Here is a 138,843-nt window from a genome sequence, read left to right on the forward strand (position 1 = left end):
TACTATTCGAATCAGACCTCTCAAGTCATTTTGCTATTAGCTTGTTTTTCAGCTCTGGTCTTATGCAGGGGGGTGTTTTGTTTTGGTTTTGTTTTATATGCTGGTACTCGGGGCTTGGAAGCTGGCCTTTAGTCTTTTCACTAAAGGCTGGCGCTCTACCACTTGAACCACAGCTCCACTACTAGCTTTTTGGTGGTTAATTGTAATTCAGAGTCTTATGAACATTTCTGCTTGGATTGCTTGAATTCCAAACCTCAAACCTCTGCCTCCTGAATAGATAGAATTACAGTCTTGAGCAAGTGGAACCCAGCAAGTTTCATGCTTTTATCCAAGTCAGCCTCTGACTGCAATCTTCCCACCTGTGTCACCAAAGTAGTTGGGTCACAAGTGTGTGCCACCATTGTGCCCATCTTGTTTTTGATATAGGGTCTTGCTACCTTTTTTTTTTTTTTTTTTGCAGTAGTAGACTTTGAACTCATGGCCTTGAGCTTGCTAGGCAGAAAATCTATCCCTTGTGCCATGCTGCAACCCTTTTGTTCTTTTTTTTTGCTGGTCATGGAGCCTGAACTCTGGGCCTGGGCGCTGTCCCTCAGCTCTTCAGCTCAAGGCTAGTGCTCTACCACTTGAGCGACAGAGCCACTTCCAGCTTTTTTCTTTTTTGCTTATGTAGTGCTAAGGAATCGAACCCAGGGCCTCATGCATGCGAGGCAAGCGCTCTACCACTGAGCCACCTTCCCAGCCCATTTTTTGTTCTTTTTTGAAAGTTGCTTACTATTGAATCTCTGGATTTTCTGGCATCTGTTCAAATTCAGGTCACTTGAAGAGATCCCCTTGGAATAAAAATGCCATAAAAACCCAAATTATCACTCAATATTTTTTCTTTTAAAATCCCAACGTGTATTCTATGTGCACACGTAAAAAACTAACAAGATAGATGCATTTCAATTATTAGCTATAGTCACTTCTGGGATGAGATTAAAAAGGCCTCTACTTGTTTTTATCTTTTGTTGTTTGAATTTTTAAATGATTTGATGAAAAGTAGAGAAGGAACAAAGGAAGGAGGAAGAAAGGAAAGGATGAGGGAGGAAGATTTAGAGAGAAGGAAAGAGGAGGACAAAGAGAGAGAAAGAAAGCAAGCTACATTCATTCTTCTCCCTCTCCCTGAATAAGCTCTGAGGAATCTCATCTATGTCCTTTCCTGCAAGAGCAATTGGAGCCATCAGAGGAACAGCAGCTGCTCACTCTGTTTGGTACATTATTCATCATGCATTTATTTTATGTAGATTTGTCACAGTCAAAGAGCTCAAGATAAAAATATGCACGATAGCTTTAGGTCATTAAAAAAATCAAAACATTGGACAGCTTGGCATTGGTAGTTCGCACTTGTAATCCTAGCTACTCAGGAAGCTGAGATTTGAGGATCACAGTTCAAAGCCAGCCCAGGCAGAAAAGTCCATGAGATGGAAGTTTTTCAAGTAGTAGAGTGCCAACCTTGAGTGAAAAAGTTAATGGACAGAGTGCAGGCTCTGAGGTCACGCCCCAGTAACATTTTTTAAAAATGGGATAGAAAAAGAAAAATGAATTTAGGGAGACTGAATTTAGGGAAACAGAAGGCAAGAGGGAGGCCTAGGGAAAAACAAAAGGAACAAACTGATCAAGAAAGAAATAGAAATAGAAATAGACTCCACCCTACTTAGGGAACACAGGAGCCTTGCTTAAATTTATGGCGACCTTGTCCCCAGAGGCTGGGCCACAAGAGAACAGGGTATTACCATCTCTAGGTCTTCCTTATCCAGAATACTCACAGCGTTGGCCAACAATAGTGAATGTGGATCCTCAAGGTTCTAAGGTTCAAGACCCACCTCCAAGCTTATCTGTCCCGGAAGTCTTCCCTTTCTTTCTCCTTCCCCTTCCCTTCCCTTCTACTGAATTGCTCAGCTTTTCAGTTATTTTTACACATGTTAACTAATGTCACTCTGTACCTTGTTATCACATTATTTTATTTTACTTTTTATGGGGGGGGGGTCAGGTGGGGTGGGATTAAGGAAGGCTGGCATTCTACCAGTTGAGCCATACCTTCATTTCTGGCTTTTGACTGGTTAATTGGAGATAAGAGTCTTTCAATTTAATCTGCCTGGGCTGGCTTCAAACTTTCATCCTCAGATCTCAGCCTCCTGAGTGGCTAGGATTACAGGTATGAGCTAGCAGAACCTGGCTTATTTTATGAACCTGAAAAGTTTGACCATAGGCCTTGGCCTATCTGTACCCTTCTTCATACCTGGATGCTGCTACATCTACAAGAGGTGTCCAGTGACCTTCCATGTCCTTCCCCCCACCTCTCCTTGCTCTTGTCTGGTGACATTGCCCAGAAACCAGAAGGGCCACCCTTAGCAGATGAGCACACAGGCATGACAGTCTAATTCTAGCCAAGGGCATGGGGGGAAAGGACAGGGCCCAGGGACCTGCGGCCTCTCCACTGAGCGGACTCAGGGCTAATAATAGGAGGAGAGATTAGGGAAGGATTTGAATTGCATTGTTATCTCACATGGTGTTCAAGAGCCTTTTTCCAGGCTCTTCCAAGAGATGTGCTACCCTCTCTGCCCTGTATGGCTGTAGGAGTTTGGTGCCTCTTGCCACCAATTTTTCCTTTATCCACTCCCTGATGTCAACTCCTCTCTGTTTCCTCACTTTCTCCCTGTCCTTTCTGAATATTCCCTATCCTTTCCTGCCCCCCACACCCCGTGTTCTGGTGGCCTGCATCCACTTCTGTACTTCTCTGCCTTAATTCACTTTCTTCCACCATTTCCCACAAGTCCTGCCACATGTGATATTCTTTTTTTTTTTTTTGGGGGGGGGGGTCCGGTCATGGGGCCTGAACTCTGGGCCTGGGCGCTGTCCCTCAGCTCTTCAGCTCAAGGCTAGCGCTCTACCACTTGAGCCACAGCGCCACTTCCAGCTTTTTTTTCTGCTTATGTGGTGCTGAGGAATCGAACCCAGGACCTCATGCATGCAAGGCAAGCGCTCTACCACTGAGCCACCTTCCCAGCCCTACATGTGATATTCTTTGTCCCACCTCTTACTATCTTCAGTTTCAGGCTTCAGATTTGCTTTCCAGGCTTGTGGCCTTGGTCTCTCCCCAGTACTAACACACTTGAGCCAGTGTTGTGCACACGTTTTCCTGTCTTTGTGACTGCATTCTTTCACATCTGAGCTGGACAAACAGGTAGCAGAGGCTGAGAAGGGGAACAGTGGCCTGCTGACCTCTCCTCCCCCAACAACTAGCTATCAGCATCATAGACACCAGGCATAGGAACACTTCTGAGAACAAGTCCTGGGACATGGCAGGCTGTAGGAGGCACCTCCTGGAGCTTAGCCATAGCTATTCTTAGGATCCCAGCACCACAAAAGGGCCTTTGCTTTGTTTCACTCCACCCCCATGGAGCAGCTCTTGGCAGCCAAGACTGTAATCTCCAAGACCAGGGGCCCAGCACGGGGAGGCCTGGTTGGAATCTGTGCCCCCTACTATGGCTTCTCTCCATCATGAAGCTCTGCCCTTGGGCAAGGTCACCTCCCCTACAATACATCTGGAGCTCTGATACCCTTTCTGTTGTCTGGGTCTATTCAAACCACTGCCTTTGATCCCACAGTGAGACCTTGCTCTGCCAGTCCTACCCTTGCTACTCTGTAGACCTCCTCATCCTCCTCTCTTTCAGGTTCCCAAGGGACCTCTTCCTGACCCTTCACGCCCAACAAGCCAGCCACTGCACCCTCCAGCTCCCTTCCTATTTCCTGCTCTTTTAACCTAGTAAAATCAGAGCCCTTTGACAAAGGCCCTTCATATTTTACTGCGGATGGGGAAGACACCCACACGAGTCCCTTCAGACTTCACAAAGTTTGCCCAGCTCTCTGTCCTTCATCTGGCCACAAGCCAGAAGGTCTTGTGGCCCTCAGGCTGCCCACTAATCTTTTTTTTCTTTTTCTCCTTCCTCCCTTCCTTCCTTCCTTCCTTCCTTCCTTCCTTCCTTCCTTCCTTCCTTCCTTCTTTCTCTCCCTTTCTTTCTTTTCTTTCTTTCTTTTTTTTTTTTTTTGGGGTCCGGTCGTGGGGCCTGAACTCTGGGTCTGGGCGCTGGCCCTCAGCTCTTCAGCTCAAGGCTAGAGCTCTACCACTTGAGCCACAGCGAAACTTCCGGCTTTTTTCTTTTTGCTTATATGGTGCTGAAGAATCGAACCCAGGGCCTCAGGCTTGCAAGGCAAGCGCTCTACCACTGAGCCACCTTCCCAGCCTCCTTCTTTCTTTCCTTCTTTCCTTCTTTCCGTGTCCATTTGGGGCTTAAACTGAGAGCCTTGGCCCTGTCCCTTAGCTTTTTCACTCAAGGCTACCCTCAGCTCCATCTCTGGATTTTCAGTTGTTAACTGGACATGAATCTCACAGACTTGTTTGCTCTGGCTGGCTTCAAACCTCCATCCTCAGTGTTCAGCCTCCAGAGTAGCTAGGATAACTGGTGTGAGCCACCAGCACCCGGCTGTCCACGAATTCTGAAAGGCTCCCTATGAGGACAGCAGCAGCAGTCCCCAAGGACCCTCAGCTTCAAATGACTTTGAGGGTCTCAGACCAGGAGGTGGCTCTCTACCCTCACTTGCATGGCACCCAGAAGAGCCTGCATAATATGTGTGTTTGTTGACTAACCAGGTTCTAGTTTTTGTGGACAGTTCTGGATACATGTAGTGAAGAGCTGGAATGATAGTTGTCTATGGAGGCAGGGTTTAAACACTAGAGGCAGGGAAGCTCCATGCCCCTTGGCATCAAAGGAACATCAGAGAAAAATCAACATTCTACCAACCTCTTGGAAATCCCAGCAAGAGTCCTGCCACCCAGAGACTAGGAAGTTGTCCCCAGCCCAGGTTATGGGTTAGACCTATAGAGTCTCACATACTTTCAAACCAGGAACTTCATCTTTCTAGGATAAAAATACAAACAGTGAGGTATCAGCAGGTAGAAGACTGAGTTACCAGACATAATTTATATTCCAGATCTCTCCCTAGGGTTGGCTACTCACTAGGTGCTGGTGGCTCACACCTCATATTCTAGTTACTCAGGTTGAGATCTGAAGATCATAATTTGAAGCCAGCCAGAGCAGGAAAATCCATGAGACTCTTATCTCCAATTAACTACCCCAAAAGCAGGAAGGGCAATTGTGGCTCAGACATGCTAGAGCACTAGTCATGAGTAGAAAAACTAAGAGACAATGTGCCTAGACCCTGAGTTCAAGCCCCACTACTAACACACACACACACACACACACACACACACACACACACACACACACACACACCCCTACAATCTGTGTACTTCTTAGAACTGGTTATACTCTCTGCCCTCCAGCCTGACTTTAGACCTCATACTAGAGACCTTAGGAATCTGAGACTCCTCTCAGGTGATAAATGAGGACCAAAGATTGAAGGCTGTGGCTGCAGCAAGCTCTGGTCCCTGCAGGTGAAGCTAGAGATGGATGAGTAGGGAGCCAGGCAAGCCCCTGGCCTGCAAGTCTACCTTACAGCGGTAGGAACCCCAGGTTCCTACCAGGTATTCCCAAACCACCCTTTAGACTTCCAGAAAGAGAAATGGAAGAAAGAAAACAGAACCAGAAAATGTAAAAAACAAGGACATCTTTTATCATCCATTACAAGCTCAGAATTGCTCTATCTTAAAAACAACCCAAAGCTGGCACTGGTGGCTAATACCTGTAATCCTAGCTACTCAGGAGGCTGAGACTTTAGGATTACAGTTCAAAGCCAGCTGAAGCAGGGGCAGGAAATCCTATAAGACTCTCTCTAGGGCTAGGAAGGTGGCTCAGTGGTAGAGTGCTTGCCTTGCATGCGTGAGGCCCTGGGTTCGATTCCTCAGCACCACATAAGCAGAAAAAGCTGGAAGTGGTGCTGTGGCTCAAGTGGTAGAGCACTAGCCTTGAGCTGAAGAGCTGAGGGACAGTGCCCAGGTCCAGAGTTCAGGCCCCACAACTGGCAAAAAAAAAAAAACCAAAAAAACAAAACCTCTCTCTCTCTCTCTCTCTCTCTCTCTCTCTCTCTCTCTCTCTCTCTCTCTCTCTCTCTTCCTATCTTTCGTGGGGTTTGAATTCAGGGCCTAGGTGCTGTCCCTGAGCTATTTTTCTCAAGGCTAGCATTCTACCACTTTGAGCCACAGCTCCACTTCTGGTTTTCTGATGATTAATTGGAGGTAAGAGTCTCACAGACTTTCATACCCCAGCTAGCTTTGAACTGCTGGAGCACCTGGCTCGTGAGAATCTTGTATCCAACTAAATACTAAAAAATCTTTAAATGGAGCTGTAACTCAAGTTTGTTTGTTTGTTAACCCTGAGTTCAAACTCCAGATCCATCCACTTTCCCTCCACAAAACCAAACAAAACAGAGCTCCACGGCCAGCTTCCCTTTTGGTAGTTGTCTAATCTCTTTCATTCTGCCTCCAAACTTCTCAAATGCATGGTACACACCCACTGCCTAGTCATTTTTTTTAACTCATTTCCACTCAGCTTAATTCCATACTTCCTTTTCTTAATTAACAGCTTAGCTTTGACCTGAAACTCTCTAGAAGCTGCTTGCTCCAAGATTACCCACATTCTCTTCTCTATCTTCCTGATACTTGGTCTTTCTTTGGAATCTGACACCATTGGCCACCTGCTCCTCTTGAAATACTTCTAATGACTTCTAGGAAACTTCCCTTTTCTCTATCTCCTTGGCTTTTGAGTGGCTATCTCTATTTTCTGTAGGCTTCTCTCTCTCTCTCTCTGGTGGGGGTGGGTACTGGGTTCTGTCTCTTAGCTTTTTTTTTTTTTTTTTTTAAGACTTATCTATTTATTTTTTATTTTATTTTTTCCAGTCCTGAGGCATGAACTCAGGGCCTGGGCACTGTCTCTGAGCTTCTTTTTGCTCAAGGCTAGCACTCAACCACTTGAGCTACAGTGCCATTTCCGACTTTTTCTGTTTATGTGGTGCTGAGGAATTGAACCCAGGGCTTCCTTCATACATGCTAAGCAAGCACTCTACCACTAAGCCGCATTCCCAGCCCTGTCTCTTAGCTTTTATAATTGAGGCTAGCACTGTACTTGAGCTGCATCTCCACTTTCAGGTTTTTGCTGGCCAATTGGAGATAAGAATCTCCCAGATTTTTCTGCTTGAGTTGGTTTCAAATTTTGATCCTCAGCCTCCCAAATAGCTAGTATTATTACAGGTGTGAGCTACCAGTACCTGTCCCAGAGAGGCTTTCTTAATTTAAGGGAAAGGAGCCACTGATGAATAGAATGGGGTGCAGAATTCCTTCTCTCCTTGGAAAGGGGACTCAGCCTCTTGGATCCTGAGTGATTTACCTTTCTTTTCCAGCCATTATTCTCCATTACCTGTACTGGTCTGAGCCTGGCAGTCCCAGGATACTATCCTAGGGTCAGCTTGTGAACAGAGCAGAGTTCCTCTGGTGAAGGAACAGAAGCTAGTGGTATTTCCCTAACTGAAAGCGGATAAGGGAGAGAGGGAGAGATATGCGAGGTTTTTAATCCAGACACCAAAATATCCCACAGGTTCTTCTACAATTCTCTTTTCAGTGTGTTTAATTATTTCATAACACAATACTCAAGCCATTTTCCCTCCCAAGGTTTCTAGACCCTCTACATCCTTGGGCTACCTTAAGATCGATCTGGCTGCTGCTCAAGTGTAGTTGGGGTTGCTTAGGGATAGCTGGTCAACTCAGAGCTGCCCTGCCCATCTCCTGAAGACCTTAGTTTACATCCTTTGCACAGTCTGATTACCAGACCATAGGGCCATTTAAGCTCAACTAGGCAGGTCCATCCACAATCCCTAAGATCTTTAGGCCAGGACATAAGATAAATAAATAAATAGGTTTGGGGATGGGGTAGGGGGAGAGGATGGGATGGGAAGGGGAAACAAAGGAAGAGGCTACAATGGTTGATAAGAAATGTACTCATTATCTTGCCCATGTAATTGTAACCCCTCTGTACAGTCTTTTCACAAATAAATAAATAAATAAATAAATAAATAAATAAATAAATAAATAAATAAATAAATTACCTGATCCTTAGCCTCTGCTCCCATTGGTTCCCTTGTCAAATCATTTGGCCAGGTTAACTCCTGGTAGGCCTTGGGATTCACTTTGGCCTGTCATATAGGAAGCCTTATTACATAAGATGCTGGATCTGCCCTGGCCCACAGCATTCCTCTAGCGAGGCTGAGGGAAATGTGAGGACAAAGAACTTATACCTTGGTGCAGCTCTACCTCTGTAGTTTGGCTTCTTTCGGTCTATGCTCCTAATAATGACAACTGCTCACCATGAAGGCCCACTGTCTGATGTGTGTGAAGCCCATTTCCTGTAGTCTTCATAACTCTGACAAATAAATGTGACTACCCATGATAGCAGAGATATTTTGTGATAACAGCCTGGCTTTCTAGCTCTGGGCTCCAGAGTAACTACTATAGCCTGACTACTCCTACTGGGTACCGGTGGATCACCCCTATAAACCTTGCTATTTACAAGGCTGAGATCTGAGAATCACAGATCTGAAGATCTACCAGCCTGAGCAGAATAGTCCATGAGATTCTTATCTCTAATTAACCAGCAACAATCCAGAAATAGAGGTGTGGCTCAAGTGGTAGAGGACCAGCCAAGGGGAAAAAAATGCTAAGAGAGAGTACAAGACCCTGAGTTCAAGCCTCAGTACCAGCACGAAAACCTAAAACAAAAACAAAAAATCCCACCAGACTGACCACTCTCCATCATGCCTTGTTTTCAATGAGCTATACTGTTCCCAATACTCCCTAAAGGAGACATCTCCTTTTCCAAAGTAGCCCAAACTAAACAGATCTGTCTTTCCAGCTGGCCAATGTCTATTGAGAAGCAGAGACTGGGGAGTAAGGAGTCTGGTTTGTTGTGTGTTTGTGTGCGTGTGTGGGGGGATAATACAGAGTTAGAAAACAATTTGAAGCCAGCAGGAAGACAAAAGAATGACAAGGAGCAGCTGTTAATAAAGGGAAACCTGAGATAGGCACAAAGCTCAGCCCCATAATCCCAGGCGCATGTGGAGCCAGGGTAGGGTCCCTCCAAGGTCAGGGATTCTAGGGGCAAGCAGCTGTGAGAGCTGGCCTCCACTTTTGGGTGGCCCTTCCTCTCCTCTGCAAAGAAACAAACGATGTCTCCTTCCCCATCCTGTGCAGCTCTTCTGCCTCTTCTTGTTCTTTTGGGTTTTTGTTCCTTTCTGATTTTCCTCCTTCTATGCTCAGGTATCTTCTAGTTTAGGGCCAGTCCATCTTGCCCTCCAATTTTAGCAACTTTTCCTCTGGACTCCCACTGGCATGTTCATAGCAAATGGTCCCTGTTTTGGCCTGACACTTGATCAGGGTGGTGACAGAGCCCAGACAAAGCAGGCCTAGTGCCAGAGGAGGGGAGGACAGGGAGACAGATCACCTTCCCTCCACCAAGGCCTTATTTGGTCTACCTTGGTGGAGCTGTCCGCCCTCCAGTTCCTGTTTATTTATAGCAGTTTGCTCTGCTCTCTTTTGTCTCGTCTGCTGTCACTCTGTTGTGCACGCCTCACAATCACCACCCACCCCCACACAATGGGTCCTGCCTGAGCTCTCCTCCACTAGGAATGTGCATGCACTCAAAAACACTGGCTGTAACACTGAAGCCTGATTTCCACTTCCACCAACAGCTGAACAGAGCTGCCTGGAGGATGCATTTCTACTATATCTGTTATATAGAGTCTTATTGAATAGAAAGATGCCTGGCACATAGTAAACACTCAATAAATACTTGTTAAACAAAGGAATGGGAAAAACTATTTAGTCTTCTGAAGAAGCAGAAGAAGAGGAGAATCACCATGAATCCATGACCAGGTGGAAGGACTTTTTTTTTTTTTTTGAGTCCGGTCATGGGACCTGAACTCTGGGCCTGGGCACTGTCCCTCAGCTCTTTAGCTCAAGGCTAGCGCTCTACCACTTGAGTCACAGTGCCACTTTCGGGTTTTTTCTTTTTTCTTTGCTTATGTGGTGCTGAGGAATCGAACCCAGGGCCTCAGGCATGCAAGGCAAGCGCTCTACCACTGAGCCAACTTCCCAGTCCTGGAAGGACTTTTGTGTGTGTGTTTATGTGTGCTGGTCCTGGAGCTTGAACTCAGGGCCTGGATGCTATCCCTGAACATTTTTGCTCAAGGCTAGTGATCTATTACTTAGGCCATAGCTCCACGTTCAGGTTTTTTGATGCTTAACTAAAGATAGAGTCTTACAGTTTCCCTACCCTGGCTGGCCTTGAACCCCAATTCTCTGATCTCTTCCTCTTGAGTAGCTAGGGCTACAGGCGTGAGCCACTGGTGTCTGACTTAAGTGGGATTTTTAAGGACATTAGACCTTTTAATCTGAATATGAAGCAGGGTCTGAATATGAGCCTGAGGTTAGAAAGGTGAGTTCTATTCTGCATTGGGATATGAGGAACAATGCAACCAAATCATCAAAAGGCCAGCTCTGTTAAATTAGAAGAGATGTAAACAAAAGGAACAAAAGGTGCTTGGTTTGCTAAATGCAGAAAAAGCCTCTCAACTCCATGGCCACAGCAGCTGGCCCTGGGTGCAAATACTGGCTCCATTGAAATATCTCCATTTTGTCCCAAGCATCTCCATCACTTTCATCTGTGCCTGAGTCCTGGGACATCAGGGAGAAGTGGGAAGGGGACTGGAAGAGATGTTGCCTTTCATTACCAATGATGGAAATCCCTACCACTGGAACTGGCTCCTCAGCATCTGGCAGGGCCTGGCAGCGACCCTTAGAGTTGTTCTGCCAGGAATGATAGCAGGAGGGCTCTCTGGAGCCATCTCAGCAACGGTAAATCTTGGCACTGCAGCACTGCGGCTGTGTCAAACATGGCCTCTGCAGAGTGTGGTCTACCGCCCTCCCCCACATGCCCACACCCCTCACTCAGCTGCTCAGTGTCCTTGGTTACCGAACAGCTCCCTTGGTTACCCAGAAAGCTCCCTCCTAGATTTTCCATTGCCTATTTTATTCACCCCACCTTCAAAATGTACCTGCTCTGCAACCCCCCCACCCCCACTTCTCTCCAAGCAACCAATCAGATGGATTAATCCGCATGCACTAAGGGCAGTGCTTAGAAAGAAGTCGGGGGTGAGCAGGGGGGTGAGGAGGGTAGATCTCAAAACAAACTACACAGTGGTTGCTTAGACACCGGGCAGTGAGGCTTGCACAGAAGAGCAAGGCACAGGCTGTGCTCTCCCAGAGGTCTGGCCCCAGCTCCTTTTCTTCCTCTCCCTGTAGGAAAAGGGATACTTTTTCCTTCCCTGTCCCTCTCCCCATTTTCCAGAAGACCAATTACATCCAAATGTAGACAGAGTTTACTCCGGAAGAGGCTAGGTAGGCCAGGGAACAGTGGTCTTTGCAGTGGTCAAAGTAGCAATATTGTGACAGGGAGTGGGGAGGGATAGCGCCTTTAGTGATTATAGAACAATGTTAAGAACCAAGTCAGAAAAAAGCTCCAAAGTAAGATCCTCAGGCATCTGGGTCCTGCCTCTGCCCACAATAGAATCATACTTGTTTGGAATGGCAGTTCTCTTTCCAGGGCAGAGATCCATCTTCCTTCTACTTGCTAAGATTTTTCTCCTTGCATCTTGCTGTCCTGACTAGCTGTATGACCTGAGAGAAGGCACTTCCCTTCTCTCTAAAATGACAAGCTTGGACAAATCACTAAAGACTTTTCTGGCTCTGAGGCTCAGTGATCTCAAAACATTGCCTGCTGGCTCAAGGAAATCAGTGCCTGAGCCAAGGTTACCATGTCTAAGCTCCCTGCTCATTGTCCTTACTATTTAGCAAGGAAACCTCCTTCCAGCTGCCCCCACCCAGCCCCTACCCTGAGCCAGGCCTCCAGCTCTGCCCCACCCCTCTCAGCTGCTGATGCTCAGCCTCTTCCCAGTTCACATTGGGATGTGGGACCCAGGCCAGGGGAACTAGGCAGGCAGAAAATTGGGTCAGGCCTGTGCTGGGGGTAAGGGGTCCAAGGAGCAGTAGTTTCAGGAGCCAGGAGAGCACTGCAGGTAGCCAGGACCGTGTCTGCTTGAGGTCACAGTGGTGGTCGTGGTCACTTTGCTGTCCAGCCACCTGTGGAATGTGAGGCCTGGCCTGGGAGATATTTTTGCTGCAGGGAGCCACCCCGCCCCCTGGAACTCAGACCCTGCACACTCCATGCCACAACAATGACGACCACTTCCAATTGTTTCCTAACTGGACGGGGAGGGGGGGCACTGTTGGGCAGTGGGGGGAGGGGGGAAGCTGGGGGGGGAATGCTTTTAGTGACAACAGCCCTTTCTAAATCTGGCTAGGGACTGTGTGCAGCTGGGGGTGGGGGTACCTTGCTGCTCCATATATACAGCCCCTGAGACCAGGTCTGACTCTCAGCTCTCTCCTGCTGTTTCTTGCTTTGCTGCTCTCAGGTAGGAGCGGAAGCTAGAAGCCTTTCTTTTGGGATGAGGGGCTCCTGGTTTAGGAAGTGGTTCCCCTAGGACTTCATGTAGAACACAGGTCGTCAGTGAGCACACAGGTGCAGATCTAAACATGTATGTTTATGTCATGGGAGTGTGGAGGCTCGTGTGCTTCTGGGGATGGAGAAATACATATCAAAGCATATGAGACCAGAATGCATTAGTGGAATGTGTGTGTGTGTGTGTGTGTGTGTGTGTGTGTGTGTGTGTGTGTACAAACACATGAATGATTTGAATGTAAAGAGGGATATGTGCCTTACTACCTAAGATACTAATAAGCAAGAAATATGCATTTGTCATCATGCCTGAAGGCAAGCAAGTCCTTTGCAGAGGAGAGATGGAAAAGGATGGCAGAAAATGATTGTGTAGGACGTGTGTGGGCTTATAAACTAGCTCTGTGTGGTTGGAATATGTCCCTGCACATGGAAATTGTGATTGTTAGAGTGTGTGGAGGGCTCCCAAGAAAGTGGGTGTGGGGGTGTCCCAGGTCCTTGTGTACTGAAGACTATTCAGCCATGGGAGCCTGTGATACAATTCACATGAGTAAATGTGCACATGTGCCAAGGGATAGCGAGCAAGCTCATGTTTGCATGAGATGTAGGTGTGAGTAGCAGGCAAGAATGTGTTAAGGCAGAGGATGTGTTGAGCCTGGCATTGTGTATTGGTAGCCTAGGTGAAGAGACCCACAGTGTCTCCTTGTTGAGAATGTCCATAAAATCTGACAAAATGGAGATAGGGTAGAAAATAAATGGTTTTGAAGTTATGAGGTGAGGTCAAGTCTTGGCTCTACCATATATTGTTTTGTGCTTTTGAACAAGCCACTTAACCTTGATTTCCTCATCTGTCCATGTCTTGAGGACTGAGGAAGAGAATGTGTGTGGAATGACTGTGACTAGAAAGCATTGAAGGAAAAGTCTCATAGACAGGAATCAGCAAGAGTAGCAAAGATTGGGGTTCACAGTCCATCAGAGTCCAGGAAACGGCTACACCTAGTTCATGGATGAAAAGGAAATAGTGTTTGGAAAGAGAGAAAGAGGGTGATATAGAGCAGCTGATCATCATTTCTAAATTGTTCCTGAGTGTGAGCTGGGGTAGGCTGCTACAGGACAGAACCAGGGGGGAGAAAGGTGACACCAGTCAGATTGGGCCATAGCCTGGCCTGACACAGCCTCTTCCCTTCTCCAGGTCCACTGCAGGCTTGGGCCCACTTCTTCATCTCTAGACACATTGAGAAACCGAGGTATGAAAAGCTACAGTGTAGTGATTTGGGGGAAATTGGATATGATAGCCCCCAAAGCCAGACTGAGGAACCTAGTTTTTCTCTTGCCTTGGAGACAATCTCTTGGCTACCAAAAGCTCCTTTCCTGGAACCTAATGAGGAGAATAGCGACTAGTGTGGGTCAGAGATCGATACAGTCAAATTCCTCCTTTTACCAGAAGCCTAAGACACTCCTGCCTCCCCCAGGCTGCTCTCTGGTTAAAGGACAAGGTCAAAGAACTTGCTGGTAACTTCTCTTAAGTCCTAAGCATGGGGCTAGGTTTAGGGGCTCCCACTGAAGGGGAGAGCTCAAAGAGAGGGGTCCCATGAACACTAGGCTGACCTTGGCTTTTCCTGCTCACTCCAGGTACAACCATGGCAGATGCAGAAATGGCAGCCTTTGGGGCTGCTGCCCCCTTCCTGCGCAAGTCAGAGAAGGAGAGGCTGGAAGCCCAGACCAGGCCCTTCGACCTCAAGAAGGATGTCTTTGTGCCTGATGACAAAGAAGAATTTGTCAAGGCCAAAATTGTGTCTCGAGAGGGTGGCAAAGTCACCGCTGAGACTGAGAATGGCAAGGTGGGTGGTAGGGCTGGTATGAGGAAGGGGCCATCCCAGAAAATCTGCACACCCAGGAAGCCCAAAGAGGGTACACACAAGATTTAGCTACATACATCTAAGACCATTTGATCTCTGGTCTCCTTCCCTTGGAGTGTTGGGGCAGTGGGTGGGTGGGGGGGGTGAGGCTGGGGTGATCAAGCCCTCGAAGAAGTCCTTTTCGTTCGTTTCCCACAAGCAGTCTCTGCTCTCTGTGAGATCCCAGTTCCTCCTCTGCTCAACCCTGATATCCTGTAACTCTCTCTACTCCTTTCCCTGTTGAGGGATGAAGGCAAACACAGGGTGACTTGGGGGGGGGGGGTTGCAGACGGTGACGGTGAAGGAGGACCAGGTGATGCAGCAGAACCCACCCAAGTTCGACAAGATCGAAGACATGGCCATGCTGACCTTCCTGCACGAACCTGCAGTGCTATACAACCTCAAGGAGCGCTACGCCTCTTGGATGATCTATGTGAGTGGCTCCCTTGGGCCATACCCCGAAGCCAAGAAATCTGCTTTTTGTGCCTAGGCAGTGTGGCACTGTGTACTCCCTGACCCACTACATCCTTGGCTGGGTTCTAACACCCTGGGGGCTGCATAACTCAAAGCAGGAACATCCAGGCATTTGCTTTTTCCTTCTTCTCCTGGAAGGAATTTGCCATCCCTTCCCATATGTTACCGACAATCCATTTTCCCTTCTCTATCTCCTAGACCTATTCAGGCCTCTTCTGTGTCACTGTCAACCCTTATAAGTGGCTGCCAGTGTACAATGCCGAGGTGGTGGCTGCCTACCGGGGCAAGAAGAGAAGTGAGGCCCCGCCACACATCTTCTCCATCTCAGACAATGCCTATCAGTACATGCTGACAGGTGAGCCTGGCACCTGATGGTGTCCCCTCAGCCCACCACCCACCTGGGCCTCGGTCCTCACCCCATTGTCTCTTCTCTTTTCCAGATCGGGAGAACCAGTCCATCCTTATCACGTGAGCATTTCCTTCTAGAATTCCTGATCATCCTTCCCCACTCTCTAAATACATACCAGCAGGTACCCAGACTCTTACACATATGCCTGTGGTCCTCTTCCCTTTCTCTTTCATGCCCATCTCTTCTTTACTCTTAGATCTTTGTCCTAACCCTTCTTTTTCTAGATGCTCACTCTTCCTCTCCACTCTCCATCCATTTCTTCCCCCCCCCCCCCCCATCTCCTTCACTTCCTCTTCTCCAACTCTTCACCCATAATCCCATTATCCACATGTCTTCGTTACATCTTCATTTTTCCCTTTAGAAACTTTCCTTGTTCTCCCAGCACCACCAACTCTTTTCCAAAATAGCCCAGGTCTCTCTCCAGTGATTCACCTAGACTACCAAACATAAGCTCAACTGACCAAACTATGCCTTCTTAGAGTAGCCTTTCTGCTTGCTCTCTCTGACCCCATGTATGTCCAAAGACTGCTATGTGTTTGGGTGCATATTTTCTGACCACATCTGGCTCGGGGTTCCTACTCTTGAGTATGACAGACATTATCTTCTCACTTGAGACTTGTTGGGCGTAAGCAATGTTATTCACTGCTTAATCAGCCTCTGGCTATATCCACAGCGGAGAATCCGGAGCTGGGAAGACTGTTAACACTAAGAGGGTCATCCAGTACTTTGCTGTTATCGCCGCCATCGGGGACCGCAGCAAGAAGGACCAGACCCCAGGCAAGGTAGGCCTGCTGTTCTCCAAGGGCCTGTTCCTCAGAAAGGGAACAGGAAGCTCTCTCACCTACTATTTTTCTTGAATTCTGCAGGGCACCCTAGAAGACCAGATAATCCAAGCTAATCCTGCTCTGGAGGCTTTTGGCAATGCCAAGACTGTTCGGAATGACAATTCCTCTCGCTTTGTGAGTGTTCTTTGTACATGGGCTTGGGACTTGGGCTGACTCGGGGTGGGTCTCACATGTGAGCTTTCCTCTCAATTCATCATCGCCTTCTTCCATCTCTTCAGGGAAAATTTATTCGAATTCATTTTGGGGCGACTGGAAAGTTGGCATCTGCAGACATAGAGACCTGTGAGTTCCATGAATCTGCTAGAGCTTAGCTTGAGCTCACCCTGTTCTCTATCAGCTTATATCAATAATTCTCTTTTCCTTTCACTAAATGTCCCCTCCTTCCCCCCCTCCATTCTCCTCTCTCATACTTTCTGTCTGTACATTTGTCTTTCTAAGACTTCCTTAGATCTTTCTCCATATTTGCCCCTGTACATCTGTACATTTCTTAGGTTTTTCTCTAAGATGATCTCTGTCCTTTTGGGGTGCTGCCTCCATCTCTGTGTATGATCTATCTCTGTCTATGTATTTAGTCTCTATCTCTATATTTTGCTTGCTACATTTCTCATTCATTTTCCTCTGTTACCTTGTACCCAAATATTAATTTGTACGTCCTCTCCTTTGATCGGCAGACCTTCTGGAAAAATCCAGAGTTATTTTCCAGCTGAAAGCAGAAAGAGATTATCATATTTTCTACCAAATCCTGTCGAACAAAAAGCCTGAGCTGCTGGGTGAGTCAGAGCCACCAACTGAGATAGCTATTTCCATGGCAACCGGATCCCCGTTGCTTGTGGCTAGATTCTGGTTAGCATGTCTTGGGCTTTATGGCACTGCTGGATTCAGTTCTGTGGGGAGTGAAGCAAATCAAGCCCTGTTTGTGTCCTATTGGACCCAATGTGCTATGGCTAGTAGGCTCATGAGAGATGGGGTTGTGTCACATCTGAACCATATTTTTTCCCTTAGACATGCTGTTGATTACCAACAACCCCTACGATTATGCATTTATCTCCCAAGGAGAGACCACTGTGGCATCAATTGATGACTCTGAAGAGCTCATGGCCACTGATGTAAGTGTGTGAGGCCTAGTCAGAAGGTGGAGGGTGGGGGCACATGGGGCCAGTTGAAAGGCAGAGCTAAGATACTGATTGTCTCATTTTTAAAGTATTATGGCACTACCAGAGAGCTAATGTACACTATGAGCAGGGTAGGCTGGGATGTAAATGAGGCAAGAGAGACTAGCCTGCATTTGGTATTCAGCCAAACCAGAGAGTACTGAAAACCATGAACAGAGAGATGGACAAGACAAGAAATAAAGCATCACTAAAATAGAGACAGGAAGAAGAGACATGCAGGGGTGTCTAACCATGAGGCCAACGTAGGCTGTAAAGTAGAGGATAGATACAGAAAGGGATGGAAGGCCAGGCAAGAAAAGCAAGTACAGGGACTAGAAATATAAACACATATGCCAGAGCAGCTCCAGAAAACAGCTATGACCTCTTACAGCAGGCAAGACACAGGCAGCATCCTGCTCTTACATCTTCCATCTTTGTTTTTGGAATCCTCCCATGGGATATAGGAGTCTCAGAGCCCATAAGGACTAAAGAGATTTGGTCTTTCTGATTTATGGTACTGGGGCTTGAATTCAGGCCTGGATGCTGTCCTTTGGCTTTTTCGCTAAAGGCTAGCACTCTACCACTTGGGCCATACCTCCAGAAGTGGCTTTTTAGTGGTTAGTTGGAGATAAGAGTCTCATGTACTTTTCTGTCTGGGCTGGCTTTGAATCTTGATCATCAGATGTCAGCCTCCTGAGTATCTAAGATTATAAGCATGAGCCACTAGTGTCCAGTCTGGTCATTCTTCTTTTCTTGGAATTCTCTGACATGGGTCTGCCTACAGAGTGCCTTTGATGTGCTGGGCTTTACTCCAGAGGAAAAGAACTCTATTTACAAGCTGACAGGCGCCATCATGCACTTTGGAAACATGAAGTTCAAACAGAAGCAGCGGGAGGAGCAGGCAGAGCCAGATGGCACTGAAGGTGAGAGGCAGGAAAGATGGAAACATCTTTTAAGTCATGGATGGCCACATCTGCAGGTCAGTAATTCCTTTACCAACTTTACTACTTGTGTTTCCTTCCAGAGGCTGATAAATCAGCCTATCTAATGGGGCTGAACTCAGCTGACCTGCTCAAGGGACTGTGCCACCCTCGAGTGAAAGTGGGCAATGAATATGTCACCAAGGGGCAGAATGTCCAGCAGGTAAGCCATCTTCAGAAGATAAATGGGTGGAGTGAGTAATCACAGCACGGTAAGGGTTGGTGCCTTTAAATTCATTCTTCCCAAGGTCTTATTATTTGAATCTCTTCCCTGCAATGCTGACACCGATGGTTACCTTGCAGGTGTCCTATGCAATTGGTGCACTGGCCAAGTCAGTGTACGAAAAGATGTTCAACTGGATGGTGACACGCATCAATGCCACCCTGGAGACCAAGCAACCACGACAGTACTTCATAGGAGTCCTCGACATTGCTGGCTTCGAGATCTTTGATGTGAGTTGGGGAGCCCTGGCCATGGGAAAACACTGACTCACTTACACATTCAGTCATTGGTGGAGGGTTAGCCATGGGCCAGGCATGGGTTGCAGTGGGGATCATGACAGAGGCATTTGTCCTCCCTGCCTCAGAGAAGCCCTCTCTCTCCTGTCCTGGCCTGGGAGGAGACCAGACACAGCCCTGAAGGACCTGGCCAAGTGTGGCACAGACCTGGACTGTCCCCGTGGCCCCCCAGACACTGCCTGCCTGACCTGCTGTCCCTCTGTCTCTGCCACAGTTCAACAGCTTTGAGCAGCTGTGCATCAACTTCACCAATGAGAAGCTGCAGCAGTTCTTCAACCACCACATGTTTGTGCTGGAGCAGGAGGAGTACAAGAAGGAGGGCATCGAGTGGGAATTCATTGACTTCGGCATGGACCTGCAGGCCTGCATCGACCTCATTGAGAAGGTGCTGCCCTGCTGTGTCATCTGAGCTCTCCACTACATTCCCATATGAACTGCTCTGATACAGTGCCCCCCCCCCCTCTGGGTAATGTGATCCAAATAACAAAAGTGGGGTTAAAGAATCCCAGGCCCTAGTTTTCAGAGTTCTGTGTTGTCCTGAGCATCCAAGATAGAGTGCTGACAGTTGAGATTCCAGGAGCTTTAAGAGTGGACTCAGAGAGGGTGGGTGTCTATAGGAGGATTCCCACTAGCATGTTCACTGGCCCTGATTTACAAGGGACAATGCATATATCACCAACAGTCACATTTCCAAAGATCAGGAAATGTGAAGGCAGTGTGAGATACCATAAAAGCATACCTATTTTCAATCACCATTGCAGGCATCTGAGTGATGCAGAGCTGTGTAAAGCATCAATAGCAGCCACAAATCTGGACTTTCATAAAGGTCCCTCTATCATAAACAAAATCCCCACCTGTCAAGCCCTGTGGCTCATGCCTGTAATCCTAACTACTCAGTAGGCTGTGATCAGAGGAGAATTGTGGCTCCCAGCCATCCCAGGCAGAAATGTCTATGGGACTCTTATCTCCAATTAACTTGACAAAAATCAAAAGGAGAGGTGTGGCTCAACTGATAGAGTACCAGTCTTGAGTGAAAAAAGCCAAATGAGAGTTCAAGGCCCTGAGTTCCAGCTAGTATACACTCTCTCTCTCTCTCTCTCTCTGTCTCCTACCTCTTTCTCTCTCCTCCCCCCTCCCCGTCTCTCTCTCTCTCACACACACATCTCTACCTGTAAAAGGCCTGAGGATACATATCAGTAGAAAATTATCCTCAAGAGCTGAGTACCTAAGACCTTAATCCCCAAGGATTGGGGATTGACTGTAGAGCAGAATCCATCTCTACCTGTGTGAAGCAGTTAGTGATGCTCTCTCCCCTCCACTCTCAGCCCATGGGCATCATGTCCATCCTGGAGGAGGAGTGCATGTTCCCCAAGGCCACTGACATGACCTTCAAGGCCAAGCTGTATGACAATCACCTGGGCAAGTCCAACAACTTCCAGAAGCCCCGCAATGTGAAAGGGAAACAAGAAGCCCATTTCTCCTTGGTGCACTACGCTGGCACTGTAGACTACAACATCCTGGGCTGGCTGCAGAAAAACAAGGACCCACTCAACGAGACAGTAGTGGGCTTGTACCAGAAGTCCTCCCTCAAGCTGCTCAGCAATCTATTTGCTAACTATGCTGGGGCTGATGCACGTAAGTAGAGACTTAATCCCCTGTAGGTTTCCTGTCATAGTTCTGAGGCAGGTCAAGTCCTCTGCCCACCACTTCCCTGTCAGACCATATCCAAGGATAGACGGCTCAGTGGGGGTAGAACTGGATGAAGACACTGGGGCTGTGACACTGAGGGCCTGTACCTAGAAGCTAAAAGCCAGTGGGCTATGATGAAAGGCCATGGTCCTCCCTTCCTCATCCTTGTCCTCCCACATGCCCACTGAGGCTCCTTCTACTGACTTTCTCTCCACAGCTGTTGACAAGGGCAAAGGCAAGGCCAAGAAAGGCTCATCTTTTCAGACTGTGTCAGCTCTGCACAGAGTAAGTATGGCTCAAACCAGCATGGCTCCTGATTCATTCCAGTCACCCAATTCCAACTCAGCCTTGGCCTTACCCTGCCTTGTTTTATCCATTCTTGTATTTTCCCACTCCCAGTGTTCTCAGTCCAGTGTGAGTGAGTGTTTGTGTGTGTGTGCGTGCGCGCGTGCCTGCCTGCCTGCCAGTACTGGAGTTAGAACTCATGGCCTGGGTACTGTCCCTTAGTTTTTTCACTCAAAGATGATGTTCTAACAAGTGAGCCACACCTCCATCTCTGGCTCTTTGCTGGTTAGAGATAAGAGTTTCATGGGAAATGAAGCTATGGCTCAAAGTGGTAGAACACTAGCTTTGAGCAAAAAAGCTCAGAGACAGTGCTCAGGCCCCGAGTTCAAGCCCCACAACAGACAAAAAAAAAATAGAATTTCAAGTCAGGCAACAGTGGCTCAAGCCTGTAATCCTAGCTACTGAGGAGGCTGAGATCTGAGATCACGGTTCAAAGCCAGCCTGGGAAGGAAAGTCCATGTGACTCTTATCTCAAATAAAATACTCAGGAAAAGCTAGAAGTGGTGCTGTGGCTCAAGTGGTGGTTTGCTAGCCTTGAGCAAATAAAGAAGCTCAGGGACAGTGCTCAGGCCCAGAGTTCAAGCCCCAGGACCAGGAAAAAAACAAAAGACTTTCATAGACTCCTGCTCAGATGGCTTTGAACCATAATCCTCAGATCTTAGCCTCCTGAGTAGCTAGGATTATAGGCATGAACCACCTGTTTCAGTCCATTTTTGATTCTTTTCACTCTTTGCTTTTCCTTCCCTCTATCTCCTGGCTTCTAGTTCATGTCCCACCACATCTCTTCCCATTTCCTACCTGCCATCCAGCCTCTCTCTCCTCACCCATGTCTTTTGTCTTTTATTTATTTTTTTTCCCTCTTGCTTTTTTCTGCAACAGGAAAATCTGAACAAACTAATGACCAACTTGCGTTCCACCCATCCTCACTTTGTGCGTTGCATCATTCCTAATGAGACAAAGTCTCCAGGTGAGCCCAGAACTGGACACCCACTGCCCTGGGAACAGTGTCTTCTTAACCCATCCCTAATCTATGCCAGGTGGTTTCCAAATCACATTCTTATCCCCATGAAGTTTCCTAAATCACCTCCTCCCGGTGTTACCTCACATTTGGAATGTATACCTCAGGGACCTCCCTCCCATAGGTGATTTATAATCCCTAATTAGATACACAAGGAATGGTGTGTGTGTGTGTGTGTGTGTGTGTGTGTGTGTGTGTGTGTGTGTGTGTGTGTGTGCGCGCGCGCGCGCGTGTGTGCATGCACACATGCTGCTTCTAAGGCTTGAACTCAGGGTCTGGGCACTGTCTCTAAGCTTTCTGCTCAAAGCTAGTGCTCTTCCAGTTGACCACAGCTCCACTTCTGACTTTTTGGTTGTTAATTAGAGATAAGAGTCTATGGACTTTGCCTCAAACCACGATCCTCAGATTTCAGCTGCCTGAGTAGGATTACAAGCGTAAGCTACTAGCACCCAACTACACACACACACACACACACACACACACACACACACACACATTTTACCGATCCTAAGGCTTGAACTCAGCATTTTGGCCCTGTCCCTGAGCTGCTTCTGTTCAAGGCTAGCACTCTACCACTTGAGCCACAGTGCCACTTCTGCCTTTTCTGAGTAGTTTATTGGAGATAAGAGTCTCACACTTTCCTATCCTGGCTAGCTTCAAACCAAGATCCTCAGATATCAGACTTCTGAGTAGCTAGGATTATAGATGTGAGCCACTGGCGCCCTGCTATCTATCTATTTTTGATTGAGAAGGCGATAGAGGCTCAGGGACCTGGTTTCAACTCTGGCTCTCATCTTTTGTGTGCATGTGAGTGTGTGTGTTTATGTTCGTACTGGGACTTGAACTCAGAGTCTGGGAGCTATCCCTCAGCTTTTTCAATCAAGGCTGGAACTCTTCTACTTAAACCACATCTCCACTTTCAGCTTTTTGGTGGTTAATTGAGATAAGAGTTTCACAGACTTTCCAGTCTACACTGGCTTCAAAACTCAATCCTCAGATGTCAGACTCCTAAGTAGCTAGGATTATAAGCATGAACTACGGGCACCTGGCTCTGATTCTCATCTTGATCAGCTTAGTGGGCAATTCACTTAACCCTAATTGCCTTACCTTACTCATTTAGAAATAGCTATATGTAACTATCCCAAATACCACCATATAAAATAAGAAATAAGAAATCCTTTTAGTTACTCTTAAAAGTGTAGCTACATCTAGGCACCAGTGGCTCACAGCTACTCAGGAGGCTGAGATCTGAATCATCATCCAAAGCCAGTCCAAGCAGGAAAAAAAAACAACCCATTCGATTCCTATCTCTAAATAAGCACCAAAAAGCTGGAAATGGAGTTGTGGCACAAGTGATAGAGTGCTAGCCTTGAACACAAAATCTCATGGATAGCATCCAGACTGAGTCAAATCTAAGGACATGCACACACACACACACACACACACACACACACACACACACACACACACACAAAGCATGACTATAAAAATTAAAATAAAAGCCAGGCACTGGTGACTCATGCCTGTAATCTTACCTACTCAGGAGGCTGAGATCTGAGGATCACGGTTCAAAGCCAGCCTAGGCAGGAAAGTGCATGAGATTCTTATCTCCAAAATAACCACCAGAAAACTGGAAGTGGCACTGTGGCTCAAGTGGCAGAGTGCTAGCCTTGAGCTGAAGAGCCAAGGGACAGAGCCCAGGCCCAGAGTTCAAATAAATGCAAACGAATAAGTGCCAGAATCAGGATCAAACCCAAAACTTTTGACTGCTGGTCCAGTGTTCTCCCCACTCACTCCCTTCTTCCCTTGTTGCTGCAGGGGTGATGGACAACCCCCTGGTCATGCACCAGTTGCGCTGTAATGGTGTGCTGGAGGGCATCCGCATCTGCAGGAAGGGCTTCCCCAACCGCATCCTCTATGGGGATTTCCGGCAGAGGTAGGTACAGGCGCTCCCCAGGGAGCAGGGAGCAGGGGAGCCCAGGCTACCTTCATGAGGCAGGAGCCTGCAGGTGCCCCTAGGGTTTCTAAAGACAGAGCAGATCTATGCAGAAGCCTGCTGACTCCAGTCACTTCTATGCCCAGGTATCGCATCCTGAACCCAGCAGCCATCCCTGAGGGGCAGTTCATTGACAGCAGGAAAGGGGCAGAGAAGCTGCTGGGCTCCCTGGACATTGATCACAACCAATACAAGTTTGGCCATACCAAGGTGAGAAAAGTCAGGAAACAAATTAATGAAAGGAAGAGGACTCTTATCTTTTCATTACTCACCTCTTGACTCTATCCTATCAATCATCTTTGAGATATTCCAGAACCACATGCTACCCTTCCCCTCCAAGTAGCCCTCCCTTATCTTACCTCCAGCTGCCCCTGGCCTCTTCCTTCCAATTCCTTCTTACATTGTGGTCCTTCCTAAGGTAACCCCCCTGCCTCTTTTCCCTCCTGCCTTTTCCTAGTCACACTCAACATGCACCTTTTCTGCAGGTGTTCTTCAAGGCAGGGCTGCTGGGGCTGCTGGAGGAGATGAGAGATGAGAGGCTGAGCCGAATCATCACTCGCATCCAGGCACAATCCCGGGGTGTGCTCTCCAGAATGGAGTTCAAGAAATTGCTGGAACGCAGGTGGGTATCTCAAAAGGAGGGTTCCAGCATCTCTGAGATCTGGGCTTGTTCAAGAGCAGAATCAGGAGAAAGATTTCACAGTAAAGCAGCAAGAGACCAGTTAAAGGGGGCTATATGGACAAATGAGAGTCTGCACAGTGACAGGGGTCTCAGGGAGGCTGGAATGGATGAGAGAAAGGAGGTATTACCTAGGAGTCATGACATCAGATAGGAAGGAGTCAGGAAGGCTCTCTTTCTCTCTATAGAGACTCCCTGCTGATTATCCAGTGGAACATTCGGGCCTTCATGGGGGTCAAGAATTGGCCATGGATGAAGCTCTACTTCAAGATTAAGCCGCTGTTGAAGAGTGCAGAGACAGAAAAGGAGATGGCCACCATGAAGGAGGAGTTTGGGCGCATCAAAGATGCACTAGAAAAGTCCGAGGCTCGCCGCAAGGAGCTGGAGGAGAAGATGGTGTCCCTGCTGCAGGAGAAAAATGACCTGCAGCTCCAAGTGCAGGCGGTGAGACTCCTGGAGCCATTGTTGTCTCTTCTAACCTTGCTCTGTATACACCTCCCAGATCTGGGCCTTGCCATCTTGTCCCCTCAAAAGCAGAGGATTCTGGGATCATGGTCCCAACAACCTCCAAAGTGGTCTCAGAAAGAGAAAATGCAAAAAGAACTTTTAAATTCATGATCTTCTACCTGAGCCCAGCCTGAGTCCACAGCTTAGCAATGGTATGACCTTGCACAAACCACAAATCATCTTTCAGCTTTAATTTCATCATCCCTAGATGAGAAATAAAGCAGCTTGTCTCATTGGATTGTACATACCTAAAGTGCTTGGCATCAGCAAGTTCAATGGAGGAGACTAAAGAAAAAGGATGAAATAAAAACTTCTCTTTCCTTTCTTTCTCCTCCTTTCCCCAGTGCTCCCAAGTCACACTGTCCTAAAACTTTTCCTCTTCCATGCTCGACTCCACTGAGAATATGCTGGAGTTTCTCTTTTATCTGAGGGATGTTCGTCTCGCTTCTTGCACCTGCCAGGACAGTGACCTTGCCCTCTGGTTTACCTACCCTCTACCTCATCCATAGGAACAAGACAACCTGGCTGATGCAGAAGAGCGCTGCGACCAGCTGATCAAGAACAAGATCCAGCTAGAGGCCAAGGTCAAGGAGATGACTGAGAGGATGGAGGATGAGGAGGAGATGAATGCGGAGCTCACTGCCAAGAAGCGCAAACTGGAAGATGAGTGCTCTGAGCTCAAAAGGGACATTGATGACCTGGAGCTGACACTGGCCAAGGTGGAGAAGGAGAAGCATGCAACAGAGAACAAGGTGAGGCCAGCTGCCTCTGGCTCTAGCTCGTGTGTCCTAAGGATTCCATACCAGAGTGTGGTGATGGTCCTTGACATGGAGGACCTCATCAGTGTCTCCATGCTGGTGAATGTTGACCCTAAATGGGGTGGGCTTTTGTTCCATAGGTTAAGAACCTTACAGAAGAGATGGCTGGGCTGGATGAGATTATTGTCAAACTGACCAAGGAGAAGAAAGCTCTGCAAGAGGCTCACCAGCAGGCTCTGGATGACCTTCAGGCTGAGGAGGACAAGGTCAACACTTTGACCAAAGCCAAAGTCAAGCTAGAGCAGCAAGTGGATGATGTAAGTAGACTGAGAATGATGGGACCTAGGTATACCATATTTCTCTATGTTCAGAAGGGTGTGTGTGTGTATGTATGTATGTTGGAGGATATTCATTCTCTAGATTCCTTCTCAAAAGGAATCTGGGGAATAGAAAAGTGGCACGGTGATCGATTCTGAATTCTGAACCTAATTTCACTAATAGGGTCAATAATAGAGATGGGGACTTTCTTATTTAATTTAGCATAAGGCTACATTTCTCTGTCTTTGATTTAGAGGCTGCCTCTTAAGAACTTGACACGTCTTTGGGGATTTAGTGAGAGCTGTTTGAGGAAGATCTTTGCACTTTTTTAGGCATGATCTTGTCCTGAGTAGCCATTATTCCCTCAGATATGTGTATATTCATTGAATTTATTGCTGTATTGTGTATGCCAGTAGTAGGGCTTGAACTGAAGGCCTGAGCACTGTCTCTTAGCTTCCACATTTCTACTCTTAGCTTTTTGCTGGTTACTTATAGACAAGAGTCATATGGATTTGTTTGCTTGGGAAGGCTACAAACCTCAACCCTCAGATCTTAGTCTCCTGAGTAGCTAGGATGAGCCACTGGTTCCCAGCTCAATATATTGTGATTGCTGCAGTATCTGTCTTAGTCACAGATCAGGAGCTTCCTTTAGCTGGGAACTTGAGTTTATTCCATTTTGTGTCTGTACTGCCTAGCACAGAGCCTGGTAACAGTAGGTGCTTATAAAATGCTGAATGAATGTACAAAACTTTGGGATTTTGTCCCATATTTATTCAATCATTCACCAGATATTCACTGATTAGTCTGTACATGATTAGGATTCTCATTGTCCCCTTCTGGAGAAGGCATCCTAAGGCTTAAACAATCTCCTTGAATCCCCTTAATGTGCAGTAACTAGGCTACAAAATCAAAAGTTAGGATGCTTGACCTCATGGGCATGGCTGGTCCTTCTGTCCACCAGCTGGAAGGATCCCTGGAACAGGAGAAGAAAGTACGCATGGACCTGGAGAGGGCAAAGAGGAAGCTAGAGGGTGACCTGAAGCTGACCCAGGAGAGCATCATGGACCTGGAGAATGACAAGCAGCAATTGGATGAGCGGCTGAAAAAGTACTGTACTCCCCTCTCTATCACCTCTCCTCCCTAGACCAGCAACTTGCTCTGTGATAACAGTACAAGTTGATTTGGAACCCTCTTGAGAGACAGTAACTTCATGTAATCTCTACAAGTAGATGCTCAAACTGAAGGCAAATTTCTACAAAGGAAAAGGGCTATCCTCCCTCAACACTCATATCCCAGCTGGATGGTCCTCCCTGGCAAAAAGTATAACTTGAATCTCCAAAGTTAGATGTCTTCCTGTTAGGACCTTGATAAGGATTAAAGTAACAACACTGGTGGACCCTCTGGGAGCCCAATTACCCTCTCTTGTCTCCCTTTCCCTCTTTCTATACAGGAAAGACTTCGAGCTCAATGCACTTAATGCCAGAATTGAAGATGAACAGGCCCTGGGCATCCAGCTGCAAAAGAAGCTCAAAGAGCTCCAGGTAAGGTCTAGGAGCCTAGATTTAGTACTAGACCCCAGGCTGGTTCTCAGGCCTACAAAGCCCCTTAATTGCAGTATACACTGCCCCCAGCCTCGCAGGAACTTACTAAGTGTCTACGAAGGAGACACAAAGTTAGTATAGTCTCCCCATGGAACACTCTAAGTAGGGCTGCATGATCCAAGAGACCCTGAAAAAGTTAGGCAGAAATCCTGGCTTCTTGTTTCAGCTCTGCTTTAGTTGGGTAATCAGGGAGATCTCTGGATCCCCCTATCTCCTGTGTTATCTGGTGAATTTTCAGATCCCTTCAGCTCTGATAGCCAAATTTCTGGTTCTTACCTCCAAAGTAAATATTACATTAGTTCTTTAGGAATCTGATCCAACATATTATTTTCTGATTGTTAGCTTTTGCTATTTTGTCTCATTAAACTTCTTAAAACACCTAAAGACACTTTTAACTGCTTTCCTTCCAATAAAGACAATATGTAAACTGGGTGCTGGTGGCTCACGCCTATAACCCTAGCTACTCAGAAGGCTGAGATCTGAGGATCGCAGTTTGAAGCCAGCTTGGGCAGGAAAGTCCATGAGACTTTGTTGTTGTTGGTGGCGGTGGTGGTAGTGGTCGTGGGGCTTAAACTCTGGGCCTGGGAACTGTCCCTCAGCAATTCAGTTCAAGGCTAGCACTCTACCCTTTGAGCCACAGCACCTTTTCCAATTATCTGGTGGTTGATTGGAGATGAGAGTCTTACGGACTTTGCTGCCTAGACTGGCTTTGAACCACAATCCTCAGATTTCAGCCTCCTAAGTAGCTAGAATTACAGGTAGGAGCCACCAGCGCCCAGCTCCATGAGATTTTTATCTCCAATTAATCACTGGAAAACCACAGGTGGAGCTGCAGCTCAAAGTCGTAGACTGCTAGCCTTGAGCACCACCTTGAGCTTATGGACAGCACCAAGGCCCAGAGTTCAGGCCCCACAACTAACAAACAAATAAATACAATGTTCAATTCACTAGCTAAAGGAAGACTAACTCAACTGTGTAAAACCACTTTCCCCAGAGACTCTTCAATCCTTCTCTCCTCTGGTAGAACTAAACTCACTTATTCTAACAGTCTTCTACAGCCCAGGGGTGGAGTTCCCATGGAGGGATACCCATGATGGGTCTGAGCCCTTTGTGTCCCTGCACAGGCACGCATCGAGGAGCTGGAAGAGGAGCTGGAGGCTGAGCGCACTGCTAGAGCCAAAGTGGAGAAGCTGCGCTCAGACCTGTCTCGAGAGCTGGAGGAGATCAGCGAGAGGCTGGAGGAGGCCGGCGGGGCCACATCCGTGCAGATCGAGATGAACAAGAAGCGTGAGGCTGAGTTCCAGAAGATGCGGCGCGACCTGGAGGAGGCCACGCTGCAGCACGAGGCCACGGCGGCGGCCCTGCGCAAGAAGCACGCAGACAGCGTGGCCGAGCTGAGCGAGCAGATCGACAACTTGCAGCGGGTGAAGCAGAAGCTGGAGAAGGAGAAGAGCGAGTTCAAGCTGGAGCTGGATGATGTCACCTCCAATATGGAGCAGATCATCAAGGCCAAGGTGAGCCCTGCTCAGCCTCTGCATTCTCCCCTCTTTTTTATTCCTCCGTGGTTGGCTTTTCCCATTTCCCTTTGTCTACATGGACCTCCAATCCTCTCCTTCCTTCCATGCCTTCCCCCCACCTTTCCCTTTAATTTCATCCTTTTTGGCCACACTCCTGGCATGGACCATATACTTACTTCCTTTCTCAGGCTAACCTGGAGAAGATGTGCCGGACCCTAGAAGACCAGATGAATGAGCATAGGAGCAAGGCTGAGGAGACCCAGCGCTCTGTCAATGATCTCACCAGCCAGCGAGCCAAGCTGCAAACAGAGAATGGTGAGCTCTGGACCTCCACGGGCTCCACTGTAGTCTCCTGCATCATACCAGCCTTGAGTGCACACATCTTACATGCACGTGCACGTGCGCGCGCGCACACACACACACACACACACACACACATGCAGCAGTGAATAAGACCTTGGGGAATAGGAAAGGGTAGACTAAAGTGGCTGACCTTCAAGAGTTGAACTTGACTTGGTGCCTCTCCAGGGGAACTATCTCGACAGCTGGATGAGAAGGAAGCACTGATTTCCCAGCTGACTCGAGGCAAGCTCACCTACACTCAACAGCTCGAGGACCTCAAGAGGCAACTGGAGGAAGAGGTCAAGGTGAGGCCTGGATTTGAACCACTTGACACAAGCAAGGTTTACATAGATTGATCTTGAATCTGTATTCCTTCCTTTCCCAAGAATGAGGCTTGCTCTTTAGCCATTATACTCTAAGAATTCCCTCCTAAGTCTATTATCTAGGTGGAGGCTGTCTACTTTTCTGCTTTGACCCCTGAGAGAGGTAGAGAGGGAGGAAGCAGACAGAAAATTGTCTGGGAAGGAAGATAATGGCCTTGGTTGGGCACATGTATGAGATACAGAGACTGCACAAGTAGGTCCTGAGATTAGCAGCAAAATCTATAAAAACAGAATGAAATTAAACTGGAGTCTATTCTTAGCACTTTGCTGAACTCATAAAAAAGGTGTAATATGAGTTTGGGAGGGTTTGTTTGTTTTGTTTTCTTTCATACCAAATCATTGGTTAGAGCCATGGCTTAGCAGTAGAGCACCTGCCTAGACTCAGGCCCTAAACCTTAATAAACTCAGTCTAAACCTTAATACCTCTTAAAACATAAATAAAATTAAAAATTGAGGTTAGCATGAGTAAGGCAAGGTTTTATCCTCAAAATAAATAAATAAAAAGCTTAAATAGGGCTGGGAAGGTGGCTCAGTGGTAGAGTGATAGAGTGATTGCCTTGCATGCATGAGGTCCTGGGTTCGATTCCCCAGCACCACATAAACAGAAAAGCTGGAAGTGATGCTGTGGCTCAAGTGGTAGAACTCTAACCTTGAGCTGAAGAGCTGAGGGACAGTGCCTAGGCCCAGAGTTCAGGCCCTACAACTGAAAAATAAAAATAAAAAATAAAATAAATAAACACTAGGAATCAAGACTAGCCTGCATTTTATAGCTTGGTGACTCGCACACACACGCACACACACGTGTGTGTGTGTGTGTGTGTGTGTGTGTGTGTGTGTGTGTGTGACTGTGTGCATGAGCATATGCCATAGCTCCACTTCTGGCTCTTTGCTCATGGACTTTCCTGCCCAGTTTGGCTTTGAATTGCAATCCTCAGATCTCAGCTTCCTGAGTAGCTAGGATTACAGGTGTGAGCCACTGACCCCTAGCTGGCATGCTTGGTGCTTTGGGGGGAACCTTATGACCTCTCTGAGTCTTGGTTTCCCTCTTGTAAATAGCAGTGATCTTAATGCCTGCTGCAGTGAGATGTATAGATCAGAGGCATGAAGACTTTATAAATAGTGCAGCACTGCATTAGCAATGTCACTCACACTCAGTAAACCCTTCCAGGTCCACTAGGGACCTAGATATAGATGTGACCAAGGGAGCATGTTGAGATTGGAGTGAAAAGATGGGCAAGGACTAGGGTGAAAAAGTTAATCCATCTCCTTGGTGCCTGACTCCCTCCAGGCCAAGAACGCCCTGGCCCATGCACTGCAGTCGGCCCGGCATGACTGTGACCTGTTGCGGGAGCAGTATGAGGAAGAAACAGAGGCCAAAGCTGAGCTTCAGCGTGTACTTTCTAAGGCCAACTCAGAGGTGGCCCAGTGGAGGACCAAGTATGAGACAGATGCCATCCAGCGGACTGAGGAACTGGAAGAGGCCAAGTGAGTCCCAGGCATCTTGACTCTGACTGAAGCTCTTTGGCAAGCAGCACCCAGCCCAGGCCTCTCCTCAGTAGTTCTCACAGAAACTTAGCTAGCATTTAACAGTACAGGAGACCCTGCCCCAGCCCTCCCTCCTGCTACTCTCAGGGAAGCTTTTTGCTCGCATTATGTTTCTCATCCGAATATAAGACGAACAAAAGGTTTGTCTGAGGGCAGAGTGCTCCCACCTGGGGCAGGGCATGTGGCAGGGGAGCTGGGTATTTCAGAGACCCGTGCTTTCCACTTTGCAACTGCTAGGCTGGCCCAAAAACAGAGAGATGCCACTGCATGGCCCTCCAAGGTGCCATGGGCCTTCATTCCCTACCACCAAGACCTTCTCCTCTGCCTGCCCAGCTCTTAGCCCTTAGAGCCTGTCCTCTGGCTTCTCAGTGATCTTGAGGTTTCAAGGACTGTCTTCAGAAAAGGCTCACATGTCTTTCTCCTGTCCAAATCCACATCCTTCATCCACCCCCACCTTCTCCTACCCTGTCCCACACTCTCCTGGCAGGAAGAAGCTGGCCCAGAGGCTGCAGGATGCTGAGGAAGCTGTAGAGGCTGTCAATGCCAAGTGCTCCTCGCTGGAGAAGACCAAGCACCGGCTGCAGAATGAGATCGAAGACTTGATGGTGGATGTGGAGCGCTCCAACGCTGCTGCTGCAGCCCTGGACAAGAAGCAAAGGAATTTTGACAAGGTGGGCCCAAGGGTGGGAGCTCAAGCCAGTGTGAAGTCCCTGGGGAGCCAGAGGAGCAGTGCCAGGCCAGAGCTGCTGTCCTTGTAGACAGGGGAGGAGGGCTGAGCCCAGGCCAGGGGCCTAGGGCAACCTCTGGACGGGGGATGGACACAGGTACTTCAGTGAGCTGTGACACACCTCCCCCAGATCCTGGCTGAGTGGAAGCAGAAATATGAAGAATCCCAGTCAGAGCTGGAGTCATCACAGAAGGAGGCGCGCTCCCTGAGCACAGAGCTCTTCAAGCTCAAGAATGCCTATGAGGAGTCTCTGGAGCACCTGGAGACCTTCAAGAGGGAGAATAAGAACCTTCAGGGTAGGTGGACCTAGTGGCAGGGAGGAGATGCAAGAGCCATTTTTCCATGAAGGACTGCCTACAGATGGAAAGAGGGTCTGGGCAAAGAAATATGAGCCCCCCATTCATACCTTTTGGATCAGCCTCCAACTGAATTAGTGTGTCCCACATACAGAGGAGATCTCCGATCTGACTGAGCAGCTGGGATCCAGTGGAAAGAGCATCCATGAGCTGGAGAAGATCCGCAAGCAGCTGGAGGCGGAGAAGATGGAGCTGCAGTCAGCCCTGGAGGAGGCTGAGGTGCCAGTGCAGGGTGGGGTGGGACCTGGAAGCCTAAGCTCTAAGTTCTGGTTCCTGTTGTCTGTTTTGCTTTCTGGCTCATCCCCAGAGCCTACAAGGGTATTTCACACAGTATCAGTCACTGAATAAAATATTTGTGAAATGAATCCATGATGCAACTCCCCCATGCAAACATTTTACCTATTGCATCTTTGACAAGCTACCATATCTGCTTGCCTCCCCTTTCTGCCTCTGCCAGCCTCTGTGTGTGTGTGTGTGTGTGTGTGTGTGTGTGTGTACGTACTCTGTGCCTGATTGCCTCTGTTTCCATAGCAACACCTCTATCTTCATTTTCTCCTTTGTCTTCATGGCTGACTCTCTCCTGTGAAGGCCTAGACCACCATTTCTTAGACTTGCTTTTTTGTGTTCCTTGTACTTTCTCTTTGTTCTTTCTCTTGCTGTTTCTCTCACTGAGCCACTTTATACCATTCTTGAACTCTGTGTAGCCATGATTTGTGGACAGATCCCTGATCCTTCCTTGGGCACTCTCTGCTTCAATCCCTTTTCCCAACCCTTCCCAGGCCTCCCTGGAGCATGAGGAAGGCAAGATCCTCCGTGCCCAGCTGGAGTTCAACCAGATCAAAGCAGAGATTGAGCGGAAGCTGGCAGAGAAGGATGAGGAGATGGAGCAGGCCAAGCGCAACCACCTTCGCGTGGTGGACTCTCTGCAGACCTCCCTGGATGCAGAGACTCGCAGCCGCAATGAGGCCCTGCGGGTGAAGAAGAAGATGGAGGGTGACCTCAATGAGATGGAGATCCAACTCAGTCATGCCAATCGTATGGCTGCTGAGGCCCAGAAGCAAGTGAAGAGCCTCCAGAGTTTGTTGAAGGTACACAGACTCTTAGAAGCAGATCACCTTGTCCAAAGAGAAGAGTGGCTTCCATGTGACCTAGGGATCCCCCATACCCTGCATATTGAGCTTTCCACCCACATCCAGTCCACATAGCAGCCTTGTGAAGGCACCAAGCCCAGCACAAACGCATTCTCCTGGTCTTTAGGACACCCAGATCCAGCTAGATGACGCAGTCCGTGCCAATGACGACCTGAAAGAGAACATTGCCATTGTGGAACGGCGCAACAACCTGCTACAGGCAGAGCTGGAGGAGCTTCGGGCTGTGGTGGAACAGACTGAGAGGTCTCGGAAGCTGGCAGAGCAGGAGCTGATTGAGACCAGCGAGAGGGTGCAGCTGCTGCATGCCCAGGTGAGCAGTTCCCCTGTGCATTCCTGGAGGCAGCATGGCTTGGAGGGACTCAGCAGGTAACAGTGGGAGCTGGTCAGGGTTGCTCGGTGCCTTTCTGGCTCTGACCATTCTCGACCCCCAGAACACCAGCCTCATCAATCAGAAGAAGAAGATGGATGCAGATCTGTCCCAGCTCCAGACTGAAGTGGAGGAGGCAGTGCAGGAGTGCAGGAACGCTGAGGAGAAGGCCAAGAAGGCCATCACAGACGTGAGTCCCCTCCTGCACTTGCCCTCTCTGGAGCTGGGCAGCCAGGGCCTGAGGACTTGACCAACCCACGAGCCCCCTCTCTCCTCTGCACAGGCGGCCATGATGGCAGAGGAGCTGAAGAAGGAGCAGGACACAAGCGCCCACCTGGAGCGCATGAAGAAGAACATGGAGCAGACCATTAAAGACTTGCAGCACCGGCTGGATGAGGCAGAGCAGATCGCCCTGAAGGGCGGCAAGAAGCAGCTACAGAAGCTGGAGGCCCGAGTGAGGGAGCTGGAGAATGAGCTGGAGTCGGAGCAGAAGCGCAATGCAGAGTCCATCAAGGGCATGAGGAAGAGTGAGCGGCGCATCAAGGAACTCACCTACCAGGTGTGGGCCAGGCTCAGATTCTAGCCCTTGCACCATGCTCCAAGGTCACAGTGATGAGCACCTCAAGGGCAGAGTGTGCGTGCAGTGTTTACTTTTACTTCTTCCTGTGCGAGGGCTGGAGTTTAGCTGTTGGCTCTCTGTCCCACTCTGTCTTGTCCTGGCCCAACCTCATGTCCCCTGACTCAGAGGTCAGCCTCTAAGCCTTCTAAGCCTAGGTATTTCTCCTTACCGTGCTCCCCATCTCTGAACAGAGCTCATCCATGGTTCCCCAGGAAGCAGATGTTTAGCCAGCCTTATCCCAAAAGATAACCAAAGATACACTAATGTCATTCAAACAAATCTCACAACTTCTCAGTTGCCCAGAGCAGGACAGACTTGAGCTTTTCATGGTGTGTTCTAGAGTCAGATTCTCAATTAGGATTTGTTTGCGTTCCAATCCAGCATGTCACCTCCCTATAAGTATACTTTGTCTGTGACCTAGATCAAGTCAATGTCATCTCCACCACACTTCCAAAGTGATCTTGGGCTTCAGAGCCAGGACATTTGTCCTCCATGGGGTCCCAGGATTCTCAAGAGCCTGGTTCCTGACCAGGATATATAGGCAATTCATTGCATACCATCATCCATCATGAATCCCTTCAGCAACTTAGTTTCACTCCTGTTACACATTATATAACATATTCACACCTTTTTTTTTTTTTTTTTGGGTCCTGTCATGGGGCCTGAACTCTGGGCCTGGGCGCTGTCCCTCAGCTCTTCAGCTCAAGGCTAGCGCTCTACCACTTGAGCCACAGTGCCACTTCCGGCTTTTTTTCTTTTTGCTTATGTGGTGCTGGGGAATCGAACCCAGTGCCTCAGGCATGCTAGGCAAGTGCTCTACCACTGAGCCACCTTCCCAGCCCCATATTGACACCTTTTTAAAATAAGAAGAAATAAGAAATTAGAGTTTAGAGAGAATCAGACAGTAGATTTAGTTCCGGGTGTTGCACTCAGAGTAAAGAAGAAGAGAGGAACAAAGGTGCAATTGGCTCACACCTGTAATCCTAACTACTCCGGAAGCTGAGATCTGAGGGTCACAGTTCAAAGCCAACCTGGACAGGAAAGTCTGAGAAGATTCTAATCTTCAATTGACCACCAAAAAGCTGCAAGTAGAGCTGAGACTCAAGTGGTAGAGTGCTATGCCTGACCAAAACAGCTCTGGGACATTACCCATGCCCTGAGTTCAAGCCCCGGGACCTACACAGAAAAAAAAATATGATGATGATGATGATGGTGATGATGATGAGAAGCTGGGGTAAATTGCTGCTCCTTTGACTTACTTCTGTCCTCCCTCTGACCTCCAGACGGAAGAAGACAGGAAGAACCTACTGAGGCTTCAGGATCTAGTGGACAAGCTACAGTTGAAGGTCAAGGCCTATAAACGCCAGGCAGAGGAGGCGGTGAGTGACCTTGCAGAGGTCAAGGCTTGTAGGAGGGACGTAGGGAGGTGAGTTCCCAGGCTGAAAAGGCTGAGCGCTCAGACTCTCATTCGTTTCATGGTCCCTCTTCCCATAGGAGGAGCAGGCCAACACCAACCTGTCCAAGTTCCGGAAGGTTCAGCATGAGCTGGATGAAGCCGAGGAGCGGGCAGACATCGCTGAGTCCCAGGTCAACAAGCTTCGAGCCAAGAGCCGTGACATTGGCACCAAGGTAAGCTCTTCCTCACCAAGCTTCACTTGTCACCTCCCATGGCAGACACACACACCACATCAGCCTCAGACAGGGCACCCTCACACCAGGGATGCCTCCCTTTCATTTATTCCCCATTTGAACCACTAAGCCCCAGAAGCCAAGGTAATTGAGTTCTAATTGATTTCTAAGATTCTTCCTGGCTTTCACTGATTGTGAATCCCATCGAAGACAAAAAATCTGATAAGATCCTGATTTTTAAAAGACCCATTGTATCCCAAATTGCTCCCCAGGACCAGTTTCTACTTCCCCACTCACTTAATTTTGGCTTCTACTCTTGCAACTCAGACATCAAATGGATATTACCTGCCTTCACTCACCCAGGCAGCTTCCCTTTGGATCCACTTCACAGTCTTAGCTTCCAGGACTTTTCCCCTCTACATTGGTCCCTCAATATCTACCCCTCCCCCCATGGGATCCTTCCATCAGACCACATGGGATGTGTTTTCCCCATGGGGTGCCCCATCTCCTGTTTTCTGGGCCCTGCCCCTATAACATATTTCTCTCCAGAGCTAATTTGGGCTTTGTTTTCCTTTTAAAGGGCTTGAATGAGGAGTAGCTTTGCCACATGTTGATCTACCCCTCCCTAAAGTTGCCAATGAAGACCTCCAACCTGACACCTTTATAACAACAGTTCCCTGGAGGAAGCAGAATAAAGTAATTTTCCTTGAAGCAAGATCCTGCCTCTGGACTTTTATTCACTGCCTGCCAGTCCTAGGAGTGGGTCCTTGGGTTGGAAAATGGGGCTGTAGAAGAAGAGGAGCCATTTCAAAGGCCAGACTAAGAGGCCTCCCCAGGAACCCTGTAATAGATCTGAGTCCTCCTGCGACCAGCACTGGCCGTGGGTCCCTTCTAGCCAATGCTGCAAGAAGTGACACTTCTTGTCCCAGCCCTCTCCCTGTCTCATTACTTGAAAGGTGATTTAGGAAACCCCTAAAGCTTGCCTAGAGCAAGCATTCTGAGCTCATGTACTAGAGACCTATATCCTAATGTCTTCCAATATTCCCTTACACACTAATAGAAGGCTCAGTGTATAGGAAATGACCAATGCCCTTTTAGCCCACAGAAATGCAACACAGTGAGGCAGGTGAAGTAACAGCTCCCCAAGCTTCAGGCCCAGGTGGGTGTCTGAGAGGACTCAAGAACTATGGTCACATATACTTCCAGGTATAGTTACCCCAGAGGCCCCTGCCCTTCCCCACCCAGCCAGGAGACAGTACCATTAGCTCTCTCTATCCCTTTCCTTTCCTTCCAGGGCCCAGACCCCTGGCCCAAGGTGCCCGAATATTTCCATTTCTTCCACTGCAGCTTCCATTTTCAAGGCCTTCCTCCTCTGCAGCATCTGAAAGAGGGGGTTTTTGGCTCATGTGTGGCAAGCCATCTCAAGGGGAGGTAGACAAAGGAGGGACGGTAGAGGGGAGCATATATATGCAAGACTCTGAAAGGAGGGAGGAATGGGTCCCTGGAGAGCTCAGTGTCATAGGAAGGAGCAAGTCCCTCTCCAACTAAGCAAGCCCAGTTCCACACTGAAGTTCTGCCAGAGCTTGGATACTTAGGATAGGTCTGGGACTCTCAGCCCCTTCAAGGCACCTTGTTTATCCCTGCTTGAGCCCTGGCTTGAATCTCCCCCCAACCCTACTTCCAACACACCCTTACTTCCAACATACTCCTGCATAGCCCACCTTCTGCTACAAGTCCTCCCTGGGCCTGAGATCTGAGGGAAACAGCCAGTGTAAGAACCCTATGTTAGGAAGGAAGGGATGTCATTATTGAGAATAGCAGATGAGGTGAGAGAAGAGCAGAGAAAGGGAGGCGAGAGAGGTAAAGAACCCAGGAATGGTGTGAGCAGAGGAAACACAGACAATAGAAAAGATCCTGGACGGGCTGGGAAGGTGGCTCAGTGGTAGAGCGCTTGCCTTGCATGCTTGAGGCCCTGGGTTCGGTTCCTGAGCACCACATAAGAAAAAAGAGAAAAGCCGGAAGTGGCGCTGTGGCTCAAGTGGTAGAGCCTTGAGCTGAAGAGCTGAGGAACAGCGCCCAGGCCCAGAGTTCAGGCCCACGACTGGATCCCCCCCCCCCAAAAAAAAGATCCTGGACACAGAAGGCCTCAGAAATTGAACTCATCCTTCCCAGGTTCCTCCTCATGCCCTCATCTCTTCTCCTTCCTAGGACTATTTCTCCACCTAGGAACAGACTTGAAGGGCAATGAAGAGATCCTTAGAAAGAAAGGGAAGACACATTTGAAGAAGGAGATGTGTAGAGAAGCCCAAGGAACTTAAGTAATCAGATCCTAAGAGACATATAGGACTGCCCATAGGGCCTGGACATAGGGCAGGGTCAAAGGCAGACCACAGAGATGAGTCTCAGGGGAATGAGAATACTGAGAAGAGATTGAGAGAGAAAGAAGTTAGGGAACTTTGGAAGAGATGCTGGAAGAACTAAAGATGATGACAGTGGGTAAAGGGAAGAATCTTGGGTCAAGGAAGCTAAGGATCAGGGAGGCTGGAGAAAGGAACCTGGGTAAGCTATGGAAACAGAGACTAGCCAGTCTGAGAGCTCAAGAGATCAAGCTAGAGAAGCAAGAGCTTCATGCCAGTCCCTGAGATGGGCAAACACATGGGCCAGGCTAATCGTAGGCTAGGTCTGATTGTGAGACAGAGAACCAGGCAGAAGGAAAAGAAGACAGACACAGGGACAGAGCTGCAAGGAGATGGGCAGAAAAGGAGAAATCTGTGCCAAAAAGGTCAGTCTTGCCTCTGACTCCGTCTCACCTGTGGCTGGAGTGTCCATGCTGAAATGTCCATCCTGTGCTCACACACTCCAAGACTTTCAGAAACATGCAGGGCTGCTTTGAAAGTTATCAGAGGAAGGATGGAGAGAGTATGTGAGAGCTAGAGGAGAGGAGGGGGCCTAGGAAAAGAAGAGGAGGGCGAACCAGGCCAGACAGGGGCAGAGCCCAGGACTACATTAACCCCTTCGATGTTCTTCCTTCCATAGGAGACAGTGGGAACTGGCTGCTCACTCCTCACTTTCCCACCCTCATACACCAAGTTTGGCCTGTTTAGTGCTTTGGGTTCCCTGAGGACAGAGCCTGGTCTTTGTCACCTGGTCCTGACCCAGACTGACCTGCTGTTCCCAGCCCCTTATCATGTCCCCAGGGCTTTGGAAACCAGGCAGTGACGCATTGGGCCATGGGTTAACCACCCGCCCCCCCAACTTGCACACTGGGACCTTGAGTGACCTCAAGTGATCCAGCTGAGGACAAGTGACTTACATCTCTTGGGGGTAACAATTTAGGATAGGTACCTGCAGAGATAGAGGATCAACTCAGATCCTTTCAAGGACCTTGAATATACAGTACAAATATCCTGGGGAGAGATGTGTGTTCTGAGCTCTGTCTGTTCCTAGGACAGTGAAGTACCCTAGGGGGTTGATGAACTTGGGGAAAAGTCACATCTTTAATGGAGAGAGCACCAACACAGAGAGACTGACCCCTGCTTATTCTGCCCACTTCCACAGTCCTGAGCTATATTAAGAGGTGACAGTTAATGGGGTGGGATCAGGGAGCTGAGAGAGTGCTCCTGGGTGTGAGGGTGTGGGGAAAGCCAGAGCGAAGGAGACTGGCTTTGTTTTCTGAACACAGTGTCCACTTAGTCATAACAGGCATAGCCTGCTGAAGACCCAACAACTTCTGAGAGGTCACAGCCCTGGAATATGGGGACTGGTGCTTGAAGGACCTGGACACTGAGGAAACCATGATGAAGGGTATGTGTATGTGAGGATGAGCCCCAGGAGGGTTGGAAGAAGACACCATAGCTCTACCTAGGCCATCTTCAGTGCCCCACCCCATGGAATGCACAGCCTGGGGCCCAGCTGGTGTAAATCCCCAGGCCTGCCAGGCACCCCAGCCATCCTCAGCAGCACCTGCACCCTCTGGCAGCCCAGAGAGGTTGAAGGGGGCTGCTCCCTACCCCCCGCCTTTCTCCCTCAGGCCCCAGGCTTAACACGTCTGACTTCTTTGCCCCCACCCCCACCCCACACATCAGGTGGCCTGGGAGAGTAAAAACCTATGTGTGCAAACATGGGTGTACAAATGTGTGTGCTGGTGTACTTAAAAGTAAATAGGAAAAATCTGTGAGCTTAACTGAGTTAAGGTGAAAAAATCTGCACATGTATTTGCTAAAAGTGGACATGGACATTTGGCCAAATCAAGTTGAAACAAGAGGGCACTCGACTGAAGCTCTGGGTGCAAATCTGCCTGAGGCAGCATGGGAGACTCTTTCCCACTGTTTAATGAGGCTGGATGACAGCCTCTGGGTCAGGAATGATCAGGAATGGGATAGTAGCTCAAGCTTTGTCTCCAAGTCTCTGGAAGGATATGTGCTTAAAGATAAAGAATAGAAACCATGGCCAGCATTTGTGCAGCATAAAAGCAGGACAGAAATTCTTTCCTTCACAAAAGAAAATTGAGTCACAATGTTGGACAGTGGACACCCTTCCTGAGCTTCCTGACTCCAGCCCCCAATCCCACACTGTGCAACAGCAGGTCTCAGAGAGTAGAGAGATGCTCCTAGCCTAAGGTTATATGAGGACAGCAGAGTGGGAAGGAGAGGGTAAGGAACCAGGGAAGGGAGCCTGGGGGGGTGGGGGGTAAGAGGACAAGCATTTGGCTTACAGAAGGTGACCCTCACTCAGTGTGCTCAATTCACCCTTCGGATTAAAAATAACTGAGGTAAGGGCCATGGCAGGACAGGAGAGGTGGTTGGAGAAGGTCTTGTCGCTCCATTATCTGCCCACCAGCCCTTTGGAGGGGAGGAATGTGCCCAAGGACTAAAAAAAGGCCCTATAGCAGAAGGGGCGAAGGCAACAGACCTTTCATGGGCAAACCTGGGGGCCCTGCTGTCCTCCTGTCACCTCCAGAGCCAAGAGAGCAAAGGAGGAGGAGCTAGGAAGGGAGAGAGGTAGGAGGGAGGGAGGGTCCCTCCAGAAGGACTCCAAATTTAGGCAGTGGGGTGGGAGAACAGGCATATAAAGGAGCTGGAGCCTTGAGGATAGACAGAGACTCTTCCAACCCAGGTAAGAGGGTGTTTGGGTCTTCACAGCAGTCCAGATATGCGCTACCTGAGGGACCTTGATTTCTCTGGGAGTGGGGTACAAGTCAGTCAGAGGCTCTACAAATTCTGCTAGAACTGTCTTCCTCCAGCCCCGGGAAGTTCCCACTGACCAAGGGTTTCCATGGAAAACATCAGATATCTCTTCCATGGACCATGCTGTATCTTCTACTCATTGCTTTTTTCTTTCTCCCTCCTTTGGATTCTCTTTGTCCCAGTCTATCTTGATTCTTGCTACCATCCTCCCTCTCTCTCTCTCTCTCTCTCTCTCTCTCTCTCTCTCTCTCTCTCTCTCTCTCTCTCTCTCTCTCTCTCTCTCTCTCTCCTCTTCTTTCCTTCTGGCTATATGTTCTAATTTTCCTGTCTCTATTTCTTACTGTGTCCACATCCCATCTCTTAACAGTTTTACCAACACTGTGTCCTTGCTTCCTAACTTTTGAGGCGCTAAGGATGAAACCCAGGGCCCTGTGCAAGCTAGCACTCCACACTGAGCTACATCCCCAAACCTTCTGTGCCCTATCTATTTTGCCTTATCTGTGCCTCACTCCATGTATTGATTTGTTCTGCTAAAATCTGGCTCTCTAGGCTGAGCTACCTTCTCCCAGTCAGTTCATCTCTGTTGTTCATTCTGTCTATTTTTCTTTCTACCTCACTGCACATCTGTGGCACCTTTCTCCACCTGGGGTTCTGATCTTCAGAATTCTCTGTGAAGCGATAACTAGGTAAGAATGGCCCCAATCCTTTCCATAGACATCAGGGCAGGTTCTCCTAGGAGCCAGGTTACTGAGTCTCTGTGTCAGCATCTTCCTTTATCAAACTCTAGCCAATCCCATAGAAACCCTTTTCAGAAACCTTCCTCCAGATGAGGAAGCAAAGAGGCAGAAAAAAAGAAGCCAAATTCTAAGTAGGAGTGAGGATGGGCCTAGGCTAGTGGCTCTCATGGGGTAAAACAATATGACCTGGTGGATGTGGAGGAAAAGGGCAGCCACAGGAGCTCATGTCAGGAACAGCCAATCCCTCTTGTCTTGATTCTAGAACAACAGCAAGATGACGGATGCTCAGATGGCCGATTTCGGGGAGGCAGCCCAGTACCTCCGCAAGTCCGAAAAGGAGCGTCTAGAGGCTCAAACCCGGCCCTTTGACATCCGCACTGAGTGCTTTGTGCCTGATGACAAGGAGGAGTTTGTCAAGGCCAAGATAGTGTCCCGAGAGGGGGGCAAGGTCACTGCGGAAACAGAGAATGGCAAGGTATGTGGGGCACAGAGCGCAGTAGGAGGGAAGGTTCCGGTGGCAGGGAAGAATTCTGGAGTGATAACACCTGTAATGGGAGCTGAGCAGGTTAAAAAAATGTTCTAGGGATCCCAGGACATGATTCCCTGAGAACCCCTGGATCTGTGCTTATGAGATGGACCCGATCAGGGCTTACCCCAGGGGTGCTCATCTCTAGAGGATGTTCAGTGGGGGTTGGATAGAACTCAGCCGTTTTCCTCCTGAGAGAGTCTTATAGATGAAGAAGGCACAGACACAACATTAAATGAAGCTCCCTTCTGACACTTGCTTTCGTTCCTCTCTGCCTCAGTTTTCTCCACAGATTCACTTTCTCAAATTCCCTCCATTCCAGTTAAGGGCGAACTCTTAGACTAATGTGAAAACAAAGAGCAGGAAATCTCAAGCTGCAAAGCTCAGTCCTGAGGTTCAAGACTGGTACTTAGAAACATGTGCTCCCGGGTTGCTCATTACCAACCATGAAAATCAGATCAGTGGGGATCAGAGCTGTGAGTCTCACGGACTAGCTGACTGAGTGCTACATCCCTTTGAGCAATAGAATAAAGGGTCAAAATCCACAGGGGCTTTGACTCTCATCCCAGATCTGCAAATGATTGGATCATTTTAGAGCCACAGACTCTATCACTATACAAAATTCTGAAATGTCTACCAGCAGGCTTAATGGCATCTGGACATGGAAAGCTAACTGATGTCAATCAAATACCAACTCTGACTGGTGAGGGACTTAGAAAGAAGAGGGGCTTCTCCAGCAAGGGAGAAGATTTACCTAGAGCAATTGATGCCCTTGAGCACAGGAGACAGCCACTGGGTCAGGGTATGATGTGCATTGATCTGAGAATTGCCAGCTCCAAGATTTGCCCCTATATACTTGAAACATTCGGACTTAAGAGGTGATAGTCACTGGACAAAAATCTGAGGAACTGACAAGAGAAACGCAGTCTTTATGGTGAAAAAACTATTTCAGGCAGGAAAACTATTTCAGGAGACTGTGTCCTAGGAGAACTATGAAGCCAAAGGCTGAAGTTCTGCTCAGGGAGGAACTGGGAGAGGAAAGTCTAGTCAGGGCTGACTTGAGGAGAGGGCAAAATTGGCAAGGGTCCTGCTAAGAATGTGGTCACCCTGTCCTATTGCCCACACTCCTTCTCTAGACAGTGACGGTGAAGGAGGACCAGGTGATGCAGCAGAACCCTCCCAAGTTCGACAAGATTGAGGACATGGCCATGCTGACCTTCCTGCACGAGCCCGCAGTGCTGTTCAACCTCAAGGAACGCTATGCGGCCTGGATGATTTACGTGAGTGGCTGCAAGGAGTCCTCATCCCAAACCAAGGCCTAAGCAGGCCAGGAGGATCTTCCCAAAGAGAGGGAAGTGGTATTCTCCCAAGGGATCCACTCCCCCCTATCCACTCCTGGTCAGGTGTAGAAATAAATATGTTGGCTAGTGTGAGCAGAGATGGCATCACTTATCACCTATGATCCCAGCCTGTTCCCACCAACCTCATGGTAGCCTTGTCTCTTGCTCCAGACCTATTCAGGCCTCTTCTGTGTCACTGTCAACCCTTACAAGTGGCTGCCAGTGTACAATGCCGAGGTGGTGGCTGCCTACCGGGGCAAGAAGAGAAGTGAGGCCCCGCCACACATCTTCTCCATCTCAGACAATGCCTATCAGTACATGCTGACAGGTGAGCCTGGCACCTGATGTTGTCCCCTCCGCCCACCACCCACCTGGGCTTAGGTCCTCACCCCATTGTCTCTTCTCTTTTCCAGATCGGGAGAACCAGTCCATCCTCATCACGTGAGTAAGCACTATCTACCCATAGGGCCTTGAGATGGGAGGCACCCAGGCTGTCTCCTGAAGGTGCAAATGGGGAAGAGAGGTTTTGGTTTGAGTTCTGGTACCTTGGACTGGTCATCATGGAAGAAGATGGAGTACTGAGCTCTTTATGGGATCCTGGGTTCTCACTGGATCTTTTTCCTTTCTTGTTATTATAAAGCTGATGTACAGAGGGATTACAATTGGATGAGTCAGGCACTCATTAGTTCTTATTGCCCCCAGTGGAGAATCCGGAGCAGGGAAAACTGTGAATACAAAACGTGTCATCCAGTACTTTGCCAGCATTGCAGCCATAGGTGACCGAAGCAAGAAGGACAATCCTAATGCAAGCAAGGTAACTTGTGGGCCACTGGCTCAAAAAGTGGGGGCAGGAAACAGAGGAAGGCACCTGATGTGGAAGATCATCACAGCAGTAGGCAGACAGATATTCTTCCATCTATCTGAGTATAGCCCAACAATCCCCCAGCAATTTAGCCAGCCCCATCCCTCACACGATGCCCAGAGAAGTCTCCTTGTTTTCCAACTTTCTCCTGGAGGTAGACAGAGAATCGACCCCCAAGTTTCTGCTTCTTCCATAGGGCACCCTGGAAGACCAAATCATCCAGGCTAATCCTGCTCTGGAAGCCTTCGGCAATGCCAAGACAGTCCGGAATGACAACTCCTCCCGCTTTGTGAGTGACTCTTAACCACAGCCAAGTGCCCACATCTAGCCCTGAAAGAAAAGGAGAGGCTGTTTTACCAACAGAGAGAACATTCAGTTGATTGTACTGTATCTTGCTTTAGGACCTCTCTCTCTCTTTCTCTCTTTCTCTCTTACACACACACACACACACACACACACTACAAATCTCCTGATGCAGCCTGCTTCCCTGAGTTCTAAGAAACTGAGGAAAAAAAGATCCAGTCATCACAGCTGTTCTTAGCCAAGAAACAAATAGATTCTGATCATGTTTTAGATTTCTCTTGTACATATTTCCAAAGCTCTTCCTCATGGACCTAAGAACACAGACTTTGGGTTCAAAGGCCTGATTTTCACATCTCCCTGAGCCCCACCCTGTTCCTTCACCTGTGAGACAGGGCTAATGATATCTACCTTGCAGAATGCTCACAGGATGGCACAAGAAAAAAATGAAAGGCTCACACAGGAAGTATTCTACACAACTCAATCCCTTGGTGGTTCCTTCCATTCAGAACCCCCAAGAGTGGATGAAGAGGGGCACTGAGAGTAAACATACCAAAATAATCACTTCCATTCTAGAACCACCCAGGGGTTTCTGGGTTAGGTTGAAGTGCAGGATTTTGTACTATCCCTTCTGGTCAGTTCCTGCGCTTTGTTCCTTGGCCCACAGGGGAAATTCATCAGGATCCACTTTGGAGCCACTGGAAAGCTGGCTTCTGCAGACATAGAAACCTGTGAGTACCAGCATAGCACTTGTGTGTCTGGATCCTCCTCCTTTACCTCCCTTCCTGGCTCTGAAGCCAGATCTCCATTCCCTCCAACTTCTGTCTTGGTTTGCATCTGCCTCATCTTTTGTCTTTAAATCTGCCCCCTCCCCTGGGTCTCTTCATTTGTGCTTAGAAGCCTGTCTCCTTGATTTCCTCCCTTTTGCTGGCCCTTCCCTCTTTCCTCTCACCATCTCTAACTTGCTTTTCTCCCCGTCTCTCCACACCAGATCTGCTGGAGAAGTCCCGGGTGATCTTTCAGCTAAAGGCTGAGAGGAACTACCACATCTTCTACCAGATCCTGTCCAACAAGAAGCCAGAGCTGTTGGGTGAGCTCAGCCAGCTCCACTACCCCATGTCTACCCCCAAAACCCTCCTATGTGCAGGAGGCTTCTTCCTCTCACTCTGATCCACTTCCCTGCTTTCTCTTCCTTCTACTCTCTCCCCCCTCACCCCCAAGGTCTGTATAGTGATCACTTTCAAGGCACTAGAACTTGAACTCAGGGATTGGGCACTTAGCTTTTTCACTCATGGCTGGCTGGCTTCCACTTGAGCCACAGCTCCACTTCTGATTTTGGGGGGTTCTTTTTGGTATTTTTGTTTGTTTTTGTTTTAATTTTTGGGGTTTTGGGGTTTTTTTTTAGTAGATAATTGAAGCTAAGAGTCACATAGATCTTCCTGCCCAGTCTGACTTTGAACTGAAATCCTCAGATCTTGCTCTGATGGGTAGCTAGGATCACAGGTGTGATCCACTGGTGTTTAGCAATCTCTAGCTTCCTTTTTGCTGGAGTCTTCACTCTTCCCTTCCTGGGTCCCCCTTGTGTACTTTCATTTCCCATAGTCTCTCTTTGGTCTTTGCTGATTCTCTTCTCTCTCTCTCTTCCCTGCCCTCTTCTCCATTCTTCCTCCATTCTCTTCCCCTTCTCTTGACTTCTCCCCACCCCTTTTCCTCTCCTGCCTATCATAGACATGCTGCTGGTCACCAACAACCCCTACGACTATGCCTTTGTGTCTCAGGGAGAGGTGTCTGTGGCCTCCATCGATGACTCTGAGGAGCTGTTGGCCACCGATGTGAGTGAAGAGGCTGGGGAGGCCTGTGATGGCTCCTGACAGCTCCTGGACCCCTCTTAATCACTGTGCCTCTCGATCTGTCCCAGAGTGCCTTTGATGTGCTGGGCTTCACCTCCGAGGAGAAAGCTGGTGTCTACAAGCTGACAGGTGCCATCATGCACTATGGAAACATGAAGTTCAAACAGAAGCAGCGGGAGGAGCAGGCAGAACCGGATGGCACCGAAGGTAGCATTGAAAAGATCTGAGGTGCTCTCTGGGATGAAAAGGGACATTGAAATGTGATACCAGATACAGGCACTGGGAGTTGACTCCCTCACATTATGTGCTTATATTGGGGCTTGAACTCGAGGCCTGGGTGCTGTCCCTTAGCTTCCTCTCTCAAAGTTGATGCTCTATCACTTGAGCCACAGCTCCACTTTTGGCTTTAGGGTGATTAACTGGAAATAAGAGTTTCACAGATTTGTCTGTCCAGGCCAGCTTCAGTCTCAGCCTTCTAAGTAGCTAGGACTACAAGTGTGAGCTGCCAGCTCCTGGCCTTCCCCTTTCTGATTTTCTGTGCTAAAACCTAGCTCAAGGAATAATCCCAGCTCAACTCTATAGAGTGGCACATACACTCTAGCTCCCCATCTCATAGCCTGCCTCCCTTCTCCTCAGTGTGGTGATTTGGTTGGACCAGCTTGAGCTTTGAATAATAGAACAAATCTAAAAATCTAGAGCTCTAGTGTCTGAGTTCTGGCTATCTAGTGGGCTCTGGGGAAGAGTCGTAAAGCACTCTGGGTCATGTGACAGCCTAGCACATCATTGCCAGACTTTGCATAACTAGACAATTGGGGCCTCTCTCTCTCTCTCTCTCTCTCTCTCTTTCTCTGAGTGTGTGTCTCTATATCTGTCTCTGTCTCTCTGTCTCTCTCTGTGTTTCTCTGTGTCCCTGTCTCTCTGTGTCTCTGTCTCTCTCTCTGCCTGGGCTGCCTTTGAATCTCAGTCCTCAGATCTCAGCCTCCTGAGGACCTAGGGTTACAAACATGAGACGCTGGTGCCCAGCTCTCAATGATTATTTTTAGTCAGTCATGGGGCTTGAACTCTGGGGCTGGGCACTTTCCCTCAGCTCTTTAGCTCAAGGCTAGCACTCTACCACTTGAGCCACAGCACCACTTTCTGTTTTCTGGTGGTTAATTGGAGATAAGAGTCTCACAGACTTTCCTTGCCCAGGCTGGCTTTGAACCACGATCCTCAGATCTCAGCCTCCTGAGTAGCTAGGATTACATGCATGAGCCACTGGCACCTGGCTTCTCAATGATTCTTAAAGAATTAGGTTAGCAACAGGGTTGTTGGCACCACAATAAAGAGAGAAGTACAAGAAGCAGGTAGCTAGAAAAGTGACACCTTTCCCCAGGGCAAGGGCAGCCTCCAGCCTGGGTAGAAACTCAGGACCCAGCCACGCCTCTAGCTGCCTACCATCCCCAGACAAGCAGAAGAATATGAGGCTGTGAGGTAGAAGGGTGGGTTAAGGGCAAGAGAGAGACAAAGATGTAAGGAGATAGACAGGCAACTGATCTTCCCAAGCCCACAACTACACTAATCAGAAGTGGCTTGGGGCAGAAAAGGCTGTTGTTGGAAATTCCCTTCCTTTCCTTAACCAGATGCTGACAAGTCTGCCTACCTCATGGGGCTGAACTCAGCTGACCTGCTCAAAGGGCTGTGCCACCCACGGGTGAAAGTGGGTAATGAATATGTCACCAAGGGGCAGAGTGTACAGCAGGTATACTATTCCATTGGTGCACTGGCCAAGTCAGTGTACGAGAAGATGTTCAACTGGATGGTGACACGCATCAATGCCACCCTGGAGACCAAGCAGCCACGACAGTACTTCATAGGAGTCCTCGACATTGCTGGCTTCGAGATCTTTGATGTGAGTTGGGGAGCCCTGGCCATGGGAAAACACTGACTCACTTACACGTTCAGTCATTGGTGGAGGGTTAGCCATGGGCCAGGCATAGGTTGCAGTGGGGATCATGACAGAGGCATTTGTCCTCCCTGCCTCAGAGAAGCCCTCCCTCTCCTGTCCTGGCCTGGGAGGAGACCAGACACAGCCCTGAAGGACCTGGCCAAGTGTGGCACAGACCTGGACTGTCCCCGTGGCCCCCCAGACACTGCCTGCCTGACCTGCTATCCCTCTGTCTCTGCCACAGTTCAACAGCTTTGAGCAGCTGTGCATCAACTTCACCAATGAGAAGCTGCAGCAGTTCTTCAACCACCACATGTTCGTGCTGGAGCAGGAGGAGTACAAGAAGGAGGGCATCGAGTGGGAATTCATTGACTTTGGCATGGACCTGCAGGCCTGCATCGACCTCATTGAGAAGGTGCTGCCCTGCTGTGTCATCTGAGCTCTCCACTACATTCCCATATGAACTGCCCCAATATGGTAGCGGCTCTTTCCCTTCTGCCCTTGAAAAACTAGAATCCTCAGAATCCCAAACTCTTCTTCAAGCTCAGCTTCCCTGACTCTGAGGTCATGGGTACACATAGGAAGAACTCCTTCATTCTTTCCTCAGGACTTTAGATCTTGTCACTGGGTATGGTGGTTACCTCCTGTGACTCTCAGTCCCTTTATACCTTTTGGGAAATGTCCTCTGTGGAAAGCTTCTCTAGGCTGAAACTAGAAAAGTTGGCCTCCCATTCCTTTCCTGTTCACTAAGAACTAAGCCAGTCTCTAGTTCCTATTGACTATAGATACTCATCAGAAGAAATAGGAGAATGAATGCACCCTGTCCCAATGCTGATTGCTGTCAGACTGCCTTTGTTCTTTGCTACCACAGCCCTGGCTATCTGACCCATACCAGCCAGTCACTGCCTTCCGAAAATGGAGCTTCCTACAAGTTTTGGGTCATTACAGAGATAATCTGAACCAGAGTTCTCATCTTCCAGAGGCCTCAGAATCCCTGTGGCTCTATAGAGAAAAATGTGTATATGTGTGTGTGTCTCTGTGTGTGTCTGTCTGTACATGCATTTTGTGTATGTGTAAGTGCTGGGTCTGGAGCTTGAACTCAGAGTCTGGACTCTGCCTCTGTGCTTTGTTTTCTTTTTTTCTTTTTTCTTTTCTTTCTCTTTTTTTTAATTTTTTTGTCGGTCATTGGGCTTGAACTCTGGACTTGGGCACTGTACCTCAGCTCTTTAGCTCGAGGTTAGCTCTCTACCACTTGAGCCACAGTACCACTTCCGGCTTTTTCTATTTATATGGTGCTGAGGAATCGAATCCAGGGCCACATGCATGTGAGGCAAGCACTCTACCATTGAGCCACCTTCCCAGGCCCTTTATTTTCTTAAGACTAACCCCTACTACTTGAGCCACAGCTCCATTTCCAGCTTTTTGATGATTAACTGGAGATAAGAGTCTCATGGACTTTCCTTCTGTGGCTGGCTTTAAACCAGATCTCAGCCTCCTGAGTAGCTAGGATTACAGGCATGAGCTACCAGTATACAGCTGATACAAACTTTTGTGTGTGTGTGTGTGTGTGTGTGTGTGTGTGTGTGTGGTGTGTGTGTGTGTGTGTGTGTGTGTGTGTGTGTATGTGTCTCGGTTGTGGGGCCTGAACTCTGGGCCTGGGCGCTGTCCCTCAGCTCTTCAGCTCAAGGCTAGTGCTTTACCATTTGCCACAGCACCACTTCCAGTTTTCTGAGTGGTTTATTGGAGATAGGAGTCTCACGGACTTTCCTGCCCAGGTTGACTTTGAACCACAATCCTCAGTTCTCAGCCTCCTAAGTAGCTAGGATTACAGGCGCGACCTACAGCTGATGTAAACATTTTTTACTTCACCAAATTCTCCAAAGGATTCCTACCCTAAGCCAAGCACCACATTCTCTGGAAGATGGTGTTGTATAGAATCTAGAACCCTCTAGTCAATACTTTAATTGCTACCAGGGTCCTATAGAGATCCAGCCCAGCCCCCAAACCTGGTTCCTCTGACACATATCTGTCCTTGGCTCTATATACTGGGACAGTGAGCTCTCAGGGGAAGGGGGTTGTGCTGAAATATATTGCAGGCCTAAAAGGTGATTAGAAATACATAGGCCTTTGCAGGCCCACTGGGGCAAGAGAGAGTCATATGGGACTGACCGAATATAACTAGACTTAGGTTACTTCCAGGAAAAGTGGCTTTCTATCATAGAGTTAGAGGTTCTAGTACAGGCTCCCTTTGATTATTGACAATAGTGGGTGTAGAATCTTCTCTGTCAGGATGTGGGATTCTGAAAATCTAGTAGTATGCTTAGAGAGTCTCTTTTTACCTGCCCATTCCGCCTTCAGCCCATGGGCATCATGTCCATCCTGGAGGAGGAGTGCATGTTCCCCAAGGCCTCTGACATGACCTTCAAGGCCAAGCTGTATGACAATCACCTGGGCAAGTCCAACAACTTCCAGAAGCCCCGCAATGTGAAAGGGAAGCAGGAAGCACATTTCTCCTTGGTGCACTATGCTGGCACTGTAGACTACAACATCCTGGGCTGGCTGGAAAAAAACAAGGACCCACTCAACGAGACAGTGGTGGGCTTGTACCAGAAGTCCTCCCTCAAGCTCCTGGCCACACTCTTCTCCTCCTATGCTTCGGCTGATGCTGGTAAGAGGGCAACCTCTATACTGGGATAGGGAACTGCAGACAAGCAGAGTCCAGAGACAGTAGGGGGAGCCCATGAGTCAGGAGCTCCCAGGGCAGTACATCTGCACCCCTTGTAGATGGCCCCTGCTATTCCCACTTTGTGTTGTGGATAATAGTGCAAATGCCTGTTTCTCTGAAAGCAACTGGAGGTCAGTGAGCTTGGCTCATGCATTATTGTTACATGACCAATAGAGAGCCATGCATGCAGGCATTCTTAGTACTCAATGATAAGATCACTGATTGAATGGGCCTGATCATTGATCTCCTTCAGAGAAGGAAGAGAAAGAGTATGTTTTAAGATGAAGAGGATAAAGCATAAGAAGAAACATAGAAAGTGGAAAGACGTAAAAATGAATAAGCGGGACTAAACGAGGGAGGAATGGGGCTCTGATAGTATTTCTATAACTACTGGTGAGCTACCTTGTGCGCTTGATCTTAATGCGCTTTCAAGCTTATAGAGGTGGTTACTTCCACCCTTCTAAACTAAGATGTGGAGAATAACTTGCCCAAAGTCACGCAACTTCTGAGAGCTGTAGTTCTACCCTGGCATGGGGCTCCTGTGTTTTCAAATGCTTCTTCATCATTCCTTCTCTTGTTCTTAGGGGATAGTGGTAAAGGCAAAGGAGGCAAGAAAAAGGGCTCATCCTTCCAGACAGTGTCTGCTCTCCACCGGGTAAGAAAGGCCTAGAGATTCCTGAACACCTGTGGTGGGTAAGCCCAGAGCCTTTTGGCTACAGCACCCTTTCCTGACATTCTGAGTTTGGGGAGAAGCCAGACCTACATGCTCTTTGTGTGTGTACGCGTGCCCACGCACGTGTGTGTGTGTGTGGTGTGTGCATTTTTTTTCCTTTTCTTCTTTTTTTAGGTCTGAGACAGGGACTCAAACTTGGTACCTGACACTTTCATTCATTGGTTGTGCTCTAACCAATTGAAGCACATCTACCTCCACTTGGGCCAGTATTGAGACAAAAATCTCACAGATTCTCCTGCCTGGGCTGGCTTTAAGCCATGATCCTCAGATCTCAGTCTCCAAGTAGCTAGGGTTACAAGAGTGTGCATTTAGAGCCCAGTTATGTGGACAATTTTTTAAATTATACTTTTATTATATTTAATTATAAAAAGGGTACCATTCAACAAATCAGTTCATATGTACAATGTTTCTTCTTCTTCTTCTTCTTCTTCTTCTTCTTCTTCTTCTTCTTCTTCTTCTGTCAGTACTGGGGCTTGAACTCTGGGCCTGAGCCCTGTCCCTCAGCTCTTCAGCTCAAGGAGAGTGCTTTACCACTTGAGCCACAGCACCATTTCCGGTTTTCTGGTGGCTAATTGGTTATAAGAGTCTCACAGAGTTTCCTTCCTGGGCTGGCTCTGAACTACGATCCTCAGATCTCAGCCTCCAAAGTAGCTAGGATTACAGGTGTGAGCCACCGACGCCCAGCAGAACAATGCATATATATATATATATATATATATATATATATATATATATATATATATATATATATATATAGTTTTATTATATTGTATTGTCAGTTGTGGGGCCTGAACTCTGGGCCTGGGTGCTTTCCCTCAGCTCTTCAGCTCAAGGCTAGCTCTCTACCACTTGAGCCACAGTGCCACTTCTGGTTTTCTGCGTATGTGGTGCAAGGAATCAAACTCAGGGCCTTATGTATGCAAGGCAAGCACACTACCACTGATCCACCTTCCCAGCCCCAATGCTTCTTGATTGATGTCACCTTTGCATCATTTTCTCCACCCCTCCCAACTCAATTCCTTCCCTTAATTTGACATGGTCATTTTTGGTGCAGACATTCTACATACCTAAACTCACATAATTAATTCCCTTTATCCTGTATGCCTAGCTACTTAGGAGGCTGAGATCTGAGGATCGTGGTTTGAAGTCTGCTCAAGCAGGAGAGTTCACCAGACTCTTGTCTCTGATATACCAGCATAAAGTTGAAAATGGAGGTATGGCTCAAGTGATAGAATGCCAGCCTTGAGGGAAAAAGACAAGCAAGAGTACAAGGCCCTGAGTTCAAGTTCCATGACCAGCATATACAAAATATTTCCTTCAGTGGTTCTAGTGACAGGATTTCTGGTATTCAGGACTTAGGAACCTATTGTGGCTCTTAACTCCACATTCTCATCTACCCCCAGGAAAATCTGAATAAGCTAATGGCCAACCTGAAGACTACTCATCCTCACTTTGTACGCTGTATCATCCCCAATGAACGGAAATCACCAGGTGAGCCATAGGGCAGGCTTTAGGCTTTAGTGTGGGGTCAGTAACTCACATTCACTTACCTGAGACTGCCTCCTTGTTCTCCCCTCCTGCCGCAGGGGTGATGGACAACCCCCTGGTCATGCACCAGCTGCGCTGTAATGGTGTGCTGGAGGGCATCCGCATCTGCAGGAAGGGCTTTCCCAACCGCATCCTCTATGGGGATTTCCGGCAGAGGTGGGTACAGGTGCTCCCCAGGGAGCAGGGAGCAGGGGAGCCCAGGCTACCTTCATGAGGCAGGAGCCTGCAGGTGCCCCTAGGGTTTCTAAAGACAGAGCAGATCTATGCAGAAGCCTGCTGACTCCAGTCACTTCTCTGCCCAGGTATCGCATCCTGAACCCAGCAGCCATCCCTGAGGGGCAGTTCATTGACAGCAGGAAAGGGGCAGAGAAGCTGCTGGGCTCCCTGGACATTGATCACAACCAATACAAGTTTGGCCACACTAAGGTAAGTGTAAAGCCCTATTGGGTGGGTGCAAAGCAAGCAACAGGGTTGAGTGAAACAACAGGAAAGCAGAAATTATCAACCCAAGTGCTAGAACCAAGGCTTCCTTTTCTTGACATTTGCACACTGAGGTCTAGAATATATACATGACAGGTTCTCCTTGGAACTAACTGTGGTTTTCCTACTTCTTCCTGTGCACTGAATATGGCTCTCTGAGGCTCACTTGATTTTACCCCTTGCTCACAGGTATTCTTCAAGGCAGGGCTGCTGGGGCTGCTGGAGGAGATGAGAGATGAGAGACTGAGCCGAATCATCACTCGCATCCAGGCCCAAGCCCGGGGCCAGCTCATGCGCAATGAGTTCAAGAAGATCGTAGAACGCAGGTGAGGCAGGATGGGAAGGGAAAGGCATCTAAAACATGGACAAGAAATGCCCACTAGTCAAAAGATCAGGGTTCAGATTTGGTCCTGCCATTTATTAGCAGGTGTGAGCAGATTACTAGGTGTCATTTTTTAATATCTCTTAAAGAGTCCAATGAGATGGGGCTGGGAAGGTTGCTCAGTGGTAGAGCGCATGCCTTGCATGCATGAGGCCCTGGGTTCGATTCCTCAGCACCATATAAGCAAAAAGAAAAAAGCTGGAAGTGGCGCTGTGGCTCAAGTAGTAGAGCGCTAGCCTTGAGATGAAGAGCTGAGGGACAGCACCCAGGCCCAGAGTTCAGGCCCCATGCCCGGACCCAAAAAAAAAAAAAAAAGAGTCCAATAAGATAAAAGTGTGTGTGAGTATGTGTGTGTGTGCGCTCGTGTGCGCTTGTGCAAATTCTGGGACTTGAATGCAGAGCTTGGGTGCTGTCCTTTGGCTTTTTTTAAATTCAAGACTGGTCCACTACCACTTGAGCCACACCTCCACTTTGAACTTTTTCCTGGTTAATTGGAGTCTCATGGACTTTGTATTGTGATCCTCAAATCTCAGCCTCCTGAGTAACTAGGATCACAGGTAGAAGATATCAGTGTCTGAGATAACATTTTAAAACATGAGACTGACAAAAATTAACAAATTTGACTTAACTGTTTACAGGTGTGTACATCAATGCAACTTGTTTGAACTACTTTTTAAAGTAGAAAAATGCACACTTTTCAATTCCATTCCCAAGTGCATTGCCATAGAGAAACTCCTACACATGTAGCCCATTAGGCCAAAAACAAAAACTAAACAAAAAAGTCACACACAAGCTGTGTGCTGGTGGCTCACGCCTGTAATTCTAGCTACTCAGGCTAATATCTAAGGATCTCAGTTCGAAGCCAGCACAGTAAAGTACGTGAGACTCTTATCTCCAGTTAATCACAGAAAAAGGCTGGAAGTGGCATCTTGGCTCAAGTAGTGGAGTGCTAGCCTTGAGCTAAAGAGCTGAGGGACAGAGCTCAGAGTTCAAGCCCCATGACTGACAAAAAAGAAAAAAAATGCAGCAATACATTGTTTAAAGTTACCTATGTATACAGTTAAAAGGTATTTTTAATTAAAAAATGGAAAGCAAGTTGCAGAGCAGTGACTGTCTCTGAAAGGAGTTCAGGGATGGGCACAGGGAGGAGCACACAGATTCAATGGATGATGACATTCTAGCTCTTGTTCATGTAATAGGTCCATGGACAATCATTTTGCTTTTGTGTTTCCAGGCACTGGTGGTTCACGCTTGTAACCCTAGCTACTTAGGAGGCTGAGATCTGTAGATTGCAATTTGAAACCAGATCAGGAAGTAAAGTCTGTGATACTTGTATCTCCAAGTAACCACACACAAAAAAGTGGGAAATAGAGCTGTGGCTTAAGTGGTAGCACACCAGCCTTGAGTGAAAAGCTAAGGGACAGAGCTGGCCCCCAGCTCAAGCCCCACCATAGACACACACTGGGTCACATGTGTACACATGCACATACACTTGCATGCATGCACACACACTGACACACAAACACAAACTAGATAATTTTAACATATTTGAGGCTGAATGTAGTAGATGCTATAAATAGTAGCCTACACTACTATTACTGCCCTAGGAGGAAGATATAAATGACTTTTTCATTGAACCAATTAACTGAGCAATTTGTATTGGACAATGCCATATTCAGTATAGTGATGCCAGCCTGGCATGCATAAAGTGTCATGCTGTTACAAAGGATTCCTGCCTTTGGTGCCTACAAACTTGCCTAAATGGGAGAAAACCCAAGGAGTTGGCCCCATGATTGGGAAGTGCTCTTTCAGAACGTCTCTAACTTCACATTTCCTTGATAGGGATGCCCTACTGGTAATCCAGTGGAACATTCGGGCCTTCATGGGGGTCAAGAATTGGCCATGGATGAAGCTCTACTTTAAGATCAAACCACTGCTGAAGAGTGCAGAGACAGAAAAGGAGATGGCTAATATGAAGGAGGAGTTTGGGCGCATCAAAGAGACATTAGAAAAGTCCGAGGCTCGCCGCAAGGAGCTGGAGGAGAAGATGGTGTCCCTGCTGCAGGAGAAAAATGACCTCCAGCTCCAAGTGCAGGCGGTGAGACCACAGGATGATCTTTTCTCCTATTGTGATTATAGCCCATTTTATCACCTGGGATTAAAAGTCTAGAAGCTCTAATTCTCTTTTAAAACTCTCCTCTCTTTACTCACCAGCTTCTTTATCTTTTTCTACCAGGAACAAGACAACCTCAATGATGCAGAGGAGCGCTGTGACCAGCTGATCAAGAACAAGATCCAGCTAGAGGCCAAGGTCAAGGAGATGACTGAGAGGATGGAGGATGAGGAGGAGATGAATGCGGAGCTCACTGCCAAGAAGCGCAAACTGGAAGATGAGTGCTCTGAGCTCAAGAAGGACATTGATGACCTGGAGCTGACACTGGCCAAGGTGGAGAAGGAAAAGCATGCAACAGAGAACAAGGTGAGGCCAGCTGCCTCTGGCTCCATGTGTCCTGAGGATTCCCAGACCAGAGTGTGTCATGGTACTTGGCACGGAAGTCCCCATAGGTATATCCAGACTGGTGAATTTTGACCCTAAAGAGGGTGGGGTTTTGTTTTCAGGTGAAGAACCTGACAGAGGAGATGGCTGGGCTAGATGAGATCATTGCCAAGCTGACTAAGGAGAAGAAAGCTCTACAAGAGGCTCATCAGCAGGCTTTGGATGACCTTCAGGCTGAGGAAGACAAAGTCAACTCCCTGACCAAGTCTAAGGTCAAGCTAGAGCAGCAGGTGGATGATGTGAGTAGTAAGAATCATGCTCCTTCTCTCTTGGCCCAAGATTTTGCACTCACTATAAATGGTCAAGGAATTCCTAATCACTACTTCTGTGCCCACCCCCCCCCCCAAGGTTTTATTTTTGTTTTTGCTTGCTGATATTCCTCATTAAGCTATGTCTCTGAATCTTTTGTTCTTGCAGGACTCTTAGTTGGCTACACTTGTAATCCTACAGGGCTTCAAGATTCACAAGGAGCAGAACTTGTTTATGGATTTCAGGGGTGGTGTTTTTGTTTGTTTATTTGTTTGTTTTTATAAATTGTTCATTTTCTTTTATCCATCAGCTGGAGGGATCTCTGGAGCAAGAGAAGAAGGTACGCATGGACCTGGAGAGGGCAAAGAGGAAGTTAGAGGGTGACCTGAAGCTGACCCAGGAGAGCATCATGGACCTGGAGAATGACAAGCTGCAATTGGAAGAAAAGCTCAAGAAGTGTGTAACTGTGGTCACTAGGAGGGGCTGATGAAGATGCCGAGTCTGTTTATGACAGCACAGGGCGCTATAGTTCCTCTGTCCTGGCTGCTCAGGGCACACTGGAATGAGGGGGAGAGGGGAGTTATAGGCATCTCCTTTACTCTCTGGGCTGGGATTTGGGCACTAGTTCTGTTATAAAATGGGAGGAAAGAATAGGCCCAGAAGAGGCAAGACCACAAGTCACCACTCTGCTTCTCCTTCAGAAAAGAGTTCGACATTAATCAGCAGAATAGTAAGATCGAAGATGAGCAGGCCCTGGCTCTCCAGCTTCAGAAGAAACTGAAGGAAAACCAGGTGACATTCTCCCCATTGCAGCCAAAGGGAGCAGCCAGGGCCTCCCAGAAGCCAAGAGAAGCTTAGGGTTCTAGACCTAGCTGGAAGTCTAAGCACCCCCAGAGACCCAATCATCCTTGACTTATAGGAATGATAGTCAAGCATTTCAGCCAAATTATTTGGGGGAAGAATATACCTACTTAAAAGGCCTCTTTTTCTGAGATATGCACTAGAACAAATGATGGGGCTCCATTCGCCTCTAATTCTCCACCTTCTTTATGAGGTGTAAGGCAAAGCTCAAGGAGCCTTCCTATGGGCTGCTGCCTTCATGTTCTTCCTGGTACTAACCCTGCCCTAACACAGGCTAGATCCCTTTAGGTACCCCTGGAGTGCAAGCAACTTCTACCACCTAGAGCAAGTCACCCACCCTCCCTGATCCTCACATTCCCTTCTCATCTGTAAAATGGAACTAGGACCAGACGAGATGATGTATGTGAAACTAATTTGTTGGAAGTGAAGGTGTGGCTCAAGTGGTAGACTACCAGCATGAAAAATCTAAAGGACCGTGCCCAGGGGCTGAGTTCAAACATCAGTATCAGCACATGCACAAACTAACTATCTCTAGCCATTACTGGATCACCTCTGGGGTGCAAAACTACCCCCAAGAAGAGAATCACTGCTTGAGAGGAACTTTAGTCCTTGAGAATCTTCTAGGGCCCTGGGGTGGAGCTCCCATGGAGGGATACCCATGATGGGTCTGAGCCCTTTGTGTCCCTGCACAGGCACGCATCGAGGAGCTGGAAGAGGAGCTGGAGGCTGAGCGCACTGCTAGAGCCAAAGTGGAGAAGCTGCGCTCAGACCTGTCTCGAGAGCTGGAGGAGATCAGCGAGAGGCTGGAGGAGGCCGGCGGGGCCACATCCGTGCAGATCGAGATGAACAAGAAGCGTGAGGCTGAGTTCCAGAAGATGCGGCGCGACCTGGAGGAGGCCACGCTGCAGCACGAGGCCACGGCGGCGGCCCTGCGCAAGAAGCACGCAGACAGCGTGGCCGAGCTGAGCGAGCAGATCGACAACTTGCAGCGGGTGAAGCAGAAGCTGGAGAAGGAGAAGAGCGAGTTCAAGCTGGAGCTGGATGATGTCACCTCCAATATGGAGCAGATCATCAAGGCCAAGGTGGGCCCTGCTTAGCCTCTCCTCATCATCTGCCTCTCAACTGTGTCTTCCTCTTATGTTATCTCTTCATCTACCATCTCTTACCATTCTTGTTTCTTTCTTCCCTTTTTGGTCTTCTCTCTACCCCGCCCTTTCTCTTGGCCTCACTCACATCTATCTTCTAGCTTCTTTAGTTCATGACTCGTTTTTAAACTGAGCCCCTCTCATACTGCCATGTCACTCTGCCTTCTGTGACTTCCAAATCTTGGCCTTCTCTTCCATCCTCTGGTCTGATTGGCCCAGCCAATTCTCCCTACCAACCCTAGCCCTTCCTATACTCACCTTTCCTGTGTCCATTTCCTCCTAAAAGGCAAACTTGGAGAAAGTGTCTCGGACACTGGAAGACCAGGCCAATGAGTACCGAGTGAAGCTGGAAGAGGCTCAGCGCTCCCTCAATGACTTCACTACCCAGAGAGCCAAGCTGCAGACTGAGAATGGTGGGCATCCCAACCAACCCTGAATGTTCCCTGCATAGGGCTTTGATTGTTCCTTCAATGGCCCATGGACTCCCTATTTTACCTCTAGGAGAATTAGCCCGACAACTGGAGGAAAAGGAGGCACTAATCTCCCAGCTGACCCGAGGGAAACTCTCCTATACCCAGCAGATGGAGGACCTCAAGAGGCAGCTGGAGGAGGAAGGCAAGGTAAGGTCCAACTACAGCTGGTGGTCTAGGCTCGATGATAGCTCTGGCCAGAAATATACCTGGAGGCTAGAGAGAGCACATTAGTCTATCCGCCCAGCTACATGACCCCCAAGACTACTTAATAACTTTTATTGTAAGGGGGATGGAAGACACACTGAAAATTCTACCTTAGCCCTTCTGTTGGATGAGGCTGAAGCATAAATTGAGGGCATAAGATAAATAGATACAGGGATCTAGATTAGAGATATAAGGCTCTCAATAGGTGACAAGAATTCCCTGCCACCATCTTAGTATTCACTTCTCTCCAGGCCAAGAATGCCCTGGCCCATGCGCTGCAGTCAGCCCGGCATGACTGTGATCTGCTGCGGGAGCAATATGAGGAGGAGATGGAGGCTAAGGCCGAGCTTCAGCGTGTGTTGTCCAAGGCCAACTCAGAAGTGGCCCAGTGGAGGACCAAATATGAGACAGATGCCATCCAGCGGACCGAGGAGCTGGAAGAAGCCAAGTGAGCTCTAGATGGCTCCTACCCTGACTCTTAGAAAGAAAGAAACAAAACAATCTAAGATAAAATGAGCAGAGTAGATATAGGAAAGAAGTTGGGGTGGGGTAGAAAGAAAGATGAGAGAGATGTGGTGGGCAATAGAAGTGCTTGAGAACAAAGCCTGGATCCTGTGAGCTGGGAGCCCTGGCTGACTCTGATCCCACTTCCTGTGACGGGCGAGCTTTTGGCCCGGGTTATACCTGATCCTCGCGTATAAGACGAGCAAAAAGCTTGTTGGTCAGAGGAGATATCATCGATCAGCCTGGTGTGAAGTGAAAAGCACTGCCATGCAGATGTACCATACCTGTGCAAGAGGACTCTGAGTAGCCTGGGTTAGTGGACACTGCTCTTCCCAGGTCAGTGAAGAGGTCATTTAGTCTTCCTCATTGCCAGGATAGGAAATAGGTTGTCCCACAGATTCACTGCTCCCAAGTAGATTCACGCTCACAACCCTGGGCAGGAAGAAGCTGGCCCAGAGGCTGCAGGATGCTGAGGAAGCTGTAGAGGCTGTCAATGCCAAGTGCTCCTCGCTGGAGAAGACCAAGCACCGGCTGCAGAATGAGATCGAAGACTTGATGGTGGACGTGGAGCGCTCCAACGCTGCTGCCGCAGCCCTGGACAAGAAGCAAAGGAATTTTGACAAGGTGGGCCCGGGGGTGGGAGCTGAAGCCAGTGTAAAGTCCCTGGGGAGCCAGAGGAGCAGTGCCAGGCCAGAGCTGCTGTCCTTGTAGACAGGGGAGGAGGGCTGAGCCCAGGCCAGGGGCCTAGGGCAACCCCTGGACGGGGGATGGACACAGGTACTTCAGTGAGCTGTGACACACCTCCCCCAGATCCTGGCTGAGTGGAAGCAGAAATATGAAGAATCCCAGTCAGAGCTGGAGTCATCACAGAAGGAGGCGCGCTCCCTGAGCACAGAGCTCTTCAAGCTCAAGAATGCCTATGAGGAGTCTTTGGAGCACCTGGAGACCTTCAAGAGGGAGAATAAGAACCTTCAGGGTAGGTGGACCTGAGGCAGGGAGGGACCACGGGGCAGGAGTGCTGTGTGAGGCCACTTGGGAACACAAGTTATGAGCTTTCTGGCCTTTTAACCCCCAGAGGAGATCTCTGATCTGACAGAGCAGCTGGGAGAAGGAGGAAAGAATGTACACGAGCTGGAGAAGATCCGCAAGCAGCTGGAGGTGGAGAAGATGGAGCTACAGTCAGCCCTGGAGGAGGCTGAGGTGAGGGCCAGTGCTCCCTGCAGTGCTCCCTGTCTGAACTACTGTTTCCTAGGTTGGAAACAGTAACTTCACCTGGGAGTGACCCTGACCCCAGGACAAAGTCTATTAGCTCCTGTTCTCAGTACAAGGTCATCTAACCACTACCCACAACAACCACCAAAGCCAAAGTCACATTGGAAAATGTTACAATCTGATTTTAGACCAGAAAATGTGTTTTTAGCAGAGTTTTTGAAGTTGGACTCTGGCCATCAAAGTAACTGCTTGAGGCTGGGTGCTGGTGGCTCATGTCCATAATCCTAGTTACTCAGGAGACTAAGATCAGAGGGTTTAGATTCAAAGCCAGTCCAGGCAAGAAAGTCTATCATACTCTGATCTCCAATTAATTACCAAAAAGCCAGAGGTGAAGGTGGCTCAGGTGGCAGAGCATCAGCCTTAAGTGAGAAAACTAAAAGACAGAGCCCAGGTCCTGAATTCAAGCCCAATACTGGCACCAAAACAAACAAACCCTGCTCAGACAGTGGGCAATGACAAGGGCTCCACACTCAAATAAACTGAGCCTGAAACCTGTCTTGGGAACCTCTACCATGCCCTCAGGCAAACTCCTTAACCTAATATTTCAGTGTCTCCATCTCTAAGATGGAATTAATTTTCATGCCCTATAGTGTACATACCCTATAAGTATGGTTATTACAAAGATTAAATGAGGTAACATACTCTAGCACTTAGTATATATTAGCTATTGTTACTGTGCATTTTAAGAAGCTAGTCCCAAGTTTAGAGGCCTCTAACTTTTTTTAACTTTAAGATTTTTATGGCTAGGGATGTGGCTCTATGGTAGAATGCTCACCTAGCATTCATGAAGTTCGATACCTCATGTACCACATTCACAGAAAAAGCTGGAAGTGGTGCTGTGGCTCAAGTGGCAGAGCTCAGGGACAGTGCCCAGGCCCTGAGTTTGAGCCCTAGGACTGGCCAAAAAAAAAGTACTAGTATATATTAGTTGTACAAAGAGAGTTTCATTGTGACACCTCCATACATGCATACAATGGACCCTGTCAGCCTCAATCCCTCTAACATTCTCTTATCCCTCCTTCTTCTTTTTTTTTTTTTTTTTTTGGTCGGTCATGGGGCTTGAACTCTGGGCTTGGGCACTGTCCCTCAGCTCTTCAGCTCAAGGCGAGCGCTCTACCACTTGAGCTACAGCGCCACTTCCGGTTTTCTGGTGGTTTATTGGAGATAGGAGTCTCATGGTCTCTCCTGCCCGGGCTGGCTTTGAACCGCGATCCTCAGATCTCAGCCTCCTGAGTAGCTAGGATTACAGGCGTGAGCCACCAGCGCCCGGCTCCCTCCTTCTTCTTAAAACAGTTCCAACTGGATTGATTTTTCTATTTTCATATGTGCATATATATAACTTTGACCATACTCATCTTCATTCATCCTCTTTCCATTTACCTTCCTCTTTCATAAAACCTGTTTTATACCCTACCATTCATTTTTTTAGTGTATATTAGTTACATCAATTAATTCACCATGATATTTTGCACATTCATGTATTCTACTTTAATCAGAGTAGTCCTCTCTCTTGCTCTCTCTTTCTAAGTCCCTCAACCCTCCTGTCATTTAACAGCTTTCAGTGAGATTTCTTTCTGTGTGTATGCCAGTCCGGGGACTTAAACGCAAAGCCTGGGCTCTCTCTTTGAACTTTTTTACTCAAAGGTAGCACTCTACTTCTGAGCCACAGCTCCACCTTCAGTTTTTTGTTAGTTTATGGAGATAAGAGTTTCACAGACTTTCCTGTCTGGGCTGGCTTTGAACCACAATCTTCAGATGTCAGGCTCCTGAGTAGCTAAGATTTCAAGTATAATCTACCAGTTCCTGGCTTCAGTGAGTTCTTTTCATATTTATCCATAGACACAATGTATTTTGGTATTATTCACCTTCCATCATTCTCTTTCTCTTTCCCTCTCCCCCTTCCCCATCTTCCCAAATAGTCCCATTCTTACAATCAAGTTCTATAGATGTGTGTGTATATGTGTGTATAAGTGTAGTGTGTGTATCTCTTTAAAAGTCTAGTCCCCAGGCACTCATGGCTCATACCTATAATCCTAGCTAAGTTGGAATGCTGAGATCTGAGGATCACTGTTCAAGCCAGCCCTACAAGATCTGGAGCTATGGTTCAAAGTGGTAGAATGCTAGCCTTGAGTAAAAAAGCTCAGGACAGTGCCCAGGCCCTGAATTCAACCCCCAGTAACAACAACAACATCAAAGTCTAGCTCAAACAGATGAGAAATAACATAATATTTGGTTCTTTGAACTTATCTGGTCAACATGACAATTTCTTCTAACTCTTCTCAGTAAAAGATGAGGAACTTTGGAAACAGAGTTCTGAATTTGTGGTTTTAGAATTTTTCCTGTGATTTTCAAGTGGGTCAGAAAGTCTCTCGGTATTAGTACCAAAGGTCTGGTAGTTGAAAAGTACAGGCTGGGAATGTGGCTTAATGGTAGAGTGCTTGCTTTGCATGCATGAAGCCCTGGGTTCAATTTCTCAGTACCACATAAGCAGAAAAAGTTGCAAGTGGTATTGTGGCTTAAGTGGTAGAGTGCTAGCCTTGAACAAAAGAAGCTCAGGAACAGTGCCCAGGCCCTGAGTTGTTCAAGCCCTAGGACTGGCAAAAAAAAAGAAAAGAAAAGAAAACTCTTTTCTTCACAGAAACACACACACACACACACACACACACACACACACACACACAGGCCCTGAGTTGTTCAAGCCCTATGACTGGCAAAAAAAAAAAAAGAAAAGAAAAGACAACTCTTTTCTTCACAGAAACACACACACACACACACACACACACCATGAGTTGGGAAGACCAAAGAGTCCAGCCCTTCCTCCCAACAGCACCGCCCTTATCTCTTCTCAACTCCCTTCTCCAGGCCAGGCATCCTCTTGGCCTCCCCTTTCATCCTAAGGCCTGACTGTTGTCTCAAACCTGTTTTCCCAACCCTTCCCAGGCCTCCCTGGAGCATGAGGAAGGCAAGATCCTCCGTGCCCAGCTGGAGTTCAACCAGATCAAAGCAGAGATTGAGCGGAAGCTGGCAGAGAAGGATGAGGAGATGGAGCAGGCCAAGCGCAACCACCTTCGCGTGGTGGACTCTCTGCAGACCTCCCTGGATGCAGAGACTCGCAGCCGCAATGAGGCCCTGCGGGTGAAGAAGAAGATGGAGGGTGACCTCAATGAGATGGAGATCCAGCTCAGTCAGGCCAACAGAATAGCCTCAGAGGCCCAGAAGCACCTGAAGATTTCCCAAGCCAACCTGAAGGTAACACAAGCATGGACTCTCAAAGTGAGAGTGAGTAGAATGTCCAGAAACTCAGTGAACTTCAGAGAAAAAGGATCTTGGGCTAATAAACATAAAAAAGTGGGCTGGGTGCCGGTAGTTCATGCCTGTAATCCTAGCTACTCAGGAGGCTGAGATCTGAGGATCGCAGTTCAAAGCCAGGCAGGGCAGGAAAGTCCATGAGACTCTTATCTCCCTTAACCACCAGAAAACTGGAAGTGATGCTGTGGCTCAAGTGGTACAGAGCTCACCTTGAGCTGAAGAGCTGAGGGACAGTGTCCAGGCCCAGAATTCACGCCCCACAACCGACCAAAAAAAAAAAGAAAAGAAAAGAAAGTGGGAACTATTTGTTTTTCTAAACTTGAAGGCTTGAGGATCAGTATGTCCTGGACTAGCCTAACTTCCAAGACTAGACAACAGACTCCCCTCTTCCAGTAAACCAGAAGTTGACAGGATGGGATGGGGGAGGCCTCTGTGTGATGAGATCAAGGCTTTTCTGCATCATGCTTCCCCCATAGGACACTCAGTTGCAGCTGGATGACGCAGTCCGTGCCAATGACGACCTGAAGGAGAACATCGCCATTGTGGAACGGCGCAACAACCTGCTACAGGCGGAGCTGGAAGAGCTTCGGGCTGTGGTGGAGCAGACTGAAAGGTCTCGGAAGCTGGCAGAGCAGGAGCTGATTGAGACCAGCGAGCGGGTGCAGCTGCTGCACTCCCAGGTATATGGGGGGGAGGGGAGTGTCAGCAGCCACTGTGCAAAGTTTGCTGAGTGTGAGAGTCCAGGACATTTGTAGAAACCAGATGTTCTGAGTGAGCATGTGCCATCAGGATCGCACATTATTTCACCTGTTAGGTCAATTCTCATTTGTTAGTATCAGCTGCCAGAATCTGTATCTTGAGAAGGGAGTCTAGACTTCAAAGCTAAAAAATGCGATGATTGATTGATCATGCCTGCCAAAATCACCAAACAGAGAGTAGTAGAATGCAATCTCTATTCAGTATCCTTGATTTAGAAGACAGCCTCCAGCTTGCTGTGCAAAAATGAGAATATAAGAGTTCAGAGAAGCATGACTACATCTCCTTAGCAACTGAACTCTGGCTAGAACATCATGTTCCACAAGCTGCTCACCCTGTTAAGTTATACTCTGCAATGAGTGAGTGTGTGTCCATCAATTGCAGTGCCCTGTGGAATGTGGTTCTTTAAGTTAGTATCTACGCAAACAACTGTATCCACTGACCTTGTACCCTCTTCTTTAGTCTGGTACATTTTTCTCTAATTATAATCATTTCCAGAATATTAGTGTGTGTGTGTGTGTGTGTGTGTGTGTGTGTGCGTGCGTGTGCGTGTGTGCGCGTGCGTGTGCGTGTGTGCTGGTACTAGGGCCTGAATGCTATCCCTTAGCTTTTTCACTCAAAGGTGGCATTCTACCACTGGTGCTTCCAGATTTTTGGTGGTTAATTGTAAATAAGTGTCTCACAGACATCAACCTGTCCGGGTTGGCTTCGAACTGGGATCTTTAAATCTCATCCTCCTGAGTAGCTAGAATTACAAGCATAAGCCATTGATACCCAATCTAGAAAAAAGTTTGTCCATTTTCCATATTCCTATATATAAACACATTACTGGGGTTTGAACTCAGGACCTCAGGGAACTCATCTTTCTCCATCATAGCTGGCATTCTATCACTTGGGCCACACCTCCAACCCTGATTTTTGCTGGTTATTTTGGAGATGGAGTCTCAGAGACTTTTTCTGCTGACCGCAAATTTTTTTTTTTTTTTGGTCCAGTCGTGGGGCCTAAACTCTAGGCCTGGGCGCTGTCCCTCAGCTCTTCAGCTCAAGGCTAGCGCTCTACCACTTGAGCCACAGTGCCACTTCCGGCTTTTTTCTTTTTGCTTATGTGGTGCTGAGGAATGGAACCCAGGGTCTCAGGCATGCAAGGCAAGCGCTCTACCACTGAGCCACCTTCCCAGCCTGACCACAAATCTTGAGTCTCCAGACCTCAGCCTTCTTAAGAGCTGAGATTACAGGTGTGAGCACCAGTACCTACCTGGGCTTGTTTTGAAAATATGACTGCTTTTAATTCTTTCTAGATAAAGATGTGGAATAAGGTAACAAAGTATATTTGATAGTTTACTCTGCTTATATCCAGAACACCAGCCTTATCAATCAGAAGAAGAAGATGGATACAGACCTAACCCAGCTCCAGACTGAAGTGGAGGAGGCAGTGCAGGAGTGCAGGAACGCTGAGGAGAAGGCCAAGAAGGCCATCACAGACGTGAGTCCCCTCCTGCACTTGCCCTCTCTGGAGCTGGGCAGCCAGGGCCTGAGGACTTGACCAACCCACGAGCCCCCTCTCTCCTCTGCACAGGCGGCCATGATGGCAGAGGAGCTGAAGAAGGAGCAGGACACAAGCGCCCACCTGGAGCGCATGAAGAAGAACATGGAGCAGACCATTAAAGACTTGCAGCACCGGCTGGATGAGGCAGAGCAGATCGCCCTGAAGGGCGGCAAGAAGCAGCTACAGAAGCTGGAGGCCCGAGTGAGGGAGCTGGAGAATGAGCTGGAGTCGGAGCAGAAGCGCAATGCAGAGTCCATCAAGGGCATGAGGAAGAGTGAGCGGCGCATCAAGGAACTCACCTACCAGGTGCGGGCAGGTGGACCAGGAATGCCACCCAGGAATGCCACCCAGGAATGCCAGGCAGAACTCTTATCGTCTCTTCCTCACAGTGTTCTCTGGAGATTTTCTTTCACATTCTCTGGAGTCAGTTCATGAATTTATTATCTTTGTAGCAAATGAAGAATCTACTTCCCAAAAGCTTTTGTATTTTTGTATTTTTTATTTTTTTTGTGCTAGCCTTAGGCTGGAACGAAGGACCTGGGCACTGTCCCTGAGCATTTTAGCTCAAAGCTAGCCTCTGCCACTTGAGCCACAGCCACAACTCTACTTTCAACTCTTTTTTTGGGGGGGGGGGCGGGAGGGACGATGGTAGTTAATTAAAGATAGTAGTCTCAAGGACATTCTTTCCCTGGGCTGGCTTTGAACCACAATCCTAAAATCTCAGCCTCCTGAGTAGCCAGGATTATAGGTGTGAGCCACGGTACCTGGCCTCTCCCCTCCGTTTTTTTTTTTTTTTGATGGTTAACTGGAGATAAGTGTCTCATAGACTTTCCTATCCCAAAACTTCTTTTTTTTTTTTAATTGTGAAAATACTGTACAGAGGGGTTACAATTACACGGGCAAGATAATGAGTACATTTCTTATCAAGCATTGTTGCCTCCTCCTTTGTTTCCCCTTCCCATCCCTTCCAAAACTTCTTTTAGATAGCATTCCTTAGATTTTTCTTTTTTTCTTTTCTTTTTTTTTTAATTAACTCATAGTACTATCATAAAGGATCCAGAAGTCTAAAGAATCTTTCTTCTCCAGCCAGACAAGGAGGGCCATCATGTGGCAATTCAGGAACACAAGTCAGGTCAGGTTTTTCATAGAGCTAGACAACTCAGAGACAGCCATACAGAAAAGTATGTCAGAATGTTCTAAGACCTGCATATCATACCACTCAGTCATTTTGCCCTTAACCTCTGACTTCTCCTGTGCCTGAGGAGATATGGGGCATTAGTTCATTTGACAGGTAAATACTAGAGGCACTAGAAAGAGATCCAGAACTGTAGGTCTGTTGTGGGCACAAGTGAAAATGGCATCCTATGATGTGGAGATAGGAATCATCAAGAGACATTGAAGTCAGAGATGCTGGTACCTAAATTCTGGCCCAGGACAGTGTATTGGAATCTTAGGCTATGATAGATTAGAATAATTAGAATAATTTCTTCCTGCCTTCTTGCTTATTCCTCTTCTGATAACCTTTTTCTTTTCTTTTTTTTTTTTTTTTTGTCGGTTGTGGGGCTTGAACTCTGGGCTTGGGTGTTGTCCCTGCGCTCTTCAGCCCAAGGCTAGCGCTCTACCGCTTGAGCCACAGCGCCACTTCCAGTGTTCTAGTGGTTTATTGGAGATAGGAGTCTCACGAACTTTCCAGCCCAGGCTGGCTTTGAACCTCGATCCTCAGATCTCAGCCTCCTGAGTAGCTAGGATTACAGGCATGAGCCACCGGCGCCCAGCTTTGTCTTCTGATAACCTTTGAGACACTGGCCAAGAGAGCTACTGGTGCTGCATGTGGAACTCTATTCACAAGCCTAAGGCTAGACTAGACCAGTGTCTCTGACCACATTGTGGACTTCCATTTGGTTCTGAAGCTCCCCTTCCCACTTCCAGTCTTAGCACAGTGCCCCTTATTGCTTTCTGGGTCCCTAGCTGAAAAGCATACTTTGCCCCTTTGACTTTTTTTTGTTTTTCTGACCTACAAATACAGAGATGGAATCTACTCTTCTTTTATCTAGGCTGTTGGAGGGAGGGGCAGCTGGGGCCTGGAGAGGAGAGTGAGAGGTGAAGGGAAAGGTGCTTGTACTTGCCCTTCTCCTAAAACTGGCTCCTCCCACCCACCAACCCCCAGACTGAGGAAGATAAGAAGAACCTGCTGCGGCTCCAGGATCTGGTAGACAAGCTGCAGCTGAAGGTCAAAGCCTACAAGCGCCAGGCTGAGGAGGCGGTGAGTTCATGGTTTTCTCCCTGTCTTTGTGTGTGTGAGTGTGAGTATTGTAAACCAGTACTAGAGATTGAACCCAGGGCATAGGCAGTATTCCTTAGCTTTTTTTTTTTTTTTTAATGTTCAAGGCTGGTACTCTACTTCTTGAGCCACAGCATTTTGCTGGTTAATTGGAGATAAGAGCTCATGGATTTTTCCTACCTGGGCTAACTTCGAATCTCCATCCTCCTATTTCATCCCTGAGGATGTAGGTTTGAGCTACGGTGGTGGCCAGCCTTTTCCTCATCTTTCCTCAAGACATCTAAGATGCTAATGCAGGGCAGAGGCAGATGGTACTGAAGACTGAAAGATGATTGTGGCATTAGAATTGGGTTTGGAAGGGGACCTAACTAGGCATATGGCAGAAGGGAAGACATCAGGCTGAGCAGAAAAGTGTAGGCATGAGGCATGGGGGAGTAGCTCTGCAGGACACCCCACCCCCAGGTAAATAAACATCTGTCTGAGTCCATGGGAATAGGTATGGTGTAGCCAGATCTGATAGGAGCCATGTCTGGCAGTGAGTGATCTCCTCCTGGGCATGAAGGATTCTAAGTACTGGACACATTTGGGGAGGGTGCCAAGCTGAGTGCAGGAGACCCCTGGGAAGGCTACTGCAGGAACATGAGTGATGAGTGAGTAGCCTGGAGACACAGATAGACCCCCTGAAAGGCTGGGAGCCCCTCCCCCACAGCCCATCATCCTCTCGTCTCCTTGATCTCCTCACAGGAGGAGCAGGCCAACACCAACCTGTCCAAGTTCCGGAAGGTACAGCACGAGCTGGATGAGGCTGAGGAGCGGGCAGACATCGCTGAGTCCCAGGTCAACAAGCTGCGAGCCAAGAGTCGTGACATTGGTGCCAAGGTTTGTCCCTTAGACATATCCCTGACATGCATGGCCCTCAGAAGCGCACACTGCCCATGCTACATTTGGGCAGCCCTGTCAGCCCTACAACACTCATAACCTGAGACTCCATCCGTGCATGCTCCTGCTCAGAACAGGCCTCCATAGAGACTGGAGCCTCTGCAGAAAGCCTCAGCCCTGCCTTCTAAATGACAAGATCCCTGAGGCCTAACCTCTCACTTTCTAGGGGGTTCTCCCTTAGGAGACTGAAAGTCAGGGCTTCTTCTCATGCCATCTTCCCAGCTGCCCCTTACACCTCTTATTCCTTCCTCAGCAAAAAATGCACGATGAAGAGTGATACCACCCTAGAACCGATGTCGCCAACCTACAATAAACAAGACACCTAACTCTGACTGTGTTCTCTGTCTTTTCCACCAGCCAGCCATCCTAGAGCAGGAGGGTTGGTGGCCAGCCCCTGTATCAGAGCTATGGGAGCCAAAGCCCTCACATCTACAGCGATGTGTGGATCCTGCTTGAGGTAGCATGGCCCTGCTCAGTTACCCAGTCAAGGAAAAACAAAAGAAAAAGAGAAATTTCAAAAAATGGGAAAACAATAACGAGTGCCAGTGGTTCACACCTATAATCCAGGTGCTCAGGTGACTGAGATTGGAGGATCATAGTTTAGCGCTCTCCTGGGCAGAAAAGTCTATGAGACTCCAATTACCCACCAAGAGAGAAAAAAATATGGCTCAAGTGGTACAGTGCCAGCCTTGAAAGAGAAAGAGAGGGAGGAAGAGAAGGAGAGAGAGAGAGAGAGAGAGATTGAAGGTATGGCTGAAGTGATAGATCACCAGCCTTAAGAGAAAAAGCCAAGCAAGAATAAGAGGCTCTGAAGTCAAGTTCCAATACCAAGGTATGCGCGCACAGACACAGACAGACAGACAGACACACACACACACACACACACAAACAGGTAAAACAAAGGGGTCAAAAGGGAGAACAAGTTACAAATTTCAGGAGTGTAAGACCCACAAAATCATTTGGTACAAGACAGGATGGACACATATGCTTCTAATAGACTTCCAGCATCCATCTGCCCATATATTATACTATTAATATAATTATATTATAATATTAAAATACAGAGAGCAGTTTGTGGGGGTGCAGGGAAGGGATGCTGGGTAAGTCTTTTTCTACTCAGTCCCAGAACCACTCCCCCCACAACCCCAACCTCTGTAGGTCACTTCACCATGAAGACATCCCAAGACACTGAGGTCTGCTGAGACTGAGTCCAAACTGGTATGCAGTGTGTACCAAACCTGGGCAATGCACATCTCATTTTCATTCCCACACAGACATTGCATTTCTGCTCTTTCTAAACCCCTACTGAGGCTGCTCAGAGAATGGATCTGGTCCTGACCTTCTGCTCAGAGCAAATCCCTGCCCTCCTCTGGGCTTTTTGACAGTACTAGAGGCACTAGACATACTAGACTGTCATGGACCAGAGAGTATCTGCTTCAAACTCTCTCCAAGCTGAACTCTCCCATAGTTTCATCACGGAGCCCTTTGCCAACCTTGGAGGCTTCGATGACAGGTCTGCTTGTCACTTCTGAATCTCTGGTACCCCATACAAGGTCTGCACACTAGATATTCAGGAAATGTATGCTGAGGAATAGGCAAGTTGGGAAGGTGGGTCTGCTGGTGAAGTGATATGAAGATAATTCTAGGACACTGTATTTTTGTTTTTTGTTTTTTAAGCTTTAGCTGGCCTCAGCATAGTATCCAGAGCACCAATTGAGGTGTCAGGAGAGCTAGGTTCCAGCCCTAGCTCTGCTACAAATAAGATCACTTCTCCTAACTAAGCCCCAGATTTCTCTTATGAAGAATGAGGGCATGGGACCAGATAATGTCTAAGAGCTCTTCCAGTGCCAGCATTTTGGACATTTTTTCTTTTAATGAATTAGGCTGCCCCCATCCCTACCACTTACCACTCTCCTCTTCCCACACCACAAGGGGGCGCTCTGTACACACCCCAGGCAGGCACCTCAGTCCAAGCTTACCAACAAGTGTGTACCCAGATGTTGTCTGAGCCCTTCCTCCCATCAGGTAAGTTGTGTGCCCTCTCAGTCACACAACTCCAGGTGCCCAACCTCCAAGCACACCAGAGTGGCGTTGCACACAGCATTATGGGGATCTCTCCCTCCTCTGATGTCCGAGTTTTAGAAGTTTGATCTTGGGCTAGGTTTTACCTCCTCACTGCGCAAACCTGGTCCCAGACAAGGAGCCAGGACTTGCTCCAGACATATCCGTGAATACATCTTGGCATTCCTAACCTGCCTAAAATCTGAAGAAGAAGTCAACGACTCAACAGTAGATTATGAATCTTTTAATTTGGAAATGACTTGAGAGCACAGTAACATCCCTTCCCCTCCCCCCACCCTCTCTGGCCCCATCAGATATGTCCCCAGTGACTTCTTAGGCACATGTCTCTGTTGATCTGGGGTGAACAGTGGGCTGGGGAGCAAGTAAATCCAAAGGAGAGGTGTTTGAGCTCCATGGTCCCTGTGTCTGGCTGAGTCTCGGAGCCAGGTAAGCCTAGAGTCACTGCTGGTCCCCTGTGAAGATGGAGCCCAGGCAGGGAAGCCATGTCTGGCTATGTTACCTGGGACAGAGTTGGGGGCATCCTCTTTCTCAGGGCACAGACACTCACCCTGGGTAGCCTGGGGTGCCATCTCAGTCCGGTAGATCTTGAAAGCATCGTAGGCAAAGACAGAAACGAGGATGACACCAAAAACCTGTGGGAGGAGAAACAGAGAGTACACAGCAGAGGCTATTGGACTACTGAATTAAGGGAGAGGAAGGTGGGTAATAAGAAGAGGGGTATGGTCTAGACCCCAATCACTGGCTTTAGCATTGGGCACAGGAAGTGTGTTAACACTAGCCAGAGGTTCCAAGGGGTTAAAGAGCCCTGCAGGGCTGAACTCACAAAAGCAGCAATGGCAGCTCCCTCCCGGGAGGTCACAGCAGCAAAGGATACCACCAGGAAGATAATGATGGCACTGACACAGCGAAGAAAATCCTGGAGAGTAAGGAGTGACATCAGAAAGTAGAAGGGGTACCATTAGAGATTTTCCAGACTAATCAGCTCCCTAAGCCTCAGGATTCTGAATTTCTAAATATAATTTTGTTGTTATTATTAAGGTATTGCACAGAGGGCTTACTGTTTCATAAATCCGTTAAACTGAGTACATTTCTTTTTGGACAATGTCATCCCTTCCTTTGTTCTCTCTGTTTCTCTCTCCTGTTCCTACCCACAAGTTGCATAGTTCATTTTCCACATAGAATCTACAGAGAAGATTCTGAATTTTCACATAAGGTTGTCCTGGGATGCAAAGAAGCACATTGGAGAGAGTGGGCCCACAATGCTAACCAGGGAATGGAAGCAGGCGAATGCCGAACAACCAGGCGCAGTGGCTGAGGGTGGTGGTAGGGGACCAGCCAGGAGCACCAGCTGGGGCAGAGCAGAGACTGGGCTTTTGGTAAATGGGAGAACAGATCTAAGGAATATATGTCCTCCACTTTAGCTGGGGCCCTTCAGTGTGTCACCAGTGTGGGTCCAAGAAAAGAGGGTTTGTTGCTTATTTGGGGGGTTAGGTTTTTTTTGTGTGTGTGTGTGTGTGTGTGTGTGTGTGTGTGTGTGTATGCTCTTGCTTGGCTTTTTTGCTCAAGACTGGTACTCTATCACTTGAGCCACTTCTATTTCTGACTATTAGCTGATTGTGCAGACTTTTCTGCTAGGACTGGCTTCAAAGTACAATCCTTTGATCTTAGCATCCTAAGTAGCTAGGATTATAGGTGTGAGCCATCAGCACCCAGATCAAAAGCACTGTTTAGAGCACAGGGTACAGCATAGAGCAAAGCTCAGATGGGCACAGCCACCAGAGGGGGAAGGGAAGGACCAGGACAGGGCAGTGGCAGGATTCCTTACCAAACAAGGCCAGTTAAGCCGATCGAAGCGTTGATAGTACTGGGTGGCGTATAGGAAGAGGAAGGCGAGCGTGATGAAGAACTCCAACAGTGCCGCAGCCATGTAGGCAGAGATGGAGGCCGTGAAGCAGATGAAGATGATGAAGGTCAGAGCCTGAAGGACCAACCACGGGGGAATTGCCAAGGAGGGGACCATGCACAGGATTCCCCTACTCTGGATTGACCCAAGTGGCACCTACTACTGGTCTTTGGTGAGGAGGAAGAAGAATTCAGGCATGTCTCCCATTTCCAGTGTCAATGGCCACCATTCCAAACCTTTTGTCAATCAGGGGTCATCTCCAACCTCCTGCTTCCATCAGCCCAGAGATCATAGTAGCACCAATATTTTGACCACAGCCACCAGGAAATGGTGTCCCCAGATGCACCAAATACAAGGTACACACTGACCCCTGAAGTTGAGCCTACAGCTCCTATGCCTCAGGAGGCATCACTGGTCCCATTAATGCTTTCTTCACTCCAGAGTGCCTAAAACTCCACTTACAGGAACCATAGCTTTTGATTCCACCTTAAGAAAGGCTTAGGGCTGGGAAGGTGGCTCAGTGGTAGAGCACTTGCCTTGCATGCCTGAGGCCCTGGGTTCGATTCTTAGCACCACATAAGCAAAAAGAAAAAAGCCAGAAGTGGTGCTGTGGCTCAAGTGGTAGAACGCTAGCCTTAAGCTGAAGAGCTGAGGGATAGTGCCTAGGCCCAGAGTTCAGGCCCACGACTGGACTCAAAAAAAAAAGAAAGAAAGGAAAGAGAGAGAGAGAGAGAGAGAGAGAGAAAGGAAGGAAGGAAGGAAGGAAGGAAGAGAAAGAAAGAAAGAAAGAAAGAAAGAAAGAAAGAAAGAAAGAAAGAAAGAAAGAAAGAAAGAAAGAAAGAAAGAAAGAAAGAAAGAAAAGAAGGCTTAGAAAAAGCCACTTCCTGGCCATATGGGATAGCAGATATGCAGAGGCCTTAGGCTGGCACTGTGCTCTTACTAAGTAACCAGGAGCTAGTTCGTTTCCTGAGTAGATATCCATGGGCAGCAGTCACCATTAGTGTAGCTACAGGAAGTCTGCCTTTTTGATAGTTTATGTTAAAGGCTGGGGAAAGTCAGACCACATTCCCCCATCCATTCCTTCCCTGTGTCTTATATCCCCTCAATATCTCAGAAAGTTGTTCTTCCATCTAACTTCACTCTGTCCTGCTGCAACTTAAACTTGCTGTACGTGCCTCTGGATGGAGAGGCAGCAAGAAGGCCCAGTAGAGCTGGGTACTGGTGACTCACACCTGTAATCCTAGCTATTCAAGAGGCTGAGCTCTGAGGATTGTGGTTCAAAGAGCCTGGGCAGAAAAGTCCACAAAACTCTCCAATTAATTATCAAAAAACCTGGAAGTGGAGTTGTGGCTCAAGTGGTAGAGAATCAGCCTTGGGCAAAATTGCTTAGAGACAGCACCCAGGCCCTGAGTTCAAGCCCCAGTACTAATACCAAGAAGAAGAAGGAGATTGAGAAGGAGGAGGAGAAGTAGGAGATAAAGAAGATGCAGCAGGGATCAGGAGAAGGATTCAGAAAGCCCAGGAAGGGGATTGTTACTGGTGAGCCTGAGCAGGGATCAGCACAGGGCTGCACCACGGAGCCAGGGATAGGAGAAATGGAGGCGCGACATGAGGTTGGGGAAGTAGCTGTTACCAGCTCAGTCTCCAGCAGTATGCCTTTGAGGGAAGACAGGAAAGTCTTGTCCACAGCGAAGCCCTGGAGCTCTGCAGCTGCCCCCTCCTCAGGAGGCCGGTCCCAGCGATTCCAAGCGCTGAACATCTCCGTCAGGCTCACGGGGCACAGTCCTAGGAAACCAAAAGCTGGCAGGAGGGGGAAAATAGATAGACAGGAGCAAGAGGGCACTTAAAGAAATCTTAAAGTCAAGCAGGGCCCTGCCTGTGGGGCTCCAAGAGAAGGTGACAGTCAAGGGAGGCCTACCCAGATGTGTTTCACCCAGCTGCCCAGAGTGCCTCTTCTGTGGCCTGCACCAGCCCCCAGGACATGGGAGGGGTAGGGGAGGCGTGGTTAAGCCCTCTCTTACTCCAGCCCACCCCAGCCTGGAAAAGGGAGAAGGAAGGAGGTCAGAAGGAAGCCAGAGGAGCTAGGAAGTAAGCAGAAAGACAAGCACAGAGCTAGAAACCCCTGTGACCTAAGTCTGAAGAAGTTTGTGCCCCCTCCCATAACCTTAATCTGGCTGATTCTTTCTTTTTTTTTTTTCTTTTTAGGATGGGTGGGAGCTGAGCACAGGCAGCACCCCCAGAACCAAGCTGCAGCAGCCAGGACCAGAGGACAAAGGCAGATTGTTGAGGAGACAAGGGGGCGCTGTGTGCCCACTGCAAGTACCTCAATGGGCCTCTGTCTTTCTCCAGCATGTAGCTTGGCCTGCCCCCACCCTGGTGTTCAGTGATGGCCAAAGAGCTAGAGAGGAGAGAGAGCGGGAGAGCACCTGGGAAACTGGAGGACAAGAAGAGCAGGCAGGAAGCAGTAGGTGAGGGCTGGTGTTAAGGAGAACTACAGGGTGTTTCAGGTGCCACGGATGCCAAAGACAGAGGACACCATTTTTAAATCTAGATATTTATTTGGTAAAATTCTCCATTTCAATAACAGTTTCCTCCTCAAAATGATCCATGTAAAAGGATAAGTCATTACAGCCGGGTACGTGCAAAGCATATGCTTTCATAGTATTTGATGAATGAATAAATGAATGAATGGAGGGCCAAAGGGGAAAAATAAAATCAACAAAGTGCCTGTGCTGGGTCAGGGCAGCTGGAGATAGGAGAAGAGGGAAAGCCCAAAGTGTGGCTTCCAGAGGTGGGTAATGCTTTGTAACTCTTCCCTGAGAAGAAATGTCAGGACACCAGCTTCTAGCAGCCTTAAGTTGAAGCTGCTACCTTCCAAAAGTGCTTCCAAAAAAGTGCAAAAGTGTAGGCTTCTCCCCAAGCCCCCCCCCATCCTCCCCCCCCCCCATCCTGTCCCAGGATCCTGCTGTTCCAGGTAATTCTCTGGAAAAACCAAGACTTTGGATACCTTGGCCCACTGTGGCAAAGGAATTGGACACCTGGCTCCAGTTTTCCCATCTAGGCATAAGCCTCTGGTGGCTGGCAGAGGACTAGGCCATCACCCGGGGCCGCACGCACACACAAGCAAAGGAGACTTGGTAAAGCCTGCGCTCCAGGCAGTAGCGGTGCCGGGCTTGCTGCTCCCCATGGCATGGCCGCCGGTAGAAGACAGTCTGGTTGTGATAGAGAGGCTCTGAGTTGCCCAGTGGGTCCATGTGGGAGCCAGTCTGTAGGCTGACACAGTGTGGACACAGGCAGCGAGCATGATACAGGTCCTGAGGAAGTCGGTTCAAGTCTCTGTCCAACCTGCAAAGATGGTACTGGTCAGGATCTGGTGAGTCAGGCCAGAAGCAGGGAGGGCTGGGTGGAGTGGGGAGACTAGAGGAAGGAACTGGTGCTGCTGACAATTTGGCCATTGGTTTGTTTGTTTAGACAGGGTCTCATCTTGTAGCACAGTCTGGCCTCAAACCTATAACTCTACTGTTTCAGCCTCCAGTATAGGGCAGACATATACCATTATACCTGCATGGTACCTGGCTTCTTCTAATTTTCCTCTTCTTCCTCTTCCTCTCCTTCTCCTTCCTTCCTCTTCTTCTCCTTCTTTCCTTTCTTCTCCTTCTCCTTCTTCTTCTTCTTCTCCTTCTCCTTCTCCTCCTTCTCCTCCCTTCCTTCCCTCCTCCTCCTTCTCCTCCTCCTCCTCCTCCTCTTACTCTTCCTCCTCCTCCTCCTCCTCCTCCATGCATGTGTGTGTGCACACACACACAGGCACCTACACGTGCAGGCATGCCAGTACTGGGGCTTGAACTCGGGGCCTGTTGTTCTTATTTGGCTTTTTTCATTCAAGACTGGTGCTCTACTACTTGATTCATAGCTCCATTTCTGGGTGGTTTTTTCCTGCCCCAAGCTGGGCTTTGAACTGAAATCCCCAGATCTCAGGCTCCTGAGAAGTGAAGATTACAGGTATGAGCCACCAGTGTCCAGAAGTAAGTACCTCAGATCTGATACCTATTGTATAACTTCTATCAAAGCACCCCCTTCTTTATTTTCCTCAATTGTAAGTGTGCAGAAGGGATGAAAGAGCTGCTTTCCAACTGGTCCAGAGTCCATAAGAAAATGGGAGTGGGTGAGTAGCCTCCTGCTTCAGCCTCCAGCAGACAAGCTCTGCTTCCTTCTGATAAATACAAGAGGCTCCAGCATAAGGCTCCTTATGCAATATTATCCTTATTACTACATTTTATAATTTTCAAGCTCTGATACTGGGACTTCAACTCAGGGCCACACACTCTTCTTTGGCTTTTCCTCCACTTTCAGCTTTTTGCTGATAAATTGGAGATGAGGTTCTTGAATTTGTCAGCCCAGGCTGGCTTTGAACTGAAATCCCCAGATCTCAGCTAGGAATGCAAGCATGAGCCACTGGCACCCAGCTTCATTTAGAATTTTTTTCATTACTATTATTGCAAAACTATACATTGTTCTGACAGCCAAGTATATAGAAGGATATATGATAAAGACTAGCACTCTCCAATTCTACTCCCCAGGGGGAGCTGTATCCAAGCACACATTATTATCACACTTAGGGATTCATGGGAAGACATAGACCTACTCTGAAAGGATTTCATGGTGGAGAAAGAGGCTTAAAAGCCATGGAAAAGTAGATACCCCGTACTCTAAGCAGAAAACCCCCAGCTTGTAAGACTACTCCATACAGACAAACCTTGGCAAACTGGGGTTCAGCTAATGAAAGAAATACCTTGCAAGTAAAGGTTTTGATGTCAAATGAGACTCCAATGGGGCAGAAGCTGCCTTTTTCTAAACTTGTTTGATATTGTTGTTTTTTTCTGAGATGAATATTTGCACCTCATTTCATCGATAAGTATTACACAGAACACCCTCTAGGGAACCCTGAGACAGATCAAGGGCTCACAGCCTCCTAACAAGGAATCTAGGGCCCAGCTGAATCAGTTTCATCTGGCACCCAGCTTTCCCAAAGAGGTTCTCACACAGTCAGATTTGCCTCAGGACCAAAGTATTTTCCACCTAAAACCTAATCTCAGTCAAAGGGGTCCCCTCCCTAAAACACTAAACTCTATCCATCCCCAAAGCCAAAGCTAAATAGAACTAGACTCATGGGAAATAGGAACAGACTCCCAATGAGGACATAATACAGAAGAAAATATGTTTGTGATCCCTAATGTCATTATTTTTCCTCGTTAGCTTTTTGTCTGTATTTCAGGGATTCCTTGTATTTTTCACATCATGGCATGAAGATAGAATTATAGTATTTATGTGGTATACTGTACAGGAGAATAAGATAACCATGATTATGATCAAAGATAACCAGCCCAAGGATCCTACCACCCCTGCCCTGAAAAGTTTGGTGGCTAATTTTTGTAGCATGCTTTTCATCTCTTCCTAGCTCTGGACAGTAGCATTTGGTACTAGAATATTTTTATGCTTTTATCATGCTAATATTGCCTGTTATTTAGACAAAAAAACCGTGAACCACCATGGAGAAGGAAGGAAGGAGGAAAAAGAGAGGAGGGAGGGAGAGAAAGGTCTGAACTGAATTTTACGAACTTATTATTTCAATTGATCTGCACATTAGCCCCATAGGCTTTAGTCTCATTTTATAGGAGAAGAAGAAGAAGAAAAGAAGAAGAAGAAGAAGAAGAAGAAGAAGAAGAAGAAGAAGAGGAGGAGGAGGAGGAGGAGGAGGAGGAGGAGGAGGAGGAGGAGGAGGAGGAGGAGGAGGAGGAGGAGGAGGAGGAGGAGGAGGAGGAGGAGGAGGAGGAGGAGGAGGAGGAGGAAGAGGAGGAGGAGGAGGAGGAGGAGGAGAAGCTGCCTTGAAAACTTGCCAGTTATTGGCTCAAAGTTACCCAATGAGAATCAGAGTCGATGCTCCAATCTAGATCTGTGTAACTTTTAGACCTTGCCAGACTTTCTGTTATTAAAAGAGAAAGGGAGGGAGTAGGGCACAGAAAAAGAGAAGAGAAAGGTAGGCTGGAATTAAGGAGAGCTCCTCATGTGTGTCCTGACAGCACATCTGGGTGACATTTTGCAGGCATTCAGTAAAGGGACAGCAGACTCACTCGTATCTCCAGGGGGAGATGGCCCTGCTGTTGAGGGGTCCGTCTTCGCTGGCCCTGCAGAATGCTGGGTTGTGGGGGAGGCTGGCTGGTGCTGGGGGAGTCACAGGCACAGTGGTCCACTTCAGCCAGTCCTCAGGGAATTCCTGTCCTTTGCTGGGGCAACATCTGGGCAAGTGGCTGCAGTCCCTCTGGACCCGAAAACTGAGGGTTCCCGTGATCATTGCCAAGAATACAACCACCTGTAGGCAGAGACCAGTAAGAGAACTGTTCTCACCAAATCTGGACCCCTTCCATCCAGCCTCCCCTCACCCCCAGTGGCTCCCTGAGATCCTGGAGCTGCGAGACCGGCCCCCCTCCACCCTCGTGGCAGCATCCTCTGCCAACCATCAGCGGGCTCACCTGGTTCATGCTGGCTGCTGCTCACTCAGCCACAGGTGCTGTCTCACTGACACACAGGCCTTCTGGAAGCAGGCTGAGTGTGGAAGGCAAGGAGCCTTGGTTTTATGTTCAGCAAACCTGTTTTGCTTATTCAAATTTATTTCCACTATCTTTTGGAGGGAGTGTCTTGAGATTAAAAAAGAAAAGAAAAACAAAGCAAAAAAAAAAACAAAAAACAAAACAAAACCTGAAAGCATTTCCAAAAGCTCCTCTCATGGAAGTTGTGATGAGCATGATTATTAGCTTTGATCTTTGCAGTTTTCCAGGGCGTGGGGATGTAAAAGCAATAGCATTCTACTATTGTGGGTCTTTGTAGACTGGCCTTATAGGGATTTCCCTGTTTGGTTTGCTACCTCCCACCTAGGGTCTAACCTCCACTCTTCCCTTCTTCCCAGATGTACCTGATGACACACGCTAGTGAATACTTTCCTTCCACTCCACTTCCTTTGACCCTGATTCCCCTTTGTTCTCTGCTCCCAATTCCTACAAACCCATCATCTAGAATGTCACCTTCATTGTCCATTACACATTCTATGACTTGCCCTCATTCTGTCCAGTTGTTACCCCACACTTTCCCTGGCCTCTTTCCTTGGGATTAAGTTATAGGCTTCACCCTGCAGATTAATCAGGAAGGCTCTGATGCAGCAGTCTCTTGGTTGGATGGGCAAGGCCTGCTGGAAGAAGTTGTAGGTGATTGTTCCCATTGCATCGATGAGATAGTGGAGCAAGGAGGAGGATTCGCACAGTGACAACTTTACCAACAGGAGATCTGACTTGTTGGGGCATAGGGGCAAGATAAATAGATTGATAGCAAGATGGATAGCTGCCCCTCTCAGGCCATGGGTGGTAGTGGGAGTGAAGGGATACATTCAACTTCAGTATCTCTTGGTAACATGGGGCTCTACTAGCCAGGAGGGAATATTCATGTTCCAGAAAGACAGAGATTGACTAGGGTCCCCCCTTACTGGAGAGGAGTTGTACACATTTACTTTCCTCCAGGCCTGGTTCTTCCAGCCCATGGAGCACCCCACCCCAACACACTCATACACAGACATTGTCTCTAGAATAATTCATACTGATTTGCATGTGCTTTCCCTCAGAAAATACTCCTGTAGTAACCAAGGACTCGGGAAATAAACAAAGGGAACTAGGAATAACTTAAAACACCTAGAGTGAGGGGGAATCTTTCTAATGTTACAGTGAAGGCAAGGCAGCCCCAAAAGAGAGAGAGGGTAGTAGAGAGTATTCTACAAAACTGGGAGAAGTTTCTCTGGTGAGTTCTGAGATGGAAGGGAGGGCTGGAGGTGACATAGTAGAAACCAGTGGTGACTTGAAATGCACAAATACTTAGAAAGAACTATGAAGACAGGAATATCATCACCCACTCTCAACCCACCCTTGCCCCTATGCTCCCAGACATGTGTTTTCCCCTTCATACAATGCTGCTTTTGCTCCATATATGCCCATGTGCCAGGCATGATGCTAAGCCCTGCACATGTGTCATTTTTTTTATCCTGACTGGAAGACCGTGGACATGGAAACTATTATCCTCCAATTACAGATGAGGAAACTGAGTGTGACCTAATGAGATTTAGGAACCTACTTGAGGTCACATAATTAGAAAGGGTTTGAGCCACTTTTCCATTCCAGCCCTGAACAAATCTAAATCTAAGTTTCTGGCAGGAAGCTATGGCCATCTTTAGTGGGCTGTGAAGAAAGGGGAGCCCCCACTCCTTGGGAATGCTTTCCTGCTCACCTGGGCTTGGGTTGTATCTACCCAAAGCCACAGGGCATTCCTGCCCTCTTAGGCATTTTGCCTGCTGTCTGGAATCCACAGTTCCTGCTTCCTGTTTCCTAGCCTTTGGTCTGGCACATGGTCTCAGGGTGGCTTCTGCTGTTCCTAAGCAACCCTCAACCCCAGAACAGGCTCTTAGAGCAGTACTGTGTTCAAAGAACTGGATTTCTATGGGTGTCCTTGCTCCTGACAATCAGATCCCCAAGTTTGAGGGAGCAGAACTGGATCTTGCCCTCGACCTCTGTGCAGGAAAAGGTGTTCAAAGGGGCTGGAAGTGACTCTAGTTTTTTATTTCAACTATTGACTCCAGAAGGGTCTTGGACTGGGTGACTGGGACCTTGCCCTTCAGGAAAGCCTATTGGGGGTAGCTCTTTGCTTCTGTACCTTAGGGCAGAGGAAACACCTCTAACCACACAGTCTTTCTCATCTCATAATGACCAAGCCTGACGGGAGTACCTGAGCCACATGCCCCCACCCCACCCCGGTTTGCTCAGCCTCCATCCTTATCTCCTCCGTAGCAGCTTTGTGTGATTCTTTAGGGTGACTCCCTGCCATGAGAAACATTTTCCAGAGGGTTTCCTCCTGGGGTGACTAGTTTTGGAATCCCTGAGTCACCTCAGCTTCCAGGGAATCCTCGGGGGTGTGGGGATATGGGGGTGGCAATGGGGAGAATACCGGGGGCGGGAGCCAAGGAAGGTTCACCCAGCAGGAAGGGTATCCTCCCAACATGTTCCACACCCATTTGGGTCTAATGTGTTGGAAAAGAGGGCTAGAATTCTATTGCTGGGACCCTGAGAAAAGAGGTTGGGGTATACAAGGAAGGAGCAGAGCAAACGTGATGGAATATACCTCCAACCCTTGGCTTGGAAATGCTCTTGGGGCTTGCAGAGAACTAGAATAAGCTTGTCCTGCACCTTTCCAGAAAGATATTCAAGTCCTCACCTTTTGCCTTGAAGTTTTGGTCCAGCTTTTGAGCACTTGTGTCCTCTCCCTGTTCTTCCCAATTCATTGGTAGGCATGTGTGTTGATGCAGGAGCCGGAAGGAGGGAGACATACACCTGCAGGACCACAAAAACACCAAGCAGCTTAGTTATTCTAGACCTCAACTCCCGAAATAGTGTAGTATCCACAGAACTCAGCAAGCCAGTTAAAGTTCAGCTCCCCAAGGCAAGACCACTGGGTATTAAAATGGTGGAATATTACTGCACCTGCAAGTAAGTAAGCAATCATGAACAACCTGTGTCACACCTGCCTAGGGTCCAGCAACTAAAGGGTAAATGTCTGGCACAGATGGAGCTCTCCACAACACACCTCTCATGTTCTCATTTGTAGCTGATATTGGTATTGGTTGCTAATTCCTGTTATTTGGGGGGAGGGGCTTGAATTCAGGGGCTAGGTGCTGTCCCTTAGCTTTTTTGCTCAAGACTGGTACTCTACTATTTAAGGCACAGCTCCACTTCTGGCTTTTTAGTGGCTAACTGGAGATAAGAGTCTCCCAGACTTTTCCTGCCTAGGCTGGCTTTGAACCATGATCCTCAGATCTCAAGCTCCTGAGTACCTAGGATTGCAGGTGTTAGCTACCAATGTCCAGTTAGGTTGCTAATTACTTTTAATATAATCCGCTGCAAAATGCTTAGGCTCAGGAATCTGCTTTCAAAGAGGACCCAGTTTGGCCTGAGAGACAGATGGAGAACTGCAGTTAGCAAGATAACGAGTGCAATAACCATAAAGGGGCCCATGAGCTGCACTGGACATAGAAGAAAAAGAACTAAGCAAGACAAAGACAGCGATGGGAAGGGAGGAATGAAAGGGAAAGAGGGAACAGCCTACACTAAGCAAAAGGAAAGAAATGTAAACATCACCTGATGTGGAAGACATAATTTGTATTGTCAAAGCTCATAGAATTCACAAATTTTATAGACCATGATAATGACAATTTGCCTTGAGAAGGTTAAAATGTGTTTGTGACTTTAACTAAGTATCACTGTTCCACAATACTGTGAAATATGTGGAATTTATGTAATCATCTAATCTCAATTTTTTAAAAAAAAGTGAGAGAAGGGATGGGTTAGGAGCGCTGGGTGACAATGTTGTCAGACACCTTGTATTCTACACACCTTGTAGAATGGGAACTTCTTTGTACAATGACTTAAAGATATAATAATAAAAATGTTTAAAATAAAAGAGTGCAATAACCCCTTACCCCCAGCACAGGGACAGTATCTCCCCAAGGAGAAGTTGGGATTATATAGCTTTGTCCTTTGTCATTCATCCACTCACCAAATATTTACTGAGCATCTACTATACAGAAAACATTTCTGTTCTAAATTGTAGAAAGACATCTGAACAAGCCAGATAAGGTAATTGACATAAAATTTACATTTTAGGAGAAGACATATGACAACCAAGGAAACAAGGTAATTTCTGATGATAACAAGCGCTACGAAGAAAATAACACAGTGAAGCTGGGTGCCGGTGGCTCACGCCTGTAATCCTAGCTACTCAGGAAGGTGAGCTCTGAGGATCATGATTCAAAGCCAGCCCAAGCAGAAAAGTCCATGAGACTCTTATCTCCCATAAACCACCAGAAAACCGGAAGTGGCGCTGTGGCTCAAGAGGTAGAGTGCTTGTCTTGAGCTGAAGAGCTGAGGGACAGTACCCAGACCCAGAGTTCAAGCCCCATGACTGACAAAAAGAAAAAAGAAAAGAAAGAAAGAAACAGTGTTATGAGATTGGAAGGTACTGTAGAGGTAAGGGGCTTAGAGAGTGGGAGGGCAAATCTAACTTGGAAAGCCAGGAAGGCCTTTCTGAGGATATAGGATTTAATATGGCAATAGAATGGAGAGGGAGAGCAGGACATATGCTATCCTCAAGGTGGAAAAGGGCTTGGCATATTTGAGAGACACAAAGGACAGTGAAAAACAAGGGTTGAAAAGAAGAGTTGAATCAGATGAGGTGGAAGAGCTGAGCAGGTACCAGATTACACGGGGTCTTACAGACTATAATGGAGATTTGCATTTTATTCTTATAAATGCATTTTATACTTCACAAATGCTTTTATTAGTTTTATTCACTGGGGTATTGACTGGATTCAGACATGATCTACATGACACAAGTTTCTTTTCTTTTTTTGTCGATCATGGGGCTTGAACTCTGGGCCTGGGCGCTGTCCTTGTGCTCTTCAGCTCAAAGCTAGCACTTCAGCCACAGTGCCACTTCTGGTTTTCTGAGTGGTTTATTGGAGATAAGAATCTCACAGACTTTCCTTCCCAGGCTGGCTTTGAATTGTAATCCTCAGATCTCAGCCTCCTGAGTAGCATGAACCACCAGCACCTAGGCTGATACAAGTTTCTTGAGGGCAGGCACCATTTCTTTCATATTGTGTATCTCCACAGAGCGGGTACCAATTAACAATAATAGTTGCTTTTAGCCAGGCACCAGTGACTCACAACTATAATCCTAGCTACTCAGGAGGCTGAGATCTGATGATCATGGTTCAAAGCCTGCCTGCGAGGAAAAATCCATGAAACTCCTATCTCAATTAGCTCCCAAAAGGCTGGAAATGGAGCTGAGTAAGAGTGGTAGAGCACTAACTTTGAGCCCAAAAGTTCAAAGATCAGTGCCCAGGCCCTGAGTTTAAGCCCCAGGACCAACACAAAAACAAATGGTTACTTTTGTCCAACACATCATGGGCTAGACAGTGTTCTTAGAATTTTCTGCATGCTCAAAACAAATTGATCTTCTAAATTCTGTTATTGTTCTTTATAGACAAGGAACCAGAAACTCCAATAGATCTCATGGCAGCCAGTTACTAGCTAATGTTGGAACCAGGTAGTTTGGGTGCTATGGGTCCAAGAGGATAACTGGGAGAAATCATCAATATCTGAGAAGTTTTTGAGGAACTAGGACAAGCAGAGGCTCAGGAAATCTGTGTGGGCTGAGGAAGAGACCAGCTGGTTGGACCCTGCTGGGGAAAAGAAAAGTTGGGACTTGGGAAGGCTGATATGTATAGGGAAAACCCTGAGGGCTCATCTAAGATACTGCTGCCCAAGCAAAGTATCAGCCACTTTTCCAGCCTGGGTTTCCTCTGATCACACCAGGAGCTTAAAACATTGCCTAAATAAATTTGAATCACGTAAACCATAGTTTACAAAGGAGAAGACAGAGATGAGAGTAGAAGGACTTTGTTGAGGACTTTGCCTTCAACAAAGAAACAGCCAGCTTTCTTGAAAGCAGAGGGGAGAGCTAGGGAAAAGGAATACAGTATGGAAGAGCTGAGAGCCTGTGGCTCATTCCTGTACAGGAGCTGCACAGGAGACTGAGATGCAGAGGATTGCAGTTCAAAGCCAGCCTCTGTAGAAAAGTCCTCAAGATTTATCTTCAAAATAACCAGAAAAGAGCTGGTCTGGAGGCATGGCTTGAGCACAAGCTGAGCAAGCACAAGACCTCCTTGGCAAAATAATAAGAATAAAGTATGGGCTGGGCACCAGTGGCTCATGCCTGTAATCCTAGCTACTCAGGAAGCTGAGATCTGAGGATCAGGGTTCAAAGCCAGCCAAAGAAGGAAAGTCTATGAGGCTCTCATCTCCAATTAACCACCAGAAAACGAAAAATGGCACTGTGGCCCAAGTGGTATAGCACTAGCCTGGAGCTGAAGAGCGTATGGCCAGCACCCAAGCCCAGGGTTCAAACCCCATGACCAACAAAAATTAAAATAAAAAATAAAAATGTATGGACAAGGGATGGGAAGATGGCTCAGTGGTAGAGTGCCTGCCTTGCATGCATGAGGCCCTGGGTTTAATTCCTCAGCACCACATAAGCAGAAAAAGCCAGAAGTGGCACTGTGGCTCAAGTGGTAGAGCGCTAGCCTTGAGCTGAAGAGCTGAGGGACAGCACCCAGGCCCAGAGTTCACAACCCATGACCGACCAAAAAAAAAAAAAAAAAAAAAAGTATGGACAAAAAGTATTTCCCTAGCTGCTTTCCATGTATTTACTCTTTACTAGTTACTTCCATATTCCCCACTCAGTTATATAAGGAACTGAGACTTGAAAATGTCCTAGAGCTTGACCAAGATCACATAGTTAATAAACCAGGACTCACTCCATTCTGTGAATGGACATTCCTGAAACACAGTCTACTTTTCCTACTGTCCTATATTCCCCATAAACTGAGCCCTGCTTCCCATCTCCCGAACTACCATCTTGCCTGGTCTTAGTAGCATTCTTTCTGCTTAGCTTCTTCTGGCTCTATTTCCCTGTGCCAGTCCAGAGCATTTATCTTTGGGGCTAGGGGTTCTAATTTGCCTTGGCAGACCCTAGACTCTCTGTAGACTCCAGGGCCATTCAATCCCTAGAGCCTTTGGGCTGGAGGGGATGCAAACTCTTGTCTTGGCCAACTCCAACTGGACTAGAAATGGGATAGGGGATCTCTCCTTCAGATGTGTCTATACACTTTTAAAGTTCCTTTGTGTCCTAATGGAGGGAGACTATGTTCAAAATTTCAAGCCCCACTACTGAGTCTACACTCCATCAAAGACAGCCATGCCCTAAGACAGCAACATTTACTCCCATGCCCACTCCAGAAACTCAGAAATCCACACAATAGGTACCACCTCTCCCTCTGCAGTAGATGTCAAGACAATAGGGTAGAAAAGGGGCTGAGTTAGGTTCTCTGGAATATGGACGGCCAGGAGGGAGATACAGCAGTTCCAAGACCTTAGGTTCACAAAGGGCCTTAAATAAGATTTCCCAGTGGGGACTGGTAATGTGGTTTAATGGTAGAGTGGTTGTCTCACACGCAACCGAGGCCCTAGGTTCAATCCTCCATACCTCATAAATAAAATAAAATAAAATATTTCCAAGGTTATCAACAAATGTAATAACTAGAGCCCCTGCTGTCTATTCTACATGCTGGAAGTGTTAATTTGTTAAGTGTAAATACTGAAAAGGCACTACTGGTTTTCAACTTTATTTAGCATCTTGCTTTTACAATGCTAGGGAATGCCCTAGTGCTGTAATTCTATAATCTCAGCTATGATTTAAGGATCACAATTTGAAGCCATCCTGGGCAGGAAATGTCAGTGAGACTCGAATTCCCGATTAACCAGCAAATGCCAAAAATGGAGGTATGACTTGTGGCAAAGCGCCAGCCAGGCTTGACTAAAAAAGCTAGGAGACAAAGCCTAGGCCCTGAGTTCAGGCCCCAGTACCAACACAGACACACACACACACACACACACACACACACACACACACACACACACACACACACAGACACACAGAATTGTTGAAAGGACCTTTGGATAGTTTTGAGAAACAAAAAACAAAAACACAAATCATTAACAACAACAGGAGTATTAAAACTGGAAGACAGGTTTCTCTTAAGCCTCAGATGAGAGGCTCTGAGATAGGCCCCCAAAAGAAAGACGGGGGGGGGGGGGGGCCGCGGGGGGGAGGAAAGCAGGAGGCATAAGAGGCTAAAACTCTTAGGGACAAACTCCCAACCCTCTAAATGAGTTCAGCCTTTCTTTTCTCTGGGTTTCCAGCCCTGTTCCTCTTGGTAGCAAGAGACAACTCTGCTGCTGAAGGTGGACAGGCCCAGACTGGCAAAGGAGGCCAAGAGGCTGTCCAACCGGCCTGCCTGCAGATCTGGAGCCAGACGCTCAGGCTTCTGAGTGTTGTCTTGCCATCGCCAGATTCCAAGCCTGCACCCCAAAGAGTGGTCTGTCCCGGCAAGGCTACCACCCCTACAGAGGCAGCATCCGGGAGCAGGAGAGGCTCCCCCAAGGACCCCAGCAAGGCGGAAGGAGCGCGATCCCTCCCACGGAAAGACAGATGTGAGGTTAATGAAAGGGAGGCAGAGAGAGGCGCGGGACTGGCCGGGGAGGGCGGGGGCGTGGCGGGAGACGGAGGCTAGTTGGGGACCCGGCCGACTCGATCACCCGGAGGTCTGAAGCGAAGTCTGGAGGTAGAGGCGCTGGGCGGCTGGGCCCGGGGGTCCGGAGCTGAAACTCAACACCGCCTTTGGAAGTACCGTCCCCCATTCTCCGCCACCACTTCCCTTCCCCTCCCTTTCCCTCCCTCCCTCCTTTCTCTTAATCCCCTGGATTGAGCCCCGGGCGGGAGAGGAGAGGGCCGGAGGGGGGGAGAAAGAACTACCCCCTCCCGGGAGCCTGGGGCCTGGGAAGTGCAGCCGCGTGCTGCCCGCCCTGGGCGCCCGGACCCTTCCCCACCCTCCCCAGCCCTGTCAGTACCCCCAGCCCCAGGCGGGCCCCCGCGCGATCCCAGCCCCCTGCTCCTTCCTTTTCTCTTTACTAGTTTTGTTTTGTTTTTCTTTCTCTCTTTTTGGCCTTTCCCTTGGGTCAAAAGACATCTTGGAGCGACCCCCGGCTTTGGGGCGCGCGGAGGGGCCCTGCCGAGGGTGCGTGTGAGCGAGGCCCGCGCCGGCTGCGGGGCGCCGAGGGTGGGGGCGGTAACGCGTGGGTTTGCGCTGGGAGAAGCGGGGGGGGGGGGGGGTGGAAGGGAGCTGGACAGCCCCGTTTCTGCTAGGGTGCCGCCGCTTCGAGTACCCGGGCCGGGCCACCCTGGCGAGCTGTGCGCCCCCCCTGCACCCCGTCCCTGGACGTGCAGAGTGCGAGCGTGCGGGTGGGAACCCGCCTCAGCCCTGCCGTGCGGGGTCCGCTCGCAGCCCCAAGGCCACGCTCTCGGAAACCTTTGGCGCCAACTCGGGCGAGTTCGAAGGACACACGGCGCTGTTCTCGCCCTCGCTCCCTCCCCGCACGTCCCGCCGCGGCGCCTGGAGAGCTCCGATCCCCAGGAGAGGCTCCGGGGTGGGGAAGGTTGGCCCCTAAACTCGCTCGTCCGGCTCGACCGCCCCGGCGGGGCTTCTCCCAGCCCTCGGGGCTGACCTGGGCAGCCCGGGCGTCGAGCGCCCGCTCGAGCTCCGGCCTCCTCGCCCAGGCCGGCCTCGGAAGGGAGCTTACAGCCCACGAGAGCCCACGAGGCCTTTGTGGCCTAGAGCACGCAGCGCTCGGGGCCCGGGCCACTTGGCGGCCCCCGGGAAGGCCGTAGGGACACTACGGAGCGCGCCCCTTGGATGAGGTCCCGAAGCAACGCCCCGGACCGCCCCGTTCCTCCTCCTGCCTGGCCGAGCTGCCTCCCATTTGGGAAGTTTTGTGGGTGTTCTTTCTCCTCCAACCTTGGTGGAGGCCACCGCTTCAAGCGCCACAATCGGGGGCAGCCTCCGTGGGTCGAGGCCGCGAATCATGGTGCGGAGCAGCCACCACTGAAGTCAACAAAACCCAGCCTGACCTGAAGCAGGCAGCAGTGGAGGCCATGGCCATTGCCACGTCGGTGAGTCCACCAAAGAGTGGAGGCTACCAGGCAGACCTCCTGCCTGCCTCCCCTGTGCTCCTGTCCTTTTTTTCTTTTCCGCCCTCTTTGTCTCCTTCCTTGATCTTATTCTTCTGGAAGAGGCTGTGTCCTCTCTCTCACTTTGGTTTCTTTCTCTCAGTCCTCAGCCCCTGGTCCTCCAGGTTTGGGTCCCTCTCCTCCTCTCCACTCTTTCTTTCTAGAGGCTGTGGATTGATGGAGGGGAGGGGGAAAGTGTAGCCCCCCCCCCCCCCGTCCTATCTGCTCTTGTCTGGGCGGGAACAGATGGCCACTGATGGCCGCATGGGCTTGTGATTGGGAGATGAATAAAAAGGACTAACAGATCAAGGACTCAAGGAAAATGGACTCGAGGAGGTCCATCTGTAGAGGTAGAATGGCGAAAAGGGGGGGGCAAATAGAGCCAAAAAGGATGATCAGGCAGAGAAAATAATACAGAGGAGGGAAGGTGATGTCAGCCCGCCTCAGGCCACTTTCTGGGGACTGGGGACAAAGGGAGGAGACAGCTGGCACGATGGAACAGTGGGAGGAGGCCTCCCAGAAAGCGCAGTGGGCCCGCAGCCACCCCCATAAGCCAGTCGTTCCCTAACCAGGCACCTCGGCCTCTTGGAGGGAACGGAGCTGGAGTGGCCACACCCATCATCAATCTTTCTATCAGCAGCCCTGACTGGGGTTGCTGCCACCGCCAGTCCCAGTGGTTTGGCTCCATTGGGCAGAATTCAAACTCGATTCAGGGAGGAGCACTCCCTGGCCCCACCTCTGCTTTCGGTCTGGCACTCACGTAGTCTGTATTCAGATTACAACTCTGGCTTTTTATACCTCCCTACCCCCTGCCTGGAAGTCTCAGGGAAAGCCAGGCTACCACCTGTTTTCCGACCCTTTCAGAATGGGAACTCTGGAAGAGAATAGTGAATGAAAAGAGAAGCCAGTAGCCACCCCACCCAACAGCTTTCTATTACCCCTTGAGGAGAGATCTGATCTTGGCTCTTTTTCAAACCAAACATTTTAGGTCCTCAAGGTATATGAAGACCTTAGTTCAGACCAGGAAAGGGAGGCAGGGATGCTGTAAGGGTAGAATATCTCTGAGGATACTCTGACATAGAGCTACTGGCTCAAGAAGATGGCAATCTCTATCAACTTTTTTAGTACTGGGAGGTAGATTTTTCTTTTCTTTTTTTGAAGGATAGTTATGATAATCAAACTCATAGGATCCTAATAATGCTAATATATTGAGCTCTGATTTTACCTAGTTTATACTAAACTTCGTCATGATTTCTAGATGCATCATCTCAACTTTGTGAGAACACCATTGTCCAAAAATGGATATTTGGTTACAGATATACCATTCTACAGACGGGGACACTGAGGCACAGAAAATCCAAAAACTTGCCCAAAGGTACCCAGTGAGAAAGGGACAGAGACGGGACTAGAACTTTGCTTCTGGATTATATACAATTATAATACAATTATATGCACTGGTTTATATACAATTAGAAGGAAAAGCATGGATCCATCTAGGACTGAGAAACCATGATTAGCATGTTTTCTCTGTGTAGGACAGTATTCCTTAGAAATCACAGTATAACCGGAATAGTTTGAAGAGGGCTGGGGATGTTGGTTCATCATGTACAAAGCCCTAGCTTCAATCCCTAGCATTACAAGAAAAGAGAGAGAGAAAGGAAGAAAGCTAATTTGGAATCAAAGAAGGGCAAGAGTTGTTAAAAAAAAAAAAATCACCCAACCAACTCAGAATGTTGAGAGTAGAAAAACTGAGGTCTGAGGCCAACCTAGGCAGAAAAGTTCAGAAGCACTATCTCTAAAACCAGGGTGGGGAGGGAATGACTGGGGAGGCATGGTTTTGTGGTAGACTGCCAGTCTAGCAATCTCTAGTATTCCCCCCATACAAACAAAAATCACTCATCCACCAGTAGAAAACATTGCCAACATTCTTGCTGATGGAGCATTGCATCCTTTTCCCCACCATCTTGTGGCACCCCGTTGAGGTGGTTAGCTTGAGATTTTTTTTTTTTTTTTTTAAATTAGTCCATTTGGTTACCTGGCCAGTAGTGCCTGACAAACTGTTCCAAAGCAGTGTATGCTACCATTGCTTAGAATCCTACCAGGAGGCACAGTCCCTTTACAGTCACAACTGGCTTTGCCATACTGAGTGGCTTAAGCTTGATTCTACCAAAAGATTTCATGAGACAAGATCACAAAGAAGAGTTATAGCAAAGGGAAATTGCATCTAGGAAATTCTAATATGCATTGTACTCATCTCTGAGTCATAGACCATCTTGACTTCACCACAATTTACAGAAGACAAGGAACAGCCAATTGCCAGAGCCTTACACCTGTGATCCTAGCAGTAGCTAGGAGGCTGTGATCTGAGAATCATAGTTCAAAGCCAGCCTGGGTAGCAAAGTCTATGAGAGTCCCCCCTTCTCCTCACCCCCCTTTTTTTTGGTCAGGCATGGGGCTTGGACTTGGCCTGGGCATTGTCCCTGAACTCTTTCACTCAAGGTTAGCACTCTACCATTTTGAGCCACAGCTCCACTTCTGGTTTTCTGGTGGTTAATTAGAGGTAAGAATCTCATGGACTTTCCTGCCTGGCTGGCTTTGAACCATGATTCTCAGATCTCAGCCTCCTGAGTAGCTAGGACTACAGGTTTTAAGCCACTGGCATCCAGCATCTCACAGACTTTCTTACCCGGGGTGGCTTCAAACCATCATCCTCAGATCTCAGTCTCCTGAATAGCTAGGATTACAAGCATGAGCCACCAACACCCAGCTCCACGAGACAGAAGTAGAACTATGGAGCCGGGCGCTGGTGGCTCACGCCTGTAATCTACTCAGGAGGCTGAGATCTGAGGATTGCGGTTCAAAGCCAGCCCGGGCAGGAGAGACCTTGAGACTCCTATCTCCAATAAACCACCAGAAAACCGGAAGTGGCGCTGTAGCTCAAGTGGTAGAGCACTCGCCTGAGCTGAAGAGCTGAGGGACAGCGCCCAGGCCCAGAGTTCAAGCCCCACGACTGACCAAAAAAAAAAAAGAAGTAGAACTATGGTTCAAGTGGTAGAGCACCAGCCTTGAATGAAAAAGCTAAGGGGCAGTGCCTAGGACCTGAGTTCAAGTCCTAGTACAGGCACAAAAAGAGAGAAAGGAAGATCTACATGTTTGCAATTGTTGAAAGGCAATAGAGGGAATGATTGAGAGAGGGTAGGGTCTGAAATCAAATACTAGATTCAAATCATGCCCCACCAGCATACCAGCTGTGTGTCACTGAGCAAAACACTAAACTCTCTGTCTCAGTTTTCTTTCCCAAATATAGATAATGATATTTCCTTTCTTATAAGGTTGTTGTGAGAATTGGATGATTAATGTAAAGTCTTGCACAGTGTCTGGATACATCATTTGCACACTGTCGGTGACCTATTACCTGAGCATACAGCCCTCAAGGGAAAAAGCTTAGGTGCCCCTACCAGACAGGACTAGAAACAGACCAGTAAATGATCATTCTTGATTGGTCTGCTAGCTCCCCTCCCTTCACATACTACACACATACACACAGAGCCAATATATTTCTCTTCTCCATGGCAACCTCAGCCTTTTCTGGTAGAAGCTTATTTGCTGGAGCTGAGAACAAAACAATGACTTTGGTTTTGTTTGTGTGTTTTTCTTATGCCCAGGCACTCTGTCTAGACAGTTTTTCCCAGGCTTACTCTAACCTTTTGTCTGTAAGGGCAATGACAGGAGCAGAAGGTAAAGGAGACTATGCAAGAACTTAGCAGGATTTCTTCGTGTACTTTGGGGAAAAAATTCAATCAACAAATGTATTGAGAGAAGGACCACTTCTGGAAGGAACCTTATTGCAAAGATAATAAGAATATAGCTGTTCCTATCGTATAGGAGAAAAATAATAGAGATAATCGCAGAAGTTCAGTAGGGAAGAGAGAAGAAAAGACTTCTTTGAGGAGGAGACATTTTAGCAGAACTGAAGGATATACAAGGGTCAGTCAGATGGAAGCAGACAAAGAGCACTCGAGGTAGAGAAAACAAGTGCAGAGGCCCTAAGGCAAGGAAGAGCTAGCTCAGAGAATGTAAAGGAAGAGAACAGAACAGTCACGAAGCTAGAAATAAGGCAGGGCTATGACTGGAGGAGCTGAGCCAGGAGAGAATTTTTTTTTTTTAACTTGAATGGAATAAGGAAGCTGTAAAGAGTCTCCACATGATTTGACATGTACCACCTTACCCACCAGGCCCAGCTAGCCCGGGCTCTCTATGACAACACAGCTGAATCTCCCCAAGAGCTGTCCTTCCGCCGAGGGGACGTTCTACGGGTACTGCAGAGGGAAGGCGCTGACGGACTAGATGGCTGGTGTCTCTGCTCCCTGCATGGACAGCAGGGTATAGTGCCCGCCAACAGAGTGAAGCTCTTGCCGGCTGGCCCGGCACCCAAGTCCAGCCTCTCCTTGGTACCTCCTGCCCAGCCAGGCTCACCATGTGCAGCCCCAGAGCGCAATGATGAGGAACAGGAGGTAAGAACTGGACCTCCCCATCCGTAGGCCAGGAAAGCCTGTGCCTTTCTTCTGGGGAAAGCTGCTAGGAGGGCAGGGAGATCCCAATTCCACAATTCTTCACTGATTTTGCTTTGTGAAGTCTACCTGCCACCGCTTTGTTTTTGTTGTTGCTGTTTTTGGCTGGTCCTGGGGCCTGAAGTTTGGGTTTGGGCACTGTCCCTGAGCTGTTTTTGTTCAGGGCTAGCTCTCCCCACCACTTGAGCCACAATTCCACATGCTGCTTTTTTGGTGCTTCATTGGAGATGAGTCTCATAGACTTTCCTGCCGGGGCTGCCTTTAAACAATGATCCTAAAGATCTCAGCCTCCTGAGTAGCTAGAATTATAGGCATGAGCCATTGGTGCCTGGCTATTCCACTGCTTTCTGAGCTCTATGTTCCTATCAGCATGGGAAGAAGGGTAGGGGGAGCTGAGTTCCTTCAAGTCACACTTGTGGTTCACTGACACATACACTCCTCCTGGCACACCCACCTGTCTTAATCCCCCAGGTATATGTCGTACCACCCCCAGCTCGGCCCTGTCCTGCTTCAGCTGGACCCTGCCCACCCTCCCCTGACCCCATCTACAAGGTCCCCAGAGGCAATGGGACCCAGCTGGCTGCCCCTGGAGAAGTCTTGGAGGTGAGGGCTAGAGGTCTGGGTGTGTTGGGTGAGGGACAGACAGCCTCAGGGAAGGTCCACACTGAGCTGAAGGCTAACTCACCCATTCCTCCTTCCAGGTCTATGATGTGCCTTCTACTGCCCTCCACCCTCCCTCTAACAACCCCTATGACTCCCCAGCCTCCTTTTCCCGCCCTCTGGCTGGGACTGTCCCACAATCCTCTGGAGAGAATGAAGCTCCCTATGATGTGCCTCTGGCCCCAAAGTCACCTACAGAGCTGGAGGCAGACCTGGATTGGGAAGGAGGCCGGGAGCCAGGGCCTCCTTTCTATGCTGCCCCTTCTAACCTGAAACGAGCCTCAGCTCTCCTCAACCTGTATGAAGCACCTGAAGAACTGTTAGCAAATGGGGAAAGTGGGGACACTGAAGAGGGCATCTATGATGTGCCCCTGCTGGGGCCAGAAGCGCCCCCTTCTCCAGAGCCCCCAGGAGCCTCGGCCACCAATGACTTGGACACTCTGGCCCAGCTTCTGGCCAGAAGCCCCCCACCATCACACAGGCCCCGGCTGCCCTCTGCAGAGAGCCTGTCCCGTCGCCCTTTGCCTGCCCTGCCTGTCCCTGAGCCTCCCAGTCCTTCTCCAGCTCCCTCACCTGCCCCAGGCCGCAAAGGCAGTATCCAGGACAGGCCTCTGCCTCCACCCCCACCCCGTCTGCCTGTGTATGGGGGCTCCAAGGCTGAGGGGGATCCAGAGGGCAGGGAGCTGGAGGATAATCCAGCAGGACCTCACAATGAGTATGAAGGCATCCCGATGGCTGAGGAGTATGACTACGTCCACCTGAAGGTAAACTGAGCCAGCTCCTTCCTGTAGACCCTTCATACTGTCCCCAAGAGAACCCCAGTAGAGAAGCAGGAGGCTGGGGGCACAGATACAGAGCCTTCTGCTCCCTCTTCCCCTCTCCACTGGGACCCCAGTGCTTATCCACATCATTCCGAAGCAGATCCACACTCATCCCAAAACCCAGCCAGGGCTACCAGAGCTCTGGCACTGCAGACCAAAGGTGGTCACCTTTAACCGCAGGCGTATTCAGAAGGAAGGAGACTGGGGAGGGGCAGAAAGGCGTGGAAGCCTCCTATCCTGTGCCTTCATCACTACACTTAAGACCCAATCCCTTTTGCAGGGCATGGATAAAACTCAAGGACCTAAGCCTCTGGATAAAGCCTTACCAGGAGACTCTGAACTTCCGGACAGGGGGCTGCCAGAGAAGCAGGTAAAACCTTGGTGGGGTGTGGTAGAAAAGATTAGGAAAGGGGGCTGGGAAGGTGGCTCAGTGGTAGAGTGCTTGCCTTGCATGCTTGAGGCCCTGGGTTTGATTCCTCAGCACCACATAAGCAAAAAGAAAAAAGCCGGAAGTGGCGCTGTGGCTCAAGTGGTAGAGCAGGGGAGCAAAGAAATTAAGTGACTGTGCCTAAGCACTCATGAATTCAAGCCACAGTAATGGCACCAAAAACAAGCAAACAGAAAACATCCAAGGCAATAGTCATGTGACAGGAGAGAGGAGTTAGGATTGGACAGAAGATGCTGGGGCATGGAGGAAGAGGATATTAGGAACTCAGAGGGGAAAGAATGTGTTGGCGAGGAATCAGCAAGGTAGTGGGGTGCAGAAGGAATTACTGGGCTGTGGGTCAGACCTGGGTCTTGTGACTCCTTGCAGCTGTGAATTCCTAGGTTCCTAAGAGACCTGGTTCCTAATCCCAGCTCTACCAATAAGAAACCAGCTCCACAGCAGTCATTTAATCTTTCTGGGCTTTAGCAAAGTGAGGTAGTTCCTTCCTCCCAGTCCAGAATACAAATTAGAAAATAGCTACCATCTGTCAGGTATTTACCAAGTGCCAGACCCTGTCTAGGCACACTGCACAAACATAATAATCAATGATGCTCAGATGCACTCAAGCCCATTCCATAGATTATGTCCATCAAATGTTTGCTGCAGCCTCAGATACATGTCTCCCAGTCCTAGGAGACAGGTGGCTCATGAGCACTTGAGATGGCCAGTCTGAATGGAAATGTGCTGTAAATATAAAACATACCAGATTTTGTATGCTTTGTGTGAAACAAATTTCCATGCTGAGTACATATGAAAGCTATAGCATTTTCATATTTGAAGTTAGATAAGAATATATTGCCAAGCTTTTTTTTTTTTTTGAACTTTTCAATGTGGCTACTAAAATATTTTAAAATTCTGTTTGTGGTTTACATTGTTTATATTGGACAGTGTAGTACTAAGCTTCTTTGGTTTTGTTGCTGTTGTTCATTGCGGGTTGGGGGGGGGTTGTCTTGTTTGGGGAATTTTGCTGCCTTTTTGTTTTTGTGGAGCTGGGGATCAAACCCTGGGCCTCCTATGCTAGACAAGAGCTGTACCACTGAGTCACGCCTCTAGTGCTAGGGGTTTTTTTGTTTTATTTTGTGTGTATGTGCCAAGAGTTAGGGCTTTAACTCAGGGCCTGGATGTGCTTCTGTTTTTTACTCAAGGCTAACACTCTACTACCTGACTTTTCACTGGCTTTTTGGTGGCTAATTAGGGATAAGAGTCTCATGGACTTTCCTGCCCAAGCTGGTTTTGAACCAGAGTCCTCAGATCTCCTGTGTGAATCCATGAGCTACTGGCACCTGGCTTAGACTGTGTGTTTTTTGCCTTTTAGATAAGGAAACAAAGAAGTTCACAAACTTGTCTGCAGTCAAGTTTGAGGTTATTGGATCTAGGCCTGACTGGCGTTAAAGTCTGGATATTTAACTAAGAATCTAAATTTTCTGAATGGCAGAAGTAGGAACTGAGTGGGAGGGAAGAAGAAAGGCATTGGCAGGATGGCACTGATGAGCCATTTCTCACCCACCCTGCTCTTTCTCCACAGGAGGCCATGTCCTCAGGGGAGCTGGTGCCTCTGTCCCCCGGCGACCTACAGCTCCTGCATTTCTATGCAGGGCAGTGCCAGAGCCACTATTCAGCGCTTCAGGTGGCTGTGGCAGCCCTGCTGTCCAGCACTCAAGCCAACCAGCCCCCATGCCTCTTTGTGCCCTACAGCAAGCAGGTGGTAGTGGCTGCTCACCGCCTGGTATTCGTTGGGGACACCCTAGGCCGGTTAGTAGCCTCCACCCCAATTCAAACACAGGTTGGAGCTGCAGGTACAGCACTGGGCCAAGCTTTGCGGACCACCGTGCTGGCTGTCAAGGGGGCTGCCCTGGGCTACCCATCCAGTCCTGCAATGCAGGAGCTGGCACGGTGTGTGACAGAACTGGCAGGTCAGGCCCTGAGATTCACCACACTGCTCACCAGCCTGGCCTCCTGACGGTGTGATGGTACAATTCTGCCCCCCTCTTCCTGCCAGAGTCCTTCCTCCCTCCAGGTTTTGGATGTCTGAAAGACTGTTTTTCTCATCCTCTTCTGCTCATCTCAGCCTCTCACAGAGGCATCTCTTCCCCCAAACCCATCGCTTTTTGTATGAGCCATTTTATATAAATTATTTATATTTAATAATCCCTGCTTTGTCAGGGGCAGGCACCAGGCCCTCTGGGGCAGGGAGAAACTGGGGCAGGGAGAAACTGGACTATTCTTCAGCCTGGGTTGGAGGTGGCTGCTGTGCTGCCTCCTTCTGAATGTTTGGTACACGGAGAATCGGGTGGCAGAAAACTTGGGGCAACACAGAACCTGTCTCCTGTCCTGTTTCTGGATTCCAAAGCATGAGTGCCTCACTAATATGCTGAGGGTGAAGTCAAGCCATTGACTTCTGCCCAGAATGTGAAGGTGTGGGAGGTACCAGGGGGCTCCTACCTTCAGATGGAGGGAGAGCTGAGCCTCAGGCAGAGATGTGCACTCAATAAACCCTATGGTCTGGCTCCCTGACTCTGCTTCTTGGGGATCTATGTGGCCAGCACCCCTCCCTGTGGTGCCCCTTGCCCTGTGCCATGGGCCACACATTGTGAAGGGATATTTTATTCCTTTAACCATCCCCTGGACTGGTTTTCACTCCAGAGAAGTGTGGAACTCAAAAGGTTCATGGTGAAAAGTGAGTGTGAAGTGGGCATCAGGGAGCCAGTTATGGTTAAGTGCATTTAAAAAACCTGCCAGAGAAGACAGCTGCTAGTGACATGATCAACTGGGTGATGAGAAGAAATGACGTATGTGAAAGGAACCACCAGTGAAGGGGGACATAAGCCAGGAAAGCAGGGAGCTAACTCCCAGGTTGACTTATGTAATAAGAACCAAGAAGGGTCTGGGACTATTTTTCCCCCACAAATTGCTTACCGAGGGGCTTTTCTCCAAGAATGCATTGTCACAGCCGTCATTAGAGAGTGGTCTTGAAAGGTCACCTCAGTTTGTACCACAGGCCAAATCAGACCAAATAGATGCCAAGAGAATCTAGTTCCTTACGCTTGCTTCCCGGGCTTCCTCCTGATCATCCTTTTAGACAAACCCATCTTGAGCTAAGGCAGCAAAGGAATGCAGTATGTTAGTAGTTCCTGGTCCTTGGGACTCAGTGAAACAGCCCATGGCTTATGTGAGCCATCGATCACTATAAGGGAAGATGTCTGAGCCACAGACCCATTGCTTCAAATCTGTTTCCCAAGAACCTGGCATGGTGATTAGGTCAGGAAACATCAATTTCAATCACAATCTTAGTATCTTGGCATCTCCTTGCTTTTAGTTCCTCCATTTGGGCTCTTTTCATTATCAAGGGAAAATTTTTCAGGTTTTAGAGCCAACAAAATTCATCCATAATATGTTGAAGCCTTCTTCCTGCTAGACAGTATTTTCAGAGATTAGCCTGGAACTGGAGTCAGAGGTTTCAGCTCAAGTCTCAGATCTACCCTGGACTCTGGATAAATCATGCCACTCTCTCTGAGACTTGGTTTTAGCTTTAGTGTAAAGATAACCAGTCAGGTGCTGAAGGCTAACACCTGTAATCCTAGCTACTCAGAAGGCTGAGATCTGAGATCATGGCTTAAAGCCAGCCCAGGCAGGAAAGTCTATAAGACTGTTTGCTCCAATTAACCAACAAAACAAAAAGTAGAACTGTGGTTCAAAGTGGTAGAGCACTGCCAGGCGCCGGTGGCTCACTCCTAGAATCCTAGCTACTCAGGAGGCTAAGATCTGAGGATCAAAGCCAGCCCAAGCAGGAAAGTCTGTGAGACTTATCTCCAGTAAGCCACTAGAAAACCAGAAGTGGTGCTGTGGCTCAAGTGTTAGAGCTCTCATCTTGAGCTGAAGAGCTCAGGGACAGCACTCAAGCCCAGAGTTCAAGCCCCACGACCAACCAAAAAGAAAAGTGGTAGAACACTAATAATAGAGCAAAAAAGCTCAGGGACAGTGGCAAGGTCCTGAGTTCAAGGCCACAGCTGACAAAAAAAAAAAAAGAAAAAAATACTGGTCTTGCAGAGTTATGAGGTCTAACGGGGAAAATGCCCGTGAACTGCCCAGCACTTCACAGGATTATTCAAGACAAATGGATATAGATAAGTTCCCACAGTGTGTTAGCTATGATAGCATCATAGTAATTCTGGAAGAGATGCCTAAAATGAATTGTGGGACAGGAGATAGGCTGCCCGATGCTTTAGAGAAGGGTTTGGGGCTGCAGACATGGCTTAAAAGGTAGAGGGCTGCCCAGAAGGTAGAGGGCTTGAAGAGGCTCCCAGTTCAAGCCCCAGGACCTTGAGGGGGTTTGGGGAAAAAAAGGAGAGGGGAGGTTCCTGTATTTGGAAACCTTTTGAACAAAGGAAACAAGATAACAAGTATGGTTCAATAGAGAAAAAAAAAAAGTATTTCCTCACTGAGATTTGAAATTTCTTTCCAACCTTTGCTGGAAAAGGAATTGAGAATAAAGTACCTATTAAGTGTCCAATTTCAGAGACTTGTATCTCTAACCTTAATGAACACAGACTTGGAGAATCTAGCTCAAGTTTATGGTTAAAGGGTAAATATGGTGAGGCCATCATTCCAGTGCTAACAAGATCTCAAGTGACATACATGTTACTAGTCTATCAAATTTTGAGTGGCAGTTCTAAAAAGTCTTCTCTAGGGCAAAGATGTTTAAGCTAATAGCTAATAGACAAGGAAAACTTGATTAAGCTGCACACTATGACCCATTCTTGTCATTCTAGCTACTAAGAAGGCTCAGTTGTAAGGATCTTGGTTAGAGGCTAGCCTGGGCATAAAAGTCCAAAAGACTTATCTTCAACTAATCAACAAAAAGCTGGAAGTAAATCTGTGGCTCAAGTAGTAGAATGCCAGCCTTGTGCAAAAAATGTAGGGATTAGTGCACAGACCCCAGTGTTGGTAGTAAACCTTGATTTAGAGCCTTCTAGCTAGGTGTCTGTGACTCACATTCCTAGCTACTCAGGAGGCTGAGATCTGAGGACCACAGTTCGAAGCCAGCCCAGGGAGGAAAGTTGGTGAGACTATTATCTCCAATTAACCACTAACAAAGCTTGAAGTAGGGTTGTATGGCCCAAGTGATAAATGCACTAGCTACAAACAAAAAATGCTCAAGCACAGTGCCCAGGCTCTAAGCTCAAACCCCAGGACCTGGATGTGTGTGTGCACACACAACCTTCCAGTCATAGGAGCCAGATTGTGCAAAGGCCCTGTAAAACTTAGAGAACTGGAAGAAGACCAAGTAGCAGGAATGTAGATTTTGAGGAAAGAAGTGCAATGGGGTGTAGAGAGCATGCAAGATCACATATGAGGTGTTCAGAGTATTTACCATTAAAGATGGGGGAAAACACACCCACAATCAGACCTTTGGTTTGAAAAGATCATTCCATCCACACCAAAACAACAGATGGGGAAGAGGATGTAGAATACCAGTTGGGAATTAAGATGCTACAGTACTCTTTGGAAGTGGTAAGGATGCAATGAAGCAAAATATTTGATAACTATACAGGAAATGGTTAGGAAAATTTGTAAGGGATTGTAAGCATCTCACCACAGGTGGAGGATGAAGAGGTAGATGAAGAAGGCAGCATTTGAAAATAAACAGGTTAGAGTAGAAAAGAGTATAAGTTTGGTCTTGATCAAAGTTAAGTCTGAAGTCTCTATGAGACATTAAGGCATGTGGTCTAACAAGAAGCTGCTTGCCTTAAGGATATCAGGCTCAGGAGAGAGCTGGAGATGTATATGGAGGAATGGTGTGTGTGTGTGTGTGTGTGTGTGTGTGTGTGTGTGTGTGTGTGTGTGTGTGTGTGTGTGTGTGTGTGTGTTGGTAATCAGAAAGCCTGAATGAGGCAAGAGAAGGGCCTAGGACCAAGTCTCAGGGTTGCAGACAGCAATGGTGAGGAAAAGGTCAGGAGGTGTGCCTGCAATGGTGAAAAGGATCAGAAGAAAGAAAACTTCAGGAATGTGGGACTTAGCTGCCCAGAGTGTAGAAGAGGTGGTCAGCAGTACCAAATGATGAGAAACAATGGAGATGTTAGTAGTTTTGTCATGATACAACTCGGAGAGGTGGTTCCCAAGTGGGGCATTAAAGCTAGAAGGTTTAGTTGCTACCCCAGTTCCCCATATGCATAAGCCCTGTGCAATTACCTGTCTGTAAATCTGCCTATCCCCAAGTCCCTTCCTCCAAGATGGCCTTGTCCATCCTGTTATCTTCACAATCTAACACAAGTCCAGGAGCATAGGTGCTTAATAAATTTTGCTGATGAAGGATTGAGGGTGGTGGATGGATGGATGGATGGATGGATGGATGGGTGGGTGACCAAATTAATGAATGAGTGAGTGAATGAATGATAGAGAATTGGGAGCAAAGGAGGAATCGGGCAATATGTCTGCACTCTACCTATCATCCTACCATCTTTTTCCCGCAATGACTCGCAGACCCAAGGAACAGACGACAAAGCCCCCAGTCCCTCCTTCCCCTGGGCTCCATGCCTCCCCCCTCCCCCGCCCCCCCCCCCCCCCACTCCCTCTGACGAAGAGTCTGGACCCAAGGTTCTGGTGACGTGGGAAGGGGAGGAGAGTCTGGAGGAAGGGGAGGGGAAAGCAGCAGAGAGATCGCAGAGACCGAGGAGGCGCCCGCGGCTGCAAAGCTGCAGAGCGGGGTCTCTTCGGGCTCTCCGGGTCCCCGCACCTGGCGCGCAGCTGGGCCTGAGAACCGCACATCCTTTTGGCACAGGCCCCCAAGGCCTCTGCAGTCGGCAAGCTGGCTCCCCGGGTAGCTACCGGGACCCCCGAGCCCAATGGCGGGGGCGGCAACAAAATCGACAGCACGGTAGAGATCACCCCCAGCTCCAACGGAGTAAGTGCCCGCGCCCTGGGGGCTCCGCCACCCTCTCCCTGCGCCCCGGCCCCGGCCCCCCGCAGGCCCCCTGCCCTCCCCCTTTGCCCTAGCCCCCGCGCCTGCCCTCCGCGCCCTCCCCTCGCTCTGCAGCGTTCTCCACCCTTCTGCCCCCGCCCCCCCCGCCCCCGTCCCCTCCGCAGGTCGGGACCCTCGGAGATGCGGTGCCCACCGAGCAGCTGCAGGGTGAGCGCCAGCGCCCGCGCGAGGGGGAGGGCGACGGGCTGGGCAGCAGCCTGTCCCTGGCGGTGCCCCCGGGCCCCCTTAGCTTCGAGGCGCTGCTTGCCCAGGTGGGGGCGCTGGGCGGCGGCCAGCAGCTGCAGCTCGGCCTCTGCTGCCTGCCCGTGCTCTTCGTGGCTCTGGGTATGGCCTCAGACCCCATCTTCACGCTGGCGCCCCCGCTGCATTGCCACTACGGGGCCTTCCCCCCCAATGCCTCTGGCTGGGAGCAGCCCCCCAATGCCAGCGGCGTCAGCGTCGCCAGCGCGGCCCTAGCAGCCAGCGCCGCCAGCCGCGTCGCCACCAGTACGGACCCCTCGTGTAGCGGATTCGCCCCGCCGGACTTCAACCATTGCCTCAAGGACTGGGATTACAATGGCCTGCCCGTGCTCACCACCAACGCCATCGGCCAGGTGAGGCGGCCAGGCCAGGCCAGGCTAGGCCAGGCGAGCGGCGCGGCGCGGCGCGGGGCGCGCGGGGAGGGGGGGGGGGGTTGGGGGATTGGAGGCGGCGAGGGCGGGGCCTCACGCCTGCTGCACCATTTTCACCTCCTCAGTGGGATCTGGTGTGTGACCTGGGCTGGCAGGTGATCCTGGAGCAGATCCTCTTCATCTTGGGCTTTGCCGCCGGCTACCTGTTTCTGGGTTACCCCGCAGACAGGTGAGGACAGGGCTGGTGGAAAAAAGAGGGGTGCAAGGGAAACTAGCCCCCACATCTGGCTGCCTTTGCAAGAGATCAAGAACGATTTGCTGGACTCTGCAGTCTCCTCTGGACTTCTGGTGTTAACTTCACTCCCCATCAAGAAATACATCTTCCACGCAGCTTCCACACAAAGGAATGACCTTACATAGGTGGACTCTTAGCTCTATTCCCACTGATCAGTACCTTCATAGCCATTGGTCCATGGCCTCATCTCCAAAGACATACAACAATACCCCCTAATCTCAAATCCTCTCTCCACAGACCAAAAGTCCTGTTCCTCTTTGTCCTTAGAGCCCTAACCACCTCCCTTACCATCATTGTGGATTAACAGATTTATCTCCCCTTGCTAATTGCCCACCATTCAGCTCCAGCTCAGTGGCCTCCTTCCTAAAGACCAACTGCCACATTCCAGCTGGCCAATACAAGTTTACAAATGACCTTATCTCTGAAAAGTAGCCCTGACCCCACAGATCAATAACTATCTCCAAGGCATAATACCCATGACTCTAGCCTTAAGGATGATTGCTGTCAACAGTACCCCTCATAGATCCTCAGAGATTTCAAATCCTCTTAGGCCCCAATCCACATTTCTACCAGTCCAGTACCCTCATCTCCAAAGAGCAATAACTCACCTGTGTATCAAAATTCTCATCCCCAGTACTATTTTCCTCTCCACACCATCACTACTGACCAGATGTTTCGGCTCCACTGACTGTGCTCGGTTTTCAACCCCAGTGATCTACAGTCCCATTGAAATGGATTTAACACCTCAGCTTCTGTGGATCACAGGCATCTCAACATTCAGTAGTCTGGTTCCTTAACATCAGTAGTCATTTTCACTACCCTATAGGAACATATAGCTGAGGGCCCAATGGTTGGAAACACACAAGTTGGCAGCCTATCTCTGTGTATCTCTGTCTTCATTCCTACAGAACAATAGCCACTCCCAAAATTCATTAATGTAGTCTGATAAAAAACAGAAGCCAGGTTAACCACAGCCCATCCACATGAAAAATGGGGTCATTCCATTGTATTAATAGCTTTATTCCCAAGATTTAGTGCTCCCTTCCCACTGACCAGTCTTCATCTCCCATTGATCAGTAATACTATCCCCAAAGACCAATCATTTGATCACCCAAGGATCAATAACCCTATCTAAACATTTGTCAGTGACCATCATCACTCACCAACAGGCTCATCTCTCATGGTCTAGATTAGTAGATTCATTTCCACTAACCATTCATATAGATTAATCCCCTTACCCTACAAATCAATAACCATTCCCAAATATCATTTCTTCAGTCTGCAAAGATTAGTAGTCTCTGATCGGTCATCCCACCACCATGGATTAGTAGTCCCATTCCAATGGATCATTAGCTCCATCTCCTGGCAAATAGCTTGTCCCACTGACCACCCAATGTACTATAGACCTAGGTCTCAATTCCAAGGGTCTCATCACCCCCAAATCAATTACTTGCTTTCCTAAGATCTGTTTCCTAAGCTTCTATCTTCATTGACCACTACTGTCCCCATGCACAAGTGGCCTCACCTCTACGTATCAAGAACTACATCCAACCCCATGTATCAATGATCTTCTTTTCCTCTGGATAATCTGAGCAAGACAGGTTCCATTCCCAGTGACCAATAAATAGTTCTATCCCCAAGGATAGCCTGAGATCCCCTAAGCTGCATCCCACTCATCCTTGGAGGGTAATCTCACATGTTCTGATTTCTGACTAATAGCCCGATCACCAAGAACCATTGGTCCCCTTCCCTTAAGAACAGCCACACCTCAGTGTCAAGTAGCCAGATACTACCTTCCCATCCTTTTTAGCAGTCCAATTCTTGCTCTCAAAATCTCATCCTTATTCCCCCAACTTTGAAGGGGACAGCTGGGCTGCACCCATCACCTCCCCACAAAAGAGTTCAAGTAACCAGAAAAAGCCCTCTCTACAGGTTTGGTCGTCGAGGGATTGTACTGCTGACCTTGGGTCTGGTGGGCCCCTGCGGAGTGGGCGGGGCTGCAGCAGGCTCCTCCACCGGTGTTATGGCCCTGCGATTCCTCCTGGGCTTTCTGCTTGCTGGTGTTGACCTAGGGGTCTACTTAATGCGTAAGTAGCAGCCTGGCAGAGACTTCTGCCTAGTATCTCATACCTGTTTTTCGCATATCCAGGCAACTCCTACTCCCCCAGAATCTCTTCAGCCTCAAATTTCAGTTGAATCTGTACCGAAGTTTGAACTCAGAGCCTCAGTCTTTTGCTGGGCAGGCTCTTTCACTTGAGCCACACTCCATTAGCTCCTGCATGAGTTATTTTTGATTACAGGATTATACTTCTTGCCTGAGTGAGCTCCTGGATCGATCCACCTAGTTTAGACTTCTTGCAGTAACTAGTACTACAGGCATGAATCACCAGGTCCAGCTTCTTCCCACTGAGATGGAGACTTGAGAATTTTTCTACTGGGCTAGCCTGAAGCTTCTATCCTTCCAATATCTCAGCTTTCCAAGTAGCTAGGATTACAGGTGTGAGCCACTGGTACCAAGCTTCCCCTAAATGTCCTTAAAGCCATGGTCTGGGCTTACTGTTGTCAGAGAATTCTTATTTTATTTTATTTATTTATTTTTATTATTTTTTGGGGGGTCCAGTCATGGGCACTGTCCCTCAGCTCTTCAGCTCAAGGCTAGCGCTCTACCACTTGAGCCACAGTGCCACTTCCAGCTTTTTTCTTTTTGCTTATGTGGTGCTGAGGAATCGAACCCAGGGCCTCATGCATGCAAGGCAAGTACTCTACCACTGAGCCATCTTCCCAGCCCAGAATTCTTATTTTAAAAGTGGAATCCTTCCTGGATGAGGTGGCTCATGCCTGTAATACCAGCTACTTGGAAACAGAAATTGAGAAAATCTCAGTTTGAGGGCATGTTGAAGGAAAAAAGAAAGACTTCATTCCAAATCAATAAGCCACGTATGGTGGTACATGCCTGTGATCCTAGCTACTTGGGAGGTCAATAGATAGGATGATCTGTCTGAAGCTGGCCCAAAGAGCAAAAATGAGAGATCTTACAACTAAAAGCACAAAAGGAATGGGGCATGGCTCAAGTGGTAGAGCACCTGCCTAGTAAGAACAAGTACAAGGCCCTGATTTCAAATCCCAGTAACACCAAGGAAAAGAAATCCTGGCCAGGTGTGGTTTCTTTTGGGGAGGCTGAAGCATAACGATCTTAGATTGTGTGTATGTGTGTGTGTGTGTCCGCGCGCGCGCATGCACACACGCACGTGCTCATACACACGCATGTACGTGTACTGGGATTCGATCTGAGGGCAAGAACACTATCCATTAGCTTTTCATTCAATGCTGGCACTCAACCACTTGAGCCACAGCTTCACTTTGGCTTAAGATGATCTTAAATTCAAGACCAGCCTTGAGAGAATTGATCTCATTATTTACCAGATGAAGTCCTGACAAGCCATTTGACCTTGGACAAGGAGTAGGTAATATGGTCATAAAAGAGACCCAATGTGAAAGGGCCTTTAAACTGAGAATGTTGAGCACCCTACAGGCCTCCAAGGTTTGAGAGGAGAGAGGTGAACCATCTCTCCCTCTTCACCCAGAGGTTAGTCTATGGGAGTGGGGTGATGCCTGTAACCTCTGCTCAGGGTCTGATCTAGCTCTCTGTCCTCCTCCCTCCCTCCCCTCTCTCTCTCTCTCTCCATCTTTCTTTCTCTCATGCCTCCTCTGTCCCTGCTGTATCTCCAGGCCTGGAGCTGTGCGATCCAACCCAGAGGCTTCGGGTGGCCCTGGCAGGGGAGTTGGTAGGGGTGGGAGGGCACTTCCTGTTCCTGGGCCTGGCCCTTGTCTCTAAGGACTGGCGATTTCTGCAGCGAATGATCACTGCTCCCTGCATCCTCTTCTTGTTTTATGGGTTAGTATCTCCCCTTCACCTACAGCCCAGACCTTCCCATCTCTACCTCTAGCCTTGCCCTTAGCCCAGAGACCACTCCCCTTCTCCAGCTGCCCCTGTGACAGGCCTGCCCTAGTCCCGCAGTGGTGGGAATCTCCCATCTCTTGATGAGGAGATGGGAGAAGAAGAAAAGAGAAGAAGGGGTCCCTCACTGTCTATCCCACCACCCGACCCCAGCTGGCCGGGTCTGTTTCTGGAGTCTGCAAGATGGCTGATAGTGAAGCGGCAGATTGAGGAGGCTCAGTCTGTGCTGAGGATCTTGGCTGAGCGGAACCGGCCCCACGGGCAGATGCTGGGGGAGGAGGCCCAGGAGGCCCTGCAAGGTAAGAGGCGGTGGCTGCAGTGTTACCTTCCTGGTGGGTCCCCACCGTGTGAGAGGATCTTGGGCTCTCAGCTGTGTATTCAAATAGCCCCTCTTTTCCTCCCCTCCCTCTCTCTCTCTCTCTCTTTTTTTTTTCCTTCACACAGAACTGGAGAACACCTGCCCCCTCCCTGCAACATCCACCTTCTCTTTTGCATCCCTCCTCAACTACCGCAACATCTGGAAAAATCTGCTTATCCTGGGCTTCACCAAGTGAGCCTGGGTGTGAGCTGAGGGCCAGGCCAGTAGCTGGAATAGAGGCTGGCTGGGTGGGGAAGGCCTGAACACACCTGGAGAGGGCAACTAAGGATGTGGAAAGATGCAGATAAGGATTCACATACTGTTCTTTGCTTCCCCAACCTTCTCACAGCTTCATTGCCCATGCTATTCGCCACTGCTACCAGCCTGTAGGAGGAGGAGGGAGCCCATCAGACTTCTACTTGTGTTCCCTGCTGGCCAGCGGCACAGCAGCCCTGGCCTGTGTCTTCCTGGGGGTCACCGTGGACCGATTTGGCCGCCGAGGCATCCTGCTTCTCTCAATGACCCTTACTGGCATTGCGTCTCTAGTCCTGCTGGGCCTGTGGGATTGTGAGCACTCTCCCTTCCTCACAGTGGGGAACCCAACAGAGGTGTATTAGACAGGCTTAACCCTGCCCAGAGATTCCACGAGCCTTCACCTGGATGTATGGCCCTATCTGTTCTCCTAGCCAATTAGCTGAAATCCCCAGAGATTCCAGGAGCCAGGAGGATGACACCTAGGGACTAGGCCAAGCATGGTCTCTCCTCCTTCATTCATATTGTCCCTCTTGGTTCCTCAGATCTGAACGAGGCTGCCATTACCACCTTCTCGGTCCTTGGACTCTTCTCTTCCCAAGCTGCTGCCATCCTCAGCACCCTCCTTGCTTCTGAAGTCATCCCTACCACTGTCCGGTGAGAACAGGGGTGCTTACTGTCAGGGTCAGGGCCAGGCCTTGAGGCGTCTGAGGAAAGAAAGAGATTGCTGCTGCTGAAGTGTGGTTGGGGGGAGCCCCTAGTTAAAGACTGAAAGTCTCTCTCGCAGGGGCCGTGGCCTGGGCCTGATCATGGCACTGGGGGCACTTGGAGGACTGAGTGGCCCAGCCCAGCGCCTCCACATGGGCCATGGAGCTTTCCTGCAGCACGTGGTGCTGGCAGCTTGTGCCCTCCTGTGCATCCTCAGCATCATGCTTCTGCCAGAGACCAAGCGCAAGCTCCTGCCTGAGGTACTCCGGGATGGGGAGCTGTGTCGCCGGCCTTCCCTGCTCCGGCAGCCACCCCCTAGCCGCTGTGACCATGTCCCACTGCTTGCCACCCCCAATCCTGCCCTCTGAGTGGCCTCTGAGGATCATGGCGGGAGGCTGATCCAGACAGAAAGTTAGCATGGGGCCCTGGCAAGGAGATTGGGAAGACAGTGAGGAAGGCAGGGCTGCCCAGAAGGCTCAGAGGCACCTCACGCCAGCCATTGAGGTGAGCTCAGAGGCTGTCCCCACCCCCCCCATCTCCTCCCTGCCCCTTCATGCTCACTTCCTCAGCAAGAGTCAGGGGACAAGGGGAGAGTGCCACACTGTAACCATTGGGTCTGGGCTCCATCCTGTGCTCAAAGACATCCTCCCAGACCTCATCTTTCTTGCTCTGTCATTCTGTTTCAATAAAGACATTTTGAATAAATGAGCAGATCATAGACGCCTGGACTTTCCTCCCTTCTGTTGTCCCTCTGTCTCTTGGGGGAAAGCTCAGTGGAGCAAAACCACTAACAATTACCTAGCCCCTTCCCTGTAATCTGTCCTCAAATGCCAGCTTATAAATTGTCACACTTACTGCTTACTCCACTGCCAAGACCACAGTAGGTGCTTTAGCACATTTCATGTCAGTGTTGTCCTTAAAACATTTGCAAGGGGCTGGGAAGGTGGCTCAGTGGTAGAGTGCTTGCCTTGCATGCGTGAGGCCCTGGGTTCGATTCCTCAGCACCACATAAGCAGAAAAAGCTGGAAGCTGCACTGTGGCTCAAGTGGTAGAGAGCTAGCCTTGAGCTGAAGAGCTGAGGGACAGTTCCCAGGCCCAGCGTTCAGGCCCCACGACCAGACCCAAAAAAAAAAAAAAAAAAAATTGCAAGGTAGTGCTTAGATCAATTAGGATTTGTAAACATTGACTTTAATGTACTTATACAAAACAGGAATTTATTAGGTGCAGTGGGGCATGTTAATGGTAAGACTCACAATTAGAAACAGACCTTAGTCATGAAATGGCAGGAACTGAGAGGCCTGCCTGGTACAGTGGGCAGAAACTAGGGCTATCCTTGTCAGGGTTGGATAAAGTCCAGTGGGCATCCAATCTTTGGGAAACCCCATTGAAGATATATTTCTAACAAGCATGTGACTGTCCTGCATGCATAACACACCATTCTCACCCTTATTTTTCTTTGGTGCTAGTATGGGGGCTTGAACATAGGACCTTACCCTTTGGTCCCACTTTCTTGATATGGCTGGTGGTTTACCATTTGAGCCATACTTCCTGTTGGACATTTTGTTGGTTAATTGGAAATAGTCTTGAACCCTTTCCTGCCCAGACTGGCTTTGAACCAAGATCTTCTAGGTCTCAGCCTCCTGAGAAGCTAGGATTATAGGCATGAGCTACTAACACCCAGCTTCACCTTTATTTTATATACCTAGAAAGAGGGGAAGCAAAACAACAGTTAGAAGTGGGACTGACTATTAATCCACAATGGAGGGCTGGGAAGGTGGCTCAGTGGTAGAGCGCTTGCCTTGCATGCATGAGGCCCTTGGGTTCGATTCCTCAGCATCACATAAGCAAAAAGAAAAAAAGCCGGAAGTGGCTCTGTGGCTCAGGTGGTAGAGTGCTAGCCTTGAGCTGAAGAGCTGAGGGACAGCGCCCAGGCCCAGAGTTCAGGCCCCACGACCGGATCCAAAAAAAAAGACACAATGGATCCCCCTACAGTATTATATTCTTACAGCTGAGAAAACTGAACTCAGAGCTAGTAACTTTCCCAAGATTAGGGCTAATGAGTAGCAGAGTTGAGAGATGTTAAGATGCAAAACTTGGGAGAAGAGGAACAGGGCCGTGAGTTCTCACTTGCCATTTTTACTCACACTGTTGACGTGACCACATGAGCCACACGTCCACTGTTGCTGGTTAACTGGGGGTCAAATCTCATGGTTTTCTGCCCAGGCTGGCTTTAAACTATGATCTCTGATCTCAGTCTCCTGAGTAGCTAGGGTTATAGATGTGTGCCACGGGTACCTGATCTTATTTATCATTTATTTTTATTTATTTAGTGCTGCCACTAGAGCTTGACCTCCAGTATGAATGAGCTCTCACCGGCCTTTTCACTCATGGCTAGTGCTTTATCACATAAACCATATCTCCCAGTGGCTGTCAATAATTATTTCTGGAGAACTTGTAAGGACTTTTCTCATTTAATCTTCACAGCCTCCTGATATAGGGTCTCAGAAAATGGAAGATTTGAGAAATTAAAAGGGGTTTCCATTAAGTGGCAGAGCCAAGATTCTAAGCCAAGCCTTCTGGCCATTCTTTTCTACCCTTTCTAGTTCCTTACATTACAGACCAGTGGCACATTCTATAGTGCAATGTTCATTATTCTTTTTGGCGGGGGGGAGGGTTAGTCATTGGGCTTGACCTCTGGGCCTGGATGCTGAACTCTTTAGCTCAAGGCTAGCACTCTACCACTTGAGCCACAGTGCCACTTCCAGTTTTCTGGTGGTTTATTGGAGATAAGAATCTCATGGTCTTTCCTGCTCAGGCTGCCTTTGAGCCACTCTTATCTCCAGTAAACCACCAGAAAACTGAAAGTGGCCCTGTGGCTCAAACACTAACCTTGAGCAAAAAAATCTTCAGAGACAATGCCCAGGCCCTGGGATTTTGAAGCTGGGCACAATAGCTCAAGCCTATAATCTTAGCTACCTTGAAGGTAGAGATGGAGCCAGCGTGGGCATAAACATTCATGGGACTCCATTTCACTCACCCTAGTGACACAGGAAGGCACAAGTAGGAAGATCATAGCCTAGACCATCCCTGGACTAAAGCAACTAAAAAATGACCAAAGCAAAAAGGGTCTGGAGGCACAGCTCAAGTGGTAGAGCACCTGCCTGGAAAGTCAGGCTCTGAATCATGCTAAATGAGGTAAACCAAGCTCAGAGACAAACATAGAAGCTAGATCTAAAATACACTGGGACATGATAAATTATACAGTACTCTAGGGATTCACCAGTGAGACCAGAAGATACTCTCAGGAAAGGAATACAAAAGTGCAAAGTCTATGTTCATCTGATCATACAATATTTATCAAAATTCATTCAGGAAATGGAAATAAGATTTTTTTCTTTGTTACTGTTTTTGTTTTGTCTTGTTTATCTGTCTTTGGGAGGGTAAGGGGCAGCACAGAAATGGACAAAGGATGAACAAATGTAGCAATGGTAGACACTAGGTTGAAAATGAACTATGCAACTTGTAGGTAGGAAGGAAAAAACTGGGAGAGCAAGGGAAGGGGTGACACTGTTCAGAAAGAAATGTACTTTAGCTGGGCACCAGTGGTTCACGCCTGTAATCCTAGCTACTCAAAGAGACTGAAATCTGAGGACTGTGGTTCAAGGTCAGCCTGGGCAGAAGTCTCTAATCTACAATTAACTACTCCAAAACTGGAAGTGGTGCTGTGGCTCAATAGGTACAGTGCTAGTCTTGGGCACAAAGAGGCTCAGGGACAGTGCCCAGGCCCTGAATTCAAGCCCCACAACTGACCCTCCCCCGCAAAAAAAGTACTTTACCTGACTTATGTAACTGTATCTCCTTTGTGCATCACCTTTAAACACCATAAAAAAAGTAGTCCTTAATTTGCACCTAGTAATTCCAACATGACGTTTGCACAGGGTCCTTTTGGCAGTAAGAGCAAATGAAGAGCTGCTCAAGCAGTGTAAATAGGAATACAGAGAATGGACTTAAGAACTGACTGAACACAGAAAACCAAAGCCAGAAAAGAATCCAAAACAGATCCACCTTCCAAGAACCAATTTACAGTTTTAGAACTAGCTATTTGATGCCCTCTAGTGGATGAGACCTACCCAGCATTAACATCAGTCTACTTATGTGTTTGACATTCTTCTAATAGTTAACAGTAAACACTTTACCCAGCCTCTTGCTACTTGGCCTCTGCACGAAATTTCCAGAGATCTAAAGACAGACCTATACAATAGGAGACAATACAACAATCAAATGTGTTGGTAGTTAAAACTAACCTGCAAATTCAGAGTACAATTTAACTTGGGAAGTGGGTTAAGGCTTCATGGATACAGAACAAAGCAGTCATGCATTCAAAGGAAATCATAAAGAAAACAATCCCAGTTAGTCCAGTACTTATGAAGGCTAGCCTAGGGCAAAAAGCACAAGACCTTATCCAAAACAAATTCAAGCAAAAAGGTTTGGGGTGGGAGTGGGAAGAAGGTAAAAAGTATTCAAGTGGTAGAGGGCTTGCTCAGCAAGCATAAGGCCAAGTTCAATACTGAGTAATGAAGTCAGGGAGCAGAGGATTACTATCATACTCTGAGAACAAGTAAATAAATGGGTGAAGTATGATGAGGTTAAAAGAAACCCTACAGGTAATGAAAAAAATCAACCATAACTTGTGCTGGGGCATGATAAAGTACCCAAGACTTTTAAGACCAATGACACTAGAATTTAAGGGAAATCAAGTAAAAGTGGCTAACCTAACCACTTGTAAAACTTAAGCCAGGTGCCAGTGGCTCAGGCCTGTAATCCTAGCTACTCAGGAGGCTGAGATCTGAGGATTGTGGTTCAAAGCCAGCCTGGGCAGGAAAGTCCGTGAGACTTTGTCAGTTGTGGGGCTTGAACCCTGGGCCTGGGCGCTGTCCCTCAGCTCTTCAGCTCAAGGCTAGCACTCTACCACTTGAGCTACAGCGACACTTCCGGTTTTCTGAGTGTTTATTGGGGATGAGTCTCATGGACAAGCCGGGAGCTGCTCACGCCTGTAATCCTAGCTATTTAGGAGGCTGAGATCTGAGGATCTCGGTTCAAAGCCAGCCCGGGAAGGAAAGTCTGTGAGACTCATCTCCAATAAACCACTAGAAAACCGGAGTGGTGCTGTGGCTCAAGTGATAGAGGGCTCGCCTTGAGCTGAAGAGCGCAGGGACAGAGCCCAAGTCCAGAGTTAAAGCCCCACCACCGACCAAAAAAAAAGTCTCATGGACATTCCAGATCTCAGCTTCCAGAGTAGCTAGGATTACAGGCAAGAGCCACGGGCGCCCGGCTCCCGTGAGACTCATCTCCAATAAACTACTAGAAAACCGGAAGTGGTGCTGTGGCTTAAGCGGTAGAGCGCTTGCCTTGAGCTGAAGAGCGCAGGGACAGTGCCCAAGCCCAGAGTTCAAGCCCCACAACTGACCCCCCCCCCAAAAAAAGCCAATTGTAAAGCCTTAAAATGTAGGGTGTCACATTTATAGGCTCACACCTGTAATCCTAACAACTCAGGAGGCTGAGAGCTGAGGATCGTGGTTCAAATCAGCCCAGGCCAGAAAGTCCCAAAGACTCACATCCAACAACCAGAAAACTGGAAGTGGAGACTATAACAAGGCTATAACAATTAGCCTTGAGTGAAAAGCTCAGGGACAGCACCCAGACTCTGAGTTCAAGCCCCACAACTGACCACTACCACCACAAACAACAAAAAAAGGTAGGTATAAATGGCTTATTTGCTTGTACAGGGAACACACGATTGTACATTCTAATCTGGCTATTATTTTACTAAACTCCAGAAACTAGACCACCATCCTAACAGGTAACATTCTTGCTACTTGCAACTCTTACTCCTTAATCTGCAAGTGGTAACTTCCCCACCCAAACCCTACTCCCTATGGTGGGAATTAACAGTATGTGCAATCTGAAAAACAGGCAGGTAATTCTTACACCCAAAAGGCCAGAACAGTTTTTATTTTCAAAACAACTTTATTCATTACACATTTTAAAAAAAATTCCCACCCCTGGAAATGAGCTAAAAAAAAAAAAATAATAAACAAAATCCAATCTCCCACCTCCCTGTTCCCACTTCCTCCCATTCCCTCCAAATAAAAGGGAAAGAAAGGCAAAGGAAAAAACAAAATAAAACAAAAAACTGAAAAACAAAAACACCCCAAAACCCCCCAAAACAAGGTAGTGCATTTCCCCAGGGGGAAGGGGAATTTACACTGGAGCCGCTGGGAGCGGAACGGAGATCTTCCGGCTACAGAAACCTGCAAAGAAAGACACTCAAAACAGAAAAAGAAACACAAAAGGAAACAAAATAGATCACCAGGCAATCTGGAGAGGCAGGGAGCCGGAGAGAGGGGTGGGGTGGGTGGTAGACCTGGCAGGACAGGAGCAGGCAGGTGGGGTCTGCGAAAGGCAGGGAGAAGATGGAGGGAAGGTAACAAGCAGAACAGTTTGATGTCCTTCCAGAGCCCTGGGTAAAAAAAAAACCATCCTACCACCCAAGCCCACCTACCCTTGAGCAGCCCCCAAGGGAATAAAGGGGGTAGGGAAACATGGGGAGCAGTTTGCGCAGTTGAGACGTGTCCATGGCGAATCCCCAGAGTGAATGAGCAGCCCCCTGACCCACCCCCTGGGCCTTCCCCTACTTCCCAGAGCAGGTCCCTCCTCAGCAGTTAGTTACGGGATTCTCCCCCCTTCCAACAGTATATCTTTTTTTAAAAAATATTTTTTTTTTCCATCAAGGTCATCTTCTGTTTTTCTTTTTTTTTTTTTAATTCTTTTTTTTTTTTCCTTCTTTCCTCTTTTTTTTCCTCTCTCTCCTCCTAATACACACTTTTTTTAGTAAGGGCAATACCATGATGTCGCTCTAGCCCGGCCCCTGGAAGAAAGAAGGAGAGTTAAGTGTTAACATGATCACTAGATAGTTCAGCACAAGACCCTCCCCGTGGGCCCTTGCCCCAGTTACTGTCAGGGAAGGGATGAATGGCAGTTTTCAAGTACCCTAAAACTCCACAATCTCAGAAATAGCGACACATCTGAAAAATGAGGTTGGGGATAGAGTATGGGTAGATGAAGTTGGACATGAAATGGGGGACAGTACTTTGCCAAACAGTGGCAATAAAGTACATCTGAGATAGAGGAGCAAGGAAAAAAGGCCCATTGTTAATCCAGTTTTCTTCCACCACTCTTAAAACCTATCTTATGAAAAACCAAGGTTTATAAACCTAATCTACTTAAATAGAAAGAAACAAAAGCAACATAGACACCACTGTAGGCCCAGTGATAAACTTAACCTTGCAAAGAATGGCTCAACTAAAAGAATATCTTAAAATCCTTCCACAGCCTCTGGTAGTCTTCCAAGGGAGGTTCCAACCTCAATCCCTCCCTAACTCTGAGGAAAGTAGCAAAATCCCAGCAGTGCTTTCATTGCTCTGAAGCCCAGTTCTCACTAACTTTCTGTATAAATATCTTCACAGCCAGCAATTCCCAAGGGGAGGAGGGGGAATGGAGGGGTTGAAAGCTGGAGAAAGCACCTCTCAGACCACATTAGCCTTGATCACCAATTTTTGCTCCAGAAAAGGATGAAACTGGCCTCCTGACCTGGCCTGCAGCTACCTTCCTCACCCTGCAACAGGCAGGAAACCAAGTCCCTGGAGACCAAGGGGAGGGGAAGGGTGGCAGGGTTCTCAGATCAGGAGAAAATGAAGCATACAGGGATAGTGGGGGGCGGGGGGGGGGGGGGGGGAGAGGAGCAGCCCATCTATCCTGACCTGTAGACGCGACCCCGGGGCCTGCTGTTAAAACCACTGTAGAATCGAGATCGGGAACTGTTGTAGTTTGTGGTCCTGGCACGGTAGCGGGCACGTGGGAAACCCCGGTCTGTCGTGCTGATGCCTGGTCTGTTGGTCCGTTTGGGAATCACCTGAAATTAAGGGATAGATACAACAGAAAGCCTCAGTGTCAATATGGAGAGTGCAGGTAATGCCAGAATAGCCAAATTCCAGACTTACCTTGATTTGTCTTCCTCTAAAAAGGGACTCATCTAAGGCCAGGGAAGTCCTCACTGACTCTTTGTCTGAGAACTCTATATATGCAAACCTAAAAGGAGAAACTGCTAATTTATCTGACAGTTTTGAGTTTAGCACACAGGTTAAATGCAATTTACCCACATGCTTTGCTAGAATGAATGCATGTTCACATTTTTTAGCCATTTAATTTTTTCTTAGCCATTTAATTTTTTATATGAAAAATCTTAACCAAAACTTCCAGCTAATCTTGGAAGATTACAAAACTAGGCCACCCACAGCTAGTCTTCAATTTTATTATCAGGTCTCTGAAGGCATTTACATATAACCCGATACACAGCAACACTAACAAATATTAGTGGACAAAGACTGATTGTTTTAATAATAATTACAGCTCAACATAAATCAAACTATTACTGTGAGTTGTGGTAAAGCAATGCCTAACATGCACAGGACTTGGGCTCAATGTCCAGCACACCAGGAGAAAACAAAATATCATTTTTAAACTGTGATTAAAATCACCTCAACTTAATTACCTACTTACCCTTTGGGATGGCCACTAAATTTGTCACAAAGTATGGTAACCCGGTTGACTGAACCACAGCCATGAAAGTGAGCTTCTAGCTCTTCTGCTGTTGCACCATAGTCCACCTAAGGAGAAAGTACATTTCACAGGTACTAGGCAAACTCCTATTTCTCAACAAATCCCTGCCTAGCCCTTAGTGTGGGCCATCTATATATACAAAGGCCACGACAAAAACACTTCTCTAAATAAGTAATTGTTTTTCTTCCAACCCCATTGTGATCATTTCATTACTTTTTACCTCCTACCGCCTCCCCCAACACCCAAATTGCCACCTACCCTGGAGATATTCAAGATCATTAACTCCCCAAAGTAAGACTGTCCCCTTAAACCAAGTAAAAGCCTTAATACATACATTGCCAACATAGATGGAGCGGGCATCAGCCTCCATCCTCTCTTCAATAGACATGATCACTGGGCCAGCTTTGAAAGAAAAGTAACAATTTTGCAAATAAGCATATATTCTACTTGATCAATATATATACATCCACTCTCACTACTGCTATTAATAAACACAGTCAACAGACCTGAGTCTGTCCCCTTCGCTTCTATGCCCATTACCTATGAAAGTGCCTAGCACGTAGTAGGTTCTCACCGAACATCTGAAAAATTAATACATCATAGAAAAACAATAGGAAACTATAGAGCAACTTCCTCGCCGTAAATCAAATTCCTACTAAATAGCTTTAGCTGAAATGCCTCAATGAGCAAAGAACGAAATTAAATAGGCTAAGGTTCCATTTCTAGATTAAAGCAGCCCCTTACATCAACACTTCTTTCTCTTAGGAGTCCAAATTAAAGAATGTCCAACAAGATTAAAAAGAAAACAGAAGAGGAAAAAAAAAAAAACGTAGACGTGAAGGTCAAATGCTAGCTGGCAAGATCCCCAAGAAGGGTAGAGGCAGAGCAAGAACAAAGAGAAAGACATTTATAAAAGGGACAAAGGGAAACAAGATTACCACCACCAAAACATAGCTGCTGTCTCACAAAGGTCAGTGGAACACATAATGGGCTGTGACCAAAGCACCTGCATAGTAATCACTCAAACAAGCAGCCCCAAGGTCCCCAGAATCTAATTGCTACATTCTTCGCGCTCCCCACCATCCTTCCAACCCAGGGACCAGGGCTGCGTATGCGACTGCCTGTTTAACTCACCATTGCCTGGAGGTGGGCTCATGTTCATCTGCTTCTCTACCTCGTTCTGTAGCTCCTTTAGCTTCTCAGCTTCTTCCTCCATCTCCCTGACTCGAGCTTTGATCGCTTCCAGCTCCTACAATGAGGGGAGAGGACATGCAAAAGAGCTTAAGAGGCACCAACGTCGGAACTGCCGTGCACTCAAATCGGCGCCCACCGCAGCCAGGCTCGGCCATTTCCCTCGCCCCACGCGAGGTCCTAATTAAAAGAAAAGCAACTTACCTTCTCTCTCGAGCAACCCTAGGCACCCATGACGCTCGATCCGTCGAGGGAGGCAGGCTCTTGTGGAGATCCAGGACCCGGCCCCCGCCCGGCCCCAGCCACGTTATTCCCCGCCCAACCCCACCCCCAGCCTGCCTCCCGCTCGCCACAGCTCGGGGCCTCCCGTGACCCGGCCCGCCGGCTTGCTCGCTCGCGCTCCTTCCCTCACCGGGTCCTCAATGGCGCCGTCCCCGGGGTCACTCTCGACCAGTCCCGGCTCTTCCTCCTCCTCTTGGCTGCCAGGCGCTCCCGAGCCAGGCCCAGGGCCCGGAGCTCCCGGGGGGGCACGGGGCCGGGGCGGCTCCTCTTCAGGCTCGGGCTCCGGCTCGGGCTCCAGCAGCAGCTCCCCAGGCTCCAGTTCCTCAGACTCCAGGCCGTTCCCGTAGTCCCCTGCGCCCCCCGGGGCCCCCTCCCCGGCCTCCCCACCGGCCCCGGGCACAAGATGGCGCCGCCGCCCCGGCCCGGAGCCCCGACCGCCCGCAGCCCCCGCTGCCGCTGCCGCCGCCGCCGCCGCCGCCATCGCCGCTCAGACTGGGGCCCGCCGCCCGGCGATTGGAGAACTGCGCCGGCCACGCCGAGGATTCATTAGTCAAGCAGCCTGCCCGTCACTCCAAGCTACAACTCCATTGGGGAATATTACTTGGCAATCAGATAAGACCCCACCTCTAAGGCGGGGCACTGCGCCAAATTCTCAAATCCCGGTAGGGGAAATCTGTCTGTCAATCAACACTAGTCCCACCTCCTTTAAGTCCTTAGGTAACAATACGGCCACGCTGTGACGACACTTTCTTTTCTTCCCCGCCTGCGGGCGGGCCCACGAAATATAGGACGCTCCGTGATTGGTCCCTGAGTAGGACTGTAGTGGGCCAATCTTCCCATCGCCTCACCGCTTGTAGTCCAGTCTTACATGTCGACTAGCTTGCGAAATTCGAAGGGTTAACAGCGTGCATGACAGGTGAACCTTGCCCGAACGGCCTGCGGGGCGTAAACCTAGGAAAATCCGAGGTCACATGACCAGTCAGCGCTAAGTGGGAGCCGCCATCTTGGTCCTACTGCTGGCTAATAATGAGCTACTAGGAAGACGAGGCTCGGAACTGGGCGGAGATTTCCGGAAATTGGTCCCCTACCCAGAAAAGCACCTGTAGTTGGGATGTTGCCGGAAGTTCAAGTTCTGAATTCCAGGAGAGAGCGTCCCTTTCCCGACTTTCTCGCACTACATTCCACTTGGTCTCCCAAACCACACTGAGACCTACCGGTCGTGAGTCCGGCATCCTGTCGTGCTGCAGAGGCCTTGGGCTTCAGCCTGGTTCTTCCCTTTGTCCCCTGTGGCCCCCGGGCCCCTCCCCCAACACAGGATCTAGTCTAGAATGTCATTTCACATCTCTCGGCTTCCAGTGTCACTCCTCCAGTCTGCGCTGCTACCACACTGGCTCACCTTTTCTAGCCAGTCGTCAGCACTCCTTACTCAGGCCTTCAGATACCAGGACATGGCTACTTTGCAATAGTTGTTTCTACCGTTGTTTATCTGGCATCCAGGGTGTGCATGCTGTCGCGCCCCTTAATCAGACCACTGCAAGTCCTGGCATCATCTCCTGCGAAGCTTTCCACCCTCCTGCCCTCCTGTATTGACACCAGTGGCTCTAATCTCTACTGCTTATTTAACCGTTTTGTGTTGTGCTTCCTGTTTCCTAACTAGGTGGAGAGTACTGCACAAGAGGGGCCAAAATCTTTCTGTAAGATAATATACCTAACACATAGTGTCCTACTACTGGATGTTTACTGACTGAAAGGTACACTGATTGGAGATCTGTGTGCTACCTTTCATTTTTTGCAATGCCCCAGCTTCTAAGCCCTTTCAGACTCTAGTATTTCCCCAAGCAGGTTCTCATCTGAACTCTGAGGAATCAGAGACCTGGCTCGGGGGGAGACAGTGATGCCACATTTAAGTAGGGATCCTACACACTTTAAAAGCAAGGTAAGCCAGGCGTTGGTGGGTCACACCTGTAATCGTAGCTAGGAGGCTGAGAATGGAGGATTGTGGTTCAAAGCCAACCTGGGCAGGAAAGTCCATGAGATTCTTACCTCCAATTAACACCAGGAAACAACACCAGGAAACCAGAAGTGGTGCTGTGGCTCAAAGTGGTGGAGCACTAACCTTAAGCAAAAGACCTTAGAGATAGCTTCCAGGTTCTGAGTTCAAGCCCCACGACCAACAAAAAAAGAGGGAAAGAAGGAAGGCAGACAGGCAGGATCTCTCACATTGCATTCATACAATCCCAGCGACTTGGGATGCTGGAGATTACAGTTGAAGACTAGCAGAAGCAGAAAAGATGTCAGAACCCTGTCTCAAAAAGCAAGATCAAGCAGGGCGCCAGTGGCTCACGCCAGTAATCCTAGCTACTCAGGAGGCTGAGATCTGAGGATCACGGTTCAAAGCCAGCCCCGGCATGAAACACGTATCTCAATAAACCACCAGAAAACCAGAAGTGGAGCTGTAGCTCAACTGGTAGAACACTGGCCTTGAGCTGAAGAGCTGAGGGACAGCGCTCAGGCCCAGAGTTCAAGCCCCATGACCAACAAAAAAAAAAAAAAGTATCATCAGCCAGGCACCAGTGGCTCACACCTGTAATTCTAGCTACTCAAGAAGTTGAGATGTGAGGATCTCTGTTCAAAGCCAGATGAGCTAAAAAGTCCCAGTCTTATTATAGCCAGGGAAAAAGCTGGAAGTATTGGCGTAACTAAAGAGGTAGAGGGCCAGCCTTGGGCAAAAAAGCAAGAGCTTAAGGGCCTAAGTTCAAACCCCAGTACTGGCATACAAAACCCAAACTCAAACCAAACAAACCATAATCAGTGGTGTGGTTCAAGTGATAGAGTGCCAGGCCAGTCTAGCAAGTTCTGGGTCTTGAGTTTAAAAACTCAGTACTGGAGAAAAAAAAATCTGCAAGAGAGTTTTGTAGGCAAAACAAGGGACAGGTTTGAGACCCAAATGGATATGAACCCAAACAAAATGTTTAACAAGGGCTGATGTTTGTGTTTCAAGAAGAGTGCTTGCCTAGCTGGCTGTTTAAGCCCCAGTACTGCTGCCAGAAGAAAGCATAGTTGGAGCAGGGGAATTTAGACCAGGGGAGATCCCTAATAGCAAAAAAAAAGTCAGCAGCACTTCTTACTCTCACAACCCCTCACTTCCACTTTTTTTTTTTTTTAAGCAATTCCTTACCTGGAATTGTCCATCACTTAAAATTTTGCTGTACATCCATCAGCCATCTCAGCTTCAGTAATCCGAGGGAACTGAAGTTTATTTAGTATGAAGACAAGCTCTCAATGACCGAGTTCCCTGGAAGAAAGGTCTTCTGTACTGATCTTATCCCAATCAAGATTTGAGTGCATAAATTTTCTGGTACTGAATTTAAGCAATGTGGTTAAAGAACATGTGGGTTTTTTTTTTTTTTTCCCCTTTGGTCAGTCATGGGGCCTTGAACTCTGGGTGTGGTCACTGTCCCTCAGCTCTTCAGCTCAAGGCTAGCGCTCTACCACTTGAGCCACAGCACCACTTCCAGCTTTTTCTGCTTATGTGGTGCTGAAGGCAAGCACTCTACCACTGAGCCACCTTCCCAGCCCAGAACATGTGGTTTTTATTGGGGAATTTTTTATTTTTGTGTGCTGGTAGTGGGGCTTGAACTCAGGGCCATGACACTGTACCATTGAGCCACAGCTCCATTTCCTGCAAATGTGATTTTTAAATGCCTCTGAATTCTATTTTTGTTAAACACTTGTTTTCATAACAGATGATTCCTTATTTTATCTCATTGAATTCTCACCTAATAACAACTCTATGAAGTAAATACTTCCAAAACCATAATTATTTTTCCACTTTGTGTTTTTTTTTTTCTTATTCAGAAAATAAATGGTTACTATGTAGTCCCAGGCTAGCCTCAAACTTAAGAGGCTCTTGCCTTAGCTTCTGGAGTTCTGGGATTTTAGGCCAGTAGCATCTTGTCCAACAAATCATAAACTTTTTTAGGTGAGAAAAGAGTTAAAGAACTTTCTCAAGTATGGAACTAATAGGAAGTATGCAGGGAGTTAAAAGCCAGCTTTCAAAATTAAGAACAAAGCTAACATAATGTCTGCTTTAAAGCAAAAAAAAAAAAAAACAAGACAACAAAACGCACCATGATGTATGATACTGAAAACTGGGAAAAGACTACAAATTCCAACACAATTACATCCTTTGTGTGTTTGTGTGTGTGTGTGTGTGTCAGTACTGTGGCTTGCATTCAGTCTCTGGAACTCTTAATTAGTTTTATTACTCAAGGCTGGGGCTCAACCACTTGAGACACACCTCCACTCCTGGCGTTTTGCTCCTTTATTGGAGATAAGTCTTGAAGTTTTGGGGTTTTTTTTTCTGCCCAGCTTTGAATAGATTTTGAGATACTAGCTTTCTGACTAGCTAGGATTACAGCCAGGAACCACAGTGGTCTGGTGTTTATATGTTCTAAAGTAATCTAAAAGGTAAATAAATACATTTATCAAAGTGAAAGATGATGAACAAAAGTCCAAGAGACTCCATTTCCAACTAACTAGCAAAATGCTGGACTAGAGGCACAGTTCAACTGGCAGAGAGCTGTGAGCAAGAAAGATGAGTAAGAACATGAGAACCTGAGTTCAGGCCCCAAATTCAAGCCCAAGTACCAGCACACACCAAAAAAAAAGGAAGAAGAAGAGGAGGAGGAGGAAGATGAGGGGGAGGAGGGGAAAGGAATGAAGGAGGAAGAAGAGGGAAGAGAAGGAGGAAGAAGAGGGGGGAGGAGAAAGAAGAGGAAGGGGGAAGAGGAAGAAGAGGAAGAGCAGAAGGAGGAGGAGAAAATGGTCTTACAACTTTTCTACATTCATCGATATTTTTTTAAAATTAACTTAGCCAGTCCTGGAGCTTGAATTCAGGGCCTGGGCGCTATCCCTGAGTTTCTTTTTCTTTTCTCTTTTTTTTTTTTTTTGGGGGGGGGGGGGTCGTGGGGCCTGAAATCTGGGCCTGGGAGCTGTCCCTCAGCTCTTCAGCTCAAGGCTAGCGCTTTACCACTTGAGCCACAGCGCCACTTCCAGCTTTTTTCTTTTTGCTTATGTGGTGCTGAGGAATCGAACCCAGGGCCTCAAGCATACAAGGCAAGCGCTCTACCACTGAGCCACCTTCTCAGCCCATATCCCTGAGTTTCTTTTGCTCAAGATTAGCACTCTACAACTTGACCACTTCTGGCTTTTCCTGAGTACTTTATTGGAGATCAGTCTCAAGAACTTTCCAGCACAGGCTGGTTTCAAACTGTGATCTCAGATCTCAGCCTCCTGAGTAGCTAAGATTACAGTTGGAGCCACTGGCACTTCCAATTTTTATTAAAATGCACGAATGATTATTTGTCAAAAGAAATAAATACACTTAAAAGGATATTTAAATAATTAGTTATAAAATCCCTATTAGACACCAACTTATTTATATTTGTATTCCCTTTGCCTATCACCTTGTATTCTATTAATGCTAATTGATCCTATTTAATGTCTTGCCTGTTGAGGTAGAGAATATTATCATGTTTTCCTCTGAGAATAAAATTATTTATTTTTTGCCAGTCCTGGAGCTTGAACTCAGGGCCCAGCACTGTCCTTGAGCTTCTTTTGCTCAAGATCAGCACTTTACCACTTCTAGCTTTTTTTTTTTTGTCAGCTGTGGGGCTTGAACTTGGGCCTGGGTGCTGTCCCTCAGCTCTTCAGCTCAGGCTAACATTTTACCACTTGAACCACATAAGAGTCTCATGGACTTGAACCATAAGAGTCTCATGAACTTTCCTGCCCAGGCTGGCTTTGAACTGCGATCCTCAGCCTGAGTAGCTAGGATTACAGGTGTGAGCCACCAGCGCCCAGCTATACTTATCTTTAAATTGAACATTTATAAGTAAAGGACAAGGATGTTTTGGAAAAACTGAAACTCCAATGATATGCCTCTGAAGAGGCCAAAATGTGTTAACAAGAAGGGAATGATCAATAGAGTTGAGAGTTAAATTAATGGGCAAAGGCTGGGCTGGAGGTGGTTCAAGTGGCAGGGTATCAGCTGTAATTAAGAAAGCCAAGTAAGAGTGTAGGGTTCTGAGTTCAAACCAGGTGAAGACTTCTCCAGTTGAGTCCAGGAGGGGAAAGTTTTGTCAGTAGATAACACAAAGGTATTTGGCTTCTTGGTAGTTTCATTCTCATTTTTTATTTTATTTTATTCTTGTGCCAGTCCTGGACTTGAATTTGGGGCCTGGGCACTGTCCCTGAGCTTTTTTTGCTCAAGGTTAGTACTCTACCACTTGAGCCACAGCGCCACTTCCAGCTTTTTTCTTTTTGCTTATGTGGTGCTGAGGAATCGAACCCAGGGCCTCAAGCATACAAGGCAAGCGCTCTACCACAGCCCTACTTCCAGCTTTCTGGTGGTTAACTAATGATAAGAGGCTCAAGGACTTTAAAGCCAGAGCTGGCTAGTCTCTTGAGCAGTTATAGGCAGGATTATAGGCAGGTACCCGGCTCATTCCTGTTTTTATTTTTTTTTAATTTTTTTTTTTTTGAGTCTGGTCATGGGGCCTGAACTCTGGGCCTGGGCGCTGTCCCTCAGCTCTTCAGCTCAAGGCTAGCACTCTACCACTTGAGCCACAGTGCCACTTCGGCTTTTTTCTTTTTTGCTTATGTGGTGCTGAGGAATCGAACCCAGGGCCTCTGGCATGCAAGGCATGCGCTCTACCACTGAGCCACCTTCCCAGCCCTCATTCCTGTTTTTAATACCTACTTTGAAATATTCACAAGTGAGTAATCTGTGATCTAGAACCACATTCATATGGTATCCACTAGTCATTTGTGGCAATTGAGCACTTGAAACATGAGTAAGTAGTCTTATTTGAGATGTGCTAAAAGGATGAAATACACACTGAATTTAGAGGGGTTAGTATGAAAAGAAAATTAGTTATATGTTTTATATTTTTTTGGCACTGGTCCTAGGGCTTGAACTCAGGGCTTGGGAGCTGTTCCTGACCTTTTTTGCTTAAGATTAGCACTGTACCACTCTCCGCTCCACTTCTGGCTTTCTGATAGTTGGCTGGAGAAAAGAGAGAGTCTCATGGACTTTCCTGATCAGGGTGGACTCAAACAAACCCCAATCCTCGGATCTCAGCCTCCTGAGTAAATCAGACATGAGCTACTGGCACCCTGCTTAAAATGCTATTTTGAATATAATGAACTAATACTACTAAAACTTGATAGAGTTTTTGTAGTTTTGTTTTTTTTTTTTTTGAAATAGTGTCTCACTACAGAGCTCAGGCTGGCCTAAAACTTGAGGCCCAGCTTGTTTTGGTATTTTTTTATGAGCTCATTACATCTGTGACTTGCTTTCTATTTCATTGGACAGTTCTGATACAGGACCTTGGAACATCTGTCATTTACTTACCTGTTTTAGAGCAGATCCCACTTATATTCTCATGTTGTCTGGTCTTGCTTATATCAACTCCCTAGATCCACCCTTGCATAAAAGAAGGGCAGTCATGTAAATGTGAATGTGCCGCTGCTTAATTTTCATTCTGATTGTTTTTTTCTAGGTAATCTGAAAACCTTGTTTCAATATACTGTAATAAATATTTATGTTCATTATTTTTTTTTAAATCAGAAAATGCACCAGGCATAGGAGCTAATGTCTGTAATCCTGGCTACTCAAGAGGCAGAGTTCAGGAGGATAGTGGTTTAAGGCCAGCCTTCGCAAAAAAGTTTGAAAGATCTCATCTCAGTGCCTGTCATCTCAGTTACACTGGAAGTGATAATAGGAAGACTAAGATTCAGGCTGGCTTGGTCAGTACAAGAGACCCTATTTTTTTTTTTTTTTAAAAAGAGAACTAAAAAGGAAAAGGGCTGGGGACATGGTTCTCAAGTGGTATAGCACCTGCCTAGCAACCCTAGTACCACACACACACACAAAATCAGAAAATACTAAAAAAAAAGAAATGTACAACCCAGAGACAATCACTAAGACCTTGACAAAAATATCCTCGGCCCCTTCTTACATTCTGAATATACAGATGGGCACTGGGTAGCTCATATCTATCATATCTATAATCCTAGTTATTCATGTGGCTTGGATCTAAAGATTTAAGTTTGAATCCAGCCTGGGAAGACAACCCCAAGAGACTCATATCTCCATTTAGCCAGGAGAAAAAAAAAGTTACTTGAGGCATGACTCAAGTGGTAGAGCACTAGCTAGCTACAAAACCAAAATCATGTCATTTGCAGGAAAATGAATGCATACAACTAGAGGACATCATACTAAGGGAGACAAGCCAAGTTCAAAACAACAATTAGCTGGCACCGGTGGTTCATACCTATAATCCTAGTTACTCAGGAGGCTAAGATCTGAGGATCAAAGATACAAAGCAAGCCAGGGCAGGAAAGTCTGTGAGACTCTAATTGCTTATGAGCTCAGGGACAGTCCCCAGGCCCAAAGTTCAAGCCCTATAACCAACAACATAGCAACAAAAAAAGTCCTATGTTCTACTTATATGTATGTGTATATGTGTGTATACCTATATATACATATACACATATATATATAATTTATATGGCTAAACATAGAGCATAAATCAAATTCAGAAGAAGGGGAGGGGAAAAAAGAGGCTGATTAACACATTGTAAGTATATATGAGGGCATATTTAAAGAAAAGCTATTGATCAGTAACAGGAATGGGGAAGAAGAAATATAGACTCTGTAGGTGGGTGGGGACTCTCAAGATAAGGTATGGACTGGAATCCCTCCCCTATGACTAATGTAAGTTAATTAAAAACAAAACAAAACAAAAAGTTGTTACTAGAAGTATGGCTCAACTAGCTGGGAGTGGAAAAGCAAGAGCACGAGGCCCTGAGTTTAAGCTCTGGTATTCACACACAAGAAAACCCAAAAATTTAATATACAGAGAGCACACATGTGTTTTAGCCAGGTAAGATCGTACTATACATGTTTTCTCACTAATATTACTTTTTTTACTCCGTAAGTATAAAAGCATCTTTCCTTGTCCGTAAACACTTATATATGTCTTTCCAACTTTATTTTTCATGGTTTTACTCAAAGTAACGTTGAGCACTTCTCTGAACATTCAATTTAAAATTTAAATCTACTAGGGTGGGGGAAGGGTACAGAACTCAAGGGGAAAGAGTGCAGTAGTTGAGCTCACTGGACAATGATGAAAGTAAGCTCTACAACTGGTGGGTGGAAACAGGAGGAAGAGACTGGGAGAGAATGAGAGAACAGAAGACACCATACGAAAGGAAATGCATTCATTACCTAACTCATGTAATTGTAATCTCCCTCTGTATATCACCTTTATAACAACAATGAAGTAAATTAACTTAAAAATATTAAATCTAGGTTGGGAATGTAGCTTAGTGGTAGAGTGCTTGCCTAGTATGCATGAAGCTCTGGGTTGGATTCCTCAGCACATATATAGAAAAAGCTGGAAGTAGCTCTGTGGGCTCAAGTGGTAGAGTGTTAGTCTTGAGCAAAAGAAGCTCAGGGAAGCTGGGCACTGGTGGCTCACGCCTGTAATCCTAGCTACTAAGGAGGCTGAGACCTGAGGATCAAAGTTCAAAGCCAGCCCAGGAAGGAAAGTCCTTGAGTGTCTTATCTACAATAAACCACCAGAAAACCAGAAATGGAACTGTGGCTCAAGTGGTAAACTGCTCACCTTGAGCTGAAGAGCTCAGAGACAGCTTGCAAGCCTAAAGTTCGAGCCCCATGAGCGACAAAAAACAACAACAAAAAAGCTCAGGGACAGTGCTCAGGTCCCGAGTTCAAGCCCCAGGACTGGCAAAAAAAGGAAGAAAAAAATTAAAAATTATTTCCATCCTCCTCCAGTCAAGTGTTTCTGTTTCTAGTCTAACATGAAATTTCTTCACTTTGGTCAGTAAAATGGAAGGAATGTACAGGCACAGGTCTTTGTCTGCTCCCTTCACCTCAGTGCCTGGAACTGTGCTTAGCACACAGAAGACACTTAGATAGTTGCTCTAGAAATTAATGATAAATGAAACACACCTCAGTATATTATGTTGTTTTGCTTTGTTTCATGAGCTTGTGCTCTCACTCATCTGTTTTGTTCAAGGCTGGAGCTCTACCATTTGAGCTGTATCACCACTTTTGGCTTTTGCTAGTTAATTGAAAATAAAAGAGTCTTTCAGATTTTAAATCAGGATTCTCAGACCTCAGCTTCCTGCATAGCTAAGATTACAGGCATGAGCCATGGACTCCTGGTTCCAGTATGTTTAAGTTTTCAAAGAATCTGCTATTAAGTAAAAAAAAAAAAATTATCTACAATCTACTCATTTACCAGAAACCATAAATGTTGCCTGATTTGATCAAAAGTGCTGTTTGGAGAAATGGCTTTTATAGAGAACTGTCTAAATGAAACCATACATCCATCCCTCTGGATAGTCTAAAATTTAGCCATATTCTAAATCAGACCATTAAAAAGCATATTTGAGTTAAATTATGATAAGCCTGACAGAACAAACTTGACTCTCAGACTCCCCAGTTAGTATTTCTAGAGAAAACAGTTATATAGATAAAACTCAATATCATATTTAGTGTTAGGTGGTGTTAGAGAATGGTGTCTACTATATTAAGTGTTGTCTCAGAAAAACCACAAAACTTGTTGCCCTCCTTTGAGAGGCTTTCATCACTATGAGGACTATGAATCTCATTGTTTTCCAATTGCCAAGATGGTGAGATCTGAATTCATGTATTTATAGGATAATTTTTTTGGGGGGGGTCCAGTCATGGGGCCTGAACTCTGGGCCTGGGCACTGTCCCTCAGCTCTTCAGCTCAAGGCTAGCACTCTACCACTTGAGCCACAGCGCCACTTCCAGCTTTTTTCTTTTTGCTTATGTGGTGCTGAGGAATCAAACCCAGGGCCTCTGGCATGCAAGGCAAGCGCTCTACCACTGAGCCACCTTCCCAGCCCCTAGGATAATTTTTTTTTAAAAAAGATGGTCTCATCTTTTTAAAAAGCTGGATCTTGAATGTAAGATCCTCCTACCTCAGCTTCCCTAGTTCTAGGATTACAGGCATGTACCACTATACTCAACTCTAAGAATGCTTTTCTGTGTATTAATTTTTGCTTTATCTTGCTATATTTCAATCTACTCTTTATCCCTACTTTAAAAACATGTATCTTCTCATTGCTTTTTTTCTTTTGTGTATTATAGTAAGATGCTTCAAGAGCTTTTTGGAACTAGGCAAATATAATCCAAATATTTGATTAAGTACACTGCAGTAGAAACAAATGCATTAGCTATCAAACCAGACAGTATTCACCACTAAATATATCTAATTCTCTTCCTCCTAGTGCCAGGTTCATCAAGTCACTCAGGTTTTGCTATAGTTTCCACTAATAGATTTATTTTTTTAAAAAAATTTTTGGCCAGTCTTGTGGCTTGGTCCCTGAGCTGCTTTTGCTCAAGGCTAGCACTCTACCACTTTAACCACAGTGCCATTTCCAGCTTTTTCTGTGTATGTGGTACTGAGGAATCGATCCCAGGGTTTCATGCATGCTAGCTAAGGCACATCCCCAGCCCCACTGTAGATATTTCTATAGAAAAAAGAATGGAAAAGCAACATGAGCTCCTCTAAGAAATTACATTCCTCACAACACAAAAACCCAAAGGCCAATTTAATTATTAAAAGATCAGTATTTCCCATTATTATTATTATCATTAATCTTGTGAAGTTATGTGTTTTGTTTTGTTTTTTCTTTTGGTGTCAATACTGGAGCTTGAACTCAGGGCCTCATGCTCTCATTTAGCTTTTTTTTTCCTCCATCAAGACTGGAACTCTATCATTTGAGCCCAATCCAACTTTTTGCTGGTTAACTGAAAATAAGAATCTCATGGACTTTTTTTTATCGGTCATGTGTCTTGAACTCTGGGCCTGGGTGCTGTCCCTCAGCTCTTCAGCTCAAGGCTAGCACTCTACCACTTGAGCCACAGCACCGCTTCCTGTTTTCTAGTGTAGAAAGAGTCTAGTGTAGAGAGAGTCTCAAGGACTTTCCTGCCCATGCTGGCTTTGAACTGCAATCCTCAGATCTCAGCCTCCTTAGTAGCTAGGACTACAAGTATGAGCCACCAGCACCCGGATTTTCCATAGACTTTTCTACCCAGGGTAGTTTCTTTCTTTTTTTTTTTTTTTTTTTTTTGGGTCCGGTCATGGGGCCTGAACTCTGGGCCTGGGCGCTGTCCCTCAGCTCTTCAGCTCAAGGCTAGCGACCTATCACTTGAGCCACAGCGCCACTTCTGGCTTTTTTCTTTTTGCTTATGTGGTGCTGAGGAATCGAACCCAGGGCCTTGAGCATGCAAGGCAAGCGCTCTACCACTGAGCCACTTTCCCAGCCCCCCAGGGTGGTTTCTAACTGCAATCTTCCTATGTAGCTAGGATTATAGGAGTGTGCCACCAGTGACCTGCTCAGACATGACTTTGTGATCCTAGACTAAAGGTACAGGAGATGAACTGAATAATCCTGTAGCTTCCACAAATTTCAGCAGTTTTCATTAAAATGGCCAAAACTACAGCAAGGAAGCAGGGGCTCCCATTTTTTGCCAGATTGGCGGGGAGGAGGGAACTGCTGATCACCACACACTTCCAACAAAAGGCTGGATTCCAACTGGGATCTGCAAATATTTTTGATAAGTTTCCTTTGTTTCATAGTTGTTTGTGTCCATCTCAAAGTATCACACATCTACCTGTCTTGGGGTTTACCACACATCTACCTATCTTGGGGTTTAGGTCAGGATAGATGGAGTTTTGGGCTCTGGGATTTCAACCAGGGGAGGAGGATAGTAGAATATTGTTTTTTAAATCTCAACACTTTCCCGAATCCCTATAACTTTTAATTGTTGCTCAGCAAGATCAGGAGGAGTTGATTGTATTAAGCAAAGTTCTAGCCCCAGGCTAAAGCATATAGAAGTCACAAAACCCTGTGCAGTCCTTCTCATTAAATTTCTGGGCTTTATTTATTTTTTTTAATATCACCATTACATATTACACAAAAATAAAAGTCAAATGAACTTGGTATTTATAAATTATTAAATAAAAATACAGGAATATATATTTATATTTATAGAGCTTTTCTTTTCTTCTAAACTAACCAAATCTCTTCTCCTGCCGTTTATGATTTAAAAAAGTAAAATAGTGTATGTATGCCCTAGAATAAGTGGGGAGTGGGATTAATAATTGCAGGACTGAGTTGCCCTACTTCCGCTCCTTCCTTGGCCTAAGCAAAGTCTCTATTTGTCCCTTTGGGCTCTGGAGAGCAAGAAACATCCTCTCCATCTATGTAATCTTTAAAAATGGTAATTATATTTATTTCCCTCATTTAATAAAAATGAAATGGATTTAAAAATTGGGAGCCATACTCAGCCTTCTTGGCCAAGAGCTAATCCCAAGAAACTATATGGCTCTGAAAGAGAGTCTCTAGTTTTCCCTGACAGAAGAGTCTCTGGGGTTTCCATTGCCCCTCAAATTAAGGGCAGAACAGGTCAAAACTGCCCACTGTGGTCCCATCTAAGCTACGCTTCTTGGAATACAGACCAAGCCCTTTCCCCTTTCAGAAAATAGCCTCTTCTTCCACCCAGGTGTGAAGGCCTCAAAACAGGACATTTCAGTAACTTCACCCTGGTCCCTGCTTCTCCTCACGTCTGAAGGCCCCCAGGAATGCTAACTGGATTGGTGTCCTGTGGTGGAGGGTTGGGAGAAGCATCTGCTCTGGACCTGGGGGAGCTGATGGCCTACTCAGTGGTTTTCCAATGTCTTTCAGCGGCAAACCCCTTAATGCAAATAAAATCTTACCCTGAACCCCGATAGGTAACACAGCTACAAGGGGAGCTGTTCTTTTTAAGGGCGAGTTGCCCAGTCTGCTCACCTCCCCGCCCCCCACCCCTTTACCTCCCCAAGGACTCCTGAGGCGCAACCCCTAGGATACTTAGGGGCTTTGCCAAGCAGTTTGAAAACCACTGGCCTAGTTTGTCCTGAGCAAGTCAGAGATTTTCCCCCACCCCAACTGCTTGCCACAGACCGGCTCTGAGTTTATGGTTCAGCATACTCAATATCAGACCAAGTGGCTCATGCAGTCTAACCACCTCCCCCATAAATACCGTTAAAAAGTGCAGCCCTCTCTCAAAAGCAAAGGTCTGGACTAAACACCTGAGGCCAATTTGGTCCCACATTCTAGCAAGCACGACTAGGATGCCACATTCTAGGACCAAGGGAAAAATCCCCAAGAAGTCAACCGTGGTCTGGCTAAGCTGATCAGTGCTCAGGACCATGGGCAGGGTTCTAGAGCACTGTGAAGGAAATCAGCATTGGAGAGCAGCAATTTGAGCACCTTGACAAGTGCAGCATTGAGGTCTGGCTCAGGGCCTGCATTTGGAGTGAATTTCTCCCTCAAAAGAAAAAGCTATAATCTGGATTTGTTCTAGAGGACTGTTAAGTTCTAAAGTTAGTGTCCTCAGACTCTGAAGTAGAGACAAATAATATAAATGCAAACAAGGTGGCTTCAAAGGAAATATAAAAATGCTTCTAGGTATTCTAGAACCCATACACCTGGCCCCTGATAAAGCAGCACCAAAGCCCACCACAAAGAATAGGCCAGTAATGGAATACCTGTCACCATCACACCCATGGGGCTCAGAGCTGGAAAGTTCCTCTCAAGGCATCACCAATCTCACTGAGACAATGCAGGACCCAGACTGTATTCTAGATCAGCATTTATGCCCATACCCGTGAAAGGAAAATTAGAGCCCCAATGTAGAGTTTTGAGCTTAACACCCTCAAAAGGAAAACTTAGAGCCCCAATTTAGAGTTTAAGTGTAGGTGCAGAGGTCTCCCAAATAGGCAACATTTTAGGCACCATTGTGCCCCAGTGGGAGGGAAGGGTGGCAGGCAGGTCCAGCTACCAAAGCCTCCACCCACCCAGGCTCCACAGCCCTGCCTTCAATCAGCCCAGGAGGCAGCAGCAAGTGCAAGATGCACACAGAGGGGATGATGAAGGAACAAGGCCAGTTGCAGAACAGCTTTTCTCTCCAAAGCCCTGCCAATGATTTTCTGCAGAGAGGTGCCAGAGTCCTCGGTCTGGATACAGTGTTTCTCCCTCAACCTTGAGGCCTGGGAACAAGGCTGGGAAGCGTGGGGAGAGGAAGGGCAAAGAACTATCCCTTCTTGTTCTTGCCATTGCAAGAGGGAATGTTTTCTCTTTGAAGAATCCTACCATCACCAGATTAGACAAACAGCCCAGCATGCACAGGAGCACACGTGCACATGCACACGTGTCCAAGCAGCCCTCAGCCATGGCCACCTCTTCCAATCACCTGATCACCAAGCTTCCATTCCAAAGGGATGCACCTTCTGGGGTCCCAAATCCCACTCAGCCAATGGAGGCACAATTCCTCGGAGTTGTGAAGCAAGTTCCAAGTGGTTTCATGTGCCCATCCTATAAAGCACCCTATTGATCATTCCCCCTTTCTCCCTCCCAAATCTTGGAATGGTTCTGTCTCCTAGACCCTCACCTTCTTAAAACATTCCCCAATATCTCCTGCTCATTCTTCCAGCCACCTGCCTGGCTTGCTCAGCTCCCTCACACATGACCTTCCTTCTCCCTGCCCTTCCCTGCTCCATGACCATTCATCCACCCCACTTGTTCCAAAGGCATTCTTTGTTCTGTCTCTGCTCTCCTGCCCCCCTCCCTCCCCAGCCACACCTAGCCACACTTGGCCCCAGACTTTCTCTCACTTGCTAGCAAAAAAGGCCCCTACAGTTACCAGGGCCCCCAGTGCCACGGCCCCCGTCAGCACTGTCCTCACTGATGCCCAGTTCCCCTCCCGCAGACGCCGCGCCTCCTCCAGGGCCCCGTCCCCGTATAGAGCTGTGAACTCCGCCTGTGGGAGAGAAGGGAAGTAGAAGAGAAAGAAGGAGAAAGGGATATCAGGAGAGGAAAATGTGGAGAGAAGAGGAGAGGAAGAGTTCCAGTTCCATCCACTGTGAGCACTATCCCACACCCTGCTCATCTTCAGCCAAAGCTCTGATCCCCCCCAGTAACATCCCATCTTCCCAGGGTGCCTGGCCTATTTGCACTTACTGCCTCAAGTGAAACCCCCCCCCCATCCTTAGCAAAAAATAATTCAGCTCAGAACTACTATCCTTTGCTGAGACTAAGCACCACCACCCCCTCCATAGCCCTTCCCACCACCCATGCCACGTAGCAAGGTATAACACCTTTTCTGTGTAGGCATTCAGTGGGTACTGTGTATAATACTGTGTATTTGGTCCGCTGCTTGGGACCATGAGTAATCCAGTGATTACTGTGTGGCAGCACAGGGCCTCCCAGTCTGATGCCACCTAAATAGGGCGCTCAAGCCCCCATGCCTCCTTCCCAGCACAGCTGCCCCAGCTTCCAATCAGAACCCCCGTTCTCCCCCTGGAGACCAGCTTTGCAGAGAGATGTTCAGAGCAGCAATGGAGAAGCTTCTTACCCAGCCCCCACTGCTGTGGATCCAGTCAGCCAGGCGTGTCTCCAGGTAGGCCACCATCCACTCCTGCACTTGTCCCACCAGTGGTTCCATTTCTTTGTTGACACTCTCCGCACACAGGGCAGCCCCAAAGACAAAGAAGGCCACAAGACGGCCCCAGTTGGGGCCTCCTTGGAAAAGTTCATCAGAGACCTGGGTGAAGCGTTGCTGGGCTGAGCCTGGGGTCACATGCAGCTGAGCTGCCAGATCAGAGAAGGTGCGCCGGAAGCGGGTCTCAAATTCATCTCCAGCTGCCCGCATGGCTTGATGCAGTGGGTCAGCTGCTGGGCCCTCCCCAGGGCCCGCTCCACAGACATAACCCTTCTGCCTCAGTTTATAGCCTACAAAGTCAGCCACCAGAGCCCGTGTGTCTGGGGCTGAGGCTGGGGTCGCCATCCGGGCAGCTGAAAGGGGCAAAGATGAAGACTGGCATGAATACATGGAAACTCTGGGCAGAGACCCAGAAGTGATATTTATTTCTGGTTTGACCAACCCAAAGAGATAGGAAAGGGAATTCATAGAGACCATTCACTGGGCAAGGACCAGCAAGGAAAAGGATTAAAGTCGTGTGTAGGTCCGGAAGGGGGAGAGGGGGCACTAACT

The 138,843-nt window shown here is 47.9% G+C and overlaps 8 protein-coding genes across 13 annotated transcripts in view; 4 read left to right on the forward strand and 4 right to left on the reverse strand.

Annotated features, from left to right (window-relative positions):
* Window positions 1–2,298, reverse strand: part of Ngdn (neuroguidin) — an 18,791-nt gene extending 16,493 nt beyond the window's left edge. The window contains exon 1 of the mRNA XM_042686479.1: window positions 2,293–2,298. The gene's annotated coding sequence lies outside the window, so the exon portion shown is untranslated. The remainder of the gene's footprint in view (window positions 1–2,292) is intronic.
* Window positions 2,299–14,197: 11,899 nt separating this feature from the next.
* On the forward strand, window positions 14,198–36,978 carry LOC122113387 (myosin-7). Its single transcript, XM_042686351.1, has 38 exons — window positions 14,198–14,398; window positions 14,745–14,888; window positions 15,128–15,284; window positions 15,370–15,397; window positions 16,012–16,120; window positions 16,205–16,297; window positions 16,402–16,465; window positions 16,855–16,953; window positions 17,186–17,289; window positions 18,119–18,257; window positions 18,359–18,477; window positions 18,618–18,767; window positions 19,048–19,218; window positions 20,159–20,468; window positions 20,740–20,807; window positions 21,747–21,834; window positions 23,704–23,821; window positions 23,968–24,091; window positions 24,367–24,503; window positions 24,749–25,004; window positions 25,577–25,819; window positions 25,966–26,142; window positions 27,105–27,250; window positions 27,594–27,684; window positions 28,869–29,258; window positions 29,450–29,576; window positions 29,790–29,908; window positions 31,275–31,471; window positions 32,019–32,202; window positions 32,389–32,554; window positions 32,709–32,833; window positions 33,394–33,702; window positions 33,872–34,075; window positions 34,197–34,322; window positions 34,416–34,691; window positions 36,035–36,130; window positions 36,246–36,380; window positions 36,961–36,978. Exons 1-38 carry the CDS (start codon window positions 14,198–14,200, stop codon window positions 36,976–36,978), a joined length of 5,808 nt encoding a protein of 1,935 aa, XP_042542285.1.
* A 5,599-nt stretch (window positions 36,979–42,577) lies between these two features.
* LOC122113382 (myosin-6) lies at window positions 42,578–71,349 on the forward strand. Its single transcript, XM_042686345.1, has 37 exons — window positions 42,578–42,778; window positions 43,966–44,109; window positions 44,341–44,497; window positions 44,583–44,610; window positions 44,872–44,983; window positions 45,228–45,320; window positions 45,999–46,062; window positions 46,323–46,421; window positions 47,060–47,163; window positions 47,250–47,388; window positions 48,804–49,072; window positions 49,353–49,523; window positions 51,467–51,776; window positions 52,418–52,488; window positions 53,970–54,057; window positions 54,153–54,270; window positions 54,417–54,540; window positions 54,784–54,920; window positions 56,819–57,074; window positions 57,213–57,455; window positions 57,596–57,772; window positions 58,093–58,238; window positions 58,484–58,574; window positions 59,336–59,725; window positions 60,075–60,201; window positions 60,290–60,408; window positions 60,717–60,913; window positions 61,410–61,593; window positions 61,780–61,945; window positions 62,045–62,169; window positions 65,182–65,490; window positions 66,027–66,230; window positions 67,664–67,789; window positions 67,883–68,158; window positions 70,020–70,115; window positions 70,878–71,012; window positions 71,326–71,349. The coding sequence occupies exons 1-37, from the start codon at window positions 42,578–42,580 to the stop codon at window positions 71,347–71,349; spliced, it is 5,820 nt and encodes a 1,939-aa protein (XP_042542279.1).
* A 2,138-nt stretch (window positions 71,350–73,487) lies between these two features.
* Window positions 73,488–77,011, reverse strand: Cmtm5 (CKLF like MARVEL transmembrane domain containing 5). Of its 2 annotated transcripts, XM_042686468.1 has the most exons (6): window positions 76,976–77,011; window positions 76,691–76,842; window positions 74,980–75,132; window positions 73,978–74,070; window positions 73,702–73,786; window positions 73,488–73,606 (listed from the first exon to the last, which is right to left on the reverse strand). In XM_042686468.1, exons 2-6 carry the CDS (start codon window positions 76,814–76,816, stop codon window positions 73,593–73,595), a joined length of 471 nt encoding a protein of 156 aa, XP_042542402.1. In that variant the 5' UTR covers window positions 76,817–76,842; window positions 76,976–77,011; the 3' UTR covers window positions 73,488–73,592. The 2 variants fall into 2 exon arrangements, with proteins under 2 accessions (XP_042542402.1, XP_042542403.1); XM_042686469.1 differs by lacking the exon at window positions 74,980–75,132.
* A 1,135-nt stretch (window positions 77,012–78,146) lies between these two features.
* Il25 (interleukin 25) lies at window positions 78,147–82,327 on the reverse strand. Its single transcript, XM_042686407.1, has 3 exons — window positions 82,188–82,327; window positions 81,186–81,464; window positions 78,147–78,402 (listed from the first exon to the last, which is right to left on the reverse strand). Exons 1-3 carry the CDS (start codon window positions 82,325–82,327, stop codon window positions 78,147–78,149), a joined length of 675 nt encoding a protein of 224 aa, XP_042542341.1.
* Window positions 82,328–91,611: 9,284 nt separating this feature from the next.
* On the forward strand, window positions 91,612–100,855 carry Efs (embryonal Fyn-associated substrate). Its single transcript, XM_042686441.1, has 6 exons — window positions 91,612–91,770; window positions 96,063–96,341; window positions 96,870–97,001; window positions 97,100–97,822; window positions 98,160–98,249; window positions 99,892–100,855. Exons 1-6 carry the CDS (start codon window positions 91,753–91,755, stop codon window positions 100,324–100,326), a joined length of 1,677 nt encoding a protein of 558 aa, XP_042542375.1. The 5' UTR covers window positions 91,612–91,752; the 3' UTR covers window positions 100,327–100,855.
* Window positions 100,856–105,132: 4,277 nt separating this feature from the next.
* On the forward strand, window positions 105,133–112,249 carry Slc22a17 (solute carrier family 22 member 17). Its single transcript, XM_042686473.1, has 10 exons — window positions 105,133–105,267; window positions 105,450–105,938; window positions 106,082–106,185; window positions 108,184–108,338; window positions 109,981–110,146; window positions 110,363–110,508; window positions 110,654–110,759; window positions 110,917–111,134; window positions 111,365–111,476; window positions 111,607–112,249. The coding sequence occupies exons 2-10, from the start codon at window positions 105,672–105,674 to the stop codon at window positions 111,893–111,895; spliced, it is 1,563 nt and encodes a 520-aa protein (XP_042542407.1). The 5' UTR covers window positions 105,133–105,267; window positions 105,450–105,671; the 3' UTR covers window positions 111,896–112,249.
* Window positions 112,250–117,509: 5,260 nt separating this feature from the next.
* Window positions 117,510–138,843, reverse strand: part of LOC122113496 (bcl-2-like protein 2) — a 22,072-nt gene continuing 738 nt past the window's right edge. For 2 of the 5 annotated variants that reach the window (XM_042686477.1, XM_042686476.1), the window contains exons 3-4: window positions 138,205–138,644; window positions 134,667–137,610 (exon numbers count right to left, since the gene is read on the reverse strand). In XM_042686477.1, the coding sequence (XP_042542411.1) occupies window positions 137,461–137,610; window positions 138,205–138,636 (582 nt within the window). In that variant the 5' untranslated portion in view covers window positions 138,637–138,644 and the 3' untranslated portion in view covers window positions 134,667–137,460. Of the gene's footprint in view, window positions 119,257–119,315; window positions 119,500–119,587; window positions 119,676–120,146; window positions 120,254–120,540; window positions 120,609–121,340; window positions 121,456–121,601; window positions 121,687–121,809; window positions 137,611–138,204; window positions 138,645–138,843 lie in introns of those variants that run through there. The other 3 variants (XM_042686474.1, XM_042686475.1, XM_042686478.1) reach the window with 3 other exon arrangements.

This window comes from Dipodomys spectabilis, unplaced genomic scaffold (genome assembly GCF_019054845.1).
Source record: "Dipodomys spectabilis isolate Male_0828 unplaced genomic scaffold, ASM1905484v1 ptg000097l, whole genome shotgun sequence".
NCBI classification, from domain to species: Eukaryota; Metazoa; Chordata; class Mammalia; order Rodentia; family Heteromyidae; genus Dipodomys; species Dipodomys spectabilis.

Coding starts and splice junctions, on each gene's coding strand:
- LOC122113387 (XM_042686351.1), top strand. CDS start 14,198: ATGGCAGATGCAGAAATGGCAGCCTTTGGGGCTGCTGCCCCCTTCCTG. Junction 18,258..18,358: donor AGAGCCAGATGGCACTGAAG/GTGAGAGGCAGG, acceptor GTTTCCTTCCAG/AGGCTGATAAATCAGCCTAT. Junction 29,577..29,789: donor CAAGCTGCAAACAGAGAATG/GTGAGCTCTGGA, acceptor GTGCCTCTCCAG/GGGAACTATCTCGACAGCTG.
- LOC122113382 (XM_042686345.1), top strand. CDS start 42,578: ATGACGGATGCTCAGATGGCCGATTTCGGGGAGGCAGCCCAGTACCTC. Junction 47,164..47,249: donor AGGAGCTGTTGGCCACCGAT/GTGAGTGAAGAG, acceptor GATCTGTCCCAG/AGTGCCTTTGATGTGCTGGG. Junction 70,116..70,877: donor AGCGCCAGGCTGAGGAGGCG/GTGAGTTCATGG, acceptor ATCTCCTCACAG/GAGGAGCAGGCCAACACCAA.
- Cmtm5 (XM_042686468.1), bottom strand. CDS start 76,816: ATGTTCAGCGCTTGGAATCGCTGGGACCGGCCTCCTGAGGAGGGGGCA. Junction 75,133..76,690: donor TACTGCTGGAGACTGAGCTG/GTAACAGCTACT, acceptor TTGGTCCTTCAG/GCTCTGACCTTCATCATCTT. Junction 74,071..74,979: donor GGCTTAACTGGCCTTGTTTG/GTAAGGAATCCT, acceptor CTTACTCTCCAG/GATTTTCTTCGCTGTGTCAG.
- Il25 (XM_042686407.1), bottom strand. CDS start 82,327: ATGGGAACAATCACCTACAACTTCTTCCAGCAGGCCTTGCCCATCCAA. Junction 81,465..82,187: donor GAGGCCAGGGAAAGTGTGGG/GTAACAACTGGA, acceptor GAAGGGGTCCAG/ATTTGGTGAGAACAGTTCTC. Junction 78,403..81,185: donor ATCTCCCCCTGGAGATACGA/GTGAGTCTGCTG, acceptor CCATCTTTGCAG/GTTGGACAGAGACTTGAACC.
- Efs (XM_042686441.1), top strand. Junction 97,002..97,099: donor CCCCTGGAGAAGTCTTGGAG/GTGAGGGCTAGA, acceptor TCCTCCTTCCAG/GTCTATGATGTGCCTTCTAC. Junction 98,250..99,891: donor GGGGGCTGCCAGAGAAGCAG/GTAAAACCTTGG, acceptor CTTTCTCCACAG/GAGGCCATGTCCTCAGGGGA.
- Slc22a17 (XM_042686473.1), top strand. CDS start 105,672: ATGGCCTCAGACCCCATCTTCACGCTGGCGCCCCCGCTGCATTGCCAC. Junction 105,939..106,081: donor CCACCAACGCCATCGGCCAG/GTGAGGCGGCCA, acceptor TCACCTCCTCAG/TGGGATCTGGTGTGTGACCT. Junction 111,477..111,606: donor GTCATCCCTACCACTGTCCG/GTGAGAACAGGG, acceptor TCTCTCTCGCAG/GGGCCGTGGCCTGGGCCTGA.